This window comes from Agelaius tricolor, unplaced genomic scaffold (genome assembly GCF_023055355.1).
Source record: "Agelaius tricolor isolate 1412-34295 unplaced genomic scaffold, bAgeTri1.0.p SCAF_31, whole genome shotgun sequence".
Taxonomy (NCBI): domain Eukaryota; kingdom Metazoa; phylum Chordata; class Aves; order Passeriformes; family Icteridae; genus Agelaius; species Agelaius tricolor.
This window is the reverse complement of record NW_027269291.1, coordinates 2,644,371-2,780,715: the sequence shown is the minus strand read 5'-3', so window position 1 is coordinate 2,780,715 and position 136,345 is coordinate 2,644,371. Positions and strand designations below refer to the sequence as shown.

The window sequence follows — 136,345 nt, the reverse complement described above, 5'->3', positions numbered from 1 at the left end:
GCTTGAAACAGGAGGAGGCTCCTGGATTTCCCCCTCGACTTCTCTGCAATGTGACAGATCTTGCTCTGCCAGGGGTTCAGACTAGAGAAAATGTCCAAAGCCATTTCAAGCTCCACCAAGGCGTGCCTGGAGCCGGGCTCATGGGGAGAAGGTGGTGGTTGTCTCTGTCTCCATGGCGAAGGAGCTCCTCTTGTTGTCACGGCACGAGGTGAGCTGCCAGAGGCGCTCCTGGCTCAGGCAGCCCAGCTCCTTCAGCAGCTTGAAGAGGTCGGTGCGGAATTTGACGCCGATGAAGGCGTAGAGGAACGGGTTGAGGCAGCATCGGAAGCAGGCCAGGGTGTAGGTCACATCATCTGCCACGTCCAGCCTCTTGCTCTCCTCACATGAGGTGGTCTGGTTGAAGGCTGAGATGGTCTTGGCCAGCATGACACTGTTGTAGGGCAGCTGGAAGACAATGAAGACGATGACCACGGCGATGATGACCTTGATGGCTTTGTTCTTCTCAAAGTTGCGGGCCTGGAGTAACGTTTTGATGATGATGAGGTAGCAGAAAGACATGACCAGGAGGGGAATCAAGAAGCCAAACACCATTTGGGACACTTTGATGCCAGTGTTGAAGGTTTGCAAGTCATCAGCAATGATGGAACAACGGGGGCTGCTCTCTGAGTTGTTCACACCACTGTGAACCAGCTCAGGGATGGAGAGGATGAAGGCCAGGAGCCAGATGATGGCGCAGGTCACCTTGCTGATGAAGATCATCCGGGGCCGCAGGCGATGGGCTGAGGCTGCCTGGACAATGGCAAAGTACCTGTCGATGCTGATGGACAGGAGGAGCAGCATCCCACTGAAGAAACTCATTTTGCAGATGCAGTAGACAGCTTTGCAGGGAATACTCCCAAAGAGCCAGTGTGTAGCCGCGCTCGTGGCCCAGAAGGGAAGGGTCAACAGGAAGAGGATGTCTGCCACAGCCAGGTTCAGCAAGTAGATGTCTGTCATGGTCTTCAGCCTCTTGAAGTAGACGTAGGTGAGCATGACCAGCCCATTCCCCAGCAGCCCTGTGAGGCAGATGAGGCTGTACATGGCCGGGAGGAAGGCAGCACGGAAGTTTCGGACCTCCTCCTTCTCACACAGGGACTCAAACATGCTGTAGTCGATGGTGCTGTTGGAGTCATAGTAATCAGTGACATTCTCCCCAGCACAGAACTAGAACAGGAAAAAGAAGAAGAGTGTGTTGGGACACGGGCTGTCTTGCCTGTGTGGCCATGCAAGGAAAGGAGCCTGGAGAGAAGTCCCAGGGAGTTCCCAAGTGCTGTTTCATGCCAGCATCACAAACAGAGCTGACACAACCTCGTGGCTGAAAGTGTTTCCCATAAATATCTGAGGTTTGGGGCTTTTTGGGGGGCTTCGAGTGGGAATTCCACCAGAAACGTTTCGTGCTCAGCCAAAGTAACATCTGCAAGCTCTCAGATGTGTGGCAGCTTTCCAGAGTGTTCCAGGACCCACTCCAGCTGTGTGTGCACAGCCGGCTGTCAGATAAAATATGAGAAATAAAACATCCTTGAGCTGAATTAAAAATCAACGAAGGTGCCTGTGAGAGCATGAGGAAATGCAGTGAGTGCAGCAGGAAGCTGCTTCCGTGTGGGGCCAGCATTTCATTCAAGCCCCCGATTTCAGTTCTGATTATTCTTGTTTCATCTTCCCACACTGCCATAACCTGTGGGGCAGAGCCTGCGGTATCCGTGCCCTGCTTTTGTGACTTATTAGTCTCCAGAACCTTCTCCCCATCTCACAGACATGAAAGGTTTCCCCTGGATACCCCCACCCTTTATCGGAGAGCATCTCGGTGCTCTCCATCTCAGCAGGTTTGGCTTTCACCACATCCTGCCAGGGCTGCCAGCAGTGAAAGGGAAAAGCAGCAGGGGCTGCTCTGCTCTGTCCCAGAGAGCCCCATGGGCTGGGAGGTGGCCACTGCAGCCAAGAGGACCTCGGGCACCAGGAGCAGGCCCTGGGTTTGGGGGCAGATCGTGGCACAGCTCGGTGTTTGGGGTCCTCCTTGCTGGGCCAGGGCACTCTGAGCACCAGGCAGGGGAGGATGCTGAGCTCTTCCTCCATGGGTTCATCCCTTTCAGCTCTGGGCTTGGTCAGAGCCCAGCATCTTGACCAGGAATTTGCAGGGAGCAGGAACTATCTGCTCCCTGCAATCAATGTGGTGCACTCCTGTCTGTCCTGGAAATGCTCATTTTGGGGCTAACAGGAGACTCACACAGCCCAGGCCATCTGAAAATCACTGCGTTTTCCACCATTTTTCTCTGCTTGGTTTTGTTTCTCTTGTTTGTTTTTCTGTAGCTGGGCTCTGCTCTCACCTCCCACCTCCCACAACTGGATCCTGGGGTGAGCAGCTGTGTCCCCACACATTTCTGGGACTGTGGGTGGCTGCTCTGAGTTTTTGCGATCTCCCTTTACCCACAACACAAACCAGCTGGATTTCAACAATGTTGTTGAAAACATCTTACCTGAAAAACGAGTGGCAGGCTGAAAACAAGGCTGACCTTTAGCTGCTTGCCTAGGGAAGAAGGAGATGCTGTGTTAGTGGCTTGACTGGGGGTTTCCACATGGTTGTTACTTTGAAAAAGCAGTGGGTAATGCTGTCCATGGCACTGTGAACCCTGCAGAACCCTCACCACTGAGGAAACCAGAGCCTGGGGAGGATGCCAGCAAGATAACCCAGGGTCAGGAGCGTTACTGTCAGATCATGGTGGAGCCTCAGGAGTCTGGCCCCTCTGGCTTCACGGATTCATGGAGCAGTTTGGGTTGGAAGGGGCCTCTAAAGGTCATTCAGCTCAACCCCCTGCAGTGAGCAGGGATGTCTGCACCTAGATCAGGTTGCCCAGGACCCCATGCAGTGAAGGCAGAGAGGATTCTAAACTCAGGCACAGTGCACCCATTTTGATTTTATCCATTATTTTTCTCTGCAGGCAGCCAGCAGCCTCTTCCCTGGTGTCTGAGCACTGAGGGTGCAGCTTAATCCACGTGAAAATACCCAGCTGTGAGGGCCATAAATCCGGCCCAGCTGTGCCCGTGTGGTGCCTGGGCTGTGGAGAGGAGAGCTCAGCTCCCCTGGGACAGATAGAACTGGAACTGGCTCAAATTTATTGCTTGTCTCTAAATGTCAAGAGTTGGCTTCTGCTGCCGTGGGATGTGAAAATATAGGATGTTGACAGCTGGGAGGAAAAACTGAATTTAGAGCCAGGTATGATGGTGGTGAGAGCAATCTCAGCCAGCAGTCTTCCTGCTGTGGTTAGCAGAGCAGGGGGCAGGGAAAGCTTTCTCCTCACTGGTTTTACAGCTCCTACCAGCATCTACCTCAAGCAGCTGCCACTGAAAGTTGCTCAGCTGGAAGGTGGCGGTGAGACAGCCCTGAGCTCCACTCTGGTGTGAGGAGGAGATGTGTCCCTCCCTGAGGGGTGCCTTGGCCCAGGATGTCCCTCCAGGCACTGGGGGTCCCTGCAGCCCCTCACTCCCTGTGGGTTTTCTGCTCTGGCGGTGCTGAGCAAGGAGATACCTTTGGCTTTCGGCTGCCTGCTCCTCCTAGAGCTCCTCATGGCCTGGTTGTTCATAATTGTGGCTGATTCCTGTGCTCAGTGCCTGCTGGACCCAGCTCTGCTTGGTTTCAGCTTTGTGCCAGGCTCCTGCTCATGTTGCACTGCACCAGGATGATGAACTTCCACTACAGGCAACTGCACCAAGTCCTTGTGTTAAGTCACCTGCAACAGCTTCACTAATATCAGACAGAGTTACCTGAGAGTGGGGATGTTTTTACTACCTGAGGGTGATGTGTGGCTCAGAGAGATCCTCAGCCACGTGGGAAAACTCATGGTGCTCATCCCCAGGCCTGTGTGAGCACCTCCCCTGAGGCCTCCTGGAAGCTCTGTCTCACCTTCCCCCCTTATTTTCATCTTTGATGCTCCTGCAGCTGTGTGCTCAGTTGTGTTCATCCTCCCCTCACCTTCCCCACACCCTCCTGGGGGTACCTGAGGGGTTCCCACGGGAACTCAGGAGGAACCTGGGGGGACTCAGGAGTGCAAGGCAGGGACTGAGGGTGAAGTGAGGTTCTGGCTGCTCTGTCCAGCCAGTGCCTTTCCCTTTGATCAGTCCCAGACTGCAGGAAGAGGTTTGGTGTCTGCTGTGGTTGCCACCCCCTCTAACTGCTGCCCTGGCTTTTGCATATGATACAGGAAATACACGAAAAGCCCCAAGGACTGAGACCCACTGGGTGGGTTTAAGCAAGCTGTAACTGCCCTTTCTGCCTGGAATACAGAGTCCCTGACCCTGCAAACACCACAGCAGCCTTCAGCCTTCTGCTGCACCTTCTGAGTAGCCTGGTTTCCCTGGCACTGCTGGAGCTGGTGCTCCTGGCTGCCTGTGGATGGGTGATGAGTTCCTGTGCTGGTAGCTCGGCCCCACCAGGAAATTGCCCCTGTGGCTGCTGGATAAGAGGCAGAGAAGAACCACCCTCATTCCATGGAGGAAAAGCACTCACATAAACCACACTCCATCATCTCTCTGTGGCTTGGTTTGCAAACTCCAGGTCCAGCCCTGACTTCACCTGACCGGTCCCAGCCCAAGCCCTGGTGAGGGCTGCTTTGCTCTGCTCTGTTTTCTTATCACCCTGTGAAGGTCTAGAAAAACAGGACTGAGAATGTGACTCAACCAACTCCTGAAACAGTTCAGCTGATATCATTCCTTTGAAGATCATCATAAGTTTCTTTTTTCTCCTCTTTTTCAGTTGCTGTTTCAACTGTCTTAAATGTCAAATGAGTTTTCAATATGAAGAAAGCCCTGTGCTGTTTCTGCCCCTCTTCTGTGCCCCCACCTCAGATTACACATTTGCAAAAGCACAACCAGAGAGGCCCTGCTGCCTCCTGCTCCCTGTGTGCCAGTTTGAGCATGTTTCTGTCACTGGTTTCAGTCAGACTGGACAGGACTTGTGTCTCCCCAACTTGTCCTGTGGCCTGGGGCAGTGGGCAGAAGCAATTATTGTGACAGGAGTCTTGCTCTGCAGCTTATCAGGCAGTTTAGGTACATTTCTTTACTTTTTCTTTCCTTTTTACACCTCCTGGCAGTTGGCTGCTGTGGGTATTTTCTTCAAGTTTTTTTAAGTTTTGTTCCTCAAAATACTGAGGAAAAAAAAAAAAACCCTCTAAAAAGTCCCTGCAGCCAGTTGAACTAGAAACCTCATTATAAAAATACACCAACACCCCACCACAGCCAATGAGTCAGCCTGGCCCTACAGCCCTGTGGCAGCCCCCTGTGTGTCTCAGCTGCTTTGAGGCCATTCTTGTCCTGAAGGACCTGGAAATGGATGGAAATGGGAATTACTCCATGGGAGGGAAGGAAAGAGGTGCTGCTTTGAGGCCATTCTTGTCCTGAAGGACCTGGAAACAGTTGGAAAGTGGAATTGCTCCATGAGAGAGAAGGAGAGAAGGGATCTGTTCATGACAGGGGATGGGAACCCCTCAGTTTTACAATTTTCCTTCACAGACTAAGCCCAAGGGGGGAATCCATCCCTTGACAGCTGCTGAACTCTTCTGGCTCACTCAATAGCAAAGAGAAAGAAACAGGTGCTTTTAAGCCTGGGGTGGGCACCTGGGGCACAGCTCAGGCTGTGCTGTGGCAAAGGGTTGGTGAATTTGGACAGGCAGATCCCTCCCAGCTTATCTGGATCTCCCTCAGCACCAGCTCCTGAATGCGAGCAAGATAAGAGCAGCTGCAGGAGCAGTGAATCCCACCAGGTGCACCCAAAAAGGCCTCTGACAGTGGAAATATTCGATGTCAGGACATCTGCCTGGAAGAGGAGAGAGACACAGCCCTGAGGGTGATTAATCAGATCACACAAATGAGCAGGGCAGCTCCTGAGGGTCCGGCTGCTGCTACAGCCGAGGGATGCGCGAGGGCAAAGCAGGAGCTGGGAATGCTTTAGGGATGAGATGCACAAGAGAAAAGCAAGGCTTGGGAATGCTTTAGGGAGCATTGGCAAAGCTGAGCAAACCTGCTCTGGCCAGACCCTCGTGGTGAAAGAAGGTTTTTTGGCCACCTGGAATTGCAAAGGCTCAGCGCACGTGTAGGCAGTAATTAACCTGCTCTCTGCACGTTATTCATGTACCAGCTTCTGGTGCCCCTTCTCCAGCAGTACAGGAGGCTTTTGGGGGAAGAACCAGATATTTCTGAGAAAAGTTAATCATATTTAAGTGATCTAATGACTATTGGCAGTTAGCAGCCTGTTCTCCCCCTTCCCCTCCTCACAACTGGCAGAGGAAAGGCACTGTAATCTCAGGAGTGAGAGGAGCCAGTGAAACCCAGTCATGCTCTTATTTCATGTGTTCACTGCTCTATCACAGAAGAAAGTTAATAATCATGAATCTCCACTCCTTTCAGGAAACTGTGAATCAAAAGACAAGATAAGCAGAAAGAAGCAAGTAAAAAATTTCCTGCAGAAGTGAGCCAGGTGTGTTTTAAAGAAAGCACCATGGTAGTGCATCTTCCAGGAAAATAAAATATTCCTCTGAAATACAATAGTAGAACAAAAAACCAAAGCAGGAACATTATCATAATCTGGTCAGGTTCTCACTAACTCTTTTTTTTCCCTGTCCTGATTAACCTTTCCCAGGAGCTGCCCCCAGACACTGAACCCCTTGGAACAAGCAGCCCACAAAGCACCCGCAGGATGATGCAGAGGCCAAAAGTTTAAATGAGAAGAATGAGGTGTGGTGAGCAGGTCCAGTTCGGTGTTTGTTCGGATGCAGGCATTCCAAAATCCAGGAATTTCCTAAACCATTGTTTGCCAGAGGAGAAAGAAAACTCCCTCACTCATACCCTGCTCCTGCCTGGAGGGTCCTGTGGGACCTGCTCCCTCTTTTCCCTGCATCCCTCAGGGCTTCCTGCATCCCTGGAGCATCCCCAGAGCTTCCTTTATTCCCCAGAACTTCTTGCATCCATCTCCCTGACCCTCTCCAGAACCTCCTGCATCTCCAATGCATCCTGCTGCCCCCAGTGCTCCTGCAGATATTTTAAAATAGAAACAACTTGCAAAAGACTGGATGGACTTAGTGAATGATCTCAGCTCTTCTTCTCCCAATTCCTTGATTGATTCACTGAATTAAAATGTTGCCAGGGAGAGTGTTCTCTCTCTCTCTCTCTTTAAATTATTTTTTTAAAGTTAAGAACACAGAAGAAAAGGTGTGAATTATGCAAGATTCCGTTCGCTTCGGAGCAAAAAGGCCTCTTAAAATTGCCTCCCAACCTCTTTTTTGTGTTTGTTTCTGAAGTGATTTGAGGCTTCTAAAACAGAACTGTGCTTTTTTTTTTTAATAGTAAAAATGAGGAAGGTGAAAGTCTTTTATACTGTTTGAATACTCTAATAGAAGTGCTCCACTCCAGCGTCACAGGACAAGGACTGTGCATCATTGATAAAGCTGAAGGCACAGCCCGAGGCTGCAGCCCAGGTACTCACCCCCATCCATGGTGTGGTTCCAGCAGGATCCAGTCACAGAGGTAACGAGAGCATCACCCACTGCAGCACAGCCTCCCCTGCTCCTGCCAGGGACCCTCCTCGGGGAACTCTGCTTTTATACTTCCTGCGCCCCTGTGAGGAGCTCACAGGCACCCGATGTCACTGGCATTCAGTGGACCCTCCTCCTCCTCCTCCTCCTCCTCCTCCTCCTCCTCCTCCTCATGTGCTCGGAGCTGTGCTGAGCTCTGGGGTGCTCAGGTGCTGCCTTGGCGTGCTCTGCACACCCGGAGCTGTCACTGACACTTGGGGAAGTGAAGAGGGCTCTGCTTTTGGGCTGACACATGAGGAATGGTCTGTGGTGAAGGAAACAGGGGAACAAGGCTCTTTCTTACCTCCCCACTCCAGCAAATCCTGCTTCATCTGTGGAGCCCTCAGTGCTGGAGGAAACAGGGGATCCCATCCCATCCCATCCCATCCCATCCCATCCCATCCCATCCCACCCCACCTACCAGACCTGTTTTGGGCAGGCTGTTCAGGATGAAAATCTCAGTGCACAGGACTGCTCATGAGCAACAGCCCTTTGTCCTCCCTCCCTACACTGTCAGCAGCTCAGTGACTTCCCCCCTTTCTTTTTCTGAGTATTTTTGTCTTCCCCAAAAGGCTCTGCACTTTGTCAGTATCATGCCTTCCCCCAGAGCAAACCAGTGGCTTTTGTTTGGTGTTTGCTTTTTTTTGGATATACCTGTCCAACCCACTTTTGTTTGGTTGGGTGTCAAAGAGGGCTCTGCTCTTGAACAGAGCCCCTCAGATAGAGGGGTTGTTTCTCAAATAGAAAAGTCTCCAGCTCCTCACAAACTCACTCTTTTTCCCGAGCCAGGCTCCTCTAGAAGTTGTGCCTTTGGCATCTTGTCCTCTCTGTCTTATGCCATGTCAGTGCTGTTACTGCAGCCAGGTGGAAAAACAGGGCACCACAGGATGGAATCCCAGCCTAAATTAAATATAGCTGAAGCTCAGGGTATTTTGAGGGTTCTGTGGGTTGTTTTAGGTCTTTTTTGAAGACTCAGATCCCGTTTCAGACCCTCCCTCGATATGGTCCCAACCCGACTCCAAACGCTTCCCAGTGCTGGTGTGGTTCTGAACCCATTCTGGGGTGCTGAGGGAACAGTCTGCTGGGCTACTCAGGGTGAGGATTTTGGGGTTTTTGGGGGCAGGAGAGCTGACAGTTTTCCTCTGCTCACACAAGGTGACCCTCCCTCGCCTCGGCGCTCTCTGAGTGCGCGGCACCGACTCCTCCGCGCCTCACCCAGCACTTATCTCAGGCAGCAGGTGCTGCTCTCATCTCTGCAGCTATTTATTGCTCTGTGTGCCTTTGCTCACCAGGTATGCAGGCAGGTACCCTGCCTCGAGAGCTTTATCTCATAACCACTTCCTCCAAGGAGGACCTGAGATGAAAGACTTCCCTTGGGTACTGGCAGAATACCCGGAATCCAGGGGTGTAACAGAGGCTTCACACGAGGTCACAGCTCTGCCTGGGATGTGCGGGGCCTCTCGGGGTGCTCTGTGCTCACCCTGCTCCAGGGAGAGGCAGCAGGCAGAGTTCTGGTGGATCCATCCCCATGTCCATGCTGGCTGAAGCCAAAGGTGAGAGAGGCAGGTGGTTTGCAGCTTGGTTTCTGCACATGGTCCCAAGATTCAGCTTCAGAGTTTTGGTACATGCCAAATTCTGTGGTGTTAGAGCCCATTCAAGCAAAATGTTTTTCTTAAAAAGAATGGGAATAATTAAAATGGGAATAATTAAAATGGGAATATTTAAAATAGGAATATTTAAAATAAACAATTTGTCTGTGTATGACACCAAGCTTCTTGTACAGTCAGATTTTATACCCAGGGAGTTCTCAGAACATTTATTAAATCTCTGATTAATTTGATTTGGTATATTTGCAGACTGTTGCCTGAGTGATTCCATCTCTTGGACACATTGCCTGAACTTGGGTGCCCCATGAGCTGCTTTTCACAAAACTGGGATCCTGTGTGAGCAGACAGACCAAACTCAGACAGTGCCAGGCCTGAGCTGTGCCCATGAAAGCCATTGCACTGTGATACTAGAACCTATTTGTTATTCCAAAGTTAATTAACTGCATAAAAGGAATCAAATGACCAGGTATTCCAGTCTCTGGGTGCCTCTGCTCCCCTCCAGCACCCAGGAGAGTGGAAGTCAGTGATTTAGACCTGCTTGCTCAGGCTGCAGCAGGAGCTGGGTGCCAGCTTTCATCCAGAAACTTCTCAAAGAAAATGCAGCCTCTGATAAATTCCACAATTGCTCAGAGAGATTTTAGTTCAGTTCTCATTGGTCCCACTTGAACTGAAATATTGAGTTGAACTGAATTGAACTGTGTAATCCTGAATTGTCCTCACGTTAAATTGCAACTCACTCAGCAATGGAACATCACAAGGAAGTTAGCTCTGGTTTCCCATCCCAGGTCTGTGTGTAAAACTGGAATTCCTGTGGGATGTCCAGGAATTCAACACAGTCTCACAGACATCCTGAGGTGGGAAATATCCCAGAGCTCCAGGAGAGGGTTCTCAGGTGCCACGTTGGGGAACATTGGAAATCAGAACTCAGGGCTTTGCCTAAGGAGATGCAATGCTGTCTGAGAGAAGCCCAACACAGGATGTTCTTACATCCTGGATTCAAGACTTTTTCATATTTTCCACCAGTTTTACTTTAGGTAATTTGAGATGGAAACACCAGCTGTGTCCCCCTGTTGCACCCTTTGGCTGACATGAGCCATGGGAGGGTTTGTCCCCGTGGCTGGAGGAAGCCAGGGGTGCCCAGACAGAAGCGTTGGTGAGTTCAGGGTGGCCCTTTCCCAGCTGTACTTCCCAGTCACATCCTTGCAGTGACATCAGGGGGGGACCCTGACGTCTGTCCTGCTGCTCCCTCTGCCTGGCCATGCCAACCCAAGGCGCCTGGGATCTCCCAGCTCTGGCCTTGTCCCTGCCCAGGCCCCTCCTCTGACGTTCTGGGGACATCCAGGGGGGTTTGTGGTGGAAGTCAGCAGGGTCGTTCCGGGGGCTGCTGACGTTGTTGTTCCTCAGGCAAATATAAAATAGCAGAAGTGAAATCATGAGTAAATTCCTGACCTTAAGAGAGGCACCAAGCTGGGATTCTTCACCCAGCAGAGCTCTTTGAGCAGGTGTAGAAACGTTTCATGATTGTGATCTCACCACCAGGTTATTAACAGATCCTTATCTCCCGGAGGGAGGAAGCAATCTGTGCAGCACCAGGCTCAGATTGGGATGCACAGCTGCCCATGGTGTCAGCCACAGCAGAGAAAGGCACACCCAATGTCACCAGGAATTCACCTGCTTTGTGCCCACATCATGTCCTAGGTGATGGCCTGGCTCTCCAGTTCTTCTTTTGAGGAAAAAGAAAAGATTTACCAAATTGGCATCTGCCCTGCACTAAACAGTTGGACTTTAGCAAGAATTTCTTCGTGGGCAGGGTGGTCAGGCTTGGAAGGGGCTGCCTAGGGAGGTGCTGGAGTTCCCATCCCTGGAAGTGTTCAGGGAATGACTGGATGTGGCATTCAGTGCTCTGGTCTGGTTGGGAAGGTGGGGATGGGTCACAGGTTGGACTTGGTGGCCTTGGAGGTCTTTTCCAACCTAAATGACTCTGTGATTCTCTTCCATGAGAGCAGCTCCCTCATCCTGGAGCCCAGAAATTGAGACGTGGGGAGGGAAACACACCTGGAGACACCAGTGGGGAGGGGTCAGGCTGGCAGGGACAGGGACACTCCCCTTTCCAACCCCAGGGAGGGGTGATCAGCCACTGACCATGTGCACTGCTGGCCCCTGTGTCCCTCAGGGCAGGGCTGGGCAGTTTCCCATGGCATCTGCTCGCAGTGCCTGAGCTGTATGCAGAGGGACTGTGATGAACAAACAGATCCTTTCTGGGCTGAAGATGAAGGAGACAGTGGTCATCTCAAAAGGATGGGTGGGAAAGGAGAGGTGATTGAAAATGGGAAGAAAAGCTCCTGGAATGTTACAGAAACTATGCCGGGGGGGCATATGAGCACCAGCTGTGTCTAGAGATGGTTTGTGCAAAGTGCTGGGCAAGGATATCAAACACTAGTGAGCAGTGAATCATTTAGAGACATAACAAGATATGGTTTAGGGAGATAAAGGGATATTGATTAAAGAGATAAAGCATTATGGCCCTTAAAAATAATTGAGAGTTGAAGTGTCCCTGAGCATCCAGCACACATCACTCCTGTGAGGTGTATTCCACTGTTCAGAAGGTGGAAGGTTTAACACCAATCTGCTGCTGCCTTTGGATGAAAAATCGATCTAGAAACTGGAAATAATCCCTTCAGTGTTTGCTCCAAGAAGAGCTCATCCAGCCTTCTCTGTTACAGACCTGGCATTTCTTATCCCTGGGGTTAAAAAGATTGTAATAACCCATGATAATGTGATTTTTTCACTTGGTTTCTGTTGTTGTTACTGTCATTCTTTCTGGTTTGGCTTTCCCCACCCTGAAACTGGTGCCAGAATTAAAATGGCTTTTTCTTGACTCTTTAACAGAATCGGGTGATAAAAGCAAATTCAAAGTGGGTGTTGACAGAAATTACTGACTTCTGGAGTGACAAGTGAAGCTTTACGTGATGACTTACAACAAAATAAGACATCAGTGTGAAACGCGCAAAACCACTTCAAAAAACCCCTCGAAGATTGTGGAAAAAAATGTCAAAGTGAAAGAAGGGAACTGAGAGCAAAAACAGCAAGGCTGATCTGAAGCAGGATCTGGGCTTTCAGATTCAAGTGTCTGATCCCACTTGGTCATCAGGTCCTGCTGGGAGAAGTTTGCCAGTCACTGTCAGTAGCACTCTGCATGCACAGGGCATTTCAAACCCAGGGATCCAAGCCCTGGGTTCAAAGTCTTGAGCAGGTGCTGCAACTCCTTGGAGGCACAAACAGTCTTGGCTGTAACAGTCCAGGAAGAAACTGAAACTTGCTGGGTGCCTGCCTGGGAGAACACGTGGAAATCCAGCCTCTCTGAGTACCTGGCATGCTCAACCCCCTCTCCTGCAGTGCAGCACCTGCAGCTCATATCCAGGAGCCTGAAAGCTGCAGGTGAGTGACCTGTGAGCATCTCACCCTGGTTTGGCAAATTGCTACAAATGCCTCACACTGTGAGTTGGCACAACTGCATCTCACTCTGAGCTGGTACAACCAGCAGCTCTCGGGGTGAGGGGAGTTAAACCCTCTTATTTTGTTGTAAATCATCATGTAAAGCTTCACTTGGGACTCCAGAAGTCAGTAATTTCTGTCAAGCCCTGAGCATGAGCTGCCACTGCTGCTGCTGCTGGCTGGCACTGGGGATCCTGTACAAGTAAAGCACTGCACACCTTCATAGCCAAGGCAAGGGCTGGGTGTCCTTCGGGCAGGTTGATGGGGACTCCTGGTGGCAGCGCCTGCTGCAGCTCACACACCTCTGCCAGCACTTAACCTGCCCCAATTCCATCTCCAGTTGGCCATGAGGGGTTTTCCCCCAGGATTCCAGCTCTTGGGACTGCTGGGAACACTTGTCAGTTAAGGGGATGAAGGGAGGTCACACAGGAACAAGGACACCATAGCAGTGTTTTGATGGTGTGGGGGTTTGGTTTGGTGGCTGAGTAGCTTTTGATAAATTGAGGAAAAAAATAAAAAATGGCTTTAAAAAAAAATACTGAACAGCAAAGCCTGCCTGGCTTTAAGTTCAGGGCAAAACCTGGGGCAAGACAAGGAGAAATAAACCATCACTGGCTCCATGGACAGGGCAGGAACAGAGGCTGCACTTGGAGCTGGTGGGAAATGGAAAAACATCCTGGCATAGAGAAGGGACCTCAGCAAAGGCCTGAGCAGAGCAAGGGTCTGAGCCTGCTCCCTGTGTGCTGCCCACCCACACCTCCTCTTCTCAGGACCTCCTCACCCTCAGGTTATCACCAAGCACACAGGTGTGGATGTGGGCTCCCCCCAAGCCTCCCGAGGTCAGGGTCAGGCTCTCTGCTGCTGCCCTGAGCTGTGCTGCTGCAGCACAAGGCTCTGAACAGGTTCTGCTTCCCTGACACACACGAGCTGCCCCTTTGTGCCAGGGCTTGGATTTGCTTTGATATTTTATTTCTGTAAAGCTCCTTTAATCTGTTTTATTTCTTTCTGTCACCAGCATAATCCTCTCTTGTGAGCAGTGTCTGCAGCTCGTTTGGCTCCAGGCACAGCAACTTGGCAAGACTTGTCCAGGTTATACACAGGTGATTTCTTACAATTTTTTAAAAAAACACCCAACCTTGTTTGTTTCTCTGTCAGTCTTTTTTTCTTCTCTGAAAGTTCAGCTACTGCACAAACATGGGGCTTGTTTCTTTCTGGGAAGCCGAGCTCAGTCCTGTGTGTAGGTGAGGGGTTTGGAAGGGATTTGGGTGCACGAAGATCTCGGAGGCCTGGGCTCTGGGTTCACTTTACCTGGTGAATCATTTCTGAACAACCTCACAAGGTGCCTGGTTCATATTTTAACATCTAAATCCCTTTCAAAACTTACCCTTTGGGCCTGCTTTTTGCTGTGTACCCGTCACTGTACCAGCTTTGTAGGTTAGAAGGTTTTGGGGTGATAAAATCTAATAATTACATAAATGCAAAAAAAAAAAACCCAACAAACCCCCAAACCAACAAAAAAAACTTTGAGATCAGTTCTTTTTTTAACCCAAGCTTCTTAATAACTTTTACTGAGTGTGTTTTTGTGGTGAGATAAAAGCATATTTTTGACAACAACCCAACACAGATGAGAACCTTTGCCTGCAGAGCAAACCAGAAGCAGCACCATGGTGATGTCAGAGGTCACAATGCCTGAGTCAGACTTGAAAACCCCTGGTTTTTTCTTGAAGAGAAAAACAGACCAAAGAAAACAACTCCCTCGCATGATGCAAGGCTTGGATTTGCCTTTTTGCTTCGGTCCCCTGGGGGTGTGAGGGACTCACCAGCTCTCAGCACCCCATGGGGGATGGCTGAAACCCCCGGCCTGCACCCAGCTCCTGCCAGACAGGGCACCCAGGAAACAGAGCAGCTCCAGCAGCAAAGCAAGAGGGCTCTTCCTCATGGGAGGAAGGGTTCCTGGCTCTGCTGGGACCTGCAGGTGGCCACAGGTTCCACCAAGAACATCCCACTGAGGACCTGTAGAACACAGGGCCCACCAGGAGCTCCAGGTCGCTCTGAGGAAGGGCTGCTGCAGGAACCAGGTTTCTCCTGAGGCCTGTCCCTCTCCTTTGCTGGTCCCTGATGCTCCTGAACCTTGCAGGCACCTCTGCCAGGCCCCATGGGGCTGGTCAGTGCTCCAACGCTGCCCATGGGCATTCCTTCACGTTCTCATGTGCTTGGACAAGTTATTTCACTCGTGAAGACAACACCCACTCCTTCACGTACACACCCTGAGCTGCACACACCCGTCTTTGCCAATAATTAGTTATTTACATACACCTTGAGAATTTGGAGCAGATGAAAAGCATCCCTGGCCTACAGAAGCCAGGCCTGCCGCAGATAAAAGCTGTTGCACAACAAGGGTTTGCAGCAGCTCAGGTGTGGAACCCCACCTGGGCCCCACAGGGCTGGGGGAGGGCGGGGGGCTCCAGTCCAGCCAGCAGCTGGTACTTTGTAAGAAATAAAAGCCTGTGTGCTTATTTTCCTCTGGCTTGAGATAGAGAAAGTTCTGAACCAAACACTGGCACTACCTTAGAAGACAAGGACAGACGACTGTGAGTTTAAAAAAAACCAAACATGTTGGATTTTATTATTTTTAGACCATTAAAAAAAAAGGGATTTAAAAAACACCAGCTGATAGACCCACTGCTCTGCAAATACACATCAGTTCACTGAAACATTATGTGTTCCCTCAGTTGTTAAGTCAAGAAGTGGCCCGTGGCTGTGGCCACAATTCAATGTATATATTTGTGGGGTTTTGCTTATATAGGGCAAATTACGGCCTTTTCAGTACATTTGTAGAGTCTCCAGAGGTTCTGAAAGCTCATGACAAGCAAAACTACTATTTTTTACCATTTGTGCCATATCAGTGACTGTCTGCTCAGAGAACATGTGCGTGTCTAAACGCCCTCCTGCTCTGTTCTGTGCCAGGTCTCTGGCTGAGGCCACACCAGGGTATCTTGGTAGCAAATAAAGGAGTTAATTGGGAAAGCAAAGGCTTGTTGAAAAGAATTCTGCACCACAGAAAAAAAATCCCTCATGATGTGTCATTTCCTGCAAGACTACACTGAGCCCTTTGGAACTGGATCTCCTGACATGCCACACACAGACCATGAACAAGTTTCCACCACAGCAGAGCAGCTACTCTAGAAAAACAAGTTACACCAAAAATCCCCAAAATCCCAGACTTTCAGACTCACTCTGGAGCTGCTCCTGAGGACTGAGAGCTCTCTTTAAAAGCATGGACTGGGGAGGCTGCAGCAGAAATTGCCCTTGTTGACAGGCAGTGCAGTAGCTGTGGGACACAGGAGACTTTTGGAGTTCTTAGGGAAGGAGAGGCTCCAGGGGACACCCTGGGGAGACATGAAGTCTTTGCTCCATAGTAAGAAAAGGTCTGAATGCTTCAGCCACATTCCAGCCTCTCCAGAAAGCCAGTGCCCCTGCCAGGAGCAGGTCCCTCATGCAGTCAGGCCAGGACTGCAGCACAGGTGACACACCTGTGCCACAAAGGGGCAGAAAGGGCCTTTGGGGAAAAGTGCCAGAGTGTCCATGACACCAGAAGAAAGGGAAAAGGCCTGATTTCTCATCTAGAAACCAAAGCCAGTGGTTTCTAGTCTTTCTAGGGAAGAAATAAAAGTGATATAAGCACCTCTCCAGACTGTAACAGCTGTGTTTAGACACATGAGGTTCCTTTTCTGCCTGCTGCAGGACACCCTGTACCTCTCCAGGCCCCTTCACATTGCTACGCTGATAACCTGGCGTGTCACTAAGCCCTGGCATCCTCTGGAGACAAGTGACAGAGGCAGGGAAGGTACAACAGGCGCAGAGCACGCTCTGAAATCAAACAGTACTTCATTACAGAGACACAGGAACTGAGTCAGTGATTATTCTTTCTTCTCGCCCTCCTCAGCGATGGGGTCTGCGGGCGGCTCCTCCACGGTGGCGCTGTTGCTCTCTGAGCCGGTGTTGCTGTCGCTGGTTCCCTCCTCAGCTGTGCTGTCCACCCCTTCCTGCCCACTCTCCTTGTCCTCTGGGGTGGAGGTTCCTTCTTCACCGTTCTGCTGGTTGTCTGTGCTCTCTTCTGGGTGAGGCTCTTCTGGAAAAATGTATTTCTAAGTGTCATTTACATGTTAATATTTATTTAGATTGTGCAATTAGGACTTAGGAAGAAACAGAAGCTATAATAAATCCGAGTATTCGATAGCAGTCACCTAGAACATGCAGGGACAGGCACAACTGAGGGATCTTTCACTGCTGAGGACATATATGGTCCTGCCACAGCATCCTGACCTCAGAATTCCAGCCATAAGAAAGCCATGCTCCTTGTTAAAGCAGAAGCACTGGAATTCAAACTCCTTGGCCCCTCTTTCCTTATGCTCCTGCTGTTGCAGCAGTGACTCACTGATGCACTAGTCATTGGGACTCCTGAATCCAGCAGCATTTCTTACTGCCACTGTCCAGAGCATAAAGCAGCTGGAAAATTTGCCTGAGAGCTGCATAGGAAGCATTGCTGTTGCATCATCCTGGCTGGACACTGACACTGGGACAAGGAAACGCTCCCAGCTGCTCCCAGTTAAGCAGTCTAACTTCAGGTTTACCAGTTTTTCCCCTGGGTACATCACACACAAAGCATGACATGGGGCTCTGTGGGATCTTATCTTCTCCTCTTTTAAAAACGAGTATTTAATGAGAAGCAAGCAAATGCCTGTGTTCACCAAGATGCAGTGAAGTGCTCTCCTCAGAGACCCTCTAATGCTGATCCTTGGAGAATTCTGCAGATGTTCAGATGCAGTTACCTGTCTCCATTGGAGTGCTCTCCTCTTCTTTCTTCTCCTCCCCCTTGCTGGCTGCCTGCTCCTCCTCAGCTGCCAGGCTGTTCTGACTGCGCTCAGCTTGCTCAGCTGCTTCCTTTTCCCTTTCCTCCTGTCTCTTGCGAGCCTGTTCCTCAGCTTGAGCAATTTCAGCTGCAATTTTTTCCATATCCACTTCCACCTTCAAACTGCATAACTAGCAATTAAAAACAAAGCAAAACAAAGGAAAACTTTAGCTCTTTTACTACTGCAGTTACCCTGAAAAATAAATAATCAGTAAACCCCCATGATGACTTCATTATTTCTACACACTGCACTTTGATTTTACAAAGTTTATACTGGAAGTAACTAGGGAGGGAGATACAGGCATATTGAGAAAAAAAAGGGGAGAGGGAATAAATAAACAACCTAAAACTTGTTATTTGAGTGCAGCCAAGGAGAGCAGTGTGCCCTCCACAGTGGCTTCAGGCCACCTTCCTCCAGCTGCTCTGAGTGAATTCACCCAGCCCAGCCTGGAGGCACTTCTAAACTGTACTGGCCCTAAAAGTCACTGAAGGAGCAGGAAATCATTCTGTGCTTTTTACCACCCACACCAGGGCACTGCCCCAGCAGCTGGGCAATTGCTCAGAACTGAACAGAGAACTGAAGCACTTGTACCACTGTGGAACCAGCAGCTTCCTCAGAGTAAGTGAGAAAAATGAGCTGTACCCTTTTAAGCTCGTTGTTGAAAGAGTCTGTGCTTTCCAAAAACTTCCTCTTCTTTTCCTGGTGACGCTCCTCAATTTGCAGCAGCTCAGCTTCGAGCTTACGCTGGAAGGGAAACAAACAGCAAGAACCTCACTGTGCAGTCACCTAAAAACTGGGCAACAGTACAGCTAAGCATACAAATTTTCATATGGGTTTATTTTTAAATACTGGTCTAATATGTAAACATCCTTCTGCCTGCCTCTGATACCCACTAGCTCAGAAGTTCATACTGAAACACAGGAACAGAATGTGGGTCTGTGCAGCAGCTCAAGCATATTGTAAATGAAGCATTGTGTACCTGAGGTGAAGCTTCCAGCATCAAATCTGCACATTTTCTTTCCTATTCTGCACCCCCAGATCTGTGTATACATATCCCACAGGTCTGTATATACACAGCTCATAGGTATAGACACACTGTCCACATCAATTGCAGTCTCTAACACAGAAAGACCACAATTCATAGGAAAGATGGACAACCACCCCCTCCACCCTCTAAATCTTCTGTAATTAAAAAAACTCCAACAAATCTCTGCCTAATTCTGGTCTTGCTTCACCCCTACACACACTGACCATGCTGAAAGGGTTCTTCTGGTAACATGAGTGTTTGGAAAACACAGGCATGTGCTCAAAGCTGGGTCAAACATGCAGGTGTGACTTCACCATATATTTTGTATAAATTTAACTTTCAGTGAAAAATGTTAGAACAGGGGCAAATTACTTCAAAAAAAGAATCATTACAAACAAGATGAGTTGTCAGGTACCCAAAATCACAACACTAGCAGTACTTATTAACCAGCAGACTTTAAAAACTGCATACAGGGGGTTGTGTGTAATAATGAAGAACTATGGAATTAACACTTAGGACAAAACACAAAGAACAAAACAGCACAGAAGGTGAAGTCTCATGTTCTGCAGCTCCCACGAAATGCCAGGGATTAGCACCTGGAGCACACAGAACACTGACACCCAGCAAGAACAGTCATGTAGGTGATCCAATGATCCAAAGAATTGGAGTCCAGCCCAACCCCACCACATTTTAGCTGCATCTGCATCCTTTCTTTTTACCTGATGAACCATCAAGGACTGAACCTGGCGTTTCAGGACTTGCATTCTGGCTGTGGTGACCACGGAGCGGACGTCGGGCACCACGCTCTCGCTCAGGATCTCGCTGATGAGCCGGTGGTTCCTCTGGAAGCGAGCCGTGGCCGTGTGCTTCATGGAGAACCCATCGTCGTAATCTGCAACAGCAGTTGGAGGGGTAACTGCTTTGATCCCACAAAATGAGAGCTGAGTCTGATGTACCCACATTATCCACTCTGTACCCACATTATCACTCACAAAAACCAAAATACGAGCCCTAACAGCAGTAGTTGTCGTGTCACAAAGTTCACAGTAACACACACAGAGCACAAGGGAATTTCAAAACGAGACAAAGTGTGGCCAGGGCAGCATTCACCTGGCATAGCTCTAACAGCTGATTTCACATGCATTTCCCACAGCTGAAATTGGGACTGACCTAGTTATTCACTCTGTTGCTTTCCACACTTCCACAGTAGGAGGGACTATTAATACACCAAATAAAAGACCCATTCCTGATTAATCATGTTTCCAGAACAAAATGCCACCAGGATAGTGACTCCTCTATAAATAACCTTTGTAGCACAGATCAAAACCACTTATTTTTTAAAATACTGAGGACTGAAAGCATGAAGCAGTGAGACACATTTACTCATCACTGAAAATTCACAGTCATGTATTAAAAGAATTTGATTATTTATTAGTAAGTGCATTTCTCTAAAGAGAAACCAGTTAATCAACAAGTATGAATTATCTCCCAGAACAATGCCACGTAGAAAAGTCCAGAGGTCGAATTTTGTTTTACATTAAGTATTCCTACTGGAGATAACTATCCCAGCTATTCACAGAAATCTTAAGAAGCTGAAGACCATGCCAGGAGATACTACCAAAGAAGAGAACCCGTTAAATGAAAGTTTATTTCCAAGTGTATATTGTATCTCATGTAGGTATCTGATTAAACAAAGCAAAAAAGGAGGTAATGGCTGGTTCTGTCCAAGCCTACTTTGCACTGGTAGCACAGAACAGAATCTCAAGTCCCCAGGTTCCAGTTATTCCGGCATGAAACATATTTACATAAATGTTGCAATTACCTCACACGGGGGAAAGTGCTGTTTGCTATGAGATTTATCTCAGGGGTGTGCTTTCACAAGGGGGAAGGAAAAAAAAGGGTGTAACTGAGCACATTTTTCACCCTCAGGTTCCAACAAGTATTTGGTGATGCATTTAAAAGCAGCCATGAGGTGTGTGAGGCTGACTTTTCCCACTGGGTGGGGTGCATTTCCTTGCAGTCAAATAAACGTTCAGAATTTTCTCATCAACTTGTCAGCAGCAAGGGCACCTCACTCGCCAAACAATCTCAAATGACAGTTGTTGAACACATTCAAAGTTCAGGTGCTCTTAATCACACCAGAACTCTGCCTGTCAGATTTATGTGCTTCTGGTAATAAAGCACAACATTCCATCCAAGCCGGATTAAATCAGTCATCTAAGCCTTTGCTAAAGCATGTGCTAAAGCCATTATGGAGCAGTAAGCAGACTGATCTGGTTTGAACTATTGAGCATTACTTCACACTTAATTAAGAAGGGTTGGAATAACTTTTGCCACGGGTGCCACCTTATTTTTGGGAACAAAGTCAGCTACACGGCATAAAAAGCGGTAATGAAAATTGGCATGAAAGCACCAAAGCAGAAACGAAGCCACGTGAAGCGCTGCAGAAAGGGCACCCAGGTGGTTTTCTGTATCTCCACGGCCTGTCCTGCCATGAGTGTCCCACTGGGAGTGCACACCAGCTCCTTACCATCGGGATCCTCCGCGGGCTGGATGCTCATGTAGGGCTCCCCCTTCTCCATGCGCGACTGCCGCTGCCGGCTCTCCTCTTCCAGCGCCGCCTCGGCGCGGCTCTTGGCGTTGATGTAGGCCAGGTAGGCAGGGGAGTTGTGGTAGGCCTTCATGGACTCGTTGTACTCGATCTGCAAGGTGACCAACACGGTTTGATTGCACCACTGGGTGATTCCCAGCCGGCCACAACTGCGCTCTGTGTAACGCACAGCGCGGTTACACAGACAAAGCTGAAGCTGCATCGTCTGGCTGAGATACAATTGATCAGATTCTCTCAGTCTTTCTTTTTTACAAATTAGAACTTCTATAATCATTTGTGTTTTAAAAACACAGCTGGTTCTTAGGTCCTTTTAGTTTTATGATAGCTTTGTTTTCTGAGATTTCAAATTCAAACACCTCAGAACATTTAAGATGAAGTTCTGGTAAGACGAAATTAGCAAACACAAAATATTCTCAGTAATTCTCTGGAGTTCTAACTAAATCTGTGGTTCTGATTTCTTCTCTTTCCTTATGCCAGTATGTCATGAACCACTTTCCAAAATCATTTATCTGTCCACTCTTTGACCCATCCCTGCTCTGGGATGGCACAGAAAGCTGCAGCCAGACTCCTGTCTCCTCCTGGCAGCAGGACAGCAGCACTATTTTCACTTTCTTTGAAATACCTTTTCTCTTTGAATTGCTTTCTTTAATCTCATTTTTAAGATTTTGTACAGTGATTTGAGATACTTCTAATCAAAAAATGGGTATCATCTATGATATTGATAAAGGTACCTAAAACGCTTGTAAATGATCAGGACCAGGATCCTTCTGCCTTGGCACAACAGAAACCAGCTGGCCCCTGCCCCAAGGAGCTTACAATCTAAACATCGTTACCAAGGTAAAAATAGAATTCCTGGATTATTTTTTTTCTCAGCTAAGAGCACTGAGTTTTGCAGTACTTCTCTATTGCCTTGGAATACAACCAGCTGAGATTTGACCAGGTAGCCAGAGCCTCAGGTGCCTGCCAGGTGTCAGCACAATTCATCAGCTGGACAATTCTCCCTTTGTACCTGAGAATCACAAGAACAGTCTTGTACAGGTGCTCAACACTTACCAACCTAGACACGAGGCAGCTGTCATCTCTTCTCATTAAGATCAATAAAACCAAAACAAAAGCACAAGAAAACCCTACAAGTGGTAGCATTTTCTATTAAGAAACAAAACATTAATGCCACAGCGTGGAGTTCCATCAGGAAAACCAAACCCCACGTGACTGGAAGTCTCTTAGGAACATGTTCATGACAACAGCAGTAGTTGCAGAGCACCAGTTTTGAAAGAGGATTTTGGTGTTGAGACAATCTTTTCAATACTGATGTTGTACAATCAAATCCATTCATTACACAGTTAAAATCGACACTCAATTATAAATACTTCATTTTGAATTAGGTCTAAAAACTGACCAGTCACAGTTGATGCACAGTTATTTAAAAAAATCTAAGAGACGTGTCAGGACAAACTTCCATTTAAGTTACATACAGGGCTCTCGTGAATGCCTCAAACACCCCTGCATGGGGAAGATGAATTTTTCTTCTCAGACCAGTTCCTAGAAGAATCAGCTGTAATAAACATCCCAGATTTCTTCCATTTACCTTTTCAGCTTCATATTCATTCAAATACTCTTGCTTCTCTTCATCAGTGAGATCTCGCCACATTCCTCCAATAATCTTGCCAATTTCCCATAACTTCAAATCAGGATTGGACGCCTTCACTTGGTCCCAGACCTTAACAGAAACAGCTGGAGCTTTACTAATGATATCTAAATACTTCCAAATTAAACATTTTATATTGTCATCTCAGTGTTCTTTCTGGAATCACCATGAAAAACAGGATAAAGCTAGGAATGAGTCTGGCTAAGCTATCTGGATTATTTTCTGGGGCAGGAAGTCAGTAGGAAGCCAGCTACTGAACCAGGCAATTGCTGAGTGGCTTTGGTCTCATGGGAATATTGCCTTTAACCCTCTCAATTCTCTTCTTAAATGAACATCGCTGCATCTCGGGGAAAAAAATGCTACTGAGTAAACACATCCAGCAGTAGATTATGACAAAGAGACTGAGCTTTTCAGATCTGAATGTAACATTTCACAATATTTCAGTCTTGCTGATCAATCTGAGTTCCAACAAGTTCTGACTCCACCAAAAAGGTTCCTAACTTTATAGGGCAAAAAAAGGAGAGCTGCCAGTGTAATTTCTTGCTGCGCCACTTGACTTTTTTTTTTTTTTTTTGTGTGTGTGTTGATGTTTTTTGGCCTAAGACAGATATGCTGGTAAAGATACTTTACCAGAAGTGGAAGAAATTCCTTCTGGCTCACCTGCTTCAGCCAGGCTGCCATGCCCTCCCCATGCCCCATCAGATTCCAGACTCCACAAGAGTCTCTCTCCTACTTTCTGTCAAACAGTTCACAGAATAGCGAAGCAAACGTTGCCACGGGCTAGGGTGGTGAAGGAGAACATGCAAAGTCCACTCATTGCTACTCTTCAGTCCAGCTACAGCACTGCACCAAGCCCAGAAAACGCAAGGAATACTTCCTTTATATAAAAAAGTTCTGTCAGTAAGTCACAGGAACTTCTGAATGTGGCGGGGTGGATCCTTGTCAGCAGACAGTGGTAGGAATTAGCATTTTAGCAATTTTCCCCCCAGAAATTGGCAACTGTGTGACCAGACTACTGCTGCCTTTGTTCTGCAGGGCAGACTCTGTACTTTACATCCCCTTAAGAGAGCGCAGGCTGTTAGGAGTCAACGTTTAGAAGCTGAAACTAAGATCATAGCAATTAATTGTTAGCACAAACGAACACTGACTTTATTACTGATGGACACTGTAATACCCACCTTCCGGCTGTACCTCATGTAGGGCATCAGGGGCTTGTCTGGGGGTTTGGGGGGCTTTGGAATGGTAATACCAGAGGAAGCCTATAAAAGAACCGGATAAATCCATTCGTTAATGGGATCGCTGAACAGTTTCTACACGCACTCGTTTTGGAAAACACTTGTGCATTCACACACCCCCACCAAGAGAAGCAAACATCACCAGAAAAATTACCCAGTCTGTAAGTGGACAAGCACTAGCTAGAGTTGGTCCTCAGAGGAATAATTTCCAATGTAAGTTTGTCCTTTTCTCTGAAAGTTTACAGAGAAGTAACTAGATAAATCCTCAAAAGGGCTCCATGTTCTCAAAACTGAACTACATAGCTTAGGAACTGACAAGGAAACACTAATCCCATCAGGTTGTCTTTTCTCACTTCTGATGACTAATTTATTTTATCTGTTTTGACAAATTTAATGTGGCTATTGTACAGGTTTAAAAAGATATGAAGAAAGCTTAAAAACATTAATTTAGAGACATTATCAAATAATTTTAGTAATTATTTTTCTGTAAAATTTGTCAGTGGTAATGTGGAGCCAATTAACAGACTCTTTATGAAAACAAAACAATTCTATGCAGCTAAAAGGTATATATGTGCTCTACTTGTAGCCAAGCTCTAATGAATTGTCCCAATTAGCCTGGAACATGCTCCTGTGCTCTGTCTTCCTTTGGCTTTATGCTGCCAGACACAGTGCTGGCACCACACAAAAGGCTACTGAGCTTTAATGCTGCTGCTGGAAAGCTGCTGGGTCTCCCTGCATCCCTTCAACCCACAGAACATCTGACAGGGCTTGCTCCTAAAGCAGTGCAATGACATCACAGCCCCTGTCAACTGCAGGGCCTGAAACCCTCCTTTCTTCCAGCACTTCCACATGCTAGGAGTTCTCTTAAATGGGAGTATTTACATGAAAGTATAAAGCAGGTTCAAGATCTTTCAGGGCTGTGGCCTGTAGATCAATACTTGGGTTTAGCCCAGAAGGCTCACGTTCAATACTGTTTTCCTCCTGATAGTTTCTTTTTTTTTCTTTTTTCTTTGTTTGCTGAATTTATGGAGCTCTATGAACAATGCATACAGAACTGTGTATAATAATGTGCATGAGGTATATGCATTACCAAAATGTATACATAGATACACATACAGATGGGTTGGAAAAACATTAACGGAAACTGTTTAATGCTTTTAAATTAAGAGGGGTTTAAAGACACCATCCATATACTGGGATATGCATGGCAGAGCAGGCTGTGTATGTTTGTGACATACAGAAACAATGGAAGTTCTCAGACAAAACCTGACTTAGTCTTGTATAAAGAAAGTATCCATTTGAACAGTCAATTCCAGCTTGTAGGGGAAGATCCTTGCTGTAAATGCTTTAACAAACTTGATGAACTTCATTTGAAAGAAGGTTTATATGAGAGGCATAAAAAAGACTACACTTTCAAAAAGCACCATGAATTTGATCCTTGAGAAATCTTTGTATCACCTTCCAAACTGATCAGAAGTTTTGAGGTACAAAGTTCTACATGGAAAAACCTTAGAGTTGTAAGATATTTAAGAAAGTATCAGGGATTTACTCTATTTCTGTTGTGTTAACAGTGTTATATTTCCACTGTCTATTTTTGTTTCCTAACTGCATACAATGCTAGGACTTGATTCATGTTTGAAAGAAGCTGTCACCTCCCTCATCACTTGTCTCCATCTCACTTTGTTTACTCCATGAAAAATGAATGTAACATCCATTTCCCACACACTGACACATATACGAGCTGAAGGGATTCTATTTTATTATCAACATCACACTTTTGTTGAAAAAATAATGACTGAACTTGGGACTGTGCAGTAATTACCAGACTAAGACTAGAAAGAAAAATAAAGGGCTGTACCTCTTGCATGGCTCAACAGGATGATGCAACGACTATCAACGATCTCCAGCTTGCAAAATGTTCTTCCTTATTTTTGTACCAATGAACCTTAGCAAAAAGAGCAGTTCCCTCCCTCCAAAAATTCATACCCAGCTACAGAAGCTTTTCCTATGCATGCAGTGGTCACTGAAGACCAAAGTCTGTCTTTTTGGACGTCTGCATCATATACCATTACCAGTTTTCCCTGTTGAGTAAAAACCCATTCTCCTGCAAAAGGTTTCAGAGTGAAGGGGAAGGGGGGGAAGGTGAGGAATAAGAATCAGAAGTTGGTTTTGGTTTTTTTATAAAGAAGTGGCAGCAGCCAAGACTCCGAAGAACCTAACCCTAAAGCCATTTCTGGTCAGCTCCTGGTGTCTGCTGGAGGATGTAATAGTTGATTCTCCTACCGTGACCCGGCTGTTGGTGCCCGGGTTCCCTCCCAGCCTGTAGTTGTTGTAGGCCAGATGGCTGTATGGATTGTATCCCACAAACCCTGGGGTGCTGGGCATTTGCTGATGGAAACAAATGAGACAAAAACACGAATGAGAAATGAGCTCAAACGAGGAGAACACAGAAATGAAAATGAACTGCAATATGGCATGCAAAAGCAACCAGAATTCAAACAAGCAATGAGGTGTAGCAGTTGGTGTCTTCCCAACACACACAACTTACTCCAGTATAAACCTAGTAAGGAAACAGGACTTTTAAGCAAATGTGTCACTACAAATTTCTGTCTGAAAATTGGTGATTTTATTTCTGTTAACTGTGTAACTCATTTAAACAAGTACTCTGTAAATTCAGGTCATGGCTAATAGAGTTTTCCAACATATGCCACCAAGGAATTCAGAAGACCCTTGTCTCCCAAGGGTGAAAGTTGGGCAACACAGCACCCAGCAATGGGGCAGAAATCCCCAGTACCCACATTTACTACACCAATGAAAATCCCTGCCTGCTTTTCTTCCCAGAATTCTGCCTTCCCAACAAATAGAGCAGGGGAGGAAATCTCTCAAAGCACCATTTGTGCTCCACTGCCAGTGGCTGAAGATAATTCCCAGAGACATCCCTCTGTTATAAGGCAGGCTGTAGATTGCAGAGCTGAGGAACTCTGCATCTGCAGTAAGACCTGTAAGTTAAAAACTTTAAACTAGTCTGAACAGATCACCAAATCCAAGATAATTCAGAAGTTAATCAATACATCTTCATTCATTCATGAAAGTGGACTGATTTGTTCTCACCTCAGTCACGCAGAAAAAAAAAAAAAATCTTGTTTCTTTGCATTCCCTTCTCACTTAGCAATGGACATTCAAGTTTCATCAGGTTACCTGTATTCCCCTCCTCAAATAAATTTCTTTTTTCCATTATCCCCCCCTTTCCCAGTCAGATTTTGTTGGAAAAAAAGATCAACTATTTAATGGGAATTGTGATTAGGTCCTGACTGCGGTGGTTCTATGGTTCCATGAGAACAAGAGCCTGGAGTGTTTCTGGACATTTAAATATCATTCCCACAGTGTCCCACTCTCCAGCAGCCCTAATAAACATTCCAAGAAGCCTTTCAGAGATTCACTGACTGGACTTGTTCCAGATTACAGTTATACAAATTTGACAAGTAGGTTCAGGACTCTGAGAACCAAAGTATGACATGTACAAACACTGAACAAAGTGTTTTAGGAGCTGACTAAAGTAACTGGGAAGGTTTCAAGTCAATGCAGACACACTGCAGGAGTTTATTTCTAAATACACAAGTGCAGAGGAAAATTATCCATTAACAGTCAGTCTTCAGCAGAGATTTTATTACCAAGCTTTTTAACTCAGTCCCAGCAGCTGATGTGCTCATCTGTATGCCTTGGCTCATGACATACACATTCACTACTTCATAAGGCACTGGTTTAGTACAGTTTTTTGTATTACCATAACAACAGGCTTTGTATATGCTGAACTACACCTCTTCAATAAAACCAGGTGACAATTGTAATCTCCGTCTGCTTAATTCTTTATTTCTGCAAGACAGGATTTAAATGTTACCAGGAACTACCTTGCATCACATGGAGAATTTTTATTTCGGATACAGTACTGCAGTTTTGAGAATTACTGGGATTTTGTTGACTGCAGCACCTGGAACTGGCTGTGGAAGAACAAGCAAGGTTATTTGGCTACTTTGTGACTTGCATTAACAGAGCACAGACCATCACATGAAGGACTGTATAAAATATAATACAAAATAAAAGATGCTTGTAAAACAGGCAATGCATGGCACTGGTTGCAGTCCTGGCATGTGCTTCGTGTATCCTTCTGAAGGACTGTACCACATCAATATGAACCATTAAACATCTGTATCCATGCTATATCCCAAAGGAATCACATGTGTATGCACAGCTCTCGAGGCAGGAATCCAGGGGTCAGAGTGGATCCATCATGTTCCTTCTAACAGATCTAGTTTGCTGTGTGCAAAAGGAAAACTCTGAGCAAACTATGAAAATCAAGTTTTATTTATGTAAACTTATAAAAACATAACTTGTATTTATGTGTTATATATTTATCAAGCCTCTTCCTGTAAAGTATGGCACAAAAAATTGGAAGGATCACATTCCTTTTAACTCCCATACTGCAGAGATCAAGGACACACTACTGGGTAAGTCTTCCAATTCACTTTGGTAAAATAAATTCACTATAGCATCTTTGCTCAATCTTCTGTACAAAAGATTTGGATTTGTCCTAAAACCCAAACCATCCATAAATGTGACCAAAGATGTGCATTTACTTCCAAACAGCTCCTGCCCACAGCACACTGGTACTGCAGCACCTTTGTACATCCAGGAATGTCACTGGGCAGGATTCAAAGCTCCTGTTCATGTTTTCCTCGGTGTCAGGGCATGCCACTTTACTAGAAAGTAAAATATTTCCCAAGCCCTAGACTCCAAAATACCAGTGATTTCAAGGAATGCAAGACTGGCATCAGGAGCGTTTCATTATTCTGACCCAATATAACAGGAAGTTTGATAATCCTGCATTCCACTCAAATGCAAGAAAAAAGAGCAGCTCAGTGCAACTGTAACGTGGAAAAATGCACTGTCTGCCGTGATTTGGGCACAGGCTGAGCAGGACATTTAAAAATCAAATGTATCAGTTGATTCTTAACTATTCCAGTACTGCTGCAACCCACTGTGAGTCGTTTGAGACAAGTGACTGCTCACAGAAAATTCAGTGTCTGCGAGATCCAGCCTTAAAGGCAAAATAAGTTTATTCAGCTTTTCTTTCCCAAACTTCTCCAAAAAGAATTATATTAATTTTAACAATTCATATGACATTAATATTGTGTTTCCCATATAAGAAGGTGATGCAACTCCGTAATTATTGTTCTGGGAAGTTCTAAAGGCTCTGTGTTAATGAGAAAAATCACTATACTTACGGTTGCAGGAGCTGGGGTGGGAGGTGGGGCATAGGATGGCCTTTCTGTTAAGATAGAAATGCAAGCAAATTTTTTTTTTCTTGAAAATCTGAATGAATTCTTAAGGCATCTGCTATGGCCAATATTTTAAAATGATTTTACAGAAACAAGAAAACTCTACTCTGAAAGACTTTGCGTTTTGCCACTGAACAGCAAAAAGCAACACTAGAAAAAGAAAAGAAAGAAAAATTGAAATCCCCCCATTACTCTTGTCCTAGGCTTTTATTCAAGCACAAAACTGAAGAATATAAAATTAATTTATATGCACACAAACTACATGGAGGGAAAGCAAAAATGCAGTCCAACAGGATTCAGAAGCTGTGATATCTGGATTTCCTACAAAAACAATATGCCAGGAATCAGCCACAGCAGGATTTAAGGCCAAGAGTTTAGTCACTACACTCGCTAATTTCTTTTAACGCCAGGAATAATGGCATCATCTCACAAAAAACAGATTCTGTGGAACCAGATCTGTAAAACATCAAAGTTAAAGAAAGAAAAATCTTTAAAAAAAAAAAACTTACTTGACATTTTGATAGTCAAATTTTCAGCCACCTGACATTATATTTGTACTTCTGCAAGACAAAAGAAGATCACGCTATTAAGTGTTGTGACTTTCCCCCCACCAGATCGCTGAAGCTTCGATTGTTAATGATACCAATGATTATCAAAGTTTGTCAATTCTGGAACACAGACAAAAGCATTTTCAGAAACCAAGGCGTTATCTCTTTGAAAAATTAATGGATTTTCCAAGGAATCTTAAGGCCTTAAATAGCTGTGCAAAAGCACACAAGTTTAGGTCACGTTCATATGAAAGGGTCTAAATAAATATATTTTATCCTGTAAGGAATAAAAAGAACATATCCCATTATTTTACACTCATTGTTTCAGAAATCTGATACTAATACATAAATGACCAAATGATGTACTTCCCTTACAGGGTACATAAAACAACCACCGAGCCCCGCAGCTGCGGTCTGACAGGCAAGGCTTAACCTTTTAGCACCGAACCCGGCAGCGCGTCTCACAGCGCTGTAACAAAGTGGTTTTTTTCGGCGTTTTTCTTCAAAACACGCCACGGCAGCTGCAACCTCCTTCAGAATCCCCACTAACGCCGTGCTCCGGGCTCGCACACGGGGCTGGCCCGGGGAGATCGAGGGGAGATCGAGCGGAGCCTGAGCGGGCCCAAGGCGGCCACCGGGGGTTCCCTCGGCCCCACCGCTCCCTCCCCGGGACCGAGGGCCCTCCCGAGCCCCGCAGCGCTGCCGGAGAGGGGCCGGGGCCGTCCCGAACCCCCCGGTCAGCCCCGCCAGGCCCCCCGGACTCACCCGCTCGGCACGGCCGCGCTCCCTTTGTTCCCACGGGCCGGGGCGGCGGCGACGGCGCCTGCGCACTCTGCTCCGCACTTTCGACACGCCGGCCCCGGCCCGCCAGTGACTCCCTACTCACGATGGTGGGTGTGTTCGGCTGCCCCGCGCCCCAGCGAGGGGCCAGGGCCGTTGCCGCACCCTCCGGGACGGCGGCGATTCCAGGGGCCGTGGCGAATCTGCGGGATGCAACCCGAGCGCCGCGCGAAGGGCGGCCCCACCCGCCATTAGCGGCACGGAGGCGCTGCCTCGCGGGGTGTTCCAGGGGCTCCCGCGGCGCCTCAGACCCGCAGTGCCCAATACCCCGCTCGTCCTTTTCCCCCGCGCCGGCAACCCTGGTCACGGTGCCCTGAGCGCTGGCTGCCGGTGGCGAATCTGCGGCGCAGAACGGGCGCGCAGGGAGGGCCTGCGGATGCTTCGTGGCCGCTGCGCTTTAGCGCCTTTCCACCCTCACGGGCTGCGCGCGGCCCCGCAGGGGCGTTTGGCGCCTTTTTCCCCTCACGGGCTGCGCGCGGCCCCTCAGGGGCGTTTGGCGCCTTTTTCCCCTCACGGGTAGTGGGCGGTCCCTGAAGCGCCCCGATCCCTGGGCTGCTGTGAGGCCACGGAAAGCGCTGCGGGGTCGTGTCCGAGCCCGAATAATATCCCATAAAAAGCAGCGATGGAGTCAGGTGAACCGTCCGTCAGTGCTGCGGGGTCCTGTTCTGTGCAGAGTGTGGTGCCGAAAGGGCTGTTTGGGATGGCAGCGCTTCCAGAGGTGATTGAGTGGAGCAGGATGAGCTCTGAGGGCAGCGGGAAGGTGCCGGTGTGTGGGAGAATGTCAGAGGAAGGGGATGGCGTTAGAGACGGCTGTGAAGGCAGCGAGATGGACCCCGGGTAATAAATATGATAATATATGATAATTGGTAACTGAATCCGCCTGACCATCTCAAAACACTCTGCTGCTGAATCAGACAGGATTATAAATTACCCAGGAGTCTGGGAGCAGTGGAATTGTCCACAATTCCTTGCAGAAATCAGCAAAGTTATCACACATAGGTAAAACCCTCACAAATATCAAACAAAGTGAAGGGTGTGGCTCTGAGGGTGTGAGGAGGATGGAGAGTTCCAGACCTCCGTATTCAGCTTTAAGAACCTTTTACACTGCAGATTATCAAGATGACTGAATTAAACATGAAAACTTTGTCAGTGAAACTTGAAATAGAAAGTTTCATGTTGAGTGTTTTACGTTGAAATTGAATGTTTGGCATTGAAATGCTCTCCCGTATTTCTAGAAATTCATGAGGGAGAATATGAGTGGATCTGAAGGAAAGCCAAGGGGGATGGTACCTGCCTAATCCAAAAGGATGGTAGAAGGTGAAAAGAAGAAAAAGTAACTTAACATGGGTTGCTGCAAGTTGGGTCCATTTTTCTTAATGCCTGCAGTTCCACTGGCTCAGTTTGTTTTCATGCTTAAATACACTTATTTTTATGAACAAATAAAGAGTCAAGAGCTCTGCCCTCATCTGCTTAGATTCTGCTGACTGTACCTACAATGGACATTTGTTGCCATGCAGCAGAATAATCTGTGACTTCAATTTGATATTAAAGCAAGAGTTGAAGAGATTCCTCAGCCAGCAAAATACGTCACACTAGTTCACCAGCTTCACTGGGGCAGGAAAAGGTAAAGAAAAGGTGAGAAAATGCTTGTAAGAGGTGAAAAATAACCTGGTTTCCCCCCTGCTTTTGACTAGGCTCCTCTACTTTCATACATTCACTTCTAGTTTATTAATAACATGGTTTTGTTGATAGTGTAAATTGCATTTAATGTTAAATTAAAAATTGAAATGTTGAAATATTTATTAATTGTTTTTAAATTTAACCTTAATTTTAAAATTTGAATTATTTCAAAGTTTTTTTTCTTTTTAAACAGAATTGTTTATTGTGGTGTTCAAGTACATTTATGGAAACTCACATTCCATACTAATAGTTCTAAATCATTATGTGTTTTCAAAGCCATCAGTGTATTTCCTGCTTTGTTTTATTCCCCTTTTTTGCTCTTTGCCTTAATTCCATCGTGTGATAGTGAAAGATTTCGCCAGCGTAGACTTTTTAATATCCTGTACAACATATGAGTAGTTTTACTGATTTAATGGAATTGTTTATACTGCACCATGCTCACCAGGGGGGATGTAAAACCTAATTCTTACCCAACTGTTTTAATTACCAGCAGTTTCATAAGCTTTGGAATGAGGACAGACATTCACTGGGAAGTAGATTGAGACAATAAAACTCGTTTTTACATCAGCCGTTTGCAGGTGCTGGTTGGCAGAGGCTCAGCTGGTCTGGATTTAATTAGAACCACAGCAATGAAGCATTCTCTGCCACAGTATTAAGCTTCAGTGTTAATTTTTTTTTTTTTAAATTCAGCTTTAAAGTGACCTAAAAATGAGGGTGAGATGTTATTATTTTGATGCCCATGTGGAGTTCACACTGACACTTGTGGAATTTCACTGCTACGTGAACAAAAGAGAGTTCTTTACATTTTGAGAGATGAAATTTGTGAATAATGCAAAAATAGATACTTACTGAAAGAGGTGAAAATCTGAGTTAAAACCAGAATGCCCACTTGAACCAGGCCTAGAGTAGGAGAAGCTACTGAAGTCAGTATCAGGAAGTCACACGTGAAGAAAATATCCAGGGTGACTGGATTTACCAGGACAAAAGTAAGTTTTGTAGCAGAAAGACACTCACATGTTATGGTAAGGATTCTGAGGGAGTTTGTGTCTTTCTAATTGCAGAGAGGATCTTAGAGAACACTTGTTGCAGTGCTACAGATTTTCCTATCTGTAACTTCTTTTTTGCATTTTTCTTTTACTCCTTTCCACTTAAGGAGAAGGCATTGACACACACACACACAAAATATGCATGGACAAACTCCATTTTAATACTTTTTTTATTGTAGTACTATAATTTACTTTGGTAAATTCATATCCCTGTTTAAAGTGCCTTAAAGCAATTAAAACTTAGTTTAAATTCAAGTATTGTAAAATGTACAGAGTCTAAGCACAAAAAAAAAGCTGCATAGTGAAAATACTGGAGCAGGCTGATACATTCAGGATGCCAAGTACTCAAGTAGTAACAACAGCAGCTCATGATTCAGGTTAAGGATAATTAGCAAGTTTGATACAGTACAGACAGGACAGGGCAATATCAATGCATTGTTCTTACCATGAACAAAGGATGGAAGCATAAATTAACTCTGAAAGAATCTGCAGTATCAGTTTAGTACACATGCCATAAGTAATAAGGCAGATACTGACACTGAAATCAGTCCTGTACATGCTGCTGTAATCCAGCAAACCCTGTGTGTGGATTCTCCAGACTCTGAGCCCCAGCAATCCTGGGTTCCAATGGGACCTGTGGCATCCATCCTCTTCAGAATCCTCACAAACAATCATTGTCAGCTTCATACAGTCTTGTTTGAGTCTTTGTTTGAAATTTGTCCTGTAAGGTTTTAGAGAAGGATGGCTGTTCCTCTGTGTACCGGTGCAGGGTTTCTCTCGGGGTTTGTGTTTGCCCACAGCCACTTTGGGTAGGAGTGGGGGGTTCTTGAGGGGTCTGCTTGAATTGTACACTGAATTTGTAGCCCTTATATTGCCCAGTTAATTTGAAGTAGTAACAGTTGTACCCTGGTGTAACAGTGACTTGTCACATGGACTAGATCAACAGCATCACTTACCTGTAGTGTTTGTCAGAAGAGGAATTTGTTGAAGATATTTTAATGCACATTGTTATTATAAACAAAATTAATGGAATACCAGCATTCAAATGGTTGTTTGGCTCCTCCCTTTTGAACAATTAGAGAGTAATTTCATTTGCCTCAGCTAAGAGACTTGTAGTACAAGGGTGTGTTTGGACACATAAGAAAATGGTTGATTTTTCAGGGGAAATTACTTCTTCAAAATCAGTTGAACAATATGGCTAAAATGTTACTGCATTGTAACAACGCTTTTAAAATGGATGTATATGGATGTAAAGACATTTTTGCTCAGTTGTTGCCTGAAAAAAAGGAATTTAAAAATACTAGCCACTTTTAAAAGAAAACTCTTTGTTAATACTTCATGTATTTTAAGAGTATTTTCATATGTAATTTTTGCTGTTAGAAAGAATTATTTTAAAATATATTTCTAGAAGGATGACAGCTGTGATATAAATTATTGCAAGGATTCACCAGTCATTATATGAATGGAATATTGAATAGTTAAGAGAAGCAAATAGGCATTTCTCATTTTTGGAAAGAGAAAACAAGTTCTCTTTTACAAAGGTAGAATATGTCAAGCTATAAAGTTCTAGTTTAATTTTTGTAATATTTGGTGAAATTCTACAAAACAACAACAATGAGAATATGAAAGGGCTGCACCCAGAGTATAAAACCAGTAGAAGTTGGGTTTCTTGGAATTGGAACCCCCTTTCTTTTAAAGGACTTAAATGGTTTTCTTGTATTGATCCAAGTGCTGGGTGAGATGTTGTGGTTGTAGCAGACAGCAGCCGTGGGAGTCCATCCCCTGCTCATTTCCAGAGCCCCTTGTGGATGCACTTTGAGGGAATTGCCTGAGGTTAAGGTTTGATGGATGGGATGCTGCAGGATCTCCTCATCACCAGCCTGACTTCGATGTCGGGGAGGCTTTTCTGTTTTGTGTGCAAGCACCCGTCCTCTGTGGCTGCCAGGTGGAGATCGAAGCGCAAGGAAACGGACTTTTTCCTTAAGCGAGGGTTGTCCTTAAAGAAAGAACCTTCCCATTCCTTAATCACTTCATCCACTTTTTCTGTCCTGAAACAATAAAGAAAATGTATTTATGATTTTTTTAGGCTATATTAGTTATCCATCTTCAGAACTGCTTTTGAAACAGAGAGAGAAATGGCATCATCAAGAGTCGAGTTAATTTATATGGGACTGAGATAGCAGTGGTGTCTTTTTTTTCCAGGTTCATTCTCCAGAGAAGCTAAATAAAGGGTGAGGGTTCATTATGTTCTTGTTTTTGTACTTTTAGGTAGACATGGCTACAAAACCACTGCTCCAAATACTTTAGGCAGTTTGTTTCCAAGGAGAAAGTTTGGAATCCAAGCTCCAAAATTTTGCAAGAAACCTCAGTACTGTAGTGGGCAGGACAGAATTCCTGCATCTGAAAACCTTCAGACTAGGGAGGAGAAAATCTAGTTTAGACTCAAACCTCAGAATGTGGAGCTATATTACATTAAAGAGAAAAAAGGGCAGAAGTAAAATAGGGAGAATTGAAAAGCCAGCTGATCCAGGAATATTGAGGCACCCAAATCCTGTTGATTCAATTCTCTGTGTGTGTGTCAGAATTCAGATCTGAAAGTCAGGCTCTGGGGTCTCACCCAGCTGAGTACACTGCACCCAGCAGAGTAGCTCTGTGCAGATCTGAGTGTGTGATGAACAAAGCTCCTGCCCAAAAATAAACGTCACCTATGGAGTGTGTCTGCTGGACCTTATGATGACATTAATTTTTTTCAGCAGCTGATTATGGTTCAGTGCTAGGAATAGCCCACTAGAGTGTGTTTAAAGGTAACATTAAATTACTCTACAAAAAAAGCTTAAAGAGCAGGAGGGAAAAAAAAAATTGAGGCAATCCAATACTATTAAAGTAATTTCAGTGAATAACACATCCTCACAGACTTTCACATGCCTGCTTGGGAGCCAGGCTCTCCCTCCCCTGTTTGGGGAAACGTAGGAGTTTCCAAGGAGCAAGTTGGAGCAGCTGAGCCTGAATTTATGTGCATAAATATGCCCCAGAGGGACTTCCCAAATGTGGTCTGGGCTCTTTGCTTTTAGCCTTAGCGAGATGAATTATTCATAGTTTCATTCTTAACAGAAATAGAAATTACAAATCAGAAGCACCAGCATGGTATTGTTTGCTTATGAAGCCAATACTAATAAAAAGAACTTTTAAATGGAATGTATTGTTAAACCCTGCCATTCAGTGCACCTTCAGGAGCTCTCACTGTGCTTCTGAAGCTCCTGGGCTATGTGGGCACGACATAACAGATACCAAATAACGGAAAATTCAAAGCTGCTGAGACGTAACCTCCACCCTTTCCTTCCAATTGTTATTTTGTGAAATTCCTGTTTATCTTACTGTACAGTGCCATGAGCTTCAGCACTTTCCTTCATGATGTTTCCATCTAGGATTGCTTGTTTTGTCATCAGTTCCACCTTCTTTGGTTTGTGCTTCTTTACATCCTCTGTAAAAGAATATGCAGGTGTACAGTGAGCAAGGGCAGTACACAGGACCTGGAGGTATTTCCCATGCATTGGAAAAGGTCCTTTTTTAATATTCAGGAATTTGTCAGTAGTTGTGAACACTTAGGGCCAAAATCCCTTAAGGAGAAGGTGCCTGAAACTCACCTGAAGGCAGCATAAAGGTGATCTTGCTAGTGCTGGGCTTTTTGTCATCCTTGTGGGCAGGTATTGAGCAACGGAACCTGCAAAAAAAAAAAAAAAAAAAAAGATTACAGGCATCTATTACTATTGAATTACTTTAATTCCTAACTTGTCATATGAACAGCTGTGAGAAATTTCAAAGTGTGAGAATCACAAGAAGTTCTGTTTGATCATGGTAACTATTTGTTGGGATTTCTTGTTCTGAGCCCAGAACTGGAGGAAGTGTCTGACAATATCTGTGCAGTTTCCTGCAGGGTCTGTGCTGGTCTGAGACAGGGACTCCCTGGCCAGCACTTCATGTGTGTGGGCTGGCCCCATGTGCTGTGGCACCTGAGGGGACACAGGATCCCAGTGACCCTCACTGAGGGAGGCTGCAGTGCCTGAGCTGCTCTGCACTGTGTGTGAGACACTGAGCACCAGAAACTCTCCACTCAGTGAAGCTACCTTATAATGAAACCTTTTCTAAGACTTTATACTGTAATTTTTTTAATGTTTAGTTCATGTATTTTACAATTCTGATTATTTGAGACCTTCAGGAATGGAAGACAAATGTGAGATCTTTTTCTCTCAGCAGCGAGTACCTGCTCTCCTCTTGCTCCAGCAGACTGCGATATGTCGCTATCTCCTCCTCCAGCTTCATCCTCGTGTTCAGGAGAATTTCATGCTCTCGAAGCTGTTTCTCAATTCCTCTTCTCACTTCCAACAACTCTTTCTCCAAGCATTCAATCTCACCTTCCAAATTTTGTAGCTGCATGTGGTACTGCTGCTCCGTGGCCCGCAGTGAACGTTCCAAACCCTTTTCCTGTGAAATTTAAGTCATATTTTAAGATTTGGAAAGTTTGTGTGCAAAGATGTTACAGACACACATGGTTTCATTAACAAACTGTATTTTTACATAAGTTCTTGTAAGATTATTCTTTAAGAACAGGAGTCAAAGTATTTCAAGGTAATACTTTGGCTGAGAAGTTTTCTAGTAAAGTCTGTGGTAATTTAAAATCAGATGAAAGTGTAGCCATGTCTTGCACAGCAACCCACTGCCTTGAGTTTACAGATCTCTGATTTTACAGTTAAACAATGTCCAGCTCAGTGCTGGATGAAGTGTCTGTGTGCTCTTGGAGCTTTTCTGTACTGCTGAATTGAGCAAAAAGCTGCCATTTTATCACAAATGAATGGATAAATCTGGTCCACACATTAAAAAAAGGTCATAAACATGCTGTGAATTGGTAAGGCAGAATGACCAGGAGCTTGGTGAGGGATTATCATGCAAATATATGCTTGAGAGCTGTGAAAGCAGGACACCACACGTGTCTGGAGAGGCAGATCCTGCTCCAGAACATGTGCTGGGTCAGTGTGTGTGAGCAAGGGCTCTGTGAGGAGCTGGAGCCCCCCAGGTGAGGGATTTCTGCAGTATGGTGGCTGTGACTGTCACAGAAATCAACTGTGGGATAGTTTCCATCAAGGACAAGGCTTCTTTTTCCCGTGAGATTTCAAGTTTCATTTCTGACTCTTACCACAGCATGGAGAGACTCGATTTCCACCTGCATGTGGTGCCACTGCCGTCGGGCTTCACACAGTTCTGCTCTGGCTGCCTTTAGTGCTTCTGCATCTTTGTCCATTCTTTTACTTGTACCTTCTTCTAACTACAGGGGACATACAAAAGACAGCAATATCAAAAATATTCAAATAACGATCATAAATTGGCACGTAGTCTGGTTGGAATTTTTGTTAAGAGTCGTATAAATGTGTGAAAGCTCACAGTGAGGAGTTAATATTTTCTGTACTGTGTAGAGGGAAAGTCCTTATCCCACTGTGTTTGATGGGAAGTGGTTGGCCACATCTCTATCCCTGGCACCTTTGTCCTAGAGGAATTCTTATACAAATTACCCAATTGTATTGAGACCTTACTCACTCCTGGAGTAAAGGGGCTTAGAGGAAGTGCAGATGGTTCAAGCTTCCAATTTTGAATAAGCTGCTTTGATTTTAATGTGTTTTTGATGTCAGGGTTTTGGTTTTTTTTTTCCTTTTATCCTGTTAAAGGTAGTTTTTTAAAACCACTCCTGATCATGTGTGAGGTCATTTTAGATTTAAACTTCTCTTTATTTTTGATAGTATGTTCCTGCATGTAACTTCCAGAATGATTGCTTGGCTTACAGAAGTTATTTTTCTTTTTTGATTCTGAGTTTTGTTGCAAGTGCTGAAGATGCAAGTGCCCTAAGCCTTTGAAACAGCACTTGCTCTTTTGCATATTTTACTGCTTTATGCAGGTTCTTATGATGACATTGACTTTAAGAAAATAATCTCTTTAATTCAAGTCTTATGAACTAAGGAAAATAAGGCTTTTGTTGCCCTGTACCTACTGACCTATTGCAACTTTACCAGATGGTCATTTTGGTGAAAATCTAGGTTTGTCTCATCCACAAGTGAGCCCTCAATGATCTTTGCTTCCCCTTTCTTGCCTGGGTACTGCAGAATTTATGTGACACGACCAAACCAGTGTGCATTGGCTGCTTTGTGCCAACCCAAAGATAAACTTGGCTTTGCTGTGGGGTGTGCAGCTGCCGTGTGCCTGGCACTGTGCTGGATCAGCCAGGCTGCAGCAGCGCCTGGCCTGTCCTTAAAACAAACCTCTGGGATTCCTGCAATACCTGCTACAAGGTGACAGAATACCTGATTCCCCCCTGAATCTCTTGACATTTGGTGGCTCAAAATTGTTTTGCCATTTGATTTCAGCTGGGTTTAGAGCTGTTTGTATGTAAATCCCTAACAGCAGCATTGTGTGTTGGTAGCATTTAATCGAGCTGTATGACAGAACGACTGATATTTGCTGAAAAGCAAAACATAGTTTTTACTGTGAGCAATAGAAAATAGTTCCTGCAAAGGAACAGTGTACTTTACTAGAGGGCTAAAAATGGCAAAGATTGCTGTATAGAAAAGGATTCTCTTCAGGATTCTTTTTTCCTCTGAGATAAGTACATGGAGCTAGAGGTTACCCTGTTACAGCCTATGTCATCATCCCTTAAATCCCAGCAATAGCCCGGCTGCAGGGACAGAAAAGCATCCTGATGAATTACACAGCATTCGTTTAGTATGAATCCATACCCCTGACAAAATCTATTTCCGATTCTTCTAGTTCACATCTTACTGCGGTAAAATCCACGTCCCTTCCCCGAAAATCTGCTGCATTGAAAGGAATTACTGTACCTCATAGAGGCTGCGGGAGGAACTGTACGGCCAGGGAATGGCTCCGTACTCTGCAAGGTGTGTGGCTGTGAGGAGGCATTACCTGCGTCCTTGCTGAGCTGACGGTCTTTATCTGATTTCGGGTGATGAGCGATTCATACTTTGCCCTGATCTCTCGGCGGAGCCGAGCCGGCTCCATCCTCCTCCTCCTCCTCCTCCCATCCTCCCCGGCTCCCGGCTCCGCTGCCGGCGGCGCGGGGCTGCGGCCGCGGGGCCGTTAAAGCGGCAGCGGCCCAATTTGGGGAGCGCGGGCGGCTCAGAGCCTGGCAGCCCGTCCTGGCACAAAGGATAGCACTGAAATAACTATTCCTAAATTATGCGCCGAAATTAGTATATCAATGTCTTAGTGGTTTTTGTGACGCTGTAACTGTAGGGTTTTATAACTTCAGAAATGTGAGGGTAAGAGAGAGAAAGCAAAGCATAAAGGTGCAGCTGCCCAGCATGAGGTGCTCTGGCAAGAGGACATGGAAAGACAGAGCTTTCCAGCAGCATAGCTGGGTTGCTGGCAGTGTCGCTGGCAGGTGTCTCCACCATTGTTAGGGATGTCACAGCATTTTCATCCCTGAAGACATTTGAGACTCAGTGAGATGAAGCCTCGAGTGTCTGACCTGACCCACTGCTGAGGAGTGCCCCATCTCAGAACGAGCTGGGCTCCGGGGCATCCTCTTTTATGGGCAGAAACACAACAAGGAGGGAGAGCAACCAGCACTTCTGGTGGTGGGTAGTGCTGGTGCAACTTGTGGGAAGGCCTTTGGCTCCTCTTCTGCAGAGGACAAAGTTCTGGTGAATGTACACTTGAGACACATCACTGCTGTCAGGAGAAGGGTCTGGGTTGTCTCTGATGGTGTTTCAGAACCTGTGCCAGGTGTTGGTGTGCTCAATGCACACAACACACAAAGTATGTGGGGTTCTTCCCCCTTTCCTGACAGCTCCCAGGCAGGTCCAGCACAGGTTGTCTGGTGTGCTGTGCTTCCTCATTTCCTGCTCACTGGAGCACTGTGTGATCCCAATGATCTTGTCTGCTAAGAGTGGCTCCTACCTACTTCCTTTTACCTCTTGTTTATTTTTTTTTTTCAGTGGTGCACAATACCAGATATGCAGTAAAAAAAATATTCCAATTTCAATAGAAATTTAAAATTTAGCAAAGAGATAAACACATTTTTGGCTCTAAATGAGAATATACAATAAAACAGGCAGTAAACTTTCATAAGACACACATCTTTTTAGAAGTCAAAGTATTGTACCACTTAAAAGTCTCCTGCTGTAAAAAGGCTTCCCTGTTCTTGGCTGTGTCTGTTGGCACATGTGAAAGGATCCTGTGTTTGGATTTTCTTTTCCTTAGCTGACTGTCTTCCAGTTGTTGTCCACTCTCTTTTCTAAATGTGTCTTAATTATCCTTATTCTGTGTAGTTCTAAACCCAAAATATTGTCAGTGTTTGTCATTGATAGGATGAGAACAGTTACATAAGAAAACAATTAGGAATCCATCAGACAAACACAAGGTATTGCACTTGGGATATTATAAACTGATGCTTTCTATCTTTTTTTTCAGGTGTAAAGGGAACACCTGGCTATGAGATTCCTGAAGGCTAAAGGTAGGCAGGTGTAAGCAATTGCATTTTTCCTAGGACTTATGGAACTTGGAATTCTAGCTGCTTTCAATGTTCATATTTTATTGCTGGCTCACCACACAGCTGCAGGGGGTCATGGAGAATAAAAGGACACTAATACATTAAAGCTTGTAGAGTACTTTTTATTAGGGATGAAAACTGAAAAATGAGATTAGAACAGCAAAATTATTTTATCTATTGGTTACTAAAGATTATAGAAAGGCAAATATGATTAAATGTGTGCTTCATATTTCTGGTTATTGAACAGAGATTTGATGATATTTTTAAAGAACACCATGGAAATCATACAGGTAAGGCTGATAGAGTGAAGCAGGAAATGTATGTCTGCAAGGAATGAAAGTGCCAACTTTGTCTTATCTAAAAGATTCTGTGTACAAAGCCAAATGTTTTATCACTTCATACAAAAGAATAAAGTTATTTATCCGTTTTGGCTTGGAGCAAATGGATCCTTTGCCACATCAGATTGTGCCTCATATCTTCTCTTCAACTTCCTTAACGTGGGATGCAACAACTTTTCCATCTACCACTTCTTCGACAATTGTCTTGATCTTTCTAGTTTTGGTTGGATCTAAACATCATGAACAAAACAAAGAATATTTATCAATGTGTAAAAATGATAAACCAAAGCAGCACATGACCAGGTGCCCCCTTTTCCTTCCCAACTGGCTTAATGAACTCTCTGATGTAGTTAAACAGGATAACATGTATTATTTGATTTGTAAGAATGACTTTAGAAACAAGATTTTATTCAATCAGTTCTACCTACCTTGAGAAGAGTCCAGTGATTGTGTTTGAGATTTGGACCCTGTCAGGGATGAGCTTTCAAGTGTAACTGCCTGTCCAGCGCCCCTAAAAGGGAATCAGAGACATCACTATTGCAGGATGTGTGATAGGATCAGGATAAATTCCCTTTTCATGGTGACATTGATAGGTTATTTAAATAGTGAGCAGATTGATGGGTTATTTAAATAGTGAGCAGAATGGCTCACTCTCCTCAGTCACAGTGATATTTCAGATCCCTGTATGTGCCTTTTTGTCACTTGGAGAATGTTCCACTTATTTCACCTCTTTTTTTCCTGGAAAGGATTTTGCTACAGAAAATAAACGCAAGGCGATATTTTGTGTCAACCAGTTCCTTACACAAACTCTCCATCCAGCAGGCGCCGGTAGGTTTCAATCTCCATTTCCAGACGAGTCTTGATGTCTAGGAGCTGCTGGTACTCCGCGTTCTGGCGCTCCATGTCAGCCCTGACCTGGAAAAGCTGGGACTCCAGGTTCCCAATCTGCATTTGGATTTGTGACAGCTGAGCGCAGTAACCACCTTCCGTTTCTGCTAAAGTGTCTTCCAGGGATTTTTTCTGTGTAAAGATATTAAATAATCTCTGGGTAAGGAGAAAAATCTCTTAACAAAACCAACTGAACTTTCCCTTGTCACTTCCTTAAATGTGATGTAAAAACTCATCTGCTTTGTGACATGCTCTTTGCAATCCAGTTAGATATATTACTGCTATTTAGAAACTAAAAGAATATAGGATTTAATTGGAAAGAAATGCAAATCCTCAATTCTATGGAATAGGATTAGGTCTAAAAAGACTTTTGAAGTTGCCGAATTGGCTCTGAGCAGTCAGCAGCTTCCCAGAACGTACCATGGCAAGCTGAGACTGCAGCTCTATTTCCAAGCTCTGGAGAGTCCTTTTCAAATCTGTGATCTCGCTCTTTCCTGACTGGAGCTGCTCAGTGTGAGTGGAGATTTCCCTTTTCAGCTCCCCGCTCTGAAATGACAAGGAAGAATGGGGTGTAATTTTACTGTTCCAAGTATTGAACTGATTTTCCCATGCATTTCCCTGAGTTTGCTCTCTCTGGTTGTTACTTTTTCATTGAACCACGCTTCGGCCTCTTTACGGTTTTGCTCGGCAATGACTTCGTATTGTCCTCTCATATCATTCAGAAGCTTGGTCAGATCAGTCCCTGGGGCAGCATCCATTTCCACACTGACTTGGCCAAATTCACTGCTTTGGATGCCCTGAAGCTCCTGGAGACATTGAAAATAAAGAGAAGGTTCTGTTAATAAAAGACAAAATAGTTACACCAAAATATATGTAAAGAAATAGATATGGTACAAATTCTGTTTCAACAAGGATCTGTAAATTGTTTGTCGTACTCTTTCAGCAAACTCAAAAATTAACAGCAAACACAACCTATAATGAAACCCAGGAACTCCCACTGGCTTAAATAAAGGGAGTAATTTGATGTTTCACAATTTCATGTATCTTGTTATGAATTCACAAAGGAAAAAAATTACCTCTTCATGATTCTTCTTGAGATAAGCCAGTTCTTCATTCAGGCTTTCAATCTGCATCTCCAGATCTGCCCTGGTCATGGTCAGCTCATCCAGGACTCTGCGCAGACCATTGATGTCAGCCTCCACACTCTGCCGAAGAGCCACTTCATTCTCATATCTATGCATAAAGGGATTAAGTATTATTTTTCACATGGCCAGTGAGGTCAAATGCAGACTATTAATGTGGTTTATTTTAGCTTTAATTTGAAAACTTAATACACATAATTATTATAATACTGTTTAATAATTATACTACAAGTATTCTACAAGGAAAGAGATTTTTAGTACAAAAGAATTTTTTCCTTAAGGAGTTTTTATAACATTAAGATATCCTTACTTCAGTCTGAAGTCATCAGCAGCCAGTCTGGCATTATCGACCTGCAGAATGATCCTCGCGTTGTCGATGGTTGCATTGATGATCTAGAATACAAACAGTGTTCAGAGAATGGTGTTACAGCCCAAAGGCTTCATGGCTTTGTAATGGCTTTAAACTTTGTGTTCTACAAGGGTTTGTAGAATTGCATTCCATCGCTGCCTTCTCCTTTATTCAGATTAGACAAATCACTGTGTGACACAGCTACAGAACTGCTTTAATGTACAGGAAAAATTCACCACATGTCACCAGTGCAAGGTGACAGAGGTCACTGCAAATGTCAGTACCAAGGGATAAAATGTGCTCTTGGTTTCTGAAAGAAATTTGCTGCTTTCATTAATACTATTAAGTATTTAATTAATACTATCAAGTTACAACTATAAAGATACATTAAATACATTGCTTTGCTACCTTGTTTCGAAGATCTTCAATGAGAGGATAGAATTTACTGTAGTCATTCCCAGATCCAGGGGTGCCAGTGCCAGGGCCATTTTTCTCATACCATTCACGGATTTTGCGCTCCAGCTCGGTGTTGGCATCCTCCAGAGACCTCACTTTGTCCAGATACGCAGCCAGACGGTCGTTGAGGTTCTGCATAGTCTCTTTTTTAGAGCCAGAAAGAATGCCACCATCGCAAGCACCAGCAGGGCCAAACCCACCTCCAAAACCAGTCCCTGAGCCACCACCAAAGCCACTTCCAAAAGCAGCACCTGAACTGCTGCCAAAACCACTTCCCGAGCCTCCCCCAAACCCACTGCCTAAGCCACTTCCATAGCTACCACCCAAACCACCTCCAAAGCTTCCCCCAAAGCCACTGCTTAAGCTGCTCCCAAGTCCTGCACCTGAACTGCCCCCAAAGCCCCCACCAAAGCCAGAGCTTGAACCCAACAGAGAAGCTGCACCAAAGCCTCCACCAGCCCCCCCACCAAAGCCAAGCCCACTGCCACCAAAGCCTCCTCCACCACTGGAACTGGACATCCTCAGAGATCCCCCTCCAATCCCGCTCCGAGAGGAGAACTGCCGGGGCCCGCCGCTCGTGCGCACGGAAAGGGCCATGGTGCTCGAGGTGCCTGGGTCTGCCCCGTGGAGGATACAGCAGAGAGCAGGGCAGAGCAGGAGCAGGGTCAGCTTTATAGGGACAGCAGTGGGTGTTTCAGGAGGAGTCCCCACCTCCTGGGGAGAGCTTTCACTCTCTCTCTCCCTCCTCTTTCGGGGGGATGTCAGTTTAGTATGTTCTGACCAACCGAAATGATATGTGCCAACCAAAATTGCCAATGGGAGTGGAAATCTGGTGCCCTCCAGGTATTTGTATGAGGGGAAATGGGTGGAGTGGAGCTGAGACATCATGATTGTGTTCTGCCATGTGCAATGGAGCATAAAAGGTTCTTTTCGCATTTAAATCCCTCCTAAATAATTGTTTTGTCATTGCAGATGCAGTGCTTCCTGCATTTGGGGCTGTTCTTACAGGAGTTTGCTAAGTCAGCAGAGTGATCCCTTTGATCCCTGCTTCTCAGCCTGTGTGGCAGGAATGTCTTTCTTTTCATAATGCTCTTCAGCCAGGAGCCTTTGCTGGATTAGTGCTCCTGGATGCTTAAGATGTAAGAAAAGTGACCATCAGGTGTCCAAGGGCACATGGATGTTCAGTGAGCTGCAGGGTGATCATTAATATGAAAATATAAATATAGCAAATAGGATTTGGAATTGGGTTTATGCCCTAACCCTTTCATCACTGAAATACCTCAGAGTGATATGCTTATAGTCTATAGCATATAGAGTTTGTACTTTGGAGCTGGGAACTGACCATTCTCTCTGCTAAATAGTTTGTTGTTATCTCAAAATAAGAGATCTGATTTCTGTATTTGGTGCTTTCTGTAATACAAATCTAAAGATCAAATGTGGCGCTTCTGGGTGCAGGTTTGGGCATGGGAACCCTCCCAAGGCAGTATATTTTTCTTTTGAAGTCATTTTGATAAATGGAAAATCGTTTTTCCTTTGTCCTGGCTTAATTATATCATTGGATTTGTCAACTGAAATGTGTTAATTTTTGATTTATCTGCACTCAGGAGCATGGGGTGCTTTTGGGGCAGAAAAGAGCGGAAGATCAAAGGTGTAAGTGAAGCATTTGTGTGGAAATGAGCTGATAGCCTGGTCTCAGTGACTGGGGGCAGTGAAAGCAGAGGATTAGTTCTTTGGCAGCTGCTTATGTACAGTACATAGCTCTGAACAGGTGAGGTTTCATAGGGAAGAGCTTTGTGTGTTTATGTTCTCAAGAGGAAAATGTAAACTCCTGGGACTGAGAATCCAGGTGTGGTACAGGGGCCTCCCATGGGACACAGAACATTATTGGCACAGAAGGGTTTGAGAGAGAGGGAGAAAATTTCAAATATATTTTTATCCATAAAATATCTTGGCTTGCCATAGTCCCTGGTGACATAATCATTCACAGAATGTGAAAAATATCAAATAGGCTTCTTCAATTTATTTTTTCGTGTTAATATATTATGAAAAGCAAATTCACACTTCTTATGTATTTGAAAATCAGGTTTTAATGAAGTGAAGCTGCTTTGTGTTTGAGTGGGAGTTCACATTCAGAAAAGGTGTGCTGAATTGATGCCTTAATGCATTTTAAATACCTAATACTTCCATTTTTATCTGTGTTGGAAGCAATTATACATTCATACCAGGCTGATTTGATTTTTTTCCATCAAGGTACTTAGTCACTATAGAAGTAAACCTAAAGTCTTCTATGTTGTGACTTACAGATTTTTATTAATGCTCCCCCACAAAAACAACAACAACAACAGATTTGAAATTTTGGCATTTTTTAATCCTTCTGGGGTTTAGGGTGAAGTATAGATCAGATTCTTTATAACCCTTTTCATTTTGGCATCAGCTCCATGGAATTCAGAGGCATCTTTTCTGCTGGTGTCATTTACATCTTCTCTTCAACCTCTCTGACCTCAGAGGATACAATCTTGCCATCAACCACCTCCTCAACTATTGTCTTGATCTTCTTAAACTTACTTGATTCTGTTAAGGAAATTGAAAAGAGAAGTAATTTAATGCAATGTACACTGACAGAGTAATATTGCTGCTACATCAGGAAATATCAAAAAGCATCTTCAATCTCCAGGTCCTTGAGGTAAACTTTTTGCAGTGTATGAGGTGTGGCTTCTCTTTTGGATACTGAGTATGTTGTCCATAGACTGCAGTTACTCTCTAGCACTCTTGATAGTTTTGCTTCAGTTTAGGACAGACTTGTAGACCTAAAACCTTGGAGTAGACTTACACCAAACTGGAAATTTTTGCTATGAAACTGGATATGTCACTTGGATGTCTCAGTCTCCCTGTGCAGCTGGCAGGGAGAAGCAGATGCTTCTGCAGTTCTCCAGAGGGGAATTCAGTAATTCTCTTTTGTTCTATTGGGTCTCTGAGGACTCACAGAATGACAGAATGGGTAAAGTGAGTCTGTGATTTTATACTGGGCACCTGAATTGTATGTATAAACCCAGGTTTATCAGTCCTCATAGGGTAACCAAACAGTTGATTGCTTTCTTGATGTGAGATTCCACTGGCTGATTATTTGCTCTGAAGCTGTTATTTTACATCAGGCTACTTCATTCCATAACATTTCAACAGGCCACCATCAAAACAGAAAGAAGTTGGTGGGACATACCTTTTTCAGTCACCTCTACTGTTGGCATCTCTTCTAAATACCTGTTCAAATTGTAAATTAGAAAATGTAAATATATGGCAACTCATGTATTGAACATTGTGCATTTTCTATGTGTTTGATCAGGACAGCTGATCCCCTTTCATCAAGACATTGAATCAGAAGATAACTCAGTAAAACAAGTTCTCTCAGTTGAAGTGAAACTTGCTAAGCATAAGCTGTAGGTACAGTTAATCTGCAGACTGATCTCTGCAATGCCAGGACTTCAGGTCACACAGGTACACCTGATCTAGTTCCTGAGCCAGAACAGCTGAACAGGTAGAATCTGGGAGGAAGTTCCACTTTCTGCTTAACCCACACAGACAAGTTGATCAAAAACTGCATTACAGGTGTTCCTGGCATGTGAACATCTGCCCAACTCCCCAGCTCACAGTGACAGTCTGTAGGCTGGGAGAGCCACCTCAGAATTCCTCAGCAGCTTCAGTAGCCCAGCCTGAATGGCAGCCTGCTCTCATTCTCTGGCCAAGAACTGGACAATGGGCTTCCCCACCCCAAAACAGTTGGAGAGAGGCAGATTTGACACAAAACACACCCCAACACACAAAGCCATGTGTGTGCTCACCCAGTCTCCTCTCCCTCCAGCAGCCTGCGGTACGTGGCGATCTCCATCTCCAAGCGGGTCTTGACATCCAGCAGGATGCTGTACTCAGTGTTCTGAGCCTCCATGTCAGCTCGGACCTGCCTCAGCTGAGCCTCCAGACTGGAAATTGCTCCCTGTATCTGGTCAAGCTGGTGACTGTACCGTGCTTCCGTTTCAGCCAGAGAGGCTTCCAGGGTCTGTTTCTATAGTGCATGGCAAGAACAGTGACATATTCAGAGGATACATTTTTCAAAATAACATTTGGATTGTAAAGCCCCTCATTCCTCTATTTATCTTTTTATCCTCTATTTATTACACCTCTGTGTAACTCTCTGCTATCCACAGTCCTTATTTTGCTTTTTTGTTATTTACCATGGTCAGCAGGGACTGTAATTCCAGCTCCAGGTTCTGGCAGACCTGTCTCCGTTCTGTGATCTCTTTCCTTTGGACCTCCAGCCTCTCAACATTGAGGGCAACTTCCTGGTTCAGTTCTGCTGTCTGGAATGGAGAATGGAGGGACTGTGAACTGCAGCCAGGCACGACTGAGATTCTTGCTGGTGTTTAAGCAGTTGACTTTACCTGCTTTTCAAAACGTTCTTTGGCTTCTTGGCGGTTCTTTTCTGCCATTTCTTCGTATTGCTTTCTCATGTTTTCCATAATAGCTGCGAGGTCAATGCCGGGAGCAGCATCCACCGCCACGCTGACAGAGCCACTGGCCTCTTTGCGCAGCCTGTCACGGTCCTGCAGCAACGGGAGCTGGGTTAGCACCAGCTGCAGGGAGCTGCCACTCCTGGCCATGGGACACAAACTCAACATCTACACACATAGCACTAATCCTCAATAGTACCTTGGGGCAAGACAACTTAATCACCTTGTAAATACCGTTTAGTGCACCTCATCTTAGAACAGTTCACCTACTTGATAGCGATAAATGTTATTTCATAGATAAATGTATCATAAAATGATTTCCTCAGAACCGGATCTGTGGAATGAGGGCAGAAGTCATGGCTCCTATTTGTGTACTTTTTTGGGACAGCAATTCCTGAACCATAAGTTTTTCTAAGAGAAAACCTTTACTCCTTCATTCCTGGAATGGAGGAGTGTTCAGCCTTCGATCCCTGATAGCTTGAATGTCCCTTAGGGTCACACATGGTTATGCTGCTTCCAGGAAAGATAGAAATGCTTCCTAGTGAGGTTGTTTGCCACTCACAACCCCTCTCCCTGGCAGTGGTCAGCTGTTCTCACCTCCTCATGGTTCTTCCTAAGGAAAACAAGTTCCTCAGTTATGTTCTCAATCTGGGACTCCAGGTCAGCTTGGGTCAGGGTCAGGTCGTCACGGACACGGAGCAGTCCAGTGATGTCGCTCTCCACACTCTGCCTGAGCAGGTGTTCATTCTCAAACCTGTACAATACAGTGCCTTTTGTCATCATTGGAATGCAACACTTTGGAGTAAATGTTAGAATCAGTAACTACCACAGCCATTGTGAAATTTTCATTAAAGTTGGAAAATGTTCACTTCTTGGCACCGATTCCAGTAAGTTGAAGCTTTCCTAAATAAGAGGAGCATGAAAGAGAATTGATACAAAATCGTGGAACTTACTTCAGCCTAAAGTCATCAGCAGCCAGCTTGGCATTGTCGATCTGCAGGACAAGTCTGGAGTTTTCCATCTGAGCAGCAGAAATCTAAAGGGAATGGCAGACAAGCAATGAAACTTTGCACAGAAATTCACACTTGATCCTTTCCTGGGAATGAATAGTATGAGTGTGCTTCATCCTCCTTCACTTCAGCTGTTGGTCAGCTGGCTTTAAGCTAAGTTCCATCTGAAGTGCATGAAGGGAATTAGGGATGTCCAAAAGACAAATTGTCCTGCCATAAAAGAAGTGTATCAAATAGTTAGGATGAACTGTTCTCTGAAGGGATCTGCTTTTAAATGTTAGGAAGTAGAACTGATAAAAAATAAAAAAGAAAGGACTGAAGGAAGTTCTGGAAACATGATTTGACAAACCTGTCAGTTGATTGTTGGGAATATTTCATTGTTTCCAGTGGTAATTTACTATTTTAAGTAGTGGTCTTTAATTTTTTTCTGAGTGTTTGCCCTTCTTTTCTAATAAACCACTTTGAAATAGACTGTTGCTAAACTATATTTAAATATGTAAATTAACAATTTTCTCTAATTAAAGCCACCTATGGCAAATATCATAGAACTAGTCAGAGTCACAGATTTTTCAGGTATGAGATTACTCACAACTGCAGGCATATATCTGGTATTACAAATGATTGAAAATCTGTCACTAGTAGCTCATCAAAAATGAAGTTTTTCTTCCCAGCTAGGCCAATTACAATTTGGAAAAGTACATTTTCTACAACAGATTATTCTCTATCTCACTGATAACTGCAATTCTTATGTTTATGGAGGGCTCTATGATCTCTTACCTTATTTCGGAGTTCATCAATTGTTTTGAAGTAGGAGCTGTAGTCCTGCCCTACACTTACGGTGTTCTTTTCATACCATTCCCTGATCTGCCTCTCAAGCAGGGAGTTTGACTTCTCCAGTGAGCGCACCCTCTCCAGGTAGGCAGCCAAGCGATCGTTCAGGTTCTGCATCGTGGATTTCTCGTTGCCAGCGAGCAGCACATCGCTCCCAGTGATGCTGAGCTGGAGGCCCCCTCCGAGGCCTTGGCCAGAGCTGGTGCTGGTTGATATGCGGGTGCCATAGCCCCCAGCCCCTCCATAGACACTGGGTGCCTGGATCTTCTGGATGGACATTTTCCTGGAGGTCAGACTGCTGACACTGGGTGCAGAGGACTGGACACGGCTGCTCGTACTCCACTGGGTGCTGCGGGTGGAGAATGCCATTTCTGCTCTTTGTCTTCTGGGCTGAAGCAGGGAAATCAGCACAGATAGAGACACCAGTGAGGAGCTGAGTGTGCACTGTGCACCTTTATACCTTTGTACAGGTCCAGGAGGAAGCACAGTGGCTGGAAACCCCACCTATGTTGACGCAGAGTGTCGCTGGTATCGGCACAAAGAGCACACAGGATATTGCCCCCCCTCCCCATAATTTGAAGGGGTTCTCGTCTGTTCGTCTGTGTTTGAGGAACACTCCCTGGGTAGTTTGCTTGCTTTGTTATTTTGTATAACAGATAAACAAAAAATGATCTGTTGAATCATTTATAACCATGTACCTGCAGCCAAACCTCTCTGTAGCCCTTCAGAACAAATGAGTAGGTTCTTAGCCCCCTCCCTGTGCAGCTCATGAATTTAAAATGAGAGTTGCCTATATGTGACAAGAGACTTAAAATATTTATATTTCTCTTGAGTAAGCAATAACTTGGGCCTCAGGACTGTCTAGAACAGTGTATAAATAATTAGAAAGGAGGCAGCTGTAGTACCATGTGAATTAATTTCATAGTAAGCACAAACCAACATCTGCACTGCCAGTGAAGAGGCTGTTGCCATCAGCTGGATGGAATATGCATTCATCTGGTATTAGAAAATCCTTGCAAGTGGAATTTGAGCTTTCAGTACATCTGAGATTGAGTGGAAAGGGTATTTCTTTGTCTTTAAGTAAGAAAGGAGGAGTGAGAATATTGGAAACCTTCACAGCCCTCTGTGTTTCACATGTGAGATGCTGAGATCCATAGAGTGGCGGGAAGCGTTGAGTTCCAGCTTCCAGCAGAACGAGCCTCCAGCCCTCCAGTGTGGCTGAAGTTGAAGCAAAACAAGTTTCCCTCCTTGTGGCCCCATCAGAGACCACCAGCTAACAAGTGCCATACTGGGGAGGTCTGTCCCCAGCCCAGTGGTCATTAACAGAAACCAGCTGCCTTTCCAAGGCATGAAGAGACTCAACCATCCTACTGCTGATCATGTGGAAGAGGCTTCTGGGCTGACTGTGCTGTACCCTTGATACAGAAAGTGCATGGAGAATTTGTAAAGCGAAGGAAGAACCTGATTGCTGAGGGGCTGTCAGTGCTGCAGGAGAGTGGGTGGCAGGTGTGTGTTGGGACAGTGTGGAGGTGCAGCTGCTGGGGCATTGCACTGACACTGCTTCTGTGTGTTACTGGTGTTGTCAGGTAGAACAATGAGCACACATGGCTTGTGTTAGTGAGAGCAGCTGCTGTATGTACTGATCTCCCAGCTTGGGGCAAGGAAATTGGTGAGACATGGAGCTTTGGAGGCATTGAACTGTGTATTGGAGGCTCCTTCAGCTTTCTGAGAGCACCCAACCCAGAATAGTTGGGTACTAGGGATTACCTAAGATATTAAGGAATCAGTACTGCCAAGTTTTTAAGTTACTGTGCTAGGGATTATTCTAACTGGTCTTGGCTGAAGGCAGAGAGTTAAACTCTTGTACTTGGCTGTTCTGGAAACACGGCTTCCAAACCAAAGCAATCAGTGTGCAGGACAGGATTTTTCTTTCTAAGAGGATGCTGTGGAGTGTCTTTGGACCTTGAACTTCTTTGGGTGTAGCTTGTAATAAAAAAGCCTTTATGAGATGTAAAACCAAAGTACACAGGCCATGACATTTGGTGTGTCATTACAGAGACTCAGGGTGGGTTGTCTTTTGTCCAATGAAATTATTCAGGCTGAGTAAGAATTGCTCATTTTAGGAGCAGAGTCTACACCTTTAGACTTTAAGAGGAATACAGTCCTGCTGGTCTTATATCCCTTGGCTCTGTATCTCACTGCCTAGATCTCTGCAGAATTGTGTGGCAGTCTGTTTAAGAGCAAACATTCTGCTTTGTCTTCTCAGTATTAAAATTAGTTTTCATGTTAACCTGGGTGATATTTTTTCTAAATATCATTTGGGGGTTCTATTTTTTTTATTGAGTGAGCAAATGAAAAAAGAAGTCAGTGATTTGAATTAAGGTGAGCATCAGGCTTAGGTCAGACATTTGCCTTGTGTTATGGCTCTGCTGCTTTTGTTCAAGCTGAACCTCCAGCAATTATTTTCCTCTAGACTGCTCAGCAGAAGCATCCAAGATGTGTGCAAGAGGAAACAAGGAGCAATGGCATCATGCAAACCTGATGTGAAAAGACACAAGGCTGAATTTTCTTAGTGTTCTTTTTATTCTCATCCCTCATTTGTTTACTGACAATTTCTCTGGCCTTATCATTTTATATATGCTTCTGTTCTCCCCAAAAAGCTAGAAAATTTGCAAGAATACTTCCTAAGATCAGGATAGATTCACATCAGAGGTGGGGTTTGCTCCTGGTTTTGGTTCAGTACACTTTTTGCTGTGTGACATATCTTGACTGGTTGTATCAATCAGTGGAAACTGCCAGAGGGAGCCCTGAAGCTGCAGCCATGGCAGTGAGGGGAGGGTGAGGCCCCAGCTGGGCTAGAGGGCAAGGGGCTCCTCAAGGCACCAGCTGGGAGTGGCCTCAGTGTCCTCTACCTCTTGACTAAGCCCAGGAATTATCTGCAAGAACATGGGCTGCCTCTTTTTTTTTTAATATTTTTTTATTGCTTGTAAGTTACCTAAACAGATGTTGGGCAACCTAAAAATCCATTGTCCAGTACTGCAGTTTTGGTCAGCATTGAAGAAGTGCTGTAACAGTTTGCTGGTGCTTAGCTCAGCAGAGCAGTTTCAGCTCCAGGCTCAGCTGTGGGAGCTGTAGAGGACAGTCTGGGGGTTCACAGGTAGCACTTCCCTTCAGTGACATGCTTGCTCAGAGTGGATTGCCTATAGACACAATAAAACATTTATAGCCACACTAATGATTTGTTTGACTTCATGAAGAAATGTCACCTGTGTGACAGAAGTTTAATGTGCATTAGAGGGCCATGGAGATAAGTTCTGCAGGGCTCTGATAATGTGGATGCCATTCCATCTGACTCACCTGTGCCAACCAGCCGTGGGCAACCAGTCTGGAGAGTTCAAGGAAAAAAGACACACCCAGCTGTGGGTCTGAGTTTTTGCTGCCTTTAGGTGGAACAGATGCTTTTCTTTTGGCTGACATAGAGTCTGAAATAAGACAGAGTCTTCTAGTTCAATCTGTAGAGATGATCCATTCTAGGAGTGAAATCCAACACCCTTTTGTTGGTCCCTGTTGGTCCCTGTGTTTGGGTTTAGTATTATAAGAGTTTGATTCTGAAAGATCTGCACTACAGTCCTGAAAGGACATTGCTGTGCAAAGTGCATTTCAAGAGAGATGCATTCCATTTTCAGTGTTCCAGCCTTATTCCAGTATTCACTGTTTCTGGGTCTGAGATATTCCCCTCCTTCTTTTCTTAATTACCTTTGCATCTCCTGTTAATGCCAATGCCTGTGAAGCCTGCTCTCTCCAAAGAGCAAAGCAAGGTATTTTGTGCTTTGCTGAATGGGATCAGGAGAGAGAAAGTTCTGGATGATGTCACCAACTCAGCTGGATTCACCTAAGCCCTGAGCATTTGCAGCTCAAGATCTTACACTGTCTGCCTCACGTATTTTTTCCCCTCATTTCCCTCTCCTTTTTATCTTTTGTCCAATGAAAATATCTCAATCATCAAACCACTGCATCTTATTTCTTTCTGCTTGGAGCTTTGACCAGAGGGGTAAGTTAAAACATTACATATTTATGGTACTTAGAGGGGCGTTCCAGCTCCTGGAGTGGTGCAGGAGGCAGTGTGTGGGTTCCATCCCTCCCCAGCCACAGGTGGAAAATGAAAGTCAGGAGCTGCCTTTCCTGTCTCAGCTGCTCTCCTCGAACAGAATCAGATCTCAGTGCCAACATAAACAGCTCCAGGCCACACAAACGAACCTTCTCTTTTTTCTTCCCCAAAAGTGCCATTAAGATCAGCTCCAACACAGGGCTGCTGGCAGATCTCTCTCCGTTGGAAAAACCCCGTGCAACTGAAGTGTCAAGGGAATGAGAAAACCAGTGAACTGGAGAGAATTTCAGCCTACTGACTCTCTCAGTTCCATAATGCTGGAGTAGTTCAGTACCCATGCAAAATGTTGCATATTTCTGTGATTCAGGATGCAAATACGATTTTCACGGCCCTGTGCAAATATAGGTGCACACTGATTGTACACTGCAAAATATACGTACAAATACACTGTACTGCATATCTGTGTAGACATTTTTGCTAACTTAAAATTCATATGGTTCTGGGGATCTTACTTCTGTCACACCTGGAGCCCCCAAATCAGAAGAAAATTCAATTTTTTCCCCAGGGTAAAATTGCACCCATAATGCCAGGGAGGTGCCTGGCAGAGGCACAGCTGCAGCTTCTTGTTTGGGGACTGCTCTGGAATATCCTTTCAGTGCATCCCAGCAACACCACAGCATCCCCAGTCCCGGGGTTTGTACAACCAGGAGCGAGCTATGGGCTGCTTGGAACACAAAATACCCTCCCAGCATCAAGATCTGTGTCAGGAAAGCAGATACCAAAAAACCAAAATAAATGAAACAGGCCGAAAATCCGTCTCCATACTCCCCTGGAGGAAGTCTGGCACTGTTAGTAACGTTCTTTGCACAAATACTGCAGCAGAAATTCCCAGGGAGTTGTTCCCCAGCCGCAGGAGCCCCGGAGGAGCGGCAGGAGCAGGGACAGGCACCGGGCTCCGTGCGGATCTGCCTGGTTGTCACTAGAGGCCACCACCGGCCTTCGGAACGGAGCTGCCTCCAGCCCTCCCCGTGCTGAGCACCGCGGGAGAATCCGTGCGGAACTTGAACGAGAGAATAAAATTTACGGATTACATAAGGAGATTTCTCATATTATCCACTTTCCTGGCCCTATATCCACAGGAAATTTAGTGGCGGGTGTTGTTCTTGTGGCCAAACTTTTAGAGGAATTTTTTTTTTTTCAGAGCCACCAGACATAATTATGGAGTTTAGTGCTGTGTGTGGAGTGGGTTTGGAAGCAGTGGCAAGAAGAATGGACTATCTTTCTAAATTCTGACATGTGAGTCTTTGAGGACAGGGAGTGTTCATTATCCTTTTGAGTTACACCCTTTTATATGACTGATGCTTGAGTATCTCAATTTTTAAGCAGTGATAGGCCGTAGACATTAAAGAAAAGGTTTCTTTGGTTGTGTTTTTAAGGTTTTTGTTCTCTACAGTATCACAGGATACATTCTCAGAATGTCTTGAAACTGTCTCTTGTGAGATTAACCTGGAAGCAGAGCCTGGGTGCTGGAATGGCTTTCAAAAATTACACATTTTTTTCATTAATAGGACATAGGAATGTGTTCTCTTCCTGCACAGGTAACTTTATGATTACCATTTCTGTCTGCTTGCAGCAACATTACAGATTTCCTGCTTTGAAATTGTTCTGGCAAGAGTCACTCCCAGTTTTTTGTTTGATGAATTTGATCTTTTATTTTCTCATACGTTGTTTCGGAGGTGCAGAGCTGAGCCAAAGCTGGTACTTCTCTAAAGGCAGCACACCTTTAACGTCTGTTCTAAGGAAGAGCTGTAGTTTGTAGCTACTTCAGCCTGTTTGTTTCTCCATTTCCCTGCCTGCTCCAACTAATTATGCCACTTAATTGAAACACATTTTTCCAAATTATATTCCTCATTTTTGTTGCTTTCTATAGAGCCTAATTACAGCCCGTCACATTGACTCTTGGACTTGTCCTTAGGACATTGGAAAGCCAAAAAATTTACCCCCGAAGTCTGTATAGTTATTGAAAGTGTCTTTACCACAGCTGGTGTTATGATTTTATGCCTTTAAGCTTCTGATGCATATTCAGACATTCAAAAAGCAAATTAACATGTCCAGAAGAAGCAGCCCTGCACCTGCCTCACCATTAGATCATGTCTCACACTGGGAGCTCCTGCCATAGGGACATTCCACACTGTCCAACATTGGCACTTCTGTTTCATGGAATATTTTTGCAGACAATTGGTTTGTGGCAGTCCTAGGCCAGGGACTCAAGTAGGTAATTTCTGTATAGTCACACAATTAGGGATATCATAAAAGTACAGCTTGAAAAGAATAAAAATTTTTACACAGAGAAGAATGGTGAGGAAACAACAGACAGTAAAACTTGGGATTTCACCAAGCCAAACGTTCAGGTAGAGTCAATAATTAACATGCTTTTGTGGGTTAATGCAGGACATGGGGGGACAGGGGGTGCAGCCTCTCCAGCATTATTCTTTCCTTACTTCCCTGTTTATAGATTCGTCCTTTTTCTAAATGATTCATACACAGGAACAGGCATCTCCTAGCAAAACTTTAGAACCTTTATAGGTCAGGGTGTGGACATTGTGAAATGTTTTACCGGCTCTTCTACCTATTCTCTCTGCTTCAATAATCCATAGAACCCGTGAGTTTAGCAGTGCTACAAAGGCGAGATTTCTTTTCTTCTCTTTCTGAAATGACTTTGTTAATTTTGCATCCGTGTTAACCAGGAAGGCAGAAAGCAAAAATTTTCATTGTACAGATGTGGCTGTTGATAAATAAGGCTGAACCCCAGCAGTGTGGGGCCAGCTCCCCAAAAGAATGTGTGATTAATAGCACAAACCATGACTGCATTACCTCATCGCACACTTCTTCCAGGGGATCAACACTTCACTTACCAAAGCTGCCTATTGTAATACACCTTAATAAGTTTTAACATTTCTACAAGTGAAATGAGCTGTGACTCATGCCCAGGCTGGAGTGCAGTCAAGGCTCTTGGAAATCATGCTGAGGATTATTCCGTGCAGGACTGCCTTAAATGGCAGGTGAAACTGTGAGGAGCCAGCTGTGAACGCTGATGGTTTCAGCCTCCTTTTATAGGCTGAGTTCCTGTATCTTGTTGGTTTGCAGAAGTGTTGTTGCATCATTCACCTCGACTGAGAAATGCTGTTCTCTCCTGCTCATGTTTCTTTGCTATCCTTTTCCATTTATGGGAAATAGAATTTATTCACTTGGAGAGTGTTGTTTTTAATAATACTTCCTATTTTTCAAATTGCACTTTCTTTGTGCCTGGGTCTGTCACTTTCTTGGTGTAGAAATGGCACTTCTTTGTGTATGGGATACTGAAGGAGAACAAATACGAGCTGGCAGAGTTCAATCAGTTTCAATACAATGAATTAACAAAGTCCTTTTTCAAGCCATACATCATCACAGTCCTGAATATTTCCTTCCCTTCAAGCCACTGCTCTGAAATCAGAAGCAGCACTACCTGTGCTCTTAAAGTCTCCCAAATACTACAAAGCTGCCAGAGCTGCCAGCACAGGGTTCTGTGCAGGACTCATTTCATTTAGGCTGTTGGCACAGGTACATTGAAGAACATCATCAGAGTTTGTGCAGGGTCCTGACCAGCCATAAACACTTGGAATGAATGAAGGGCATTATCTCTTCCGAGCCATCAGACACTGACAGGATTGCTGTGAGTGGGGAATGGCTCTTCAGGAAGTTGTATTATCTAATAGCTGGGCTAAGTAGAAGCTGTGAAGTGATGGATTCTAATTTAGTGGCTCTCAGTGACTTTCTTTGCAGCCTTGAGCGAGCTGTGTCATCTCTTTTTCCAATTTCTCAGGCAATAAAATGGGAATGATAATACTGCCCCCATTCATTATCTCCCTGACTTCATCTCTTAGCGTGGTGTGAGAATGTGATGTTAACAGTGCATGCAAGTGGTAAATATTAGCATCATTATTTATTATTTAGGGTGCAGACCCACCCTAAATACATTTAGGAATGCATAGCTTATCTACCAGAGCACAAATTCAGAGGTAATGAGTAACCACCAGATGCAGGGCACACGTCTGGTGACACAGTGTCACAAGCTGTTCAACAGAAAGGAGATCTGCAGTTCTACAGAGCATTCTGAAGCTGTGAAAGATTCTCCAGAAATCAGCAATTTTTTCCAGAAACAAACAGAATGTGGTGTAATGCCTATTTGTATGTTTAAAGACTAATGGGTTTACTCAACACTTAGTAAAGGACACTTGAATGGCTGTGTTGGAGCCATCAGTGCACGATGGTGTTAAAACCAGAGTGAGCTGTGAGGATGGTGCTGTGAGCTGTACTGCTCTGACCTGTACAGAGTGCAGCAGCACAGGTGTGAGAGAAGGTTAAAATCATCAGAGTGGTGGAGTGGTGTGGGAATTCTGCTGCCTCTCAGCAGAGGAGAACAGGAATTCTGCTGCCTCTTAGCAGGAATTCTGCTGCCTCTTCTCCAACACCTCTTGGACCACAGCTGAGTGTGACACAGGGCATGGGGAGCACATCTCACCTTTGCATGAGGGGACACCAGGGCAGAGGAAAGCCAGAGCATTCCTAAGAAATGTGAAGTAAAGACAGGCATGTTCCATAAGGCACTTCAATTATTTGCTTTTCCTTCTTCTTTCTTTCTTTCTTGTAGTTCAGCACAATAACCCAGCACAAAGCACATACTTTCCTTTGATGTAGAACTAAGGGGCCACTTAGAAGTTTTTATAATTATTTGTGTCACAGCGATGTGGCCCTGCTATGTAAATCTGATAAATGAACATATCTTTAAATAACACAGACAATTGTTCAAGAAGACCTGGGCACATTTTGTCCAGATGCTGCAAACACCAGGTCTGGTTTGTTAGATCTGGTAAGCCATAAGGAAGGACACTCTTAATTAGGCAGGAGTTACTAATCCTGTATTACAAGTTTTACCCAGTTTAAAGAAACCATTAGGTAATCCATCCAATGCTTTGGGGATCTCTTTGTGCAACAAGGGTGGAGAGTTGGGGTGCGGGGGGCAAAGGGGGATCAGGATCTGGTTGGAACATGCCAGCAGAACATCGTACCACAGAAGTAGACTTTGTTCAGTTTAATCTGCTTTTCCTTTGAGATTTCCCCTTTCCTTTGTGAGCTCTGTTTCAAAGGAAGGCAGGTAACAGGAGCCCTTTTGTGAGAGTCCATGACGGGACATGATGACAATGTCGCTGATGAATGCGAGACTGCCCTGGACACGAAGACTTTGGAATGCAAATCCCTGACACACTCATTATGTTCCATTTGGTCTCTCTTCCTTCTGCCTTACACTCTTCCTCATTTAAACATCCTAATGGTATTTCTCTTTTCCTTGCCCAGATTTTGTCTTTGCATAGCTCTGTTGCTGTCAGGGTCTGCTGCTGACCTGGGCATTGGGCTGAGCTGAGAAAGGGAGGAAGCCTGAGTTTGGCTAAGGCCAAGAGCTCTCCCTGATGATAACATGCACTTTAAACACCAGTCTGGCCTGACTGCAGAACCCTTCCACAGAGACAGTGAACATTAATTTGAGACCAAATAACTGAAATGGTTTTTTGAATTACCTGGGTCATCAAGAATGAATGAGTGTCTGGAAAAGTACTTACAGGCTCGGAGGGAAAGTGTGTAAAGGCAGTGCTAGAAAATTTCTCTCAAACTGAAGAATAAAGAAATGTTTCTGGGGGACTCTTTTTAGTAAAGTGACTTTGCAACACTCCTACTCATAATGCTGTTTCAAATGGTGACATCATAAGTTGTGTATAGGGAAGCTGAGTAGTTTTGCTCATGTAAATGTCTTCTGTAACTTGTGTCTCCTCTTTTCTTTTTTGTGTTCTTCCTGTATTGTCCCTCCTGAAACAATGAGGCTTTGGCTGTCCTGAGCCATGTCAGTGACACTGCCACAGTGGACTGGACATGTGTAAGGGAAAACAAAATCAGATATTCCAAGGTTCAGAACAAATAATGCATAAAAATTTATTGGCTGCAGTGAGGTATATGATGAGAGGCATAAGACCAGGAAAAAAGTTGAGAGATTATTCCCCTTAAATTACAGCTAATTTGCAGAGCGATAACTGAATCCCAGATGGATATTCCTGCCCTGGGGAGATGTGCACAATACATCTGCCACTAGCTCAGCCAGTCACTTTAATTCAACAGCTTTTTTCCAGCATTTTGGTGACTAAAAGCTCCTTAAACTACCAAAGTCAGCTTTACCCAGTTCTGTGTGGCACTTTGCAGTGTTAGGCTGCAGATCATTTGAGAAGCGTGTTCACTACAGGACCCCAGTTTGACACAGGGGAGCAGCCCCACAGCACAGTGTTCCAGAGGGGCTGTGGGAGCTGGGAAAGCTGCTGGTGGGCAGAGCTTTCCTTCAGGCTTGTGGGGGGAGCTCGTTGATGGTGGAGGACACCACCTCCCCGTTCACACTGTCGTGGACAATCGCTTTGAGCTTTCGGTTGCTCAGCCCAGAGTGTTCTGAAAGAAAGGAAAGTTGAATTAGCCAAGGAGCAATGCTGAGACAAGGTGATGCAAGGAAAGCCTTATTTACAGTCATTTGCCTGCTGCCTCCTCAACAAAGTTTTCTTTACATGTTTTCCTTAAAGTCAATATTTGTTACTGCTGTGTGTGAAATGTGCTGCCAGAAAGTCACCCTGGGCCTGGTCCAGGTCAGGGCAAATGAATAACACAGGGAGAGCCCAGCCAATGCAAATCCAGCAGATTATCCTGGATGTCTGCAGGTCATTGCCCATGCCAGCATACAAGTTTCCAGACATGCAGATTTTCGGTTTGCTCTCAAGCCCTAATGATGCTTTAGTCACCCAGCGGAGTCTCCTTGCCATATCCCAGGAAAGCTTTAGTCTGGAGCCTGAGCTGTGGCCACTGTGTGACTGACAGGGCTGGGGCTCAGGCAGCCATGGGCAAGCACAGCCCAGTGGGCTCTGCAGTGAGCCCTTACAGCAGCCAGGAACTGCTGAAAGGCTTCTCAAAGGCCTGCTATGCACACCTTCCACGCTTCACTCAGGTGTGGTTAAAATTGCTCTGAGTAAAATTTGATTGGAAATGACAGTAATTAAGAGTCACTACAGAGAACAAAGTAAGGAACTTTTACCTTTAGTTTCAGATTTTCTTGCTGTCCTGTGAAGATAATGAAATAGAAAATAATGTTACACTAATTTCAAAAAGTTATTTGTCCCCTTCTCACTGTTTCTAAGGAGACCTAATCCCACTATGAGATAAATTTTTTTTAAAAGATGGAAAAAGAATTATGCTTCTATACCATGGGAGCTTTCCCTTTGGTAGATACTCTCACTGGAAACATCCCTGGGCACATTCACTACTGCTCCCAGGGACAAGTGCATTGGTTCTGGTGTTATTTGGAGTTGCTTAGGTTAATTCCAATTTGGTTTCTGACAAATACCCTCACACTTGGGGCCCCTCTGTCCTGCCTGTCTGAGAGTCACAGTTCTAAAGTCTGCTGATCTTCCTTTTCTGACTTCATACAAATCAGATGAGAGAATAAAAATGAGGCCAGCATTCTCCTATGCTGAGATGGCCATGCTGTGGGAGTGGAGAATTTTATTCTTTCTTAAATAAAAAGTTATATTAATTTAGGTAATCCAAATTACATGGGTACCAGTGTCTCTGTACTCTAAGTAGCTCCGGCTTTTTATTACGATCCGTCACATTAAAATACCAACCCTTGATGTAGTATGGGACTCACAAGCTTTGATTAAGCATAAACAAACAAACAAATAAATAATCCAAATATGAGGACTCTTCATCTGTTCCAGTCAGGGCAGCTCTGCCTTACCCGTCAGCATTCCCTTCTAGCAGCAGGCGGTATGTGGAAATTTCCTTTTCCAGGCGTGTTTTGATCCCAAGAAGAACTTTATATTGGTTATTTTGCTGCTTCATGTCGTGACGAACCTGGCTCAGCTCCTCCTCACACCTGGAGATGATCTGCTGCATATTTTGAAGTGCAGCAGCATAATAATTCCGAGTGTCAGCCAAGGTGTCTTCCAGCATGTGTTTCTGATGGGGCAGATAATACCAAGACCATGATTATTATTTATGTGGTAGATACAACACAGAAATACCAGCAAATTTGGTCTCTAGCTAGAAGATTGCAAAATTAAGGCTGTGGTAATTTAAACACTTATGCATTTGCATAACTATTCTTGTGAAGGCAGCAGAACCACAAAGCTGTGCCATGTGTGCATGAAAGGCAAAACTGAGTCATTTATCCCTGCCATATCCGTTCTGCTCAAAGCTCTGCTCCTGACACTGCTGTCTGTCCTGTCCATTCTGCATGAACTGTCCAGAATTGCTCCAAAGTCTCCAGGTCTCTGGGATGTGAGCTTTTACCTGTGTAAGGCTGTGTAATATTTGTGAAAGCTCCCCACCAATATTTCTCACACTTTGTGTAATTCATGCCTGATAACAGGGTTTGTAAATATTAACTTTGCATTCTTTGTGTTACTGTCTGTCTTCTGGACACATTTTCTTTCTAGACCTGGAGTCAGCTATCCCTTCTTCTTCTCCTCATATTTTGTTGTAAGAAGAGACGTACATTTTTCACTTCCCGATGAGGGTTGCTGAATCTATTTTGCATATTTTGGCAAAGCCGAGCATGATCTGAATTCCACTTTCCCTCATACTTTAACAACTGCAACAGAGTTATGCTAGGCTGTGGATTTAAATGGAGAATAGGTCCATGACAACTTCTGAGAACACATGGAATGAGTGAGCAGCCCAAGATGTCTGCAGCAGATACCTTACTAATCTGTGCCTGCAGCTCGATGTCCAGGGATTGCAGAGTTCTCCTTAGCTCCTTGATCTCATTCTCGTTGCGCTGGATCTGCTCGGGATTCGGGGTTGCTGCCAGGGACATTGCTGCACTCTGTGAAGCAGAAGCAAGAGAAAAGCTCAGACTCTGGTCAGGCAGGTGCAGCCACAGGGGGCTTGGAAATGAGCAGGGACTAGCTGTTACCTGTTCTTTGTACCAGTTGTCCAGGCTTTGACGATTCTTTTCAATTATGGCCTCATAATCTTCTCTTATTTCTGCCAGAATCTTGCCTAAGTCTGCAGGAGGGGCTGCGTTTACTTTTACATTGACTTTGAAGTCTTGTGAGGAGCGATTGGCTTCCATATCCTGTTCATGTGTCAGAGGAAACAAGCAAACTCGTTGATGGAAATAGAAAGTTTTCAGAGAGGCACAAATTCCCAGAGAGGATTAGGGGGTAATTGTTATATATACATTAAGTTAACATTATTTGAAAAATTTATTTGAAAAATTTATATATTAATAATACTCTGATGTGACTTAAACCAGTGACATAGTTGCTTCTGTGGCAGAATTCAATAAAAAACATGCAAGAAGATCTTTTCTTAGAATGTTTCTGGAAGAAATGGACTCAATGAAGAAGCACTGGCATTTTTTATTTATTTATCCATTAGAAACCTAAAACCTTGATGAAAATCTAACAGTAATTTCATCTTTCTTACCCTTTATGTTAATATTTATGGAACTATAACTAAGTTTACAGGAGAGTAATGTAAAAGTTCTATGTAATTGTTAAAGGAATAATTGGATTAAAGCATATAATTACTGTGTAAACAACATAATTATAGGACCAGTTGGGCAGGTAGGGTAACATTCCTTTCGGTGTAGCACAACCTTCTGTGCCTGGTACCATTTTCAGAGCGCCCAGGCAAAGAAGCGTTTTGGGGTATGACATCATGGAATGCAGATCAGCTGGACACAGGGATGGCTCTGCTGGTCCCCTGTGTCCAAGAACTCTCCTGGGCTGAAGGGGGTCAGCCAAAGGCAGCTGCACCCACCACTGTGCACCCCCTGTGTTTTAATCTCTGCTTTAAAACCCACAGACACTGAGCAGGATGTTTGGTCCGGTGTTGGGTAATAACTGCAAACAACACCAGATCAAGCGAAACCAGCGTGTTTCAAGCATGGAATTATAAATGTGGGAATAACAGAGAGCACTGAGTATAGCTTTGGAGAATTCAGAGTAGTGTGGCTTTTGAGAATTATCTAATTACTGTGTTTAGGATTATGCAAGAATGAGTAATTTTGCCTGACTTCACCAACCATTCTTTTTAATTTTGATCCTTCAAGAATTTGAGATCTGTTTTGCTCAGGTCAGCCTGTTCTAGGTGACCCTGCTTGAGTTTAGAGGGGTGGAAAGGGGCCCTAAAGAGATTCCTTCCAACCTTCAACCCCTCCATGCTTCTGTGAGTATGGGAAATGATATATTCAGAACTGAGGAAAAAGTCTGTGATGACTAAAACCCGACAGCACTCTGTGTATTTATATCTAAGTCTTTCTGAGAACATTTCTGTCCAATATGTCAGTTATTATTAGCTGTGTGTGACAGATGGGTGGGAGAGACTCCAGCAATCTGTTCTTTCTGAAACCCCAGTGTAATTGGTAAAGCAGACACAGGCTTTTTGCTTCACCTGACTCTCATTGGTGCCTCAGAAACAGGATCAGGTCCTGAATCATCAATCCCACTTACAGATTGTGGGTCTTACTCAGTTAATTACACAGTAGTAAAGATTTGTGCAATAGGATTTTACCAAGTGGAACTTTTCCTACCTCCTCATGGTCTTTCCTCCTGAGGATGTGCTCTTCCCTCAAGCCTTCAATTTCCATTTCCAGATCTGTGGTAATAATGGTCATGCCGTCGAGCTCCTTCCGCAGGTTCTCCACATCCAGCTGCACCCCCTGCCTGCGACACTTCTCGGCTTCGTATCTTTGTGAGGAAAGAGAGGACACAACGTGCGTGTTGAGAACTGCCCGACTTTGTATAGGGAAAAACAGACTTGCTCAGTCTATGTAGGGAACCAAAGAAACCAATTCTGTTTCTAACATATGTTATTTAAATATTTTTGGATAGTATTAACAATAAATATTTATTAGTTTGGTATTTCACTTTCCTCTCTCTCTCGTAACTTCTCCTCTATGGTAGGAAATAAAATTCTTTTTTTTTCACTTCCCTTTTTGCATGTTAACATTCACCCAGTTGTGGAAGCTTTGAGAATACAATTCTCTGAAAACACTATCAGCAAGCACTGATTGCTTTAGTTTTTCCAAAATGGTAACGTCTGAGTCCTTCAGAAAAACAAGAAAAATGTGATGGAAGCCAGTTACTAACATTCCTCTCTAACCTCTTGCAGTGTCTGTAGTGAGCCAAAGGAAGGGAGATGCTGCTGTGTCTTCCCTTGGGCATGGGAAGCAATTTCACACCTCAGCATCTCTCCCTTTACTCTGTGTTTTGTGGGCTCTGTTGGTGCTTCTCCATTCACCCAATGAACTCAGTCTGAGTCCCATCCCTCAAAGTAGTTCCACTGGTTCCTTTTGTGATACCACTGACTGATAATGAAAGGCTGGCAGTGCTCAGGGTATCTGAGTTTGTCACAATATTACCAAAAGCTGAGATATTTTTTATAGCTGATCACCAACTGCTAGAAATAAGAAAAATCTTCCTGCTTCCTAAGAAGTCTTACTTACAGAAGTGTCAAATCCTTTCCTGTGGAAAGACCTGCCTGAAAGTGTTCTGTACAAACATTTTGTCTTTTTAGTTGATCTGAGAACTCTCTCTCAATGTACTGAAAATCAGACTGTGCTGGGAGCCAGTGATGCACCAGCTCAGTTACTCAACTCACGGGACTCCAAAGCAGAAGCTACATGAGGACAGGTGTTCCCTGCAGAGCTGGACAGAAGAGGTGATAAGTCCAGGAAATAGATTTGGGCTGGACTGGGAAGTGCAGTGCTTAGAGGGGATAATTTGTAATCCCAGATGACAGTTTTAAGTGCCTTTTGTCACAAGTATCAAGTGCCTGCTGTCAAACCTGCTCGTCAGGACCTGCACTAAGTATCATAAACAGGGTGACTCAAGGTTCTTCAGCAATCATTTGTGGGTTTTACATGCTTTTGGGTTTTTTCCCCCTGTTCTACATTGTTTCTATTCATCCAGTATCAACAGAAAACCTCAGTAAAATAGCTTCCTTATTGGATTAACAAGAAGTAGTAATGTTTAGTTTAATCCTCTTTCAAATCTAATGAGGAAACCAAAGAAGAGCTTACTTGAGCCTGAAGTCTTCAGTTGCCATGTTAGCGTTATCAATTTGTAAAAGGATGCTGGCATTGGTGATCTTGCTATCCTCAATCTGGAAAACAGAGAATCCAACAGGAGAGTTGGGGTTGCCATGGGATGACAGTAAATAATCTGTGCTGGTTTAGCCTCTTTGCTGCTCAAAAGAAGCATCTAAATAGTGGAATTCCCATGCTAAGGAGACCACAGGAATAAAAGCATTTCAGTTTCCTTATTCACCTAGGTGTTTTGCAATTTTTCTCTGTAATCTTTACTTTACTCTTTTTCTTACTTTTTTTGAGAGAATGAACCAGGAGGCATCATCTTATTCCTGCCCAGGTAGAGGATATGAATTTCATCGCACAAACTTCATGGTCTATTACAGAGTAACAGTCACTGCCTTCCTCTGGTTTTGAGACCGGATTCTGCTCCTGTTCAGCATTGCTGACAAAGCTGCCTTGGGCATCTTTAGGGCAAATTTCAGTAAGAACCATTAAGCTGTGTCTGAGTACAATCAAAATACTGGAGTTAATGTTATGCTGAAAAGTAGCTGGTGCATGAACACCCTGCTGAGCTGGTGATGGTGGCAGCCACTCACTGGCAGGACCCACAACTCACCACAGGCTTCAGCCTGGAGTTGCATGCACAGTACCACTGGCATCTGGTTGGTGTGCTCCATTCAGTTATGCACCTATAGCTGCCCTGAATCGACCAGCAGCATGCAGTGATTGATTCAGGTGTCTGATTTTGCTTTGGGATTTGAAAATTGCCCTAAAAGGTGCAGGATGAAGCATGATCTCATTTCTTTGATGCACTCAGCACTCACTGGAAAGGCTCATGTGTCCCTGATAGCATGGAATAGCTTTTAACTATAGATCTGAATGTGAAAAGTTCAGTATTCCATGCCAAATCTTTGAAAGAACTCCAGCAGGAACTCACACATAATTATCAGGAAATCATAAATGCAGGGCATTGTGTCCTTTTCTAACAGAGAGGAAAGAGAAGCGTGGTTGCCATCCCACCAATTACCTTCCCTCAGCATCCACAGAGCAAACCAAGGGGCACTGTGGCCGTACAGAAGTCATTTACAGAGCTCTCAACACCTTGGAGTAAATTTCCCACACCTCAATGAATCACAAAGAAACGAGGAAATGACAAAATTCTCCTTAAGTGTCAAAGGTTCACCTCTCTCGTGAAGAAGAAGGTGCTGTGGAATGTTTAACTAATCTGCTCACAGACTGCATTGCTGCGCAATTATCGCACCTCGCGTACGGCCCTGGGACACCAGCAGGGCCAGCTCAAGAACTATGACAATGCCCTGCATGCGTGGCTGCCTGGAATTTGGTGACAAAGAAGAGGCAGTTCTTGAATCCAGCCTTGAAAACAACATGAGTTCCTCAGCTTTGTGCTGTGTACAGAATTGCTGTGTGACTGTGCAATCCGAGCACTGGTCAGTGCTGTGCCCACTTCTGTGTGGCCCCAGTGCCTCTGCAGCCAGCAGGAGATCTCACATGTACCAATTATCTCTTAGCAGTCACATGGAATTCCTTACTGCATCCATCAGGAGCATTTGCAGACTCTAGTACCAGTCTGCAAACTGCCAGCTTCATTAAGAACTCTCACATTATTATTGTATAGGAAATACACTCCAATTCCTTCTCAAAATGGATTTCCCAAGAAGGATTCCTGCACTGACTTTGCCTCTCATGTCTCCTGTCCTTTGTCCCATCTCCTGAACTGCTCTGTAGATCACTTTGCTTGTTTAGCAGCACAAGGTGTTTGAATGAGACAGTTACTTGAAGAACAGGTGCTATTTCATTGTGTATCTGGGCTAGGATGGAGTCAGGCTGGAGCAAGGCTTTTTCCAAAACTTGTTGCTCCATCAGGCATTAATCCTGAATTCAGGTATCCAGGAGAGTGTGGTTAAAAATGTAGAACCCAAATGATTATATGCCTCCAAGTTCAGACAGGCAGCATATCATAGACATTCTGGATTATTGGATATAGTACCCTAAATTTAGTCTAAATTTTATTTTAGGTGCTAAATTAGTTTCACCCTTTAAATTAACATTTAATTAATTTAATTATGGTTAATAATTAGATGCTATATTTTCACTCGTTTTACTGGCAGACTTGCTGCTAATTGCAATATTTTATAGAGAAAGTAAAAATTCTGGGTTCAATCACTGAATTGTCACCTGTAAATGATCCTTTCCTGGCCTTTCATTCCACATCCAGGGCAGCCACCAGCCTCCAGGTGTCTGTGGCCAGGGACAGCTGTTTAAGGGGTGACTGTTAAAAATAAATGGTTTGGGTACAACCTACTCAAAAGTGAGGGCTTCACCCCAATCAACATCATGGTTTTATGCTTACTGTCTTCTTAAATCTTTCTGATTCACTAATTCCAAATCAACCTGAACACATATATGTTCTTGATGAACAAGTTTTTATTTCTCTTTCTGTTAAAAAGGAAAGTGCCCAAGTGCCAGCTCTGGGGATGGTGACTTTTCTTTATCCTTAAAACAGAAATGGGTGATGACAGTTCTGGCTCTCCATACACAGGCTGTGGTCCGAGCACCTCACCTACTGCCTGGAGGCAACACTTTTAGCTGTGAGCATGGAGTTTGATTAAGTCCTTGCCCCAGTCAGCAAAGATGTGAATTAATACAATTTCCAAGCCTTTTTTAAAAGAATTTCTCAGGATCTTGAGAATGCCAAGTAATTGTGTTATAAAAAGTGGAGGGCAAACGACAACATTGCTTTTAGAAGAGCTTTGGGTTTTGCCCCATATGGGTATGTAAAGTTAATTACACTGATTAGTCACACAGATGGTTACAGTGCTAAGGATGTTCATTATGAATACAGATTAATATTATGCTTAAATTTGAAGACACGTGAGTTTGGGAGATTGAAAGAGTTACTGTTGAACATTAATATTAACTACTGGCAGGAACCAGAAATTCTCCTTTTAATTATAGTGAAAACATCCACAAGGAATTTGTCACTGCTATTTTCTTAATTACAATGAAGTATTTTTCCATCTGATTACATAAGCTCATTGGTCCCAAAACTCCTGTAGTTTCATTGTCTGCTACCGCAGGAATCAAAGAGTTGGAATGCCCCAGTCTGTCTGGAGACAGCAGCAGGAGAGGGGCAGGCTCTGCACTCCTCCTGCTTTGTAATTTGCTCAAGACCTGTGCAGTCAAAAAGACCAAGTTCTGCCAGCAGCAGTTACTCAAAGCCCAGTTTCAGTACAGAAAGGAACACTTGGCAGCACAGCCAGTCTCTGCAGAATCCCTCTCGACCCCTTCCAGCCTTTCTTGTGCCCGTTCTCCTCCTTGTGAACACAAAGAATGTTTATGCCCAGGTCCTGGAACTGCCTTCCTGAGGATTTCTAACATTTCAAAGGTTTTATTTAACTTGGTTAAAGGAAAGCCATCAGCATAAAGGAGAACCCCGATTCCTTAGAAGAGCACAGAATGACACAGTCCCAGCTCTGACTTACCTGTCTTTGCATGTCAGTGACGTTTTGCTCGTACTGGTTGAAGTCATGCCTCTTTCCATGAGACTTTGTCCTGTGCCACTCTAGGATGCAGCTCTCCAGCTGAGCGTTGGCTGCTTCTAATGCACGGACCTTGTCCAGGTAGGCAGCCAAGCGCTCATTCAGGTTCTGCATTGTCTGTTTCTCATTCCCACCCAGGAAGATGCTTTCCCCATAGTGCTCGCCGAAGCCTCCCCAGGATGCCCCTCCTGCAGCCAGCCAGAAGGGTCTGGCAGAGGAGAAGGAGGGATGTGTGCTGCTGGCACCACCATCTGCACTTGATGCTCTGTAAGAAGTTCCTTGCTGGGCCAAACCACACCCTGTACTACCCCTCAGGGACCCAGAAAAAAACTGGAAAGGGCCTTGGCTGGTGCTCATGCTTAGCTCTGTGTGAATCGAACCCCAGGTTTGGCTGCCTAGCACTGAGCAGCCTCTTCGCCTTCCCTGAGCAGCTTTATGCCTTTTCCTGTGGGAGTTTCCCTTCGATGAATGACTACAGCAACAAGATTGTGTCATCACGAAACGTGCTTCCTCTTGGTCAATTCTGAAGCATTTATGAGCCTGCACGCTGTTGTTGTTTGGAATCAGCTACATACCGGGTTGCTTTCCTTTCGCTTGTTTGGGTTTTTTTTTCTTTTTCTTTTCATATGATAATAGTGAGGTGTGGCCAAAATCCGTAGGTGTGGAACAGGATCAGCTCTGCCTCAGACTTCTCTCTAACCCTGTAGTTAGCATGTTATGTTTTCCTGCTCGTGAAGAGAACAAATGGGAAGCTGGGGCAGGGATGGGGCTATGTAGATACTTTCTGTGGTAATTCTCAGGCTGTAGAATTAGCAGCCCTTGGATCCTCAAGTGCAGTGTGTCCTATCAGCTGTCAAACAGCTTAGTGACCAAACAGCTTCAACCTGTGGGAGATGTGAGGCTTTCATGAAGTCATCCAGCTTCTAAACTGAAAAAACCTCCAGTCCAGAGTCAGTAATGCCCAGCTGTTCCCTTCAGCTGCCTATTTCCAGGGGAAATACATGAGAATTAGATACTTTAATACTGATTTTCTCATGATTTGAGGTGCAGTCCTGTTTCAGAGGTCTTGTCTCACTAGGCAGCAGTGCAAAGGTTTCTTGCTGTTCCCAGCATTAATACTATTAAGATATTTATCTTAGCTATAGAACATATTTACACATGAGTTTATAACAGCACTCAAAAGATTCAAATGATTATTTAAAGCTGCCAGCCCTAAAAACTGACCTGGCAATCATGCAGGAATAATCTTTCTCAAAAGTTTCAGTAACTTTCTGCTAAACTGTATCATCCAACAGGGAAAGGTGCAGTGTGGCTGTTGCAGATTGTCCTACTCCTCATGCTGGTAAGGGGCACAGATTGGGGAGTGGTCCTGTGGCAGCTGCTGGGTGTAGTGGGTTTGCCTTGCCTTGTTCTAGTCCATGACTGAGGGATGAGATCGGGGAGGAAGATTTGGGAAGAGGCATGAAGCTGAGTGGGCACAGGCTCTCACAGAAATGCTGCAGCTATTTCCTTACCTAGGTGAAGGCTAAACCCCTTCCCCAGGGTCTGCCCTGCCCTGCTGCTCATCCTGACTGCTGAGGTCGGGGAGACCGCCTGGAGCAGAGTTAAACTGTCCTGGGACAAACAGGAGGGGATGTGTTTTTCCCTGCTTGTTTCACTTGGAAGGCTGCAGCAATAAGGAATTGTTGCACTCCAGCTTCCCTGGTACCTCCGGCCTCATTCCTGTCGGAGCAGGATTCGGGCTCCTCCTTGTGGCTCGGGCTTGGCTCTGCTCAGCACCTGCTCCTTTCCTTTTCCCCGGCTCCCTGTACATTGAGCACACGCTCCTCTTCCTCAGACACTTCCTTCTGTAGAAATCCTGTCGTTTCTAACTATTCGGGGAAAGAATTCCCTGAAGATCTGGTTTTCCAGTGAGCACAAGGTTTGGCTCTCCCCAGATACTCTGGTTACAGCCACATAGCTGCAGTCTGGGATCAGCCTGGCTGCTTGGGAGGGGAATGAGCTTGAGGCATCAGACAAAAACTGAGGCCCTAACTTGAAATAAACCTCACATTTAAATAGCACTGACCACATCCTGCAGCTCTCACCCGAGATCAATTTCAGATTGAATTTTCAGTTTAGCAAGCTGATGTCTGTGACCTATCACACCGAGATGGAATTACACAGGGGTGTACAGAATAGAATGTGAAATAAAATGAATCCTCTGTTTCACCAGAAATTACTCCATGACATTCCCCCCCTGCCTGGCAGTGAGGCTGGCAATGTGGGAGACCACAGAGCCTCAGTCCTGAGAATATAATGGAATTAGCACATCATGAAAACCAGATTTGTATTTTCTCTTGCAATTAATCCAAAGTACAGGTGATCTGGGACATGGGAAGTGCTTCCCCCGAGGCTCAGCCTTTCCAAACTGGAAAAGATGCCACACAGTTTTGATCCACACATGCTGAGGATCGATGAACAGACCAAACAACTTACTTCAAAATCTGACATGACTCTTTGTCAGGCTGCAGTGTTGAATTTGGGTTTAGTCACCTCTTTAATCCAGAACAGAGAATGGAAGTGACACCCGGAGTAAGGAAATAAACTTGTCAGCAGGTGGCACCCTTGGATGGGGACTGCTCTGCTCCCCGGGAGATGGTGCTGCTCTGCAGTCCGGGCTTGCTTCACCTGGGAATTGTGGCTGTTTTACTGAATTGGAGCATGGGAAGCAAACTGAGCTGAATTTCGAGGCTCCAGGTTAAATACAGGCGGAATATTTTGACAAGTATATTGTACAGGTCAATGTTCTGCAACAATCACTGATTGATTCAACTCCTCCATCTGGAATACAAATGGATGGAGAGCTGCCTGAGGCTGTAGGAATTCCTTCTCTTGCTGTGTGAGTGATACAAGCAATAGTCACCTCGGTTTTGGATCAGGAAAAAACATCATTTATACCCTTTGGTTTTCCTCTCTAGTGGATTGTGATGTGACTTTGCTGCAGTTTGCCAGAATCTCTTCTGAACTCCTTCCAGTGGGAATGCCAGCAGGATGTGCATTTCTTACCAGCAGCACCCATGATCTCATGGCCTAACTGGTGATGCCAGCACTGTATATTTCTTTTTCTTAAACGTCAGAAAATAGAAGACACAAAAATAGTGTCTCTAAGGAGCTTGGAAGGAAAATAAAATATGTAATTCTAGAAATTACATCATTTTTGCAGGTACTGTAATGTGGATTGAATGTCCAGTGATGGGGCTAAGGATGCCTTTTTCAAACATGTTTATGTGAGCAAAGTACAGCACTTAGGTAACTGCTTTGTGTGCTTCTGGGGTTCACCAGGCTCTTAAAGTTTTATCAGCATCTCTTCAGTTCCACTGGTGGGGGATTTGTAGCTGGGAGAAGGTGGTGTGGCTAAAACCACAGGCACAGCAGTGCCATGGGTGGAGGATGTTCTTTCTGATGGATGAAAACCAAAACAGTTGCAGCAAACTCTGAGCAATTTGTTTCACCTGGACTGTGCCTGCTGCTTCCTTAGGAGCTGAGGGAATTTGCCTTGGTGCTGTAGGCAATGCAGGAACACAAATATATGCAGTTTTTTCAGAGATGCGTTTTATTGGTGCATAAATTGTAGCCCTAATGTGCCCTTGGAATTAAGAACAAAGATCTTAAGGATTTTTTATGCTATCTTCTCTGTTTTTAACTGACACCAGCTCCAGATGGCTGGCAGAATCTAGTGACACTTTATCTGGCCGTTCATCACCATCTTTATTATTATTTTTAAGGTTATTATTGTTACTGCTGTTGTTATTCCCCGAGTATCCCCTGGCTGGCTTCCAGCAGCCCATGCTGGGAGGGCCTGTGGGCTGTGTGTGGCACAATGGCTTCAAAAAACACCATTAGACTGGATTCATTTGCAGAAGCAGAACAGAAACTTTATTGTTAGGACACAATAGGGCACCAGCAGAAAACAGGCTTTGGCTTCTCTGACCCAGTGAGCCAATGCTCGTGTACAAAGGCAGAGCAAATCTAAGGAAAGACATTCTTGGATACATTCTTGTGCTTTGGGGAAGTGAAAGGTTCTTTATCTCAGCATTAGCCAGTGTGAGGCTGCACTGGGTCCACGTGGAGATTTGGTATTTCTTTACGGGTATCTCCTGTCACGGGTAGAAATGGGTTTTCCATCATCATCTGTGCCAGAGCGACGTCCTGCACCGCTCCCAAATGCTGTTGTAGGGGGAATAAAAAAAATTAAATAGGGAACAAAAAAGCCACTAAGGCACTGCCAACACCCTGAGGAGCTGAACCATGAGGTTGTGTTTGTTTGTTTCCTCACAAGATCTTTCACATATCAAAGGCAGAACTGCCTTTACATCTTATTTACTTTCCCTCCTGGTCCTCATCCAGAAAACCTTAGGAGTGCATGTCAGATACGGATTTGGAAGCATCTTGAATGTTATGTGAATCAGCAGAGGAATGAATCTTTGGGAGATCTGGGTATTTTAGAATCCCATGAGCAGCTCATGCAATCATTTTGGAAATCTACCGATTTCAAAAATGCACATAAAATAAAGTATTATATTTTTGTCTCTACATGATACAGAACATGCTCATTGTAGGGAGAATGGAATCTGTGGGTAGTAAGAAGAAATCCCAGGCTAAAAGGTTTATTTAATCCTATTTTGCCTGTTCATTTCAGCCCCTCATTAAATGAAAATGTTTCTTACCGTCCTTGGGGTTCAGCCCTGACAACCTGTAGAAAAGAAATATTTGATTAATGACCATTTCTGACCTTGTCCCCTGAAACCATTGAACCATTTAGGAATTTGTGTGGATAGCTAGATTTCACAGAGCTGCTCTCAATGGCTGGTTCTGAGGTGTGTTGTTACTGGAGGTGGTGTTAAGGTGCTTTCAGCTTTGAAATCCACCCCTATGTACTTGAAAGGGAATGGGAACAGTGGTCAGACCAGTTCCTTGTCCTGAGGTGTCTCCTTATACTGCTCCTGTCCTCAAAATGCCTCTTCTAGAAACTATGTAAGGAGCTGATTCCTCCTCAGAAATCACAAGTAATTCCATGTATAGATCAGAAATGAGAAATGAACATGAAAATGCAGATTTTACTGAACTAAGCTGGAGTCTGTTCCAGGCTCTTTTCTTGCTGGGGATACTGGTGTGTGAGGATGAGTATTTATTTTCACCTCTGTGCACAAATTGGGACAACCAAGAGCTAAAGAAATACTGGGAGCAGGTTTTTATAGGTTGTCTCAGCCCGAAGGCTCTAATTCCAGTGCAACCAGAGGATTAAGTGAGACATATCTATGGGGCCTGGTGCCTTCTGTAGTTCATCATGATCAAAACGGTGCCATTTATATTTTCAAATCCTCCACACCACCCATGTGCAGACTGAGCTTGAGTTCTGGCAGTACCAGGGACTTTGCCAGTGCTCCAAAGGCTGCGTGTGCAGGGAGCGTGACCGAGCACTCCAGAGTCAGCCTGGCAGCCCCAGCTCCGGCTGCACAGCGCGTGTTGTTACCCTTATCTGCTCATCAGGACCGGGACAGTGACATACTGTGCGTCCTGGCCCTCCAGCAGATGGCGGTACGTGGCGATCTCCTGCTCCAGGCGACTCTTGATGTCCATGAGCATTTTGTACTCCTGGTTCTGGCGCTCCATGTCGCAGCGCAGCTCGCTCAGCTGCTCCTCCACGCTGGTGATGAGCGCCTGGATCTGAGCCAGCTGCGCGCAGTATCGGCCTTCCGTGTCCCGCAGGTTGGCCTCCAGCCCGGCTTTCTAAAGTGCAGCAATGGCAGAACAGGTTAGAAGGAAGTTTGTCCCACGGAGGAGCAGTCGAGGAGAGGGAGGAAGGGGACAGTGTGAGGCAGTGCCTCCTGGTGTCAGGGCAGCTCCGTACCATGCTGAGCTGCGACTGGAGCTCGATCTCCAGGCTCTGCAGGTTGCGGCGGAGTTCAGTGATCTCTGACTTGCTGGTCTGAATCTGCTGGGTGTGGGTGGCAACTTCACGGTTCAGCTCCTCAGTCTGAAAGGAAAAATAATGTAAAATCACATACAAATGTATTAAAAAATCAATCATTTTGAGAAAGGGAGGTAGGGACCTGCCAGGGCAGTAATGCTGAGGCAGTGCACTGCTGTGCTGTTTATTGGTGTGACCATACCTGAGTGAAGAACCAGGCCTCAGCATCCTTACGGTTCTTCTCAGCCAGAGCTTCATACTGCTCCCTCATCTCAGCAAGAACTCTGGTCAGGTCAATGCCAGGAGCTGCATCCATCTCCACATTGACTGTTCCACTCAGCTGGTTCGAGTACTCTTTCATTTCCTGCATGGGCAGCAGACAGGGCACAAAAAGATCAGGCTCTCTCCTCTCACACTGCTCCTGCCCCCAGCAATCCCTGCTGTGGTAAACAGTACCTGTGCTATCAAGTACCACAGATGGAACACACATAAAACATTTATCACATTTTCTTTCTCATTGCAACAGCTTCTCTGTCTCTGTGTACTCACACAGGACACACGTATCTACATGTAATTTACATGTATGTTTCATTTACAAGAGAGAAATTCCAAAGGGGAGTGATCTCCCTGCACTTCCAGGATTCTCACCTCTTCGTGGTTCTTCTTCAGATAAGCCAGCTCCTCTTTCAGTGTCTCAATCTGCATCTCCAGGTCAGCTCTGGACAGGGTCAGCTCGTCCAGGACCCGGCGCAGGCCGTTGATGTCGGACTCCACGCTCTGGCGCAGGAACAGCTCGTTCTCATACCTGCAGTTCAGAAAAGAAACAAGCACTGGAACATGTCCGAGTTTGTATTCAGTAGAGCTATAAAATGATCACATATGGGAGGAACAGTGGACTGTAGATGAAAACAGATTCAGAAGTGTGAAAGCAATAAAGACATTTTTTCCCGATATCCAGCTGTGGCATAAGGAAGCACAGACAATGCCGTATGATTTTGTTCCTGAGGAGGACATAACATTTCACCTTGCAGAACCTAATGCTGATTATCAGCATCATTAGAAACATTGTCACATAGGACAGAAGTTTTGCAGTGTCCTCCCAGATTTGCGTAGGAAAGCACAGGTGGGGCAGGGCTGCCTGGGATACAGGAGAGAAAATAGAAACCTGCAGGTGCATTGCTGCAGGGAAGGCAGCTGCACATGGACCTTTACCATCTGATGTACTGAGCCTGAGAGCTGGAAAAACCCCAGTTTACTCTAAATTTCACACTCCAGCAGAGAAATGCTGAAGCCCCACAGCAATCTTTTCCTGCCACTTTCCTTCTAAGTGAAAATCCCACCTATTCCTGCCTTCTTTCCCCTGTGATTCAGGCTACTAAGAATATTTGAGTATCACAAAAAATGAAGACATGGGCTGTAACTGATCATGCAAACAGCTCAGTGATCAGAATGGTGTGTTCTGTCAGGCTTATACTCTGAATTGGTCCTTCATCAATGGATTCTGCTTGCCAGGATGTTTTGTATCTGAAGTTACTAAAGAAAAAACTGCTTTGAGAGAGTGAAGACAAGTAGAGTGAAGACAAATGAGCTCCAGGTGAACTTACTTCAGTCTGAAGTCATCAGCAGCCAGTCTGGCATTGTCAATCTCCAAAATGACCCGGGAATTATCAATGGTAGCAGCAAGGATCTGCAATTAAGAAACATGGAGAAAAGTTCCTGTGAATAATGGTAAAATATCTGGTCCACATTCCATGAGCAAACCAGAGGGCTGTGATACTCTGTGCAACACAGATTAGAACCATAACAGGGAAATGTGTTTGTACAACACCTGATCTTATCTGTAGCCAGGTGAATTATCTTTCCAGCCTTTGAGGCCTACCTGTCACATTCTTTACTATTTGATTCCTGGAAAAATGTATTGATAATTCTAAACACATTTTGCTAACTTTTACAGCAATCATTTTAATTTCAACAAACATCACATTGTCAGGATAAGATATTTGGTGTTTAAATTGAGAAGAGGCTACTCTATTCTGCTAGAATGCTCAGGACCTCAATGTATCTACTTCTTTTGTAATTATTTTAAAGACAGGGAACATGCAGTTCCATAATTCTCTTACCTTCTGATAACTCATCTACATATGAATGTCATACCTTGTCTCGGAGATCTTCAATTATCTTGTAATAGTTGCTGTAGTCACGGGCGGGGCTGGTGGGAGCTTGTTTCTGATACCAGTCTCGAATTTTCACTTCTAAATCAGAATTGGCCTCTTCCAGGGCTCGTACTTTGTCCAGGTACGAAGCCAGCCGGTCATTCAGGTTCTGCATGGTTATCTTCTCATTGCCAGACAGGAGGCCATCGCCGCCACCAAAGCCACCACCAAGGTCAAATCCTCCACCAAAGCCAGCGCCGCCTCCAAAGCCAGCGCCCCCTCCAAAACCACAGGCTGCCCCCCCTCCAAAGCCTCCTCCATAGCCTCCCCCAAAGCCATAGCTTCCTCCTGAAGAGGAGACGTACCTGGCTGAGGAGATGGAGACGCCGCGGCCGCCGGAGCCGCCGTGGATGCTCGGGGCCCGGCAGGCGCCCCCAGCACGCACCGAGGACAGGCGGCAGCTGCTGCCCCCGGCACCCCCAAAGCCACCCCCGTAGGTGGAGGAAGAGCTCATGTAGGAAGTGGCCATGGCTGAAGAAAGAGAAAGAGCAAAGGTCAGTTCTGCAGCCTTGCAAGAGAAGACAGCTTGTGCCTTCGCTGCCCTGGTGCCTCTTTTATATCCTCATGATTGGGTGTTGGGAGACAAACCCCACTGCAGCCCTCCCTCCAAAATTCCTCCTCCCTAGAGGTGAGGCCAACTGTGATGACATTCCTGACAAGCAGAGCTGGCAGCACATCGCAGGGGCTTGGGCTTGGGGTTTCTTTTTTTAATTAAACAAAAGGCATGAATCAGATGATGTTTTTTCTTCAGGCTATAGTTCTGAAACTTGGAGTTTACTTCTCTGACATTTAAGAATGGAAAAACAAAGTGAGTTCAGCCCCACCCACTTGCCTATTTACAATGCTCACCATGGCTACCTTCAGAAAATCAACTTTTTCTTAAAATGAGGCTTAAGCAAAATTCTCCTTTCATTGAAAAATGTACAATCGTCTCTTCATCTCACTGTTATTCCTTCTTTTCTATCTGCATCTTTTTCCCTTTAAAATTTCGGAATTGAATTAGAAATGTTCTTATTCTTGATTTTTTCTTGGAACTAATATTTGGATTTTGGAGTCTGAATTTTTATTACAAAAAGCATCTATTCAAGGCACTGTGTGAGGAACAATCAGCATCCATCAGTGTGCAAGGGAGAGTGGAAACAGTAAATTTATTAATCACTTTGAAATAAACCAGAAAGGTAACACAGATTGAAACAACTCAGTTAAAAGAGTAAATGTGGGAGGACTAAGATCCTGTTACTTTGGAAAATGTAAAGAGAAAGGGTTTAAGATAACACAGTTCTGATAGCAATACCTGTGTTTAATGCCAATGTGCACAAGGAAATGGAGTAGCATTGAAAATAAGGCTTGAGAAACACTCAGAAGAGGCACTTTAACCCTTCATTTAAAGCAGGAGTCTGAAACAGAAATACATTACTGAGCTAATGAATTGCCAGTGAAATTCAGGAATTCAGTCCTGCAGCCCTGCAGGGAAGGCAGATTTGGGCAGAGTGGGAGGAAGCAGGAGCTGCCCCTGTGCCCTGCTGGGGTCGGGCTGTGGGCAGTGTGGAGTTTGCAGAGCACCCAGTTCTCTGCACAGCACAGAGACCTCAAATAAAGCTTAAAGAAGAAAATGTATGCCTTTGCTAAAAACATCATAAGAAGAGCATTGTTTTTAGCAGTCTTTGGCAGTACAGAAACTGAGCTTAGAGCTCAGGATGGGGATTTTGGATAAACCGAGGCTCACAGGAGTTGTTGGAATAAACCAAGGGGGTTTCTGACATTTCCAGCTGAGATGTTAATGCAGGCACAGGGAGTACACAGCATTTTCACTCGGAGATGCACACTTAGGAGGGAAGAAATGGCAGAGTCCACCTGTGATGTGTCCCCCCAGGCTGGCTCTGGGCACGGCCACTCGTTCCAGGCTGAGCAGAGCACAGGGGTGGGTGTTCACCGCTCTGGAAACATGTTTCAAACTGAACCTGGCCCGTTGCCACAGCCCTTCAGTTTTGCTGCTGGGCAGATTAATGGTCTGTGTACCTTGCCAGATCCCTGTGTCTCCAAGGGTTGGTGGCTCATGAAACAAGTTCAGACAAGCCCTCCTGAAGATAAAAAATTGTCTTAAAGACTCCTATAATCAATGCCCTGAAGTGTGTGCACTGCCAGGGGCTGTTCAACCGAGAGAGCCCACAATAAGCAAATCATATTCCATTAAAAAGACCCAAGCAACAAAACACTGCCAAATTTAGTAGGAAACTTTGGGGACTTTTCATTGAGTCTTCTTTCACTCAGGTGTGATAACTCCTTTGGAAGGTCAATGGTGAAACACACTTTGCTGCTTTCTAACATGCCCCAGGTGTCATGCTGGATCAGTATCAGATGAATGCTTACAAAAACCAGGTAGCAGATAAAAGCTGTTCCCTTCTGTTGAATATTTGCCATTGGGAAACAAAATAAATCAAGCAGCCAGTACAGATCATGCCCCATAACATAATTTAGGCAACAATTTCTACAGCATTTTCTCCTTACAGGCTGTACAGGGAAATAGAAGCCAATCACTTGTTGAAATTAAAAAAAAAAGAATAAAAAAAAGAAAGGCTCTTTCAAGCTTATGCCTTTATTCTGGTCTCACTACCTTTGCTCAGAGATTCCTTATCCAATGCCTTGACACATGGACTCATCCTTTGCACAGTCTCAGAATTGTACCTGTGGTACCTGAACTCCTTGGTTTGTCATCTTCCACAGGGATTTCCTGGAAGACATTCCCTGACATGTCTGTGCTGCACAAACTCTTTTGTTGCCTCTGCTGTGGGATTAACGGGGCTGACACACTCCAGCCCCTCCTCTCAGGACAGCAAGTTCCAGTCAAGCAGCAGCTTGTTTGTCATCTCAGTGATCACTCTATGAGTGATAAAACCATCACTCAGAGGAGACATGACATGCCTTCAGAAAACACTTTTTTTCCCTCAACTAGACGCTAAAATTATAGTGCCTGAGTGATTTATATCTAACATTTTAGCAGAAATCCTTCACTGCCTTAGAGATAGAGGAAAAAAATTAATAGAATTATAAAATAAAATTAGAACTAAGCCATAGAAACAAGAATTTAGGATTTTTATAGCTTGCATTCTTGGAGCATGAGAATTTCTTGTCAGACTTGCACATTTGCAGCTGGACAATACCAGAAATCTGCAACAGTGAGCTCCCACCCTGACTGGTTTTGTCACAAGAAATTGCTCTCAGGGAATGGGACTTGTTAAGATTAAAAAACAAACCTGAAGCTGTTTGTTCTTTCATATAGGGAGGTTTCCAGGTCTCGGTGTTGTAGGGAATAAGTTTGGTACAAACCATGTGTTAATGTGTCTGCACTCAGCAACTGCCTGTACTGAATGCACGAGTTCTTCTTCTCCTGGCTCTTCCAGAAGTGAACCCCACAAAAATGGGTGAACTCCTGAAGGATCCCTGGACCCCATGTGCCTCTTGGGCCATTGTTCCCTTTGATTCTGCCCATCTTTCCCCCTCTTCTCCCCATCTTGTCCCTTTCTCTGTGTCTTTTTGATTGTTCTTCTCTCCTGTCACCGTTTTCCTGTGTCAAAGTGAAGCCACTGCTAAAGGCCACCATGCTTCATTCCAGAGGCTGAGCTGGGATTGTTGGTGTCAGTAGTGACAGATGATGTTGACAGGTCACCTGAGTCACTGCTCAACCAAACCCAAGTGCCAGCACCTTTGGATTGAGGAGGATTGCCCCACCTTGAGAGAGGAGGTCCAGAGCTTGGGTGCTCTGAGCCATGTGTACACTCCACTAATCTGCTGTGAACAAGGGATCATGGACGTTCCTCAGGACCAAGGAGAGAAGTGCTGAAAGATTTTATGATGTCTCCCTGAATCACAGACTGCAAACTGATCCACTCTGGGGGAGAGCAGTGTTGGGATACTTTCAGTCTGGGTATATCCCTGTTTTCAATCCCCCCAGCTGTGGAGCAAACTGTGCCTCTGGTAACAGCAGGAGCTGGGAAGGGGCTGGTTGGGCTGGAGCCGTGGTTTGCTTTTAGCACAATCCCTGAAGTTTCCTTGGCTGTCAGTTTGGTAGCAAATAAAATCAGTGATTTCTGGCTGTTGGAACTAAAAGTGATTCCACTTGGAATTTCAGCTAGGATAATATCCTTGCAATGGCATGGAAAGTAAGTAGGCTGAAATTGGTGCTAATGCTTTGTAAGCCCTGTGTGAACAGAGAATGTAAGTGAAGAATTCTCCCAACTGCAGCTCACCTCATGTGCTCCTGCAGGAATTATCTACGAGCCAATATTTTACTTTGTATTTTACTCTATGAAACATCTCCCAACTCCTGCTGCTCTCCAGAACCACTTCCCATCCCACTGCCCCTGCTCTGCAGAGTGCACAGCATCACAGTGAGAAACCCAGGTCACTCTTGTGTCCCCCTCCAAGGGCTGGGGATGCCACTGCCTCTGTATTCCAAGCTTCTGCCAGCAAGAGGAGCCAGCAGAATCAGGATGGAGCCCAAGCCCCCTGCATTGTGAGCACTCTCAGGGAGGCTGGCTGGCTAATTCCTGCCTGAGTAAAGCCAAACTCCAGTGAAATATCACAATAACTCCAAAGAAGCAAAGATTGCAAGAATATCATCTTTATTTGAGTAGATGCAGCAGTTCAATACATGCAAAACCTAGAAATAATTGCAAAGCTGACCCAATATGCATCTTAATCATCGCTAAGTGAATGCCTAAACTTTGTGTGGCCAAGAACCTTCTGTGCTTCAAGAGTCATTTCCAGCAGTTCAGAGTAATTTCTCCATCTCAATCCACATGTGTTGTCTGCTTTTTCTCAGTTTGCAGATGACCTTTGAAAGGCCTTCAGTGCTTGTCTCTTTTGTCTGCAGTAACATGGAGAGAAAGAACAGCAATAATTTAAGCCCAGCTCACACAGACCACTCTGTGGTGGGCGCTGAGCTTGGCTGGGGCCTCATCTGTCATTCCCTTCTCTCAGAATTTTCCTCTCCATCACCTGGATTTGACTCATCCCTTTTATGACACTGCTGACCTCTAACAGCCCAAGGCAGCTTTTACTGGCATGTTCCTGCAATTCCCCCGAGCTGGCCAAGCTTCAATTCCCGTGTCCTTTCATCTGGGGAAATGATTAAGTGTTTTGTGCTTTGCTTCAGCAGAGTCTGAGATGTTTTTCTGATATCTGACATATTTTAATTGCTGAAATTTGTTCCAATCTAACCAGAGACATAATTTTTTTTTCTAACAAATTATGCAGACCCCAGTCTCTAGAACAGACACAACTACCAGTTATGTGGCTTTAGAAAATAAAACTTCTTCTGAAAAAGAAGGAATTCTTACCGGCAGTTCCCGAAAGGGAGCCAAACATCCTGTGGAACAAAGAGAACAATTGGAAGGAGAGTTAATACATCAAATTCTGCATGAGATGAGAATTGATGAAAGCAAATTATCTATCAATCAGGTGCATTTTGTGCAGTCAGGAAAGAGATGCTCATCTCCCTGCCCTCCTTCTCAGGAAAGGACAGGGAATTGTGGTAGGAAATACATTTTTAAACTGCACTGGGAAAAGACATTATGGAAAAGAAGTAACAGAGCAAACCAAAACCTTTCAAACCCTGCCTCATTTTTTTCCTCCTTGAGGCTGTGTGAGACGAGATTGAGCTGTGCTACCATGTGGGAGTCACTCAGTGACTGCCTTCACTTCTCTTCCCAGTATTTCCTCCCACACTGATTCCTGTTGGGTAAGAGTTCTCTACTTGGTAATAGGGAGTTTATGGGAATTTGGTATTAATTTTTATATTTTGTAAAACATTATTAACTGCACTTTTCCTGATGTGATGCAGCTGATCACTTCAACTGTTAGTTGCAATAATCTACTGTGCTGCTTGTCAGTTCCCCTTCCTGTTTAGAAACTATTTGGGGTCTCACTTCATGTGAATGAAAACTGTAACATTTCTAGCTCCAGAAAAATTAGTTTGTTAAAAACTGTAGAACCCCAGGAGTACTGTGTTAACCAAGGTGCTGTGGCAAATGAGCACCATGACATGACATGGTCAGACTGAGCAAAAGGTTCTTACTGGGACTCCTGGCCTTCCAGGAGCTGTCGGTACGTAGTGATCTCTTGCTCCAGCCGAGTCTTGATATCCATGAGGATCTTGTACTCGGTGTTCTGGCGCTCCATGTCAGCTCTGAGCTCAGCCAGCTGTGCCTCGATGCTGCCAACCAGCCCCTGGATCTGTGCCAGCTGTGCCCCATAACGCGCTTCTGTGTCGGCCAAGGTGCCCTCCAGCGCCGCTTTCTGTCAGGGCAAACCACAGGCAGGAGAGGTTGCTGCCAGTGCAGGACTTGGTGTGGGGAGGGAAATATGGGCCCTTTTCAGTGGGGGTTGTCAGGCAGTGCCAGTTCTGACGTACCATGCTGAGCTGGGACTGCAGCTCGATCTCCAGCCCCTGCAGGGTGCGTCTCAGGTCAGTGACCTCAGACTTGCTGCTCTGCAGTTGTTCGGTGTTAACGGCGACCTCACGGTTCAGCTCTTCAGTCTGAGACAGGGAAAACACTAGGTGAGAAATGTGGGGGGCATAAAGCTGTCACAGCATTTTTCTGTGTGATTTAATAGTTGTTTCTTTCATGGATTTTTTTGGTTGGTGTTTGTACAATATGGAGGGGTTTTACCTTGCTGTGGAACCAGGCCTCAGCATCCTTCCTGTTCTTCTCAGCCATCTGTTCATACTGGTCCCTCATATCTGCCAGGATCTTGGACAGGTCAATGCCTGGAGCAGAGTCCAGCTCAACACTGACTTGACCGGCTACTTGTCCTCTCAGGGCACTCAGCTCCTGTGGGGAATGGCAGAGGAGACAAAAGAGGGCACAATTGTAAACTGAAAACATTATGAACCTTCTGTCCTTTCTTCAAGGGCTAAGGCTGACTGACTCCCCTGAGATACTGGCAGGAGGGATCCCAGTCTACACAGGAATCTTTCCCTCACTGAGCCCAAGGCAATCCTGAGGGACTCCACATCTCCACAGGCTGTTTTTCTAGTGCCACTTTCAAACGTGTTTCTTGGGGTTTACCTCCTCGTGGTTTTTCTTTAGGTAGGCCAGTTCCTCCTTTAATCCCTCAATCTGCAGCTCCAGGTCGGCTCTGGACAGGGTCAGCTCATCCAGGACCCGGCGCAGGCCGTTGATGTCGGCCTCCACACCCATGCGCAGACCTTGCTCAGTCTCAAACCTTAAAAAAGCAAAGCAAACCCATCCAGGTTCACTGATCACCCAGCTCACAAGAAACACAGTATGAATGTATCTGGGTTTGTAGGATTTATGGTGTAGCAGATATCATCAAGCATTAAACCTTTCTCCACATTTTCCACATTATGCAAAAATTTTAGTTGTGCTTCTAGCAAAGACATGAAGGTTGAACTGCATGCACAGGATCAAACCAATATTGATACAGGGGTTTTAGGGGCATTCCATTCCAGTTTCACTGCCCTTTGGCTCAACAAGGATTTTTGCCTACTCATGAAATCTTTTTCCTCTCAGAAATTACTCACTTGGTTTTGAAGTCATCAGCAGCCAGCCTGGCATTGTCAATCTGCAGCACAATCCTGGCATTATCAATGGTGGCATCAAGGATCTGCAAACAATGAGAGCTCATTACTGAGGCTGAAACAACTGTTATCAGCTTCCCTGCTGTGCAGATAAGAGTGAAGAGTCTATTTCACCTGTAGCTACAGCAAATAGAGATGTAGGGAAGGATCCATGATCTACAGCAAACACGTCACACAGATTTATCACATACTTCTGCCAGGATTCTGTTTTGGACACATCCTCGTGCCCAGTGTATGAAGTGAAAGCCAATTTAGGTAGAAGTTCCACAGTGAGACAAAAATACATGCTGGCTAAGGGGGAGAGGACTTTGAGAGACCATCTTTGATCACATTTTTATTTCCTAGAATACCAGGATGGTGTTTATTGATTATTTTAATGCATCATGAAAGCCTCTGAAGGAAATTTTATTTAAAGGAATCTCTGTTCAGTTTTACCTGGAAAGCATGTCTTCTATGCCTGCCACTTCAAAAACTCAAAAGGTCATCCACAAACCAGCTGTATGGTTTCCCACCCCTAACTAAGGAGAGCAAAACAAAGGAGGAAGAGAATACTAACAGGAGGAAATCCCATTGCCAGTTCTGCCATCAGCAGAGCTCAGATTTTAAATCAGGAGTGAATGTGGATGGGTTGAAGCAAGGAGAAGCAACCTGCGTGGGAGCGGTCATGAACTCCAGGCTGAACTCAGAAAACTAAACCTCAAGTTTTCTTTCTTTTATTTACATAGTTAATCAGCTGCTCCCTGTGTTATGCAGGGTGTGTATCACCTCAGCAATCTGTTATCAGGTACCCATGGGCTCTTGGGGCAAATCCTGCATTTATATATGGGATTGATTACTTCATGTCTGCTGTTTCCTTTTTTCCTATGCCAGATCTTTCAGCTCACTTAATTCCAAGGCTGAGTATGGGAAATGTGAAAAATAAATTACTCTGAACCCATTTTTATTTTCATTGTTAAAGCAGTGAGTCTGGGCCTCTGAGGGTTTTCAAGCTCTATGGCAGGTGAGAGGTTGCAGAGACAGGCAGGTAGCTGTCACAGCTTGGCTCTCTTATATATCAGTTTCTATATGGTCATACATACATTAACTGGTTATATGTGTGTGCATGACCAGCATGTGTATAAACACATGCTTTGTTAAAAGCCAACATTATCAGACCTCAATACTTGGGCATCCCCCACTGACTGGTTTGTACCTCCTCTTGGCTAGCATTTCAAAAAGTAGATAATTCCATATTGACATTGATTTTAACCCCCCACCCAGTCTGCATTTACATCTCACCTCCCTCTCCCTCCCATGACCTGCAATGCTTTCTAGGGGTTCCCCAAGGGTATTTTTGGCTTTTCATGCTTCCTTTGTAAGTGGAAATCTAAGATGACTTTTGATAAATATTAACACCTACCTTGTCTCGGAGGTCCTCAATAGTCTTGAAATAAGGACTGTAGTCCCGAGCTGGGCTTGGTCCTTGTTTTTGGTACCAGTTTCGGATTTTGGTTTCGAGGTCAGAGTTTGCCTCCTCGAGCGCTCGCACCTTCTCCAGGTAGGAGGCCAGGCGATCGTTCAGGCTTTGCATGGTCGCCTTTTCATTTCCCGACAGGAGCCCATCACCCCCATAGCTAAAGCTGCTGCTGAAGCTGCCTCCGCCATAGCCACCCCCCAGGCCGCTTCCCAGGCCGGAGGAGACAAACCTGGCCGAGGACACGGACACACCTCTGCCACCAGATCCCCCGTGGATGCTGGGGGCCCTGAAGCTGCCACCGAAGCGGAGGGAGGAGGCGCCGGGTCCCCCCACCACGGAGGAGCTGGTTTGCCTGAAGCTGTAACTGGCCATGGGGAGGAAGAGCAAAGACCCGACCTAAGCCGCACCTCAGCGATTCGCGATCCCGAAGCAGGAGAGTGCCCCGCTCCCCCACCGCACCGCTTTTATGCCGGTGACAATGGGAGTTGTCTCCAGAATGTGTTATCTGAGACCCATGGAATTTATCAGCCCTAAGCCTTCTGCCAACACGGCGGTTCCCCTTATTGGTCAGTGGCTGTGGAGTGGGCTGTTTCCTCCCCCAGTACCTCCACACGCGGGAGGGATCCCCTCCCCCGGACCTCTGCAGCTTGAAGCAAAAGGTGGGATTTGGAGGAGGCGTCTCCCTCCCGAGGGGAGCGTTCCTAAACCTGGTTAGAGTTTACCTACGAGGAAACAAAGGGGTTAGGAGCGCACCCACTGCGGCCAACGCCGCGGTCAGAGCGGAGTCACACAAAGCCTTGTTTTAACAGAGTGATTCAGCCTGATAACAGAGCTTGTAAGGAGCCCAAACAGTGAACAATGTGTGTGGACCTTCACGTTCCCACCCCTCTGTTTCCCTCATTCCCCTTGAGACAATTTCTTCTTTCAGAAAGGAAGTTTTCGCTCTTTCTGTCTTTACTCTTGGTTCCGTTTGGGCTAACAGAGGATGTGCCGTGTCTGAGAGTGGTTTTGTGCAGACACAAGTATCCTCCTGAAGCAGCCATGGCTGTACTTGTAGCAGAGAAAAGCAGTGACATCCCCGAGTACCTGGGGAGTGAGCAGAAACAAGTGTCTGATTACACACTGAGTCCTTTGATTGCTACTGAAAGAGAGAAGCAAAGAGAAGAAACAGAATCACTCAGTCTTCTGGTCTTTGAGAGTTATGAAAATGTTATTTCTAAAATTTTCAGGTCCTCTATTATCCAAGATGGATTTTCAAAAACTTTTGTTACTTCCTTCCTCCAAAACACTTCTGAGGAGTTCCACAGAATTTGGAGGGAATGAGAAAGAAAGAGAATGGAAGGAAAGCTCTGGCCTGGCAGCACTTGCAGCTCTTGGGAGCAGCCAGGCCTTTCTATACCCATGAAAAATGCTCCTCCAGGTGTTCCAGGCTACGCAATGAGCTGCACTCCCTGTGTACAGAGGTGTCAAACTGCAGGGCAAATTCAGGGAGGGAAAGAGCAAACAGCAAATAGGAGGCCAGCCAAGGCACCTGTATCACCAGGTAATGAGGAGGCCGTATCAGGAGGAATTCTGCAGTGACTCAGGTGTGGAATATATCACTGGATACACACAGGATGTGTACCACTCTTCAGCCCCAGGACACCACAGCAGAGCTCTTTGCTCTCTGTGCAGAATTTGCTTCCCACAGCTCTCCATCCTGCACTGCAATGCTGTGCAGCCTTTCCTCAGAGGCCCAGGGATGCTCCTGCTGCCAGAGACACACCAGTTCCTTCTGGAGACCTGAATGTCCTGTTCAGCCCTGGGTGGGACAAACCTGCCCAGCCAGTAACTGCTCCAAGGGCTGGGAACAGATGAAATATTGGTGTCAGGAGGTGACTGAGAGAAAACAACTGGGAAACAGTTATTTTTTTGTTAAATATTAAAGTCCATAATTAGAGTGTAAAGAGCACCAGTGCATGTGCTTTTCTTCACTGAACAGAAAAGCAAGAAGCTGAAAGGAGAATAAGTGTTCTTTTTGAGATCTATGTCCTGGAGCAAGGAGAGATGAACATTTGTCCCTCCAGGTATTCCTTCAGCATTCCCTGGACTCCCATATCAGGACCTCAATGCAGTGTATTTTTGGGTTTTGCAAAATGAAAAGCTCATCTGTGATGCTGCCTAATATTTTATGATCCAGCTCATGAAAATTGGCATCTGGATGGCTTCTGGATGCCCTCTGCAATATCTTGAGTAAAAGCAGCAATCCCCATATATTGCACTGGCAGAATATTGATCAGGTACTGCAGGCAGGTTGGGTTTGCATGAGCTCACAGGGAAGAATCTCCCAAAGAATGAGCTGCAATTCTTAGCGTCAGTAAGAAGAAAGGATTGGGACACACAGTCAAATGGATTAATCTGATTTATAACACCAAATACAGCATAAGCCTCTAGTACTAAATCAGTCCCTCACACAGCATTTTTGCTAAAACTTAATTCTAAATCTTTTGACTTTCAATTTCTGTTTCACCTTAATGGGTGCAGTGTTTGTTTTGGTAAGAGCTCCCTTAGGGTGAGAATGTGTTTTTAAATGCTTGGAAAAGCCTTCAGTACAGCAAGCTGAGGAAGGTGCTGTTAGCATTCAGTGTAAGTATCTTTTTCTGCCAGTACTATAAACCTAATTTATGGTATGGTCAGCTTTTTCCCAATAAGGAATGGTCAGCACAGGGAATTTCCCTTATCTGCACCTTATCAGAGGGGAAGGGAGACACATTTTTTCAAGCAGAGTCATCCAGACACACCCAAGCTCCTGGCTAAGACCTGGTTCTGCTTTACCTTTTATCTTCTCTGCCTTGCCAGTAACTGCTGCTTTATAAAAGCATTCCTGTTGTTTCAGGGTAGCTTTATTAATTGTCCTGTAAACCCTTTTTTCTTGCCCTTGAGGACACTGGTATATCCTTCTCTCTTTTCACATTCTGCTGAATTTGCTTCCAGGGATAGATAATGAATTACACTTTAATGAACTTACTGAACATTTTAACCAACTTTGTTGGTGCCTGCAGTTCCATGGATACATCTATGAATGAATGAGCAAAGCCAATTTATTATTCTGGATTTATCTTTTCAATTTTTAACTGTTTGTCCCTTCTGGTAATTTTTCATTTCTGCCTTTGCTTCCATCAATGAAAATATGCTGCTTTTTCACATGCACATTTTGAGTCTCCATCTCTTCTCTTGCTCACATGAACTTTTTCCACCCTCCCCACTGATCATGTCACAGGCCCTCTTAAGATCACAGCTTGGGATGTTTTTCTCTCCTTTTAAAGATCAGAGGCATGAAGTATTTGCAGCTTTTTAATTCAAGCACAAAATTTTCTGTTTTTTCTTTTAAACTTCCTTGTAGGAAGAACCAGGGACAACAAGCTCTGATCTGCAGCTGGTACCAAGGTAACTGCAGTTGGTTTACCCAAGATACAATTCTTGGCTGGCTGACTTTTACAGCCCATCATAAATCTTTTTTTTTTTTTTTAAATGCTCAAAACCTGGCATTGCTATGTATTCTGTGAATGTGCCAATAGATTGTGAGACAAGAATGCTGCTGTGCTGAAGGGGCAGGTCCCAGCACATGCACACACAGCTGTGAGTGGCTTGAGAAGAGGGAATTTGCTGAAAATGATTATTTTTGTGAAGTAGAGGGATTGTAGTGAAGGGAATGCATAATTCCTGCACTGAAAGAGGTGAGAAACAAGGTTGTGTGAGGGTTCTGTGTTAACAGAAATTGTGAGAGTAAGACACAGGACATTTCTGTCAGGGCTCTGGTTTGTTCATGGCAGGACAGAAATGATGGATCAATGATTTGAGCTGACCTGGAATGATTCCTGCCCATGCTGCTGCAGTGCTATTGGGGCACAGAATTTAATGTCTCAATGACTGCCAGTTATAGAACATTTAAACAGATTGGTATGAGGAAAATAAATAGAAGATTCTCCTGAAGAGCTCAAGCACTTTAACTGGGAGCAGTGTAAATATTTCACAAATCCTTGAAACTGGCTGTGGTGTGGAAATGCTTCATTATTGTCCCTGTTTCCCTAGAAACATAACTAACTTTAAACTCCTGAGTCCTCCATCATTCCAGAACTCTAATGATAAAGCAAATCACGGAGTAAAGTACCTGAGACAGGAAAATAAACTAAATTTTCTTATCGTGTGATAAAGATTGTGTGGGAAGGAAGGCTCAGTTGGGGCACCAAGCCCTGGGGAGTGCAAGTCAGCTCACTGATGTGCTTTCACACTTCCTTTAACCTGTTATCTGGCTGGTAAATCTCAGCAAGGTATGATTGGGCTGGAAACTATTATTTGAGAGTCAAACACCCAACTGACAGGAGGATGTGTTCCAGAAGTCAGGTTTCTGCAGGCAGCAGCAAAGGCAGCGCAGGGGCTCTGCCAGAGCCCAAGGGACTGAAGCTGTCCCAGGCTGGGGAGCTGAGGCTGTTGGACTCCTGCCATGGCCTCTGCGTGCTGCACTCAGGGAGCAGCCCTGGGGCTATCCACAGGGATCTTCCCATACACCACATGGAAAATTCCTGCTCAAAAATAAATCCTAGACCTGGGAGGGACACACAGTAGGATGGGGCTCATAGCCCAGAGCTGAGCTGTTTTATTCTGTTCCCATCAGTAAAGCATTGGTGTGTCTATTATTTATATCTCTGTGCTCACATATTTACATGCATATACTTGTATTTATAGACTTATATATTATTATTTCTCTTGTTAATTTTGTAAGAATATATTCTGATCACAGGAGTAAGCCACAGCTTCCAGTAAAGGCAGAGATTTGACTGTGCAAGCCTTAAACATTAGTTTAAACATTAGTTCTGGGTCTAATTAGAAAACAAGGAGCTCTCTTAGCACCCTCCTGGTGGATCCTTGGTTTAATTAGAAAACAAGGAGCTCTCTTAGTACCCTCCTGGTGGATCCTTGGTTTCATTAGAAAACAAGGAGCTCTCTTAGTACCCTCCTGGTGGATCCTTGGTTTAATTAGAAAACAAGGAGCTCTCTTAGTACCCTCCTGGTGGATCCTTGGTTTAATTAGAAAACAAGGAGCTCTCTTAGTACCCTCCTGGTGGATCCTTGTATTTGGGCTTTCCTGATCCTACTGCTGGTTTCATGCTCAGTATTTCTTGACAGGAATTCTCAGAGCCTGAAGATCTCTGGTGGGGCTCAGTGAGAAATTCCAACTGTAGCTCTCTCTATGAGGGCAAGTCCTGCAGCCTCTGCTTTGTGGAGCTGCTGCCAGGGAGGTGCTTTTAACATTTGGTCCTCATGGCAGCTCTCAGCCCATGGAAACCCCTTTGGAGCCCTGCTCCTGCCTGCCCTGGCTGGTCACACAGCTTTAAGGGAACAAAAGGGGATTTCTCAGTACTTTTGACAGTTTATGCCTCTTTATAAAGGACTGTGTTACTCATGTTTGTGTGTACCAGGAAAGTCCCTTCCTGGGCAGTCCTGGCTGCTACCTTAACTAAGAGCCCTGGTTTTCCACCAGACTCTGACACCCATATTCAGCTTTAAGTCTTCCTTTAATTAAAAACTGGGGTTTGTGGCAACTGCCTTTTGTTTTGGGCAGCCCACCGCCAGCAAAGCAAGTGACCAAAGTGCTTTCTGAGTGCTTTTTCATGCTTTCCTAATGGATTCAGCTTATTTAATAACTGAGAAAAATCTGGTGACATGATTTCTAACAACATTTTCGACAGAAAGGAGTTGTTGGAATTTATTTAAAATCTTTGTGTGTGTGTGAGTGCTGTGAACTTTTGGGTACAGCTGTGATTTTCAATAGTCTGACATCAGGCTGTGGGAAAGCACTGGACTAAGACTGGGAATGTTGTCAGAAAATGCTGATTGCTGAGGCTGTGGTAGCTTTGATGCCAGCCCTGCATGGGCTGGGAATGCAGGTGTGTGCAGGGAAAGGTGTTCCCTGGAGCCAGGCTTGGCAGAGCCACGGGAGCGTGGGCTCCCAACTGCTCCATTAGGAGTAATTGCAGCGTGCAGAAACCTCTCTTTAGGCACTGCTAAAACAGCTCTGAGAGTCAGCTCCAGTGGCATTTTTGGAGTTCCCTGTGGCAGGAAGGAAATTATGAATCTGACTCCATGTTTTAGAAGGCTAATTTGTTATTTTATGATATTTTATTATATAAAAGAATACTATACTAAAACTATACTAAAGAATAGAGAAAGGGTACTTGCAGAAGGCTTAACAAGGATGATAATGAACACTCGTGACTCCTTCCAGAGTCCAGCCTGACCATGATTGGTCATTAAGTCAAAGCAATTCACATGTTGGATAAACAATCTCCAACTCCAACACAGGAGAAGCAAATCAGATAATTATTTTATTTTTTATCTGAGGCTTCTCAGCTTCCTAGGAGAAGAATCTTGGGCAAAGAGGATTTTTTCAGAAAATATGACAGTGACAAGCTGTGCTGTGCCTGAGACTACGTGTTTGGTGTCACTTGTGCTTTATCATGGAATCATGGAATGCTTTGGGTGGGAAGGGACCTCAGAGCTCATCCAGTCCCACCCTCTGCCACAGGCAGGGACACCTTCCACTAGAACAGGTTGATGCAGGCCATGAACACCTCCAGGGATACAGCAGCCACAATGTGGAAACACTTAAAGAAATTCCAAGGTTTGTTGGGATTAGCACTCCAAAGTGTTATATGTGATGTGCAACCTAACAGAAATTGTTAAGAAAGGATTTTCCTGCATGAATTCTCATACTTATTTAACTTGGCTGCTGCTATTTTTCATGGTTATGGTGGGCTGGTAAATGTCAGAAATATCACAGGAGCAGCTTCCTTTCCTCCTGCTGTTTGTTACAGGCACAGTGAGTCAGAGTTTCTTTTCTCATTCCTTGAGTCGGTGGTGGGCCCAGAGGGAAATCTGCCTTGTCACCTCTGTGGTTCCATTTCCTTGTAGCCAGGAGTGCCAGAGCCTGGCAGGACTGTGCACAAAGGCACCAGGAGTAGCAGTGGGCTGCTGTACCTGTCCATACCTGACAGCTGCCCTTGCAAATGGAAGCATTGCTGTGGGTCTCAATTCTGTGTGTCAGAATCCTGATGCAGAATGAAGCCCCTTGGAGAACCCAGTCCACTCAGTTCTGGTTCTTTTCTTGAATTTCTGCCCATACAGCCATTTCACCCTTTGATCTTCACGAAACCCCCTGAAAATGTTGGATTTTCCACCTGGAGATGATTCATTCCCAGAATTGAGTCACCAACCCTGGGATTTGGGGCCTGGGAAGCGGCAGCGGCACAGAGCGCCCCCTGCAGGCCCGGCTGTTAAGCACAGCCACCGACTCCAAGGGGTGAAATAAAAATAAAACCGTGCCGATTTTCCTCTTAATGAATCTGTGCTTTCCTTGTAGGAACCGTGTCCCAGGCCTGAGGCTTTAATTTAATTTTGGGAGTGTTTCGAGCAGTTTGTGTCACAAAACCTACTTGTTGTTTCCTTAACTGCCGTCAGAGGATGCCAGGGAGCCGACCCAAATGGACGGACACTCTGTCACCCACAGATAAATCCTGTCCCTGGTACGGGGCTGTGGGACACGCCACTGGAGCAGGATAAGGCTCAATAACAGCATTCCCTCATGCTGCCACTGCAAACGTGTCCCACCTCAAAGAGAGCAGAAGGGAAGCAGGAGACTCAGGAATGTTCCCAACAGGCAGCCTAGAGCACAAATGGCTCCTTTCTGGGATTACAGACATTCTTCCTAGTTAAACTGTGCCTAAAAACGTATTTGATCCCAAAGTCCATTATAGCTGGTTAGTGCTGGGGGGGTTTTGGGATAGTCAGCATTGGTTGATAAGAGAGAGGAGTAAAAGGGATCATAAGGCAGAAGAATCTCTGTTACTTGTGCAGAGCAGATGAGTCCTGTTGTGACTCCAAGGAGTGGCAGATCTGCTTTGACATTACAAACCTTTGTTTCCCATGGAAATATTTTCTCTGACTCATCCCTTTCCTGCTGTGCTGAGAATTCAGCCTGGATTGTAACATGGAACAGTTTGATGTATTTTAAAATAATACCTTGTTATCCAAAATGATGATGTTTTACCTGTCCTGACTCTTTGCAAACCAAAGTGTAAGTGTAAAGCTGCGTGACAGGATAAGAAATGTCGATGATTTAGGAGGTGTTCAGGGAACAATGGAGCCTCTGAGACCCACCCAGGGTCTGGGGCAGGGCAGCAGTGGAGTCACTCCCTGCTATGTGGCCGACCCTGTTCAGCAGCTTCCTTAGCCCTGCAAATCAAACACTGAAATGCAGATTTCTCTGTTTGAAATGACTGAGATATTTCACCCGTTTTATTCCTCTGTTGAGCCCAAATAAGCTGAGTGTGGAACACGAAGTGGGGCAGATTTAGTGACAAAGCTTGAACCTTGCCTGCACTGTGCCATTCTCCACCCAGAGTTCCACACAGCACAGATCTGGGAATGACCCTATGGAATATAGGAACACACTCCTCCATCTGGAACTTCCAGAAAAAAGACTTGAGCTCAGATTTTCCAACGTGTCAGGAGGAATAATCCCAACAACTAAATGTTGGGTTAGTAGAACTTTCATACTCCTCACTCATTTCCTGATCTAACCCTTTCCTTAGTTGATAAAGATTAGACAGAGCTCTCACCCAGAAGCTGGGAAAGGGCTGCCTGAATAGGACTTCTTGTTCTTGTTCAGTGACTAAGGAAAAGTGATTTTGATTTGACAAAATTTTCATGAAATTTTGGGGTTATTTAATCCTGATTTTTCACTTCAGCTGCTGAATTGGCAAATCAACTACTTGCACACCCCTTGCAACATATTCTATGAAGAAGGGGTTCCCTCACCCCTTTCTGTTCCCCATAGGTGTCACCCTTGAGTTTAATGTGGATGTGTTTCTTCATCTCCAGGATTTATCCAGTCATCATATGATTTAGAATTCACGTATTTCTTTGGAGCCATATTACACAATTCACGCAACCTTAATTTCTTTGTGTGCCTGACTTGTTACACCTAAGTGTAAATAGAATATTAATATACCAAATAGACTGCTGGACACAGAGTTTTCTTTGCATTGCAGAAAGATAAAGCTTTATTCAAGGAATTGTTGTTCAGTAGAGAACCAAGTGCACTGCAGAAACCTGTGTGTGAGCACACTGATCACAATGCTGGACAGGATCTAAAGGGAGGGGTAGATAGTTTTAGGAAAAGCCTAGTAATTATGAAATTTGATTTCATGAATAGCATTTGGAGAGCAGTCTGTGCATGGCGTAGGTCACACCACGCTGAGGGCCGGCTGCTCCCACGGCACCGACTGGATTGGGGAAGCCCAACAGGTCACTGGTATCTTAACACACTCTTGACTGTCCTGTGGAAAGAAAGAAGAAACCATGGCTCTGATAGGGAAACCAACATTTCAGATCCATCCACCATTTAAATATTCATTTGTTAGCAAAAGCATGGGAAAGGAGCTTAGCCTGTCTCTGGAATTGGAGCCAAACCACTTTGAAATGAAGAGCTTTGATTGTGAATGGTTTAATCCCTGCTGCAATTGCAGATGTGGAAACCATAGCACAAGGTTGGTATTAACAGGAAAAGGGATGAAACACAAAATGTGGAAGCCATAAGTTTGGATGCTCTTTGAAAGATGTTTCTTACCTGCCTTGTCACTAGATTGACCATGACAGTAGGAACTAGAAGAGTGGGAGGACATACCTCCTCCTTGGAGAGCTCCTTGACATGATCTGTAAAAGGAAAGGAGTTTTAATTAAGGGAGCAATAATATACTGACATCATGTGCAGTGAACGTAACAACTCAGCTTTTCCTGGATCTTGCAAATGTATTTTTATATATATATTTTCATTTCATTCAATTCAGCTGTATTTTCCTAGAAAATTGTAAAAGCAGAGACAGCAAGAGACTGCTGCAGTAAAATTCTTGTACTCTTACAGTCCAGCTGTGCTTATTTGTCTGCTGAAAGAAGGAACTTCATTACAATTTGGTTTGGCACAGTGATTCCTCTCATGGAATTCACTCTGTGCAAACAGGTCAAGAGGAACTGATTAACTCAAAACCTGGCAGTAACAATCTGCTCTGTGTTTCCCTTGATGTTTGATCTGATGATGAGGTTTTTGATAGACACATTTCAATGCAGATGCTGTGAATAAAAGCTGCTGAACTTAGATTTCAGCTAGAGACAAGTAAAATATTCTGCTCTATCTTCTGTAAGTGCCAAGAGAGAAAAGCTTGTGATAAAATTGGTGCCCTTATTTGCAAACAGAGAACATACACAAGATCCTGCTGCCCCTCCTGCAGCAGCGACCGGTACTGCTGGATCTCCTGCTCCAGGCGCATCTTGATGCCCAGGAGCATCTTGTACTCCTGGCTCTGACCCTCGATCTCACAGCGGATGCTGCCCAGCTCCTCCTCCACAGAGCAGACCTGCGCCTGGATTTGTTGGAGCATGCGGCCGTAGCGAGACTCGGTTTCTGCCAGGGAGTTTTCCAGAGAGCTTTTCTGGAAAGGCAAACACAGGAGGTGAGGAGCAGAGTTCTACAGCTGCCTGCCCGTGCCAGGGAGGGAAGGGCCTGCAGATGCTGCCCGCGTACCGTGCTGAGCTGTGCCTGCAGCTCGATCTCCAGGTTCTGCATCTCGCGCCTCAGCTCGCTCAGCTGGTGGCTGCTGGTCTGGATGTCCTGGCTGCTGGAAGTGACCTGCTGATTGACTTCTTGGATCTGCAGAGTCAAAGCCCAGAGACACTTGCTGAGCCACAAGGGAGCAGATTTGCTGAATGAGAGCTCACACCTGCAGGGAGCCTCTCCCTTTCAGTCAGTCCCAGTACCAGGGTGTCTGGGCTGTGCCACCAAAGGAGACTCCACTCTGGACATTGCTACATACCTTGACTTCATACCACTGCTCCACTTCCTTGCGGTTCCTTGCAATGATCTGCTCATATTCATCTCTCAGGTCATTCAGGATCTTTGTCAAGTCTTGTCCAGGGGCAGCATTGACCTCCACGCTCACGTCGCCACCAGTTTGGGACTGGAGCTGCCTCATTTCCTGCAGGGAGTGCAGAGAGAGAGACAAGAGCACACACAGGTCAATTGTTGTGCTGGGGCAAAGCACTACAAAGGGACAAAGGAAATGGCATAAGGTGAAAATCACTTGATATGTGATGGTGGGGGCCATGAAGAATCAATGGATTGTGTCTTTGGCTGTGCTATTTATCATTGGATCGTACCTCCTCATGGTTTCTCTTGAGAGCAGTCAGCTCATCCCTCAAGGACTCCAGCTCAGATTCCAGGGAAGACCGAGTGCTAGTGAGACCATCCAGGATGTTTCTCAGGCCATTGATGTCAGCCTCCACGGTCTGACGGATGACCAGCTCATTCTCATACCTGTACCAAATGAAAGCAAAGCATTGCACACTCATTTCATTTCAACGTGTCAGCTTGATCACACCACTTTAGACAGGGCTGCATCCACCTGCATTCATGAGTCTCATAAAATTTGTGACACAAAAGAGGCAAGGTTCACGGGGAGGTACTCACTTCATTCTGAAGTCATCAGCAGTCATCTTGCTGTTGTCAATGTCCAGAATCATCCTGTTGTTGTCCACAGTGGCAGAAATAATCTGCAAAAGGGGAAGGTGGACAGGTGTCCTTCTGTGTTCTAGATTTCCAGAATCTAGAACAGGTAGAACACTCTACCAAAGAACACTTTGATAAAAAGAAAGTGAAAAGCAGAAAAAAGACACAAAGCTCTGGTAGAGCGTTACTGATTGTTTTATAGAGTAGTGAAGGGGCCTCAGAAAGTTCCTCAATTGCCATGCCATACGGACTGGTGTGTGCAAGGTTTTGGCTTTCCAAAGATTTTGATGAAAGAGTATATTGATGGGGGGAAAGAACAGAAGAACATTTATTTTGGGAGATGGCCAAGCCCCATGGGGTTCTGCACTCTGGGTGTAGGAGGCAGCGTGGGCTTTGCCCAATGCTGTAAGTCATCTCATTGTGAAAACAGTTGATTGTAAGGGAAGACCTCAGTCCTTCCACCTATCTGTAGGAGTGTGAAGGGACAAAGGAAGCTCAGATCCTTCCATCCAGGTGCTTTGGCTTTGCACTCCATCCAGCTGATGTGGCTGGGAGCAGAGGGAAGCACTGCAAACCACACATGGCTGGTTTGGAGGCACCTGCACAAGGTGGGATGTTCATGGCGTGAGCCAGCGTGTCTGTGGCTGCTGGAGCTGCTGGTGCCTCGGGCTGTGCCCTGCTGCCTGGGGGCTGCTCTGAGGGTTTGCTCAGCCAGGGGATGGATGGGAGGTGCAGCTCAGCAGGTTTGTGCCTGAGGTACCACCAGCACGGCCATCCTACAGGTGGTAGAGCCCAGTGTTGAGGACAGAGGGAGGAGGAAGAAGCAAAGAGGAAGGAGGAAGGCCTTAGAGGAGAGAGGAGCATGTGGGAGATAGAGCCACGTGTGTTGGGATGATCTCACCTGATTCTGGAGTTGTTCGATGGTCTGGTAGTAGGAGCTGTAGTCCTTGGAAACGCTGGGAGCTTGTTTCCTGTACCACTCGCGGATGTGGTGCTCAAGCTGAGCGTTCTCTTCCTCCAGCATGCGCACCTTGTCCAGGTAAGAGGCCAGGCGGTCGTTGAGGTTCTGCATGGTGACCTTCTCATTGCCGCCGAGCAGCAGGTCCCCCCCGGGGCCGCAGCTCCCCGCAAAGCCCCCGCCGAAGCCCCCGCCGAAGCCCCCGCCGAAGCCCCCGGCCATGCTGCCCATGCTGAGGCCGCCGCCGTAGCTGCCCCCGCCGATGACGGAGGAGGCGTAGCGCCGGCAGGACACGGAGGAGCTGCGGCCGCTGCTGCCCCCGCAGGCACCGCCGCCTCCTCCTCCGCTCCTGTACGAGGTGCTGGACGTTCTCTTGATGCTGCAGCTCATGGTGAAAGGAGCAGATGTTCAGCTCCAGGTGCGAAGCTGTGCACAGCGAGATTCAGGAAATCAAAGTGCAGCGGGCTGTCCTCGCTGGTGGCTCTTTATACCTGCCCAGGTGGGTGTCACCTGCCAGGCAGTCCAGCTTCCCATGGGGCTTGCCAGCCATAGTGCTCATGCAGAAAGTGATGTGCTAAGGGGAATTTCTTTTGGGGCTTGGGACAGCCCTCCCCCCAGGTACTGGGTTTGCATGCTGATTCACCCCAAGCCTGCACTGCAATTTCGGGTGGGTGGCTGTGAGTTAGATTTTGTTGGAGATAGCTCGTTGCTGGCTACTTAGTGAGCGAGACTCATTTTAATAGTTGTTCTTTGTTCTTTGGAGTAATTTTCTTTTGTCCTCAAAACAGGTGGTGAAAGCACCACCTAATCACTCTGCTTTAATTTCAGATTTGGAGAAGTATGAACTCAAACACCCTTCGTGTGAGGCTGGTTCAAATTCACCTCAGAACTGCCACTTCTGGAAAGAGAATCTCTTAAGAAGTTCTGTTTTAGGTCAGGATCTAGAGTTCAGTTTTTTTTTCCCTAGAAAAGAAAGCTCACTGTGGGCACTGTCTCTCAGAGTACTTAGTGGTAAATCACAGTGGAATGAGCTTAACAGCAGCTGTGTTATTTCTGTTCTCACCAAACTCTGGTGGTATCAGTTACAGGAAATTCTCCTGTCTCATGCTCTGGTATGCATGCAGTAATGCCATTTTAAAGTTGTGAGTTTTTAAACATTTTTGTGCATATTTCCAATCACTCAGAGGTTATCTTAAACTGAAATATGTACATGAAGTATCTATGGATGCATTGGCTGTATCCTGGGAGAGAAGAGGACTTGGCTTGGCCAGATAGAGGCTGAGATTGTTATCAGCTGGTTCTTGAGGAAGGAGGAACCAGGGCTCTTTGAAATACAGAACAATCCTATTGTCCATGTAGGAAAGGGCACAGTCTGGATTTGAGTGTGTTTGGGCTAGAAACTAAGGGGAAATTTTTAACTTTGAGAGGCGGAAGGGTCTTGAAGAGTTTCCATTGCAGGAGCTGTGGATGGAAGAGAGAGTTTCAAATCTGATCTAGTCAATCGATGTTGGGGATTTTATCCTTGTATAACAGAGTCAGCTGGGATGACCTTCTAGATCCCCCTTACCTTCAGTCTTTTGTCCCTTTGTGCTGCACCACTGCACCATGTTGGTAAGGGGGCAGATTGTGGTAAGCCCTTCTTTGGAAAGGAAATTTTGCCTTTAAATAACTTTTGGAAAATGTAAATTTTAAGCCTGAATGACAAGGGGTCTCATTATGTGAGGGTTGAACTTTGATGGAAATGCATCTCTACTTGGAAGTTATAATTTACTCATTTTTTTGTTGTCGGTTTCTCCATTTATGCTGTTACTTACACACACCCTGCAGTTGTGGCTCAAGCAGGATTTTTTTTTCTTAGCCACAGTGATTATTAGATCCATAAAGTTACTAATGTGTTATGGCTGACTGAAGGATCATGGAAAACCATTCACCCTCTTTCTTGACACACCACCACCCCCATATCACAGAGCCTTTGATCTACATAATTATGATTGTTGTTTTATTGGTAGCTCTCTAATTATCCACACGTCAGAACCAGGTGCTTTGCATATGTTATTGAGACTGAGTCATCTTTATTAAAAAATAAAAATTATTTTCTCACAGGGTGTGATTCCTTAGTCATATTTTCCTCATTAGATTGTTGAAATGCACTTTTATTCTTCCCTATGAGAAGTTTATTGCTGATTGGTGTTAGTGCCAGAGGTGTTGATTTTATATCTCCTTCTCAGCATCGTTGCATCACAAAACCCGGCCCAACAATTTCTGACATTTCCCAATGCTGTAATTTCATACTGTCACCAGGTGCCTTTTCTCTGTCTCTCTGTTCCTCTCCTCTTTTTTGAATAGGTGCTCTAACCATCCTTACTGCCATAACTGCATCCCAAACATTTAATCTCTAGACTGTTCTGCAATTTGGGGGTATTTCCTTGTCTCCATGTGCATTTCTGGCCACTGTCCTGTGGCTCTTGGCCTGAGTTGGCTGTTGTGAGTGAGTTTGGACCTGCTGATTTACCTCACAAGCCAGAAGAGCCAAGACTGTTCAGGAGCCATTACCTTTCACGATGGACAAGCAGGTCAGACATGTTCTACTGTAGATGTTGAGGCTCCTCAGCCATTCAAAGGCACTGTAAGAGCTTTGAAATCACATTTTCCTCTGGCAGACCCTTTGCTCATAGTGTGCCCCATGGACCTCTGCACATCAGAAGTTTGTTTGAAGTAGGAGTGCTGTGAATCCTTTCCCAGTGCTGTTTACTCACTGGTGAAGTTGGATGTTCCAAATTGGCAGAGGAGCCAAAAGCAGCCTGTGGTTTCCACAGAGACTGTGATGCCATTACTGGATGTATGTCTTCAGTCACACTACAGGGAGAGAACAATCCTAGATACAATTACTGGTAATTAATTGTTTTACAGTAAATGAGTCAAATGTGGTCTTGGTAAGAAGAGCGCAACTCCCAAGAGTTTCATCAGGAACTCTGTTTGTGCATTCCTCATCCATTGTCCTGCAGCATCACTCAACCTGAGCATTTGCTCAGCTCATTCAGAGCTATAGGATTTCCACAACCCCTCATTCTGGGCTCATCTTCCTCTTATGTCACTCCATGTGGTGGGCTCATAAACTTGTGTATGTATAGACCTACAGAAAATCCTATTAAGTGTGAGCTATTTTAATTCCACAGCTGATCTAAATCATTACTCATAGTCCTTCCTACCACTGAAAAAGGACAAATTTAGAGATGCTTCCCAAGGGAAATTAAGCTGTTCCAGCAGAAGGATCCTTTCCTGTTCCAATTTCTCTCTTCCTGCTTCCATGCACTCCTGTTATTGATGATAGCAACTAATTGAATTCTAAATTCCTCAGTTATAGACATTTTCTGTAGTTTAAGGTTCAATAATCTGGCTTTAAAAGATGTCTCCCTCAGCTGCTTTGGGTACAGTAAACACAGCTGAGACCTGAGTGAGCTCTGGCAGCCTCTAGAGACAAAAGTCATGTTTGCATTTGCTTTACATCACTTTCTATACAGTTAAAACCTGAAATGAGCTTTTTATTAATTGTAGACAGGCTTTTATTCACACAAATTTCTGATGCTGGACTGATAAAAGTAATTTTTTCAACAGAAGTAGAAAATGTATACTTTCTGGGCACACTGCAGGCTGCAGTCAGGGTGCTGTGCTGGCAGAGGCATGTGGTTACTGAGAGAAGACCTAAACAAAATCAAACTATTCTATGTTGGTTGTGATGAGAAAATGTTTCATTGCATTACCCTAACAGATCTATCCTTTGGTGTGAAATGAAATGGGAAATACCAGAAACCAGGTTTAATCAGTGGGAAGGGACAAACAGGCACCTGTAAGTGATACATGGTTGATTTCATGTATCTGGTGCACAACAGTCAGGGACTGAAAGGGGCTTCACTGTGATCTTCAGAAAGCAAAATACATCTAAAGGAGCTGCCCTAATTTAGTATTGCTGTCTCATCTCTAATTTTGTTGCATATTTTATGTTCTTAAGCAGTAAAATATAGAAAATACCTTCAGTGAAAGGAATGTGTCTCATTTCTCTTAAGGCAGAGTATCAGCCAGCTCTGTGTACTAACAGAAATTGGGTTCTTGGTATTAGATCAGTATTTAAATAGAAATTTCTATCATAAACACTGGAATGTTTTTGGTGCATGACACTGAAGGGAACAGATCCATTGTCTTGCTGTGTGTTTCTCCCAACAGAAGTCAGCAATATGTCATTCTCTGTGCAACAGAAGGTGTAGAAATACTTGTGAGGAAGCCCCTTCATACTGGAAGAACCTCTCCTGAGTCACACCTTCCTTCCCACAGTACTCTGGCTGTGATGAGATCAGTGGACTCAGATAACTCACAGTAGTACCATTGGGCACAGTTTAGTAAATTAACAGTTAATCTCCTGATAGTTACCCATCATTTGTATTTTCTATCTCCTTTCACTCACATAATTCATTCTCTTTAGTACAAGTGGCAAGGCAAGGGGCCAGAAAGCAATCCCTTAGTGACCATTAAGAAACAAAATTGTAAATGGTTTTTAACATCTCAGGAAGGAGAAAAATTGTGGCAAGAACTGACAACTAGATTTCTCTTTGCAGCCTTATACCTCTTGCTTGTGAAGAGAGAGTTCTGCCAGCCTCACCCAGCAGTTCCCCTCGGCAGAGGCTGGCTGTTGTCTCACCCCACGCAGCCATGGTCACAATTCCTGATAATTCCTTTCACTCAGTGCTTCTATCCCAGCACTGTGTCCATTTTCCTAGTGCAGAATGGACTGTTGTGAGATCATGTACCCAGTACAACTCCACAGCCTGTATCTACTGGATGATCTGGATAAGTACCCCCACGAGGTTGGTTACATTTATTTTCTCAGACATGTTGTGATTTGAATTGCAGACATAAAGATTTATTAGAGCAGAGTTACCAGCAGAGTGTGAACCCTTTAACAAAGAATGAGTTGCCAAAGACAAGTTGAGTAAGCCAAGCATTGCAGGGAGGAGGAGGGGGTGCTGGGGCAGGTGACCAGGCTCTTCCAAACCCTTCCCTCGGCCGAGCTGCAGAAACTCTCGGGTGTCTCTCGCCGCCCATGGTCGGAGCATCGCAGCCGGGTGGTGCCAGGGTCTCTCCTGCTGCTCTAGCACACTCTTGACTGCCCTGTGTGAGCACAGAGCAAATCACTGCCTTCAGGGGAAGTCTGAGCATTCCTGCTGAGTGGAATTCTTACGCCTGACAGTGTTAGCAGCAGAGGTGCAGAGGCTCCATGCCCAGCAGCACCCTGGGTGCTTTGTCAGAACTGTATTTTTTTATTATTCCAGTAAGTATTTCCCATCCCATAAAGTTTATTTCCCATCCCATAAAGTTTATAAACTGTATTTTATATTTAGGCAGAGGGAAGAGCAGCACTTGCAGTATTTTAACCCCTGATTCTGCTGCAGCAGAGTAATGAGATTTCTCACTCCCAGGCTAATGGACCTCGGAATCTTTCCCAGGCCAAACTACAAACCTTTTTCTGAGCAAATACATTGGGGCAGATGTAACCCACTAATAATGACCTGCTTACAAAGTATTGACTTACCTGACATTTCTCCACACTGGGAATGAGAGAAGGAAGCAGAATATGACTGGGAGGATTTTCCACCTCCTTGGAAAGCTCCTTGGGAAGTACTGTTAAAAAAAAAAAAAAGCCAACAGAGAATTCATCAAAACCTACTAACATTGTATATTCAATTGAAAGATACGTTGATGTAGCTTCAGGGACAAAATGTCTCTATTGGCAAATAAGTACATGAGGATTTCTTTTGACTTGCTTGCTATAATATGAAATACATACACAAGATCCTGCTGCCCCTCATTCAGCAGTGCCCGGTACTGCTGGATCTCCTGCTCCAGACGGGTTTTTATCCCCAGGAGCATCTTGTACTCCTGGCTCTGGCTCTCCATCTCACAGCGGATGCTGGCCAGCTCCTCCTCCACGGAGTTGACCTGCACCTGGATTTGTTGCATCAAGAATCCGTAGCGAGACTCGGTTTCTGCCAGGGAGTTTTCCAGAGAGCTTTTCTGGAAAGGCAAACACAGGAGGTGAGGAGCAGAGTTCTACAGCTGCCTGCCCGTGCCAGGGAGGGAAGGGCCTGCAGATGCTGCTGCGTACCGTGCTGAGCTGTGCCTGCAGCTCGATCTCCAGGTTCTGCATCTCGCGCCTCAGCTCGCTCAGCTGGTGGCTGCTGGTCTGGATGTCCTGGCTGCTGGAAGTGACCTGCTGATTGACTTCTTGGATCTGCAGAGTCAAAGCCCAGAGACACTTGCTGAGCCACAAGGGAGCAGATTTGCTGAATGAGAGCTCACACGTGCAGGGAGCCTCTCCCTTTCAGTCAGTCCCGGTACCAGGGTGTCTGGGCTGTGCCACCAAAGGAGACTCCACTCTGGACATTGCTACATACCTTGACTTCATACCACTGCTCCACCTCCCTGCGGTTCTTCTCAATGATCTGCTCATATTCATCTCTCAGGTCATTCAGAATCTTTGTCAAGTCTTGTCCAGGGGCAGCATTGACCTCCACGCTCACGTCGCCACCAGTTTGGGACTGGAGCTGCCTCATTTCCTGCAGGGAGTGCAGAGAGAGAGACAAGAGCACACACAAGTCAATTGTTCTGCTAGGGCAAAGCACTAATAAGATACAAAGGATTGACAATCTCATGACATAAGGCAAAATGGACTTGATATGTGACGATGGGAGCCATGAAGAATCAATGGATTGTGTCTTTGGCTGTGCTATTTCTCATTGGATCGTACCTCCTCATGGTTTCTCTTGAGAGCAATCAGCTCATCCTTCAAGGACTCCAGCTCAGATTCCAGGGAAGATCTAACCAGAGTCAGGTCATCCATGAGATTTCTCAGGCCATTGATGTCAGCCTCCACAGTCTGACGGAGGACCAGCTCATTCTCATACCTGTGTCACACATAGAGACAGAGAAATGGGGAAATGAAATACTGACAGTCTATAGCACATATCTTTCTAAGATCAGTATTCCAGTAAAACAGGATGACTCAGTAATACCACCCAGGGCAGTCCTCCCTTGTCTTCCTAGATGATGATAAGAGGGATTTGACAGACATGCAAGGTTCACAGGGAGCTACTCACTTCATTCTGAAGTCTTCAGCAGTCATCTTGCTGTTATCAATGTCCAGAAGCATTCTGTTATTGTCCACCGTGGCAGAAATAATCTGCAAAAGGGGAAGGTGGAGAGGAGTCTTTCTTTGTTCTCTATTTCCAGGACAAGCAGAAAGAAGGCTATAAGTTTTGGTAGGGTATTAATGAGTGTCTTAAAATTATTTCTTGCAGTAGTGCAGGGGGCATATGGAAGGGTAACAATCCAGATTTACTTTTCAGTGAAGCTTGTGCTATCACAGACCATCCTGCCAATTCCATGCTCTTCCTTTTCTCAAGTCAGAGACAGCCCTCATGAGTCCCAAAGAGAGTTTGCAGCCCTTTCTATATAAAGTGCTTCTTCACAGTATCAGTTTGATCAGTTTTTTTGGTACTGTGTGACCTGATTGTAATGGAAGACATCAGTCCTGTCTGCAGGAATGTGAAGGGACAAAGAGAGCTCAGACCCTACTTTGGCTTTGCACTCCATCCAGCTGATGTGGCTGGGAGCAGAGGGAAGCACTGCAAACCACACATGGCTGGTTTGGAGGCACCTGCATAAGGTGGGATGTTCATGGTGTGAGCCAGCGTGTCTGTGGCTGCTGGAGCTGCTGGTGCCTCGGGCTGTGCCCTGCTGCCTGGGGGCTGCTCTGAGGGTTTGCTCAGCCAGGGGATGGATGGGAGGTGCAGCTCAGCAGGTTTGTGCCTGAGGTACCACCAGCATGGCCATCCTACAAGTGGTAGAGCCCAGTGTTGAGGACAGAGGGAGGAGGAAGAAGCAAAGAGGAAGGAGGAAGGCCTTAGAGGAGAGAGGAGCATGTGGGAGATGGAGCCAGGATGATCCTACCTGATTCTGGAGTTGTTCGATGGTCTGGTAGTAGGAGCTGTAGTCCTTGGAGACGCTGGGAGCTTGTTTCCTGTACCACTCGCGGATGTGGTGCTCAAGCTGAGCGTTCTCTTCCTCCAGCATGCGCACCTTGTCCAGGTAAGAGGCCAGGCGGTCGTTGAGGTTCTGCATGGTGACCTTCTCATTGCCGCCGAGCAGCAGGTCCCCCCCGGGGCCGCAGCTCCCCGCAAAGCCCCCGCCGAAGCCCCCGCCGAAGCCCCCGGCCATGCTGCCCATGCTGAGGCCGCCGCCGTAGCTGCCCCCGCCGATGACGGAGGAGGCGTAGCGCCGGCAGGACACGGAGGAGCTGCGGCCGCTGCTGCCCCCGCAGGCACCGCCGCCTCCTCCTCCGCTCCTGTACGAGGTGCTGGACGTTCTCTTGATGCTGCAGCTCATGGTGAAAGGAGCAGATGTTCAGCTCCAGGTGCGAAGCTGTGCACAGCGAGATTCAGGAAATCAAAGTGCAGCGGGCTGTCCTCGCTGGTGGCTCTTTATACCTGCCCAGGTGGGTGTCACCTGCCAGGCAGTCCAGCTTCCCATGGGGCTTGCCAGCCATAGTGCTCATGCCAAAAATGATGTGCTAAGAGGAATTTTGTCTGAGGTAAGTAAAAGGCATTACCATTCAGTGCAAATATGTCTTAGTTGATTCACATCGAGCTGCACTATAATTTAATGTGGGTGGCTCCTTGTTGGATACTTTGTTGAACAATGTCGTATGTCTGAGTTTCTGTTAATCTGGCAATATCGCGCTTGTAACGGCAGCTAATGAAGCTTCTGCTTCATTGTCTGTGGTCATTACTTTTTATGCTTTGAACCTCAGTAGCTCAGTTTTAGTCTTCCACCTGAGATCACAGACATGATTCATAATACCAGCAGCCTCCAAGGGACTCTTCATTCATTGATTTCTTTCAAATTTCATCAGCTTTATAGGAATCTACTTTAATGCACCGAAATTAGAATTTTGAAGACTGCATTCCCATGTCTGTTACAGAAGAAGACTTCAAATTTTTCACTCTGTGTTGAATAAGATCCTGCTGGCATTCAGCTTTCTCTGAACATACAGCATGTGGATCACAGTCTTTTTTCTTCTTGAAGAAAACTCTGTGTAACAGCCACGAAAGTAACATTGTGCAAGGAAAAAGATATTAAATCTTTTCCTCTCAAAGAGCTCCTAATTTTATTGTAACGGTTTTAAATGGACTCAGAGGAAATTGAGAGAAGAAATATTTTACTTAGCATATTTTCACTATTTATTTAAATATTAAATAGTAATTTCTCAGAATACATCCTTGAATTATATAATACAATGAAAAAATAAGTTTGATTAAAGCAGCCAAAGATTAGATCTGAGAAAATATCATCATTACCTGAGCTCATTACAGGGAAGGGTGTTTTGCAACCACGACAGAATACCTTGCACCACCCAACAGAGAGTCAGAAATCCTTGTGTACTTTTTTCCACTGCCCGTGCAATAGGGAATGAGTTGCTTTTTCCATCTTTATTAATCAGGCTCCTGTGAAACTGAAAAAAACCTTGAAGAGAAACAAACTTTCTGATTTCCAGCTGTGCATTAAATATCAGCATTGCAGTTCTACAGAAGAGTCTACAGAAGGGCTGTGCAAAGGAAGCACAAGGACCTGGTGGGACCTGCTGTGAATTGCCACATCAAAATCAGCTTATCCACAGAGAAGGAGGATGGATTCAACCTAGAGGTGTTTCAGGAAGAGGTTCCATATTACAGAAGAAGAAATAAGCCCACTCCTCTCTCTGGCTGCAGCTGTGCAGGTTTGTTCACCCTTGGTAGCTCTGTTACCCCGAGGTGCTGCCACCGTCACTGAGGGGCCCTGCCCTGGCTGGCACCGGGGCTGTCCTGGGCTGGCACTGCCTCCATTGAGCATGGGGGGAGCTTCTGGCAGCTTCTCACCAGATTTCTTCTCAGAAATCCCCCTGTATCCCCTGCTACCCAAACCTTGCCACACAAACCCAAAACTGTGCCTTGTGGATGTAAAATGATCTTGGAAATCCTTCCCTCCACCGGGGTCTCTCAGTAGCTGCTGTCTGCATTCTGTTTTAACCCCTTCTGGACTTCACTGTATGGTGTGTAGCACTTAGTGCCTGTGGGGCAGCAAAGTAATGAGGAGTTAGGGAAATAAATATTCTTCCAAGGTTAGTTTAAAGCGTGGACTGACATCAGTGGAGGTCCCTGTCCCTCTCCCTGCACCTGTAGGAGGTCACAATGCAATTCTCTCCCTTAGAGGGCTCTGGAATACCCACAATTCTTAGTCCTCAGACCATCTATCATGAACACTATGGCTCTTTATGGCTGGTGTGTGTAGTCCAAGTTTCTAAACCAAAGAAAGAGAAATAAGCATTACTAGAATCTCACTGTTCCTGTTGTGTGTCCTTGGCAGCATTTATGCAGCACAAACTCTGTTAACAAGCCTGCAAAGGCTCGTTCCTGCCAGCACAATGCCAGCACACTTTGGCTTGGTGTAAGTCAAGAGTTTCTGTTTCCCTGAATTGTTTCCAAGTGCTGAGATGGCAGTGTGACGTGTATTTCTGGAAATCAGTTTTGTGTCTGTTCTCTCAATCCATACTTACGTGCATCTGTTGTGTTACTCAGCAGTGCTGCTCCTCTTCTGTGGAACTCACATTTTGTTTCACTCTCAGCTCAGCCCCAGAGGCCTCTCCTTTGTGTGCGGCCCTGCACCTGCAGCTCAGCCTGCAAGGTTGTGTGCAGGTGAGATGCACCCTCCCCTTGGGCAGCCTCACTGGAATTTTGGCCCCTCAGTTGCTGGGATACACTGGTAGCTGTATACAGAGGTGAATATTCCAGGCCCTTTTACATGTACTAAATTTCTCAGAGGTCAAAGGCAATTGCTGTCAATATTAACATTTTATGGAAATGAACTTTATGAAGTTCCTGAAAATTATATTTCCTTTCACTTCCTATCATTTCAAAACAAGATCCCTTATCTGTGCATTTCCAGGTTAAACCAAGGAGCACCCATCAAGGTTTTGTGAATTGAAACATTGGTTTCATTTTACAACCACATCTCTGTAATCATTCGTGTTCCTTTGTGGACACTCATGGGCTACCAGCACCATTAGAGTCATTGAGCACTGAGGTTCTGCAGCCCCTTTAGGGTTGATATTCATCTGCTGTGTCTCAGAACTCAGCTCCCAGGAATATCTGACACGTTATTAGAAAACAAAGGCGCAACCCAAGAAGATTCCGATCTGCCCCTACTGCTCAGAAATTGTGTTTTAACTCTAAATTTTGTTATCAACTACTGGAGTGTATCATCAACCTCTCTACCTGGAGGTGTGTCTTGGCATGACTTTGTGTTTTCTAAGTGTTTACACCTGCAGAAGGAAAGAAAAACCCCATACAGGATTCTGGTTGCATTAGACAGAAATTAAATTTTATTAGAGACATTTCCCTGATTCAGAGCAACCTGAGTACCAAACGGGTTGGATCTGTAAAGCAGCAGTTTGAGTGCCAAGGACCAAAGCTGCAGAGCTTTGTGGGCAGAAGCAGCACAGAGCATGCAGGGCAGGGGAGAGGTGGCATCTGCACCTCCCAGGAACTGTTCAGAGCATCATCTTTCCTTGGGAGCGTGGGGAATGCAGCAGATTTGGGTCAGTTTCTTTTTGAAAGGTCTTGTGCTGGAGGATCCTTGATGTAAATTCTTAGTCAAAAGATTTTCTTCCGTATCCTGTTTAGAGACAAAACAAGTATGAACTTCATCAGTCCTGGCACTGAATATCCAAGATACCAGCATCCCCCAGACATTAGGATTATGTGGGAGTGGCCATAAGCATTCCAAAAACAAAAAGGAAAACTCCAGCATGGCACAAAGGCTGCAAGATTTCTGAGATTCTGCAAAGAATGAGACAGATGGAAAAAAACAGCTGAGGTTAAACTACAAGATCAGCTGATATCACCTACAAAGTGCAATAGAAATGGACTGTGTGCTCTGGAAGTGGAGTTTTGCACACAAAGAGGAAAGAATTGTTAGCAACAATAAATCTAATTCTTCCCAGAAATTTTAGTTTACCCTCGGTACTGTTTGCCTCTGGAAGAGTATGTTGGTATAAATTAGTGCATAAATTAGTCAGGATGTGACTGGGAGAACACTATGCCCATAGCAGAGTTCTCACCTTGGCTTTCGCCGCCACTCCTGCAGGCCTGGGACTGGGAAGATGAAGAGTAGGAGTGGGAGCTGCTGATGCCTCCTGAGGTTCTTCCTCCTCCTCCTCCTCCAATGCATCCACCGCCGCTTCCACCTCCCATTCCTCCACTTCCTCCTCCCATTCCTCCACTTCCTCCTCCCATTCCTCCTCCACCACTTCCTCCTCCCATTCCTCCTCCACAACTTCCTCCTCCTATTCCTCCTCCCATTCCGCTGCCACCACCTCCATATCCACCACTCATGCCACCACCTCCTCCTCTTCCTCCTCCAGAATAGCCACCACCTCCAATTCTACCACCTCCCATGCCTCCTCCCATGCCTCCTCCCATGCCTCCTGCTGGGATTCTGCAAAGAGAGAAAAAGAAGGGAAAAAAGAATTAATCAACAGCACTTTGCCATCCAAAAGCCATTGAGTACATCTGCTGCCCAGGAGCCAGCACCTCTCTGGGCCATGCTACTGGTTAGAGCCCAGCACTGCACAGCAAAACAACTGAGGCAGTGCCAAAAATTATCCCCTCTGTCAACTTCAACTTGAAAAGCAAGAGCTTTTGCTTTTCCCACATTCTGCCTAGGGATTCCTTGCAATATGTAGCACATATATCAATGTATGGCTCAAAATCAGAATGAAGAGACTGAAACTTTAGCTGCTGTTTCAGGCACCATTTCCAAGAATAAGCTGGAACACTGCATAAGTGAGGCTGAAGTAGCTTGAACTTTCAGAAATTTTTATAAAGGTTTGGAAAACTTTGGTTGGTTTGGGTTGGTTTTTGTTTTGCTTACAGTCTTTTCCTGCCTTTTCAGTTCCTGGCTTTTCTGGAACCATGTAGGAAAGACATTTTTGTGCTGTTCTTGTGAGCCAGTGAAGGCTTCCTGAAGATAAGGAAAGCCCCATATGTCTCTCAAGGAAGGTACCAAGGCCATCACCATGACAATGTGAAGAAAGAGAGAAAGTTACAAGATATGGACTTTAGTTGGCTCACAGAGTGATGTGGCTTCTTTTCACCTATTGAGAGTTTTGTTTCTTTTTCATGACCAATGGGCAGTGTATGTGTTTGTTAAGCAAATGTAAATACTCTGTAAAACTATAAAGGCAACATGTTGCCTTTATAGTTTTACAGAATATTTACATTTGCTTAACAAACAGAACCAGGCTCTCTTACATGAGTTTCCTTGTCCAGCCCCAAACTGGTAGTTCAGAATTAATGTCATGGACATATTTTAAGAAAAATCCTTTTGCTAGGATCTTTTTCTCCTGAGAAGCTGAGAGGCCTCAAAAATGAAATGTAAACAATAATTATCTGCTGCTATGGAATGCAACAGGTGCATCTTTGATTGGTCTCATGTGGTTGTTTTTAATTAATGGCCAATCACAGTCCAGCTGTCTTGGACTCTCTTGTCAGTCACGAGATTTTATTGTCATTCCATTCCATTCCTTTCCTTGATAGCCTTCTGATGAAACCCTTTCTTCTATTCTTTTAGTATAGTCTTAGTATATAATTTTCTTTTAATATAATATATATCATAAAATAATAAATCGGCCTTCTGAAACATGGAGTCAAGATTCTCATCTCTTCCCTTGTTGGGGTTGCCTGCAATTTCTGCATTAATTTTTCTTCATTTGAGTTACATTCTGAACAGAATGAACTATCTCACACCTGGGAGGCCATTGGCCAAGACAGCTGCATCAGCCTCATTTCAGTACAAAATCTGCTTTGCAGATGCCCCCTGTTACATTTCCTGACCAGCAGTTGGGTGTTCTATCAGTACGTACACAAGATCCTGCTGCCCCTCCTCCAGGAGTGCCCTGTACTGCTGGATCTCCTGCTCCAGGCGGGTCTTGATGCCCAGGAGCATCTTGTACTCCTCGTTCTGGCTCTCCATCTCACAGCGGATGCTGGCCAGCTCCTCCTCCAGGGGCCCGATCATGCCCTGGATCTGCTGCAGCTGCATGTTGTAACGACGTTCTGTGTCATCCAGGTTGGACTGCAGAGAGTCTATCTGCAAAGGGAAAACAAAATGCAGGGCTTATGGCAATGTGGTAGTTTTAATTTATTTATGTGGGTAAACAGATCTTCACTAATCCTCAGAGAAAAAGGGTATCATTGAAGGTAAGTAATCCAATATCCCATTCTCCTTGGGTGGATTACTTGCTGGCTGTAGCTCTTCTTCTCACATACAGACTGTGTCACAGGTAAAGCAAATGCCTTTCCTTACCATGCTGATCTGTGATTGCAGCTCAATTTCCAGACTCTGATATTCACGCCTCAGCTCAGAGATCTGCTGGTTGCTTGATTGTATCTCCTGGCCACTGGAGTGGACTTGCTGATTAACTTCTTCCATCTGAAAAATTGACAACCGAAATTGAGGCATTTTTTATAATTAGAAAACATTGTGGGGTTATCATAAAAACATCAGGAAATCAATTAATAATAATAAAGATTCCATGCAGACTGTTTATTTCCCACAAGCCACTCTGCCAACACCCTGGTAATTCACTGGCTGCTGGAACACAGAGGCTCTACTTGTTTTACCACATAACTGATATTCCAGGACTGACCTGTTGTAAGAAACTGCCTAAAGTAATTGAAAGTTATTGTCCCTTAAATAACATGACAAGTTGCCTTTTACCAGCTGTAAATAGGTCCAGTACTTTGTGAAGGATTTAATTACCAAAGCCTGCCTGTGCTTTACCTTGGTTTCATACCAGCTCTCCACCTCCTTCCTGTTGTTCTCAATGAGCCTCTCGTACTCGCAGCGCATTTCATTCAATTTTTCCATTAAGTTAATGCCAGGAGTAGCATTGACCTCCACATTGACATCTCCACCAGACTGGCCTTGCAGTCCTCTCATTTCCTGGAAAAAAAATCACAAAAACCCCATGAGGTTCTCAAAGGGTGAAGGTAAGGAGGGATGGCATCAGCTCAAATAAAGGGAAGGAAAAGGACATGGATCCTCATACAGCTCCTGACTTCAGCAAAAGGACTTTGCCTGCCCTTGCCATGGAACAATTCTTATATTCCCAAGGCTCCGGTGCTCACAGCCAGGCACTGCATGCATGGTGACCCTGGCACTGCCTCCACAGGGTTGTAAGGAATTCTATGCAGTGTACACTTTGTGGGAATCTTTTCTTCTCAGTGGGAAATCTCATTGAAGAGAGTAAAATGCTTTCTTTTGACTCCTCCATATAGTCTATCCAATTTTCCTTCCATGAGTTCAGCAAGCAAACTGTAGTTTGTACTGAAAGCCATTCATCCCCCTGGTTTCATGTGTTGACCTGGTGTCTCATGACACCAGCTGTGGGCAGCTATGCTCTCTGCACACCCCTCAACATCAAAGCTGGCTTGTGTCAAGTTGGGTGATCAAAACCAGTGGCCAAAACCTGGTTGCTGCTGGTGGAAAAAGCAAGGGGAAATTCACTGAGTTGCCTTTAATTATTGAAGTGTGAAGAAACTTACCTCTTCGTGGTTCTTCTTCAGGAAGATCAGTTCCTCCTTCAGGGACTCAAACTGTGTCTCCAAGTCAGATCTGGACAGAGTCAGTTGATCCAAAAGTGGGCGTAATCCATTGATATCACTTGCCACACTCTGGTGGAGGGTGTACTCAGTCTCATACCTGAATGACAGACAAGAAAGAGAGTAAAAGTGCTGCCAGACCTCTTTGTTTGGTATCTCAGTTATGGACAGTTCCCATCTTACATCTCTGGTCAATTCCTAGAAGAAAGGACCCATTCCCTTTCTATCTCCAATAGCTGTGTTTGATTTCAGTCCAGTTTCTCTCTGTGAGATTTATACCATGAGGATTGTGCTTATAAATCTACATACAAGGATGGAGAAACTTAGAATGGAGTCCCTTAAATGTGTCTCTTCAAGAACTTGTCTGGAGAAGAATAATAAGGAAAACCCAAAGCAATCCTTCTCAGAATGCTTTTCCCAACAATTCTCTATCCTGTGATTGTAGCCAAAAGTCTCCAGCTTCTACAAAGATTAATTGACAATGCAAACTCATGGGGATAAAGGGAGGCAAAGTGGATGGAACCAGAAAGGGAGTGACTCACTTCAGTCTGAAGTCATCCACAGTCATTCTGGTGTTGTCCATGTCAAGAAGCATCCTGTTAAGGTCCACATTGGCACCAACAATCTGAAATGGAGAGGGCAGGTGTTATTCAGTCGGTTGTCTTTTCAGTCTGATGTCAGAGACAAGAAACACCTGTACACAAACACCTTGCAGAAGGGATTTATGGCAATGTCAAGCCTTCAAGCCTGACTAGAGCTGCAGGAGCTATTGAGAGAGATGAGTTTATTGCTTCCAGATTAAAAAAAGTGCCTTTACTGGTAAATATCCATTAAAAATACCTTGTTGGAAAGAATAACTAAATAAACTCCTCATATTTAATAAAGCAAAACCAACCAAACAAAAACCCCCAACCCAACCAACAAAAAACAGCGAGAAAGCAGAATTTCCATTACTTTTGAGAACAGCCATGTTCACACAAGAGATACATGACTGTTAAATGGCTGAGGGCTGGAATGAGACTAACTGCATATGCTGGCTCTCCTGTATATTCATAAAAACATCCAATTAATATGACAATAATAGCACGACACAAGCAAGGCTGAGGTCTGCTGTTAAGAGTGAAGAACGAGCGAGCAGCAGCCCAGCACTGAAGGGAGCATGGCACAGGACATGTGATGGGGCACTGGTGCTGATCTGCCACTGCACCCAGCAATGCTCCCTGCACCAAATACACGTGTGGTAGAACACACAGACAGCAGCTGGTCCCCACACCACTCTGCTTCCTGACTAAAGCCCAGGAAGGGGAATATCACCCCCAACGGGGGCCTTGTGCTGCACGAGGAAAGCGCTGTTCCTATAAGAACCTGTTCTAAGTTAATCAAAGTACATCATACCTGGTTTTGCAGCTCTTCAATTGTCCTGTAATATTGGCTGTAATCCTTGCTCTGAGAGGGAGCTTGGCTTTTGTACCACTCCCTGATCAGCTGCTCAAGTTGGGAGTTTTCCTCCTCCAAGCGTCGCACTTTATCCATGTAGGACGCCAGGCGATCGTTGAGGTTCTGCATGGTCAGCTTCTCATTTGTGGAGAGCAAGCCAGAATCCTCCCCAAAGCCCATGCCACCAAAACTGCCTCCTCCATAGCTGCCACCACCACCAAAGCCACCACTACCCCCAAAGCCACTAAATCCACCTCCACTGTATCCACCACCTCCATAACCACCTCCCATTCCCCCAAAACCACCCCCTCCTGATCCAAGTCCTCCTCCCATGCTTCCACAGCTCATTCCTCCTCCATAACTACCACCACTCATTCTCCCCCCATAGCTGCTGCGGCTGATCCTGCCACAGCTGCCACTGCTAAAGCCCCCCCCATAGCTGCTCCTGGAGCCTCCTCCACCAAAGCTTCTCCCAGAAAAGCCCCCACTGCCTCCAGAAGAGGTGTATTTTCTTGAGGACATCGAGGAGTATCCACCAGACCTACCCCCTCCACCACCTCCACCACTGCATCTTCCACCACCACCACCACCTCCTCCTCCTCCACTGCTAATTCTGATGGTACTGCTCGAAGATTTGGTGCCACAGCTCATGGTGACAGCAGGCAAGAGTAAAACCGCAACCCCAAATTTAGCCGCAGAACCTGATAAGCTTCAGGACTGCAAATGTTCATCCCCAGCTCTCTGTATTTATACATTTGACACTGGGTGTCACCATCAGGGTGTTTCCTTCTCCCAGGGCATTTACCAAACTTCTTGTTTGTGCCAAGAATAATTTGCTGAACAGTATTTTTGTGCAGCTATCTCAGGCGATCCAGCCCACAGCTGGGCTTCTGAGGCTTGGTTAAGGTTGAACATCTCACTTCTTTTGGGTGACATTCTTTTCATTTAGTGGTTTCTGGAATAGGTACTTCCACTGCTAAGGTTCTGTAGCTGCTATTGCTAAAGATTGTTGTTTGTTCTCTTTTGTTCTTTCCAACTTTGTGCATTTCAGATTTTCTACACAGCTGATGTTCCATTTCTCACCATACGTGGTAGTGCAAGAGTTTTATTAATAGGATTGTGTGACTTGTCTGTGAAGATTGTACTCATGTATCCCTGCCAGCACTTAGAGAACATCTTATTTAATATGAACAGGCTATTTCAAACAATGCACAGGGATTCTTGTTTAAAAATCAAAATCCCTCCTTTGTGAAGAAAGTGCTAGGGCAGCTCACAACCAGCCAAGTCCTGGAATTCAAAAAGAAAAATAATACTGAACTCTTTTCATCAAAGCACTGTTGATCTAAAATGAATGAAGATCAAGGAGGTGTTAATTGTATTATAAAGTCAATTGTATCCCAATTAGAAGCTGTTTTATTTCAGACAATGATTTAAAAACTAGTGTGTGGGAAGACTTTTTATCATTTAATATAAAGCAGCTCACTCTATTGTTAATGTGTCATATATTGTAGGTGATAAAGTAATTATATCTACTGTTCTTAAAGCAAAGATCCTTGAGATTAAAATAGCATCCTGAGAGAAAAGCTGAAAGACTTTTTACACAAACCAGTAGAAATCAGACTGTTGAGACCACAAAAGAAACAACCCCACACTTCATTGTTGCCCAGAAGCTGACCCTGGATGGAAGGATTTCCATCCTCACTAGGTAGGTTGGATGCCAAAGCTGAGTGTCTGCAGGCAGATGTGCAAATAACAGCACAACACCAGCATTTGTGTCTTGCCATAGATGGACCCAAACTGTCCCCAGTTTGCCCAGGAGAACATGCACAGTTTCCCAGTGACAGTTCTGTTCTGTCTGAAAGGTCTTCATCGCCTGCCCTCCTCTCTGTGGGGTCATGGAGCCTTTAATGACCCTAGGGAGTTATGAGATGTAACAATCTCCCTAAACCTCAGGAGCAGGAGCAGAGGGCTCTCCCAAGGAACTGCCATTTGTGCTCTGCTCTCCTTCTCCCAGCCAAGACCTCTTGGAGATCACAATGCAGCACAGTCCAGCAAAGGCTGCCTTGGTGGGATGTTGATTGTAAATTCAGGATTGTTTAACATTTCCTGACCACATCCTTTGTCCTGCCATGTCTGTGCCAGCATTGCTCTATTGCTGCTTATGCAATTGCTTTCAAAACCTCCTGATTTTATCTTGCTATTTGATCTCTCAATGGCTGAAGGATGATGAAAGATTCCGAGCACATTGGTGATGGAATAATTTCTCCTGATTCTCAGCTGTAGGCTGGTAGTGACACCTCAGCAGCATAAACAGTTTCTGGGCTTTAGCACAGTCTGTTATTGGTGCAGAAAGAGGGAGTTTGCTACAGGCAAAACGGTTTTTCTTTTTTTTGTGCTCTTTTGCCTCTGGGTCTGGGTAATGCTGCTTTGCTCAGTGGGACCCTTTGTCACAAACTCTGCTGTGGTGAGTAAAATTGATTATCATGGTCAAATTCCCATCAGTGATTCCAGGGATATTCCTTAGACATGCTTTTCACAGCCAAGGTAGAAGATCTGTGGGTTTGTTAGTGATAGCAAATGCCAAATTCCCCATAATGTTTAAAGAAGGAGTAAAAAAATTGCCAAAATTGTATCTTAATCTGTTTATTTATCTTCTGACAACCCACATTATTTCCTATTTTATTTATTGGTATCTTTTTCCATATGTAACTATTCACAGCAGGGATTTGTACATACAGAAGAGTTCTTCTGATAAGGGCAAGTTTTGTTTCAGGCTTGGAAAATACTTTAAAAAATAACAACAATGAAAGGAAATAAATATTCAAACCACTAAGGGTAGAGAACTTCCACTCACCTTGAGATTTCATTTTAGCTTTGTGTCGTTACCACTCTTTGTATATAAATCACAGATTTTGAGTATAGATCTAAGGTAACTTAGAATATAGGATGTTCCTGTTTTGTCTTTAGCATTGCTGCTATTTCATTTTTGTTTGTAGTTCCACCTTGGTGGGGAACACCTTGGTTTACAGGAACCCTGCTGGCCATGAGGCTGGGCTATATTCCTGTGTATTCCTGGAGCTGAGAACTGTCCTTGGCATGTTTGGTTTCTGTCACAGTCACTGTGTGTCTCTCTGGAGCAGGACACTGAAGTGCCTGAAAAATACAGGTGAACTATGAATACTTCATCCTCCTGTAAAGTTGCACACACTGAATTCCCTCCTGGCTGTTTTAATTAATTTTTTTTTTGTTATTAATTATTTGACTGTGCAAATACTTGTGAAGCAAAGAAGATCTGTTCTGTGGACAGAATGAATTTTTCATTTCTGAGCTCATTAGAAGAGCCTTTAAAGATTTTTGTTCTCTGATGCTTTTCACTAATATATTATATGGATGATGTAAATTTATGGAATTATCCAAAATTGAACCATCAGGTTTAGGACCATCTCTCATCTCTTTCCCCTGTGTGATGCACAGTGGAATGTTCTGAGTGTGCAGCCTCTGCTCAGGCTCAGCCCAGCCATGTTCCTTCACTCTCACTCTGTTATTGTTCTCCTTTTAGTCAGGTCTCTGTGATCCATATCAAAGTGACTTCCAATCACCAGAGTGATGACAAACCCTGGGAGCAGCCCATGCTGCAGAGCTGGGACCCTCCAGCCCAGGCTGCAGCTGCTGCGTTCCAAACAGACCTGGAGAAAATGTGTTCTCCCTTTTATACCTGTGTGCTGAAAAATGGAAACATTTTCCCTTAATTCAATGTCATTCTTCTGCCTCAGGCAACTACCAGAGTTTCTTTTCATCTATTTAATGACCTCTTCCCATCATTCTTACCAGAAATTTTTATAAGAAGAGAGGGTCTGTTTTCACCTCAGAGACGGCGCTCACTCCTCATTCCTGCTTCAGCTCAGAATGTTCTAGTGAAATCACTAGATTGTCATTTCTGAAGAAATTTAAATTAGACCCAGCAAAGCAAACAAGAACCCCTAAGGCAGCAGTGGGCTTGTTTGGGAAGTTTAAAACTTCCAGCACTCTCCCAGCACATCCTTTTGTGCAGGATAACCTGGATCCTCCATGCAAGGAGGCTGATGGGAAGAACAGCTGTTCCTCAGATCCTAAAATTGCACATGTGGGCTTTGCCATGTAGCTGTGAGAGCTGTGGGTCAGGGGGTGTGTGCCCCACAGCTGGGGACACTTTGCAGGCTGCTAATTCCCTCCTGTCAGCTCTCAGTGTTTCTAGCAGTTTCTGAGCCACAATCAGCGTGGTCCCACTGTCATTTCCCCAGTCCCCTACAGGGTGAAGGCAATTAGATTGGAATAATTCCTTTTGCTGGTACCAAAACAGAACAGCTGGAGGGCATGGTGGGAACACCTGCTGAGGTTCCTGCCTCTCTCTGAGGTTCAGGTACCTCAGTCCATTTGGGCTGTGCAGCCTCAGAGCCCCTCAGAGCTGTGGGCACCCACACCTGGCTGGCTCTGCTCAGTGCACATGGAGGGTGGCCCTGCTGTGGCACTTTCTGCTCATGCTGGGTGGGGAAGGAGCTCATCCATGGCATCTGCTGTCCTTGCAGCACAGCAAGGGAGGAAGGTCCTGCTGGGCTGAGCTCTGCAGAGGATTTGCACACTCAGGGACAGCCCAGGTGGGCTCTGCCTTCCCCCACAGCCCTGTGCCACGATGCACATGCTGTACTCATTCTGCAGCCCATGAAGATGGCCTGGGGAGCATTTGGCAACTAACAGGGCTGACAATGAATGCTCAACAAAAGAGACATCAGCACAATATACACACAGGCAATTTGGAAATGACATCTGTGTTTTCAAATGGACACATGGATTGCTTGGGAGCTCTGAAGCCAAACACAGGAGTGTGTGCACATTGCTTTTTGCCTGAGGTTGCTCTGAAGATCTTGTCCCAACACGTACCACAATTATCTTCTCAGAGCACTAATAGGAGCACCAGATAAGTATCCGAATTGCAACACTTTGTGCTCATAAAATTAAAGCTTATTATGCTGATTAATGACTAATGAGATGCATGCAAATAAAAAGTGCAAAGTTCTCCTCACTCCTCAGTATTGCTGCTGCCCCACTTTGAGCCTGCCCTAAGCTTTGACACCTGACACTACAATGTTTGTATTTTTTACTCCTGCTTTGCAATGGTTTGAGTTTTCTAGCTCTGTTCCTCTGTGTAAATCTGTTTTCTCAGTAAGCAAGTGCCAGTGATAACCCAGGTGCAGATTTTGTAATCCAAAATGTAAAAAGGAAAGAATCTTAAAATTGGCTTTTTCTTCTGGGGTCTGGTAAGAAACCATCTCATTTTAGTCTCCTTTTTTGTCTGTAATTAGTGCTAAAGCCATGATTAAGTAGGGAGCTTTGTCAGTTTATTGGTGGTTTGTATTTATTTTGTCACATACCATAGTATGCAATAAACCATATTATGAAGCTGATTTACACTGTAGAAGATGCAAACTCATTAAATGTAAAAACATTATAGAAACATCTTGTTAAGAAAGCCACAGATTTTAGATAAGGAAAAGACAGTACAATCAATGCTGAGTAGCAAAAGTAGTAGTAGTTCTATATTATTTATCCTTATGGCTCAGAAATTGTTACTGATTATAACATATTAAAGTAGGCATTTAAATCAGCAGCAGAAGTGCACTGAGTATTGCAACATGCTGCACCCTGGTGCGTGTCTGTGCTCAGCACTGGGCTCTCAGCCCCTGAGCTGCCTCACTGCCCTTCCCACGCTCCAAATCCCAGTTTCTGCTTTGCTCCCCCAGCGGTCAGTTCAGGAGAATTTCTTCTGCAGGGGTAAATGCAGAGATGCCTGATAACCAGCAGTAAAATACTGAAAGTAAGTTCTGTTTTTGGAAAGAAAGACAGGAGCAAGAGGTGTCAGTGGTACCACAGTGGCAGAGAGCAGTGAAGTCCAGCATGGACAGGCTGCTCCTCTGAGTAAATCATATCCAAGCACCCCAACAGCCTCCTGGGTGTCACTGTGAAGCCAGAGATCTGTAAATCACCATGGGACAGCCAGGAAGCAGGCCCTGAGCAACAACATTTTTGAGGTTAACTTGGCAGGCTCCTAGGGGAGGTATGAGAAGCAGGGCTCCAGGATTGGGAATATTCCTTAATTTGGGTTGTAAATTGAGTATCCTGAACAGACAGGTCTGAGAAGCAGCTGTCACCACCTGCCAGAGGTGGAAAACAAGCAGAGCAATTGGACAAAGTAGGCTCAGGGGACAGGTAGCAAAACAGAGACAAGTGTGATGTGATGCTGCAAGGAGTTAAAAATGAAGAAGGTGATTTTGCAACAGCTGGGAGTTGGGGGTATCCTGACAAACAATCCCCGCCATCACTGTGGTGTCAGGCCAGGTGCATCAGCACATGCTTGTGTGTGCAGGAGTCCTTCATGCAGGGTTCCTCCAGCCCCCAGAGGGACACTGGTCAGGAAAAAAAAAATTCGATTTTTTTTTTTGTTTTCCAATAGTAATTCATGGCTGAGAGCCCAGCATAAGGCAACGCTGTGAATCACTGGCACAGATGTGCCTGGAACTCAGGAGTTTGGGATTCCTGTTCCCACGGTCTCCCACTCAGTCTGGGTTTCCCAACATTCTCCCATGAGCGATGCCTTCCTCAGAAGAAAAAACAAACCTCATGGTTGTAAAATGGAGAGAGAAAGACTTGTAGAGTGATGGTTCTGTTTGGGCTTAAGCAGGTGAGGGGAGAGGTGTGCAGGAGAAAGGATGTATCTGTGAGCAGGTGTTGTGTAAAATACAACAAAATATACAAATATCCATAGTATACTAATAACCCTCTGGGTTATTTTCAAGTGAAATTCCCAACAGAGCTCATATTTTCAAGAGGTTTATAGGGAATAATCAGTTCCTTAAACCCACCCTCTTGTCCCTGATAGAAGTCAACAGCAGAAGGGTTTTGACTGAGTTTTCCCTCAACAGAGCATTGTTCCTGGCAGTGCAGACTGCAAAGTTTTGCCCAGTGAGTGTGAAGTGGTGAATATGTCACTGAAAACTTTGGGTCTTATGGATAATCTGATACATCATTGTGTATTCCACAGGTAGATCTTGATCTTTATAACTGATTCAAACAAAAATCTCAGCTAAAGAAACTTGAACTAGACACAGATTTCTGGTTGCATCAGAGAGAAGCAAAGATTTATTGGCATTTATTCCACAGGAGCACCAATCACAGTAGAGATTAACTCAGGTAACAGTGATTTGGAGCAGAAACACAGATGGAAGAAGCAGACAGGACATGCAGAGAGCTCTGAAGAGCCCCTGGAGTGAGCAGAGTGGAGTGAGTTGGACAAGTGTTCACTCCTGCTCAGGGCAGGGGATGTTCAGCCTTGCTCAGTAGAGTCTTGCTTGGTCCAAAGGCCTCACTGGGAGCTTGTGCAGTGGAAGATGCTGGTCTTGCTCATCACTCCTCAACCTTTCTAAAACTCCCTGTTGAAAGATGGAGGGAAGCAAGAATTTTTTTTAAGGAATTCAGCATTTTTAACCTTATGTTAATTTTTCAGTATCACCCTTGCAGTCCTCAGTGCACCAGGGTTGTTCCCAGCCTTCTGGAAAGGTCCAGATAGTGCCAGACCTGAGTTTGTACAGTGTGTGTGCAGATTTAGCAATTAACTACCTGGATCTGCTTCTGTTCTGAGCCATGGCAGTGCAAATCACTTTAATTTAGTGTGGCTGCAGCGCTACAAACCAAATACAGGTGAACTTAGAACCTGCATTTGTGTGTGTATGGATATTTACAGTAGATTTGTATAAGTTAAAGAGAGATGGCACATAATATCCTTTAATCTTGCCTACCAAGCATTAATATATGTTGGAGTGTTGCAGGGCAGAGGGGATGTTTGATCAGAGGAACAAATTTTTGTGGAGGAGTTTGCAAAGCCTATGTAGGAATTTTTTTAAAACTACAGCTCATCTACACCAAATTTTACCAAATAATCTTCCTCATGACACAAAATCCTCCTGAAATCACTGCCTTGTTTTCAGCATCAGAAGTGTCTGTGCAGTGTTCCTGCTGTTTGCACTCATGGCTTCAGGCCCTTTGGGTGAGAGCCAGCTCTCATGTCATGACTGACTGTCAGTCTGCAATGGAAACTGTGTCTGGCACAGAGCCTGACTGAACCTGGTCATTATAAGGAGTAAATGCAAACCTCAAACAGGACCATTTTCCATCTTTTCATAGAAAATCAAAAGTGGAATTGAATCTTTCTAAAAATTACATCTTTCTGCTCATTTTCACCACTTTCAGGCTTTTGTCTGAGGTGCTGCCTGGACCTGGACCCTTACCCCGTCTCATCTGTTTTATGGCTTCAGACACTTCCTCCATGGTTGCTCCTCTCTCCAATGTTTTATTTCCTTCCAGGCAGAGCTTCATGTTTTCAACACTTCCTGGAACCAGAGCCAGGAAGTCAGATATGGATCAGACCCTTTGGTCATTCTCCATCTTTTGCTGCTTCAGTATTTTGCAGCCAATGCCCCTTATATTTGAAATGTCTGGAGTATTCCAATTATTCTACCCTGCTTTAAACAACCTCTGCTTAATGCCAGTCACATTTCTAACTTCTTACTTTCCTAGTTCCTTGCATACTTTGGATTTGGCACCATTTTCCCTTTTCCCCCTCCATTTCCTCTTTTCACCCATCCTCTGACACAACTCTTCATGCCATCCTTTGTGCTGCTCATGTTGATTTGTCACTGTCTAAGAACAAATGTCAGAGTGGCCTTAAAACAAGACTGGGAAAAAACCAGCAAAAATATTTCCAGGAAGGAAGTTGTTCTATCCTTTCCTGCTATTCAGAGAGAATTGTGGATTGCAGGATGTGTTTTTAAATTCCATTTTTACCTGGGCTTTCACAAGAGTCGCCAGGCTGGGACTGGGAAGATGAAGAGCGGGAGAGGCAGGATTTACCCCCTCCTCCTCCTCCACTGCCACTTCCTCCACCTGAAGTTTTACCACAGGTTCCACTTCCTGAACTTCCTCCTCCACTCCCTCCTCCTCCACTTTCAGAAGAGGAAGATCTTCCATAGGATCCTCCGGTTTTTCCTCCACTGCTTCTTCCACCTGAGGACCAACAGCTTCTTCCTCCACTACTTCCTCCGTGACCTCCTCCTCCTGAAGATCCACTACTTCCTCCATGACCTCCTCCTCCTGAAGATCCACTGCTTCCTCCATGACCTCCTCCTCCTCCTGAAGATCCACCACCAGCTCCTCCCTGTGAAGTGCTGTAAGGAGGAAGGAGTGTGTTATTTCTTTCTTACCTTTCATTTTCCCAAATAATGGCATCTCCTGATGTGCCATCACTTCCTGATGGTACTTAGGGGAAGAAATGGCAAATTACAATTCTAAACACTTTTGTACAAGTACAGCTTTGCATGCTGCCAGCTAAGATTTAGATTCCATGTGAATTCTTGTGCTTGTAGTAAATATGTTGATGATTAATCCCTTGCACCAGTTCCTACTACAAACATTACTGCTGTCCTCTTTCCCTGATGGCATTGATAGAAAGTTAATTAATTGATGTCTGTACCTAATGCCCTGCTGCCCCTCCTGCAGCAGTGCCCTGTACTGCTGGATCTCCTGCTCCAGGCGGGTCTTGATGCCCAGGAGCATCTTGTACTCCTCGTTCTGGCTCTCCATCTCACAGCGGATGCTGGCCAGCTCCTCCTCCAGGGGCCCGATCATGCCCTGGATCTGCTGCAGCTGCATGTTGTAACGACGTTCTGTGTCATCCAGGTTGGACTGCAGAGAGTCTATCTGCAAAGGGAAAACAAAATGCAGGGCTTATGGCAATGGGGCAGGATTAGATCATTCTCATGCCCAACATGAGAAAAGTCCCACATGGTGTCATATAGAATTTGCAGGCAAGCCCAGCGAGGGGAGAGAAATGATGCATCTGACTCCATCTTATCAGAAGGCTCATTAATTATTGTATTTATTATATTTATTATATTATTCTACACTATATTTTATAATATATCATAGAATAATATAATAGATATAATAATATAATATGTCTATTATATTTTATAATATAATATTTAGTATATTATTATCCGTTATATTACATTACATCTAAGCTGAATCTGCCAAGCACAGAAAACTCATGGCTGTCAGTGACAGTCCTGACACACACACACACACACCTGGCCCTGACAGGCCAAGGAAACAAAACACCATCACTGTGGGTAAACAATCTCCATATTGCATTCTACTTTTGCACAAACACAGGCACAGCAAATGATAAGAATTGTTTTTCCTTTCTCTGACGTTCAGAGAATACGAAACCCAGAAATATTCTTGGGGAGAATTGTGCCTTGCTTTTCTCTGTGAAGAGAAATGTGGCTACAGTGTCAGATGTGGCAAGGATGCTCACTGGCTGTCACAGCTGACATCCTGGCATTCCAGCAGCTCCTGAGTTCTTTGCTTACCAGGGGATGAGGAGCAGTTGTTACCTACCTGACTGATCTGTGACTGCAGCTCAATTTCCAGGCTCTGAAATTCACGTCTCAGCACAGAGATCTGTTGGTTGCTTGATTCTATTTCCTGGCTACTTGAGTGGACTTGTTGACTCACTTCTTCCATCTGAAAAATGAATGTAGGGAATTGCAGCTTCTGAGTTTTACTTACAATGCCAACATGGCAGTTTATCATGGGACCATCTGGAACACAACAATTTGCAGAAGGGCCACTGGTAGAATGGGGTGTTAAACTTGCTTGTGTGGCTCTGTCAGAGCAATTCAAGCCCACTTGTGATTTACTTCATTTTGAGCAAAGGGACTCTACTGTTATTTTGTAAAACCAATGGATGTTGTGTCATTCCTTTACAGAAAGTTCTTACCAAGAGCTGTCACCATTTACCTTGCTTTCATACCACTTCTCAACCTCTGCACGGTTTTTCTGAATTATAGCTTCATATTCTTGCCTCATCTCATTCAGTTTTTTCAGCAGATCCTCTCCTGGAGCAGTGTTTATCTGCACATTCACATCCCCATTGGACTGGGATTGCAGCAGTTTCATTTCCTGCAGAGAAAACCCAGGCCCAAGGACAATGAACAGAAATGGAGCCTTTCCTTTCACCAACACACATATACATATATATATATATATATATATATATATATATATATATATATGACAGTAATTCCTACCTAACAATTCATAATCAATATGTTTGGAATCTTTTGTCCCCCCACTAGCTGTGGGTGCCTGGGAGCAGGAACTCCCAGATATATATATATATCTATATGTATGTATATATATATATATGTATGTATGTATATATGTATATGCATATATTTTATATATATTTTTTCAGGGTTTGTGTTGCAGTTATTTAGCCTTGACTTTCCAGTCCTTGCTTGTTGAGGGGGCTGAGCTCAGGGGCACCCTGGAGCAGCCTGGCTGTGCCCCTTGGTCAGTGTTGGATGTCAGCTTCCCACATCTCCAGCGTGCATTTCAAGGAGCAGGCTCTTACCTCCTCGTGGTTCTTCTTGAGGTCGATGATCTCCTCCTTCAGAGACTCAAACTGCATTTCCAGGTCGGACTTGGCCAGGGTCAGGTTGTCCAGCAGGGGCCTCAGGCTGTTGAGGTCGCCCTCCACGTTCTGCCGGAGCCCGCTCTCCATCTCGTACCTGTGCCAGGGGCAGGCACAGAGGTCAGCCCTGCTCCTGGCCCCTCAGCCCTCCCCCTAACTGACATTGTTTATGGAAAATTCACCTATTCCAGAGTCAGTGGCTGCTTTTGTGTCTACTTTGGAGCTTGCAGCATCTCTCAGCCATCAGAATTAGGAGATCATCAGCCAATACTTAACATTTAATTTATAATACTACTTAATAACATGAAGTTGTTATTCTTTATACTAAATAAATACAAAGTTTAATATTAATATCAAACTTTAGTATTAAAATGTATTCTGTGGTCTCTTTCATCCTCTCTTCTTACTGCAACTTTTTGCAGATTCCATCTAACTGTTTAACCGGACTTTCAGTGACAGAATATCCCAATTTTTTTTTTCTTAAAAATAAAACTTTTTGTAAGCTTTGGTTCTGCAGCCATAGGCAAAGACCACTCTAGGAATACTGAAAAATTTGAAGTTTCACAAATTATTTCAGTTGTGCTGCCATGGAAGCAGGAGAAAGCCAAGTCCCTGTGGATTGATATTTGTTTATGGAATGAATCTATGAAACTAAGTTCAGAAAAGCAGGAGGAAGGAAGTCAATGCCTGTAAAAGAGCAATATATATTTACTTTATTCTAAAGTCTTCTGCAGTCATCTTTGTGTTATCCAGGTCCAAAAGCACCTTGTGGGTTTCCACAGCTGCAGCCACAATCTAGAAGAGACACAAAATGTTAGGAAAACATTTCCTGTGAATCTCTCAGTCTGTCAGTGCTTCAACTTCTCTGGCAAAGAACATCCTACCTGCTTTTGAAGTTCTTCAATTTTTTCATAATAGTGGCTGTAGTCCTTTGGGCCAATAGGACCTTGCTTCTGGTACCACTCCCTGATTAACTGTTCAAGGTGAGCATTTTCCTTTTCCAGATTCCTGACTGTCTCCATGTAGGAAGCCAGGCGTTCATTAAGGCTCTGCATGGTCAGCTTCTCATCGTAGGAGAGAATTCCCACATTCCCTCCCTGAAAGCCACCACTGCCAAAGCTGCCCCCACTGAAAGCAGCCCCACCTCCAGCAAAGCCCCCAAAACCACTCCCAGCCCTGAAGCCCGTTCCCATGCTGCTGTGGCCCATTCCCCCTCCATAGCAGGCACCCCCCAGTCTCCCTGCACAGCTGCTGCTGCTCATTCCTCCTGCATAGCTACTGCGCCTGCCATAGCCACTTCCTCCACCACAGCTGCTCCTGGAGCTTCCTCCACCAGAAAACCTGCCACCACCACTGGTGCTGGAGGTGACTGTCCTCGAGGAGGCCGAGGGATGGCAGCCGCCCCCTCCGCCCCCTCCACCGCTGCTCCCCCGCAGGCAGCTCTTCAGGGGCTGCTTGGAGCCACAGCTCATTGTGGCAGCAGCAAAAAACTCAGGTGAAAAGTCAAAGCTGGTCCTACAGTTGTTCTGGAATCATAGCTCCAAGTTCCAGCCAGCCTCCTCTGCATTTATACCTGAGACAGTGGGTGTCACCGTGGAAGGGAGTACCCGCTTTCCATGTGTGGTTGCAAGCCTTAATTTGCCAAAAGGAGATGCTTGGCAGTGACAGGAAGCTTAACCCTTCCTCTAAGTGTTTGTGACCATTTGTTTATTACCACAAAACATGTAATTTCTGTTGGGTGGCTCTGAATTAGGGAGATCTCTGTTGGGATCTAGTGCACGGGGTGACAGTCACCCGAAACAAACTCATCCCACTCACCTCGTCCTGGTCACAGCCCTCTCAGCACAACAGGACACTGCCACAGTACAGGACAGCAAGGAATGTTCCCATCTCTCTTCTAATCCTCAGATATTTGTCAAAGAATTCTGGCTGATTTTTTAATAGCTAACTGAGATTTTCATAGGTTTATCATTATCCTATGCTTGTATGCTGCTTATTTGCAATCCTTTATTACCTTTGGAAAGCCCACTGCAGGATGCACGTTGTAGATACACAGAACCACTGTGACTTATTTGTAATACCTCATAAAAACTCAGTGAATAATGGCAAATATCACATGGCAGCAATTATTTCAATCCCACCTCTATAATTGTGTTTTATAAATAACAAATTAATTATGAAAAATGGTATCATAACAACTGCAGAACTGCTCTGTGTCAGGCTAAGGGAAGGAAGTGTGTTGCAGGGAAAAACCCTTCCTTGGACCAAGTGCAGGTACAGGATGGTTGAGAGACCTGGGAAAGCTTTGAGGCTTGGGGCTGGTCTCTCCTGACATGGCTGGGAGTGTCATTGGTCATGTTCCTGAAGGGGATTCAGAATTTTATCAGGATGTTTTCCCTATGCAGCACAAGTACAATACTTGGAGGAGAAAGGTACAATTCCCGGTTTGGGGATTAAGTCAATAAATGACATCAAAACAGCATTTTTTCCTTCAGATTTGGTTTCTATTCACAGACATAGCGTGACCAAAATTAGGAAATATTTACTGTCTTCCATTTTCTTCTTTTAAGATTGTATCTTTGCCCAATGCAGTGGAGAATTCAGCTGTACATCTGCCCTGTGAGCTCTCACAGCACCCTGAGCCTCAGACATTTCTCCCCTGGGTACCTCTCACCCCTCTCCTCCTGCCCAGGTACCTGATCCTTAGCAAATCCCAGTCTGTTACCTTGTAGGTGGAACTGTGATACACAATTTCCTCTATTGATTTGGGATATTACTGTTTTCTCACTCAGCCTTTGTGGTGGTGCTTGTTGCTAATTAAGTTTTGTTTGTTACAGCAACTGTTTATGGAAACAGCTTTTGATAGAGGCCCCTCCCAGCACACCCTGGCCCACGCAGAGGACATGCCTGACATTCCACCTGCTGCTCCACTTCATCTCTGAAACATCTGAGGGAGCAAGGCCTCCCTGCACTGTAGGAATTTCAATGGTTCACCTCAACACTCAGTGGAGTCTGGGAGAGCATTTTCTCCACTGAGAAATCCATTTCTCCCAAAGGGAATGAAATTCTCTTGTGTACTTCCAGCTGCTTTGGCTCAAGAAGCACCTGGGTTATGTCCCATGTAACTGATACAGAGACACAGGAACAAATCAAAGTTGTTCTGTATAATTCTGCAGAAAGGGTTTGTTTGTTGGTTTGGGTTTTTTTTTTACCTCTATTACTTTACCTTTATTACATCTTCTGTATCAGTCATTCCTTTTAGGAAAACCAACCTTCCTGTCTTCCCTTAACAGAAATTTTTGGATGGTTTGAGTATCAGTGAGGATGCTTGTGTGCAATTTCATAGCTTCATTTTTAATACATGATAGGAAGATTTCTTGCCATTTTCCCCCTAGAACTTGTGCAGGCAATGTGCTTCAAGAGTGAAACTCAGCTCCTTAAAACTGAAGAAGCCTGACAGATCCATCATGTCTGGAAATCCTGGCCAGGATCAGAGATAGAAGTTACAGTTCCTGAAAGGAATGTTTTATTTCAGAGCTGCTGGAAGCTGGTTTATGAGCTGGTAATTTTCTCTGCAGTTCTGTCTCAGAGTATTGTCTAGGCCCTTGCAACACACTGAGCTTCCTGGTGATCTTAGATAACGTTTCCAGCAAAATCCAGAGATGCTGCTGAAATGCAGCTGCAGGGTTGGGAAACCTTCATATAAAAATGATTGCAATAAACTTCAGGAACTTGAAGGATCCCCAGCAGTACCTGTGAAATGGGAGAGTGAAATGTTACAGGATCTGGGGCTGGTGCTGCTCACTGCAGCAGAGCCAACAACTGGGATGGGGAGGTTGGGGGATGTGGAGGAGGAGGAGGAGGAGGCAGGAGGTGGCTCCATAGTTATTTCAATGAGGCCTCTCCCTTTGCCTGTGATGAAACAGTTACAAGCTCTGCCCAAAGAAGAGGATGGACTATTTAAGCCTGAGTGGCTCACCCAGCACCGGCAGGAATTCTCCCGGGATGGGCAGGAATTCACTCAGCATTTCAATGGCCAGGTTCCTCTGTGCTCTGCACAGCCCACATTGGCTGAAGCAGAGGCTGCAGGAGAATTTTTTCCTTTGGCAGTGTGGCAGCAGGAAGGGGCTGGGGCTGTGGGTGAGCACACTCCAGCTCCTCTCAGCCCCCAGGACCACCTTCCCCAGCTCCACACCCTCCCCACACTGTTGTATTTGGGAGAAACCACCCAGGCTGCTGAGCACATTTGTGGGGTCACAACTGGACTGTTGTCCCCCTTTCTGGTGCTTCACTGAGATCCTTTTCCATGCTTCCTGCTTCTGGTCAGGTCTTGTTGGAAAATTCAATTCTTCTATGCTGCTACACAGAGAAAAACTATGAAATATTTACCTGGGGAATATGACTCATTCTCATAATTATATGTTATAAAGTAATTCCCATTATATGATCATCAGGCAGTTTTATTATCACCAGGTAATCCCATAGGATTTCTCCACAGCAGAAAAGAAAGCCAGGCTGTGCAGTGTGACTGTGTTGGAGGATGCACATCATTCTTGTTTGTACTCTGCTCTTCATTCCAGTGAGCTCCAGCTGCCTGACACTTAGCATTAAGCTGTTCTCTTCCCCATTAAAATTTAAATGATGAGAATCTTTTTCTTATCCGAACTTATAAAAACTAGGTGTTTGAAAATGGAAAAATCTGATTTAGATCAGTTGTAATGCATTAGAGCTCATTCATGTTTATTGTTTCATTAGTGGATTAACTGAGAGTTCTAAGCAAAAAGTAATTCCTACCCAACAATTCATAATTGTTCACTTTGTAGTGAGGGTACAATGTGTTTGGAATCTTTTGTCCCTCCACTAACACAGCTGTGGGTGCCTGGCAGCAGTTCCATCCAGAAATATTTGAGGCTGAAAATGCTCAGTTCCAACAATTTCCCGTGAAAAGTGTGATTTTCTATAAATGTGTTTTTATAATTAGAAATAATTTTGTCAAAAGATGGTGCCTCATTCTTCTCCAGGCATGGGGCTCCTAACCAGTGTGCTTGGGTTTGTTCCCACAACCCAAAACACACAGTATTGCTTTAGATCTCAGTGATATTTTGTGAAAGTTATCTGCAAGTGATGGCCTTGGCAGTGCTGGGTGAAGGGCTGGACTCGAGGATCTTAGAGAGATTTTCCAACCTAAATAATTCTGTGATTCCCTTATGCCAAAAACTATTTAGGCTCTTTTTAAACGAAGGGTTTTAAAATATCTGTTTTGAAGTGAGAAAATCCCCGCCTCTCCAGAACTATTCTGCAAGACAGGGTGTAATCTTGGTGTCCACCCACACCCCAAGGTGTGTGGTCACAGGGAATATCCTGGAATCTGTCCTGTTGTGTCCAATGGCCCCAATGCAGCACGTTCAGCCACTGCTCAGTTAAAGCTGGGCTTGGCATGGACAGCTGACCTGCTGCCCTCTGGGAAGGGCAGTGGGGAGAGTCCAGTGCAGCAAACATCCCTCCTTTAGGAAAAGGATCATTCCTGCCCACATTGTGCCTGATCTGTTACTCATTCACTATTGCAGAGCCGAGCAGTGATGAAACATTAAAGAGCACCTTCAAAAGCTCCACCACCCAACAGAGCGATGGTGGTTGTGATAGGAGCTGTAATTAGGTGAGTCAGAGCTGGAAGAGACTTTCAGAGCACAAACCCTTTGGTTTGGAGCTGCTTCATTGTGTGTCCAAACAGCCCCTGGCCCAGCTCTCTCTCTGGGGTCTCAGCTGCAAGACCCTCAATTAGCAAAGGGTCATTACAGCACATTTACAACCCCTGAGGAGATCCTGGCTTTCGCTGTGCTCCCACCTAACGACACAATGCAAAATACCGCGGTGCAGTTTGGAAAACAAACAGGTATTAGCAAACTGGTGAGCGAGTTTCAGTCTGCGCCCATCCCGCACACCCCCACACGGGAGAACACCTGGGATGTGCGGGAGGCAGGGGGACACCTGCGCCATCCCTGCAGTCACGCACAAAACCGGGTCACAGCAGCCTCGCTGAGAGTGTCACCATGAAATTCCGGCGGGGCTGGAGCCGGATGCCAGGGCTGGCAGCGCGTTCCGTGTTTGGGGCACTGGGGTGTCCCCAGCACGTCCCGCAGCCACCGCTTCACCCGCTGGGATGGACCAGCCGAGCCCTCAGCGCTGCCTCTGCCGCGGGCAGCTCGGTGGGAGCCGAGTGCCCTCTAGGGAGCACCTGCAGAGCGGGTCATTCATCCTGCACCTCCAAAAAATCCAAATATCCCGTGTGCTGACACGTACAATTGTCGGGATCTCTCGGCATGGTGGGC

General features: G+C 45.0%; 12 protein-coding genes and 1 long non-coding RNA gene across 22 annotated transcripts in view; 1 reads left to right on the top strand and 12 right to left on the bottom strand.

Annotated features, from left to right (window-relative positions):
- Positions 1-7,665, bottom strand: part of CCR7 (C-C motif chemokine receptor 7) — a 9,757-nt gene extending 2,092 nt beyond the window's left edge. The window contains exons 1-3 of the mRNA XM_071450596.1: positions 7,511-7,665; positions 2,514-2,563; positions 1-1,203 (exon numbers count right to left, since the gene is read on the bottom strand). The exon at positions 1-1,203 is cut by the window's left edge and continues 2,092 nt beyond it. Coding sequence (XP_071306697.1) covers positions 139-1,203; positions 2,514-2,563; positions 7,511-7,520 — 1,125 coding nt within the window. The 5' untranslated portion in view covers positions 7,521-7,665 and the 3' untranslated portion in view covers positions 1-138. The remainder of the gene's footprint in view (positions 1,204-2,513; positions 2,564-7,510) is intronic.
- A 7,631-nt stretch (positions 7,666-15,296) lies between these two features.
- Positions 15,297-30,919, bottom strand: SMARCE1 (SWI/SNF related BAF chromatin remodeling complex subunit E1). 5 transcript variants are annotated; one of them, XM_071450586.1, is made up of 11 exons: positions 30,784-30,919; positions 29,980-30,030; positions 29,417-29,460; positions 26,418-26,522; positions 24,078-24,158; positions 22,840-22,971; positions 21,171-21,342; positions 19,360-19,532; positions 18,256-18,357; positions 17,533-17,743; positions 15,297-16,832 (listed from the first exon to the last, which is right to left on the bottom strand). In XM_071450586.1, the coding sequence occupies exons 2-11, from the start codon at positions 29,984-29,986 to the stop codon at positions 16,621-16,623; spliced, it is 1,239 nt and encodes a 412-aa protein (XP_071306687.1). In that variant the 5' UTR covers positions 29,987-30,030; positions 30,784-30,919; the 3' UTR covers positions 15,297-16,620. The 5 variants fall into 5 exon arrangements, with proteins under 5 accessions (XP_071306687.1, XP_071306688.1, XP_071306690.1 ...); XM_071450587.1 differs by having other exon boundaries at positions 15,297-16,829; XM_071450589.1 differs by lacking the exon at positions 22,840-22,971.
- A 183-nt stretch (positions 30,920-31,102) lies between these two features.
- On the top strand, positions 31,103-40,495 carry LOC139601488 (uncharacterized). The gene is made up of 3 exons (XR_011682920.1): positions 31,103-31,576; positions 32,410-32,493; positions 40,395-40,495. It is a non-coding gene; the product is annotated as an uncharacterized lncRNA (long non-coding RNA).
- Positions 33,737-40,678, bottom strand: KRT222 (keratin 222). 2 transcript variants are annotated; one of them, XM_071450597.1, is made up of 6 exons: positions 40,548-40,678; positions 38,776-38,904; positions 37,846-38,066; positions 37,229-37,305; positions 36,960-37,065; positions 33,737-35,632 (listed from the first exon to the last, which is right to left on the bottom strand). In XM_071450597.1, exons 1-6 carry the CDS (start codon positions 40,641-40,643, stop codon positions 35,419-35,421), a joined length of 843 nt encoding a protein of 280 aa, XP_071306698.1. In that variant the 5' UTR covers positions 40,644-40,678; the 3' UTR covers positions 33,737-35,418. The 2 variants fall into 2 exon arrangements, with proteins under 2 accessions (XP_071306698.1, XP_071306699.1); XM_071450598.1 differs by having other exon boundaries at positions 40,466-40,604.
- A 1,646-nt stretch (positions 40,679-42,324) lies between these two features.
- LOC139601487 (keratin, type I cytoskeletal 12-like) lies at positions 42,325-45,911 on the bottom strand. The gene is made up of 8 exons (XM_071450600.1): positions 45,261-45,911; positions 44,814-44,896; positions 44,438-44,594; positions 44,006-44,167; positions 43,782-43,907; positions 43,276-43,493; positions 42,902-42,984; positions 42,325-42,703 (listed from the first exon to the last, which is right to left on the bottom strand). Exons 1-8 carry the CDS (start codon positions 45,903-45,905, stop codon positions 42,606-42,608), a joined length of 1,572 nt encoding a protein of 523 aa, XP_071306701.1. The 5' UTR covers positions 45,906-45,911; the 3' UTR covers positions 42,325-42,605.
- Positions 45,912-47,781: 1,870 nt separating this feature from the next.
- LOC139601483 (keratin, type I cytoskeletal 20-like) lies at positions 47,782-52,020 on the bottom strand. 3 transcript variants are annotated; one of them, XM_071450594.1, is made up of 8 exons: positions 51,598-52,020; positions 50,764-50,846; positions 50,408-50,564; positions 49,742-49,903; positions 49,535-49,660; positions 49,145-49,365; positions 48,526-48,566; positions 47,782-47,879 (listed from the first exon to the last, which is right to left on the bottom strand). In XM_071450594.1, exons 1-8 carry the CDS (start codon positions 52,018-52,020, stop codon positions 47,782-47,784), a joined length of 1,311 nt encoding a protein of 436 aa, XP_071306695.1. The 3 variants fall into 3 exon arrangements, with proteins under 3 accessions (XP_071306695.1, XP_071306693.1, XP_071306696.1); XM_071450592.1 differs by lacking the exon at positions 48,526-48,566 and having other exon boundaries at positions 47,782-47,923; XM_071450595.1 differs by lacking the exon at positions 48,526-48,566 and having other exon boundaries at positions 47,782-47,899; positions 49,151-49,365.
- A 9,738-nt stretch (positions 52,021-61,758) lies between these two features.
- LOC139601470 (keratin, type I cytoskeletal 23-like) lies at positions 61,759-71,945 on the bottom strand. Its single transcript, XM_071450575.1, has 8 exons — positions 71,426-71,945; positions 67,914-67,996; positions 66,423-66,579; positions 64,800-64,961; positions 64,584-64,709; positions 63,621-63,841; positions 62,919-62,944; positions 61,759-62,284 (listed from the first exon to the last, which is right to left on the bottom strand). The coding sequence occupies exons 1-8, from the start codon at positions 71,837-71,839 to the stop codon at positions 62,181-62,183; spliced, it is 1,293 nt and encodes a 430-aa protein (XP_071306676.1). The 5' UTR covers positions 71,840-71,945; the 3' UTR covers positions 61,759-62,180.
- Positions 71,946-75,373: 3,428 nt separating this feature from the next.
- LOC139601475 (keratin, type I cytoskeletal 15-like) lies at positions 75,374-80,307 on the bottom strand. Its single transcript, XM_071450579.1, has 8 exons — positions 79,590-80,307; positions 79,040-79,122; positions 78,084-78,240; positions 77,638-77,799; positions 77,376-77,501; positions 77,034-77,254; positions 76,192-76,217; positions 75,374-75,691 (listed from the first exon to the last, which is right to left on the bottom strand). The coding sequence occupies exons 1-8, from the start codon at positions 80,115-80,117 to the stop codon at positions 75,609-75,611; spliced, it is 1,386 nt and encodes a 461-aa protein (XP_071306680.1). The 5' UTR covers positions 80,118-80,307; the 3' UTR covers positions 75,374-75,608.
- A 3,946-nt stretch (positions 80,308-84,253) lies between these two features.
- LOC139601482 (keratin, type I cytoskeletal 19) lies at positions 84,254-89,242 on the bottom strand. The gene is made up of 8 exons (XM_071450591.1): positions 88,651-89,242; positions 87,195-87,277; positions 86,719-86,875; positions 86,320-86,481; positions 86,061-86,186; positions 85,725-85,945; positions 84,988-85,016; positions 84,254-84,515 (listed from the first exon to the last, which is right to left on the bottom strand). The coding sequence occupies exons 1-8, from the start codon at positions 89,077-89,079 to the stop codon at positions 84,496-84,498; spliced, it is 1,227 nt and encodes a 408-aa protein (XP_071306692.1). The 5' UTR covers positions 89,080-89,242; the 3' UTR covers positions 84,254-84,495.
- Positions 89,243-97,779: 8,537 nt separating this feature from the next.
- On the bottom strand, positions 97,780-102,083 carry LOC139601478 (keratin, type I cytoskeletal 15-like). The gene is made up of 8 exons (XM_071450584.1): positions 101,208-102,083; positions 100,268-100,350; positions 99,958-100,114; positions 99,615-99,776; positions 99,326-99,451; positions 99,007-99,233; positions 98,375-98,460; positions 97,780-98,084 (listed from the first exon to the last, which is right to left on the bottom strand). The coding sequence occupies exons 1-8, from the start codon at positions 101,652-101,654 to the stop codon at positions 98,065-98,067; spliced, it is 1,308 nt and encodes a 435-aa protein (XP_071306685.1). The 5' UTR covers positions 101,655-102,083; the 3' UTR covers positions 97,780-98,064.
- A 4,074-nt stretch (positions 102,084-106,157) lies between these two features.
- LOC139601476 (keratin, type I cytoskeletal 15-like) lies at positions 106,158-110,119 on the bottom strand. Of its 2 annotated transcripts, XM_071450582.1 has the most exons (8): positions 109,266-110,117; positions 108,413-108,495; positions 108,064-108,220; positions 107,711-107,872; positions 107,422-107,547; positions 107,104-107,330; positions 106,849-106,937; positions 106,158-106,427 (listed from the first exon to the last, which is right to left on the bottom strand). In XM_071450582.1, the coding sequence occupies exons 1-8, from the start codon at positions 109,698-109,700 to the stop codon at positions 106,408-106,410; spliced, it is 1,299 nt and encodes a 432-aa protein (XP_071306683.1). In that variant the 5' UTR covers positions 109,701-110,117; the 3' UTR covers positions 106,158-106,407. The 2 variants fall into 2 exon arrangements, with proteins under 2 accessions (XP_071306683.1, XP_071306682.1); XM_071450581.1 differs by lacking the exon at positions 106,158-106,427 and having other exon boundaries at positions 106,638-106,937; positions 109,266-110,119.
- Positions 110,120-112,837: 2,718 nt separating this feature from the next.
- On the bottom strand, positions 112,838-119,101 carry LOC139601468 (keratin, type I cytoskeletal 10-like). 2 transcript variants are annotated; one of them, XM_071450573.1, is made up of 9 exons: positions 118,409-119,101; positions 117,556-117,638; positions 116,957-117,113; positions 116,193-116,354; positions 115,716-115,841; positions 115,273-115,499; positions 113,725-113,846; positions 113,470-113,676; positions 112,838-113,024 (listed from the first exon to the last, which is right to left on the bottom strand). In XM_071450573.1, exons 1-9 carry the CDS (start codon positions 119,099-119,101, stop codon positions 112,999-113,001), a joined length of 1,803 nt encoding a protein of 600 aa, XP_071306674.1. In that variant the 3' UTR covers positions 112,838-112,998. The 2 variants fall into 2 exon arrangements, with proteins under 2 accessions (XP_071306674.1, XP_071306673.1); XM_071450572.1 differs by having other exon boundaries at positions 113,470-113,846.
- Positions 119,102-125,887: 6,786 nt separating this feature from the next.
- LOC139601469 (keratin, type I cytoskeletal 15-like) lies at positions 125,888-131,488 on the bottom strand. The gene is made up of 10 exons (XM_071450574.1): positions 130,901-131,488; positions 130,729-130,811; positions 129,957-130,113; positions 129,341-129,502; positions 128,939-129,064; positions 128,010-128,236; positions 127,658-127,704; positions 127,325-127,585; positions 126,769-126,870; positions 125,888-125,913 (listed from the first exon to the last, which is right to left on the bottom strand). Exons 1-10 carry the CDS (start codon positions 131,486-131,488, stop codon positions 125,888-125,890), a joined length of 1,779 nt encoding a protein of 592 aa, XP_071306675.1.
- Between the last annotated feature and the right edge of the window lie 4,857 nt (positions 131,489-136,345).

Excerpts from the sequence above, each read along its gene's own strand:
- SMARCE1 (XM_071450586.1), bottom strand. Across the intron at positions 22,972-24,077 it reads ACATGAGGTACAGCCGGAAG|GTCTGGGACCAAGTGAAGGC; the intron begins GTGGGTATTACA and ends GTTTCTGTTAAG. Across the intron at positions 18,358-19,359 it reads AGTCCTTGATGGTTCATCAG|CGTAAGCTCGAAGCTGAGCT; the intron begins GTAAAAAGAAAG and ends TTTCCCTTCCAG.
- KRT222 (XM_071450597.1), bottom strand. The coding sequence starts at position 40,643 with ATGGAGCCGGCTCGGCTCCGCCGAGAGATCAGGGCAAAGTATGAATCG. Across the intron at positions 38,905-40,547 it reads TCAGCTCAGCAAGGACGCAG|TTAGAAGAAGGTACAAGTAA; the intron begins GTAATGCCTCCT and ends TGTCCCCTGTAG. Across the intron at positions 38,067-38,775 it reads TCGAGTCTCTCCATGCTGTG|GAAAAGGGTTTGGAACGTTC; the intron begins GTAAGAGTCAGA and ends TAAATTTCACAG.
- LOC139601487 (XM_071450600.1), bottom strand. The coding sequence starts at position 45,905 with ATGGCCCTTTCCGTGCGCACGAGCGGCGGGCCCCGGCAGTTCTCCTCT. Across the intron at positions 44,595-44,813 it reads GCTGATGACTTCAGACTGAA|ATATGAGAATGAAGTGGCTC; the intron begins GTAAGGATATCT and ends CTTTATGCATAG. Across the intron at positions 43,908-44,005 it reads AAGCGTGGTTCAATGAAAAA|AGCGGGGAGCTGAAAAGGGA; the intron begins GTAACAACCAGA and ends TTGTCATTTCAG.
- LOC139601483 (XM_071450592.1), bottom strand. The coding sequence starts at position 52,020 with ATGGCATTCTCCACCCGCAGCACCCAGTGGAGTACGAGCAGCCGTGTC. Across the intron at positions 50,565-50,763 it reads GCTGATGACTTTAGGCTGAA|GTTTGAGAATGAACACCTGC; the intron begins GTAAGTTCCACG and ends TGTATTGTACAG. Across the intron at positions 47,924-49,144 it reads CTGGAGGGAGAGGAGACTGG|TGTACATTGCATTAAATTAC; the intron begins GTGAGCACACAC and ends TTACTCTGTCAG.
- LOC139601470 (XM_071450575.1), bottom strand. The coding sequence starts at position 71,839 with ATGAGCACCAGCCAAGGCCCTTTCCAGTTTTTTTCTGGGTCCCTGAGG. Across the intron at positions 67,997-71,425 it reads TCACTGACATGCAAAGACAG|ATTGAGGATAGCAAGATCAC; the intron begins GTAAGTCAGAGC and ends TCTGTTTTCCAG. Across the intron at positions 64,962-66,422 it reads GGAGGAAAGACCATGAGGAG|GATATGGAAGCCAATCGCTC; the intron begins GTAGGAAAAGTT and ends ACACATGAACAG.
- LOC139601475 (XM_071450579.1), bottom strand. The coding sequence starts at position 80,117 with ATGGCCACTTCCTACATGAGCTCTTCCTCCACCTACGGGGGTGGCTTT. Across the intron at positions 76,218-77,033 it reads CTGGAGGGCCAGGACGCACA|GTTGTCAGGGCTGAACCCCA; the intron begins GTATGTCACTGT and ends TCTTTTCTACAG. Across the intron at positions 75,692-76,191 it reads AGGGCTGAACCCCAAGGACG|CATTTGGGAGCGGTGCAGGA; the intron begins GTAAGAAACATT and ends CCCCTACAACAG.
- LOC139601482 (XM_071450591.1), bottom strand. The coding sequence starts at position 89,079 with ATGGCCAGTTACAGCTTCAGGCAAACCAGCTCCTCCGTGGTGGGGGGA. Across the intron at positions 86,482-86,718 it reads TAAAGAAAAACCACGAGGAG|GAGCTGAGTGCCCTGAGAGG; the intron begins GTAAACCCCAAG and ends CATTCCCCACAG. Across the intron at positions 85,946-86,060 it reads TGCAGTCCCAGCTCAGCATG|AAAGCGGCGCTGGAGGGCAC; the intron begins GTACGTCAGAAC and ends TTGCCCTGACAG.
- LOC139601478 (XM_071450584.1), bottom strand. The coding sequence starts at position 101,654 with ATGAGCTGCAGCATCAAGAGAACGTCCAGCACCTCGTACAGGAGCGGA. Across the intron at positions 100,115-100,267 it reads GCTGATGACTTCAGAATGAA|GTATGAGAATGAGCTGGTCA; the intron begins GTGAGTACCTCC and ends CATTTGGTACAG. Across the intron at positions 99,234-99,325 it reads TGCAGGCACAGCTCAGCACG|AAAAGCTCTCTGGAAAACTC; the intron begins GTACGCGGGCAG and ends TTGCCTTTCCAG.
- LOC139601476 (XM_071450581.1), bottom strand. The coding sequence starts at position 109,700 with ATGAGCTGCAGCATCAAGAGAACGTCCAGCACCTCGTACAGGAGCGGA. Across the intron at positions 108,221-108,412 it reads GCTGAAGACTTCAGAATGAA|GTATGAGAATGAGCTGGTCC; the intron begins GTGAGTAGCTCC and ends TGTGTGACACAG. Across the intron at positions 107,548-107,710 it reads AGCAGTGGTATGAAGTCAAG|ATCCAAGAAGTCAATCAGCA; the intron begins GTATGTAGCAAT and ends TTGACTCTGCAG.
- LOC139601468 (XM_071450572.1), bottom strand. The coding sequence starts at position 119,101 with ATGAGCTGTGGCACCAAATCTTCGAGCAGTACCATCAGAATTAGCAGT. Across the intron at positions 115,500-115,715 it reads TGCAATCACAGATCAGCATG|ATAGACTCTCTGCAGTCCAA; the intron begins GTAAGGAAAGGC and ends TTCCCTTTGCAG. Across the intron at positions 113,025-113,469 it reads GAGTGGCGGCGAAAGCCAAG|GATACGGAAGAAAATCTTTT; the intron begins GTGAGAACTCTG and ends GTCTCTAAACAG.
- LOC139601469 (XM_071450574.1), bottom strand. The coding sequence starts at position 131,488 with ATGAGCTGTGGCTCCAAGCAGCCCCTGAAGAGCTGCCTGCGGGGGAGC. Across the intron at positions 129,503-129,956 it reads TCAAGAAGAACCACGAGGAG|GAAATGAAACTGCTGCAATC; the intron begins GTAAGAGCCTGC and ends TTTTCTCTGCAG. Across the intron at positions 125,914-126,768 it reads CATAAAACAGATGAGACGGG|GGAGTTTTAGAAAGGTTGAG; the intron begins GTAAGGGTCCAG and ends ATCTTTCAACAG.